Consider the following 144,179-nt stretch of genomic DNA (forward strand, 5'->3'; position numbering starts at 1 on the left):
TTCTAGAATGTGATGCGCCTAAATTCTAAGTTGCATAGTCGAAAGAGGCATGGCCATGGGTGTGGACTGGACGGGTCATGGGCGTTTCTAAAATGTATGCATATGGTTATAGAATACACCTGGTCAGCGTGTAATTTAGGTGTCAACATTAGCACCAAGTTTTACTTGACATAACTGCCTATGACTAAATTTAGTCGTGCGGACAGGTGCTCAGCATATTCTATAAATCACACAGAAATTTAGCCTTATTCTATAAAGTACGCCTACATTTAGGTGTACTTTATAGAATACACCTAGGCATATTTCATTTCAGTACCGATTTTTTAGGCATCATATATATAATCTAGTCCAATATTTGCAGCCTCCATTCAAACACCCACCTCCATCCTAAAAACTACTTCTTTTACATATACACCCTACTCTATTCTCTACAACAGCACCCTACCTAACCTTGATCTATGCACTAGCTCACCTCTGACCTGTCTACCAACACCCCTAAGGTAGGTGGGTGAGGAAGCTGGGTTGGTTGATGGGGTATCTAGATGAGGGGTGCATTTGTAGGTAAGTATAGTTAGGTGGGTGGGGAAGTGAATTGTTTGGTGGGGTAGCTGGATGGGGCCTTAGCTGATAGGTGGTTGGATGGGTTAGGGTGAGCTAGTGGGTGGGTCCATGTCTGAGTAGAAGGATGGGGAGTAGGTTGGTGGTCGGATGGTAGTTAGGTCAATAAGAGGATGGATTGGTAAGTATGGTGGGGTTAGCTGAGTTGAGAGGGGGATTATGAGAGGGTCCTGGACAGGCTACTGTAGTACAAGGGTCCTTTATCTAGACCCTTGCACCTGAGGATCTTGGGTCAGGGTTACAAAACTTATGGGGCCCCAAATTGTTAATTCCATCTCCAGAAGTCTTTGGTGGCTGTTTTTTCAAATTTCCAGTTGACTTGCCATTGAAATCAATTGGGAAATTTTAAATTTACTGCACTTCAGGAGCTAAAGTTTCTGTGCTAATCAGAATTTTAGCACACTTTCCTGCACTGAATGTAATTCTAAATGCAGGTCATTATTATGTAAAATGTACTATAGTTAGCTCACTCCTTTACCTCTCATGTAGCACATATTTTTGTACACTGAAGCCTTACCTACATTGAAAGTAATTTTAGCCCACAACAAACCTGTGCTAAAAGGAAAAAATAAGGTCTACTGATCCTAGTGCAGTTCACAAAATCAGTCCCTTCATTAGCTGTCATAATCTGCTGGATTCTATACAGCGCGCCTAGAGATCCATGCCGAAATCCAGGTGTAGTTTTTTTTTATATATTTTTATTGAGGTACAGGACATTCAAAATTAAGCAATGAAATAAAAGAACAAAGTCCTAAACCACAATTCACAGCAAAGGATCAAAGTGAAATAAGAACCACAACAGGAACACCAGGAACAGTACCACCCAACCGAATACTGTCCGAACATCCTGCCCAAGTTTTGATTACCCAACAAACTCCCCACCTCCCCTCCCCCTGCTCCTGGATCACCTGCGGGTCAGTATTAGGTCCCAACAATAGCACAGCATAAAGTTGCCAAAGAGAATAATAAGCCTGGTGCATCAGTTTATGGGCAGATTTTAGCTGTTCCTGCTCCCAACGAGCCATCAGAAGCATCCTTACATTCCAGTGCCGTAAGGACGGCGGGCTCTCAGCAACCCAGTGCACCAATATGGTCTTCCTGGCCAACATTAATGCCACGCAGATAAAGAGACCCTGAGAATCAGGGACCCCCCTGTCCACTTAAAGCAGACTCATCCTCCAACCAGGCATATTCTATAAAAATGCACGTAACTTAATTGGCTTAATAAGCTAATCAGCATTGATAACAGCACTTGGGAATAATTAGAATTTACATGAACAGCTCGCCAAGTGTACTCTGTAATGAACTGCACCTAAATTCTAATGCGTGTGGTTCGAAAGGGGCGTGGCTATAGGTGGGGAAATGGGCATTCCATGGGCATTCCCAAATTTACATTCGTAGTTATAGAATATAGCCACTGCACGTAAATCTATGCAGAGGGATTAACGCCACATTTTCATTGGTGTAAATGGAGGCGAATAGTTTTAGGCGCTGGGATATCAACCAAGCATATTCTATATACCACGCCTAAAGCTAGACACCACTTATAGAATATGCTTAGGTGAAAATGTTTACCGTGCGGATTTTTTAGGTACCTTATATAGAATCTGACCCAATGTGCATTTCCAGCCAGTGAGACACTTTCACTCATGCACTAATATGAATATTATGATTCCATGGGTTAACTTTTACTTAATCACCAACAATTATCCTCTCCTTTCAAATACTACTGAAATGATATTCTTAGCAACATGAATTGTTCATATCAGACGAGATGAGTCACAGAAGTGAACTGAGCATACCACAGACCCTGATGAAGAGAACGAAACTTTTGCCATTGTCGGCCATGGACAGCAGAAGGAAATTGTGCACCTGTAAGAGAAAAGTTCCTTATTTTTTGGGACTTTGAAAATTTTAAAATTAATTCGTAATTTGTGGAGATTTTTCTGCCAATGATGACAACAAGCGCTCCGGGAAGTTAACGACTTGTGAGCCCAGCACAAAGGAGTCTATTGAGGCTTTTCCTCTATTAGTTCTGATATGAGCAATTCATGTTGCTAAGAATATCATTTCAGCAGTATTTGATAGGAGAGGATATAATTGTTGGTGATTGATTATTTGGGGTATCCTCCAAAGCTCTGCGATTGAGTTATGGAAAATTTGAACTTTTACTTAACACATGAGATGCAGAATATATTTATCCTCAATGTCTGTTTCATTTCCTTGTTTATAGTGATGGATATTGTAAACCTGTCTCAATGGTGAATGAGGGGAAAATCAAAACATGTTTATCTAAAAGGCAGAAATTTTCTATGTAGGCTTTGGTTGGGCTGTTATTGATAATGTACAAAGCCTCCCTTTACATTTAGATATTAGATGTTCAAAGTGCATGCTATTGATCTTGAAATAAAGACCTTGATATATTTTTTAGCACAGCTTAACATCCTTTTGATAAGCACTTTAATCCACTACAAAGTTGAACATAGAGAAAAAAAAATTGGCTTTGGACAGCTCTGCTCTCTTTAGAGAAACTAAGGTTTTTTAAGTTTTTTGGCAGTCATCCAAGACATAAAGCATGCTAGGCTTCATCTCTTTCACTGCATGCCACTCCAACCTTAAAACAATCGACAAAATACAAGCTCTTCTTTTAAAGTGGAAGCAATACTACAAACCGCTGAGTTTCTTGGTGTTATTTTTCATCCCATGTTATATTTTTGTTTCTCTTACTAAAGTGCATTAAGCAGTTAACAAGCAAATTAGCGCGCATTTGTTTCTAACGCACTAGCTCACTAACTGTTCTCATGCTGGTTTAGCAGGTAGTGTGCGCTAATTCACTCATTAAGGGGCCTAAAAGTGGCCTGCGTTGGCCTAGGCGTGTGTTTGGATGTGTGTTGGTCCATTTCCTCAGCACGCCTAGAAAAAAAAAGGCATTTTTTTGTGCCGGAAAATGGGCGTGTGGCAAAATTAAAACCAAAGTGCTTCCATTTTCAGGCTGAGACCTTACCACCACCCACTGACTTAGCAGTAAGGTCTCACATGCTAACTGGGCAGTAAGGGTTCAACACATGTAAACTGCCGATTTATACCAGGTAAGTGCCATGCGGTAGAAAATAGAAAATATTTTCTACCACGTGTTTTGGGCTTGTGCCAAACATTAAATCACCACCCAGGGCACATGGTAGCCGGGTGGTAGTGCCAATTTGACACGCCACGTGCCTTAGTAAAAGGGCCCCCAAATGCATTCTGTATTAGGGTGGGAACTAGACGGAGCATAGGTGGAGAAGGGTTGTGGATAACATACTGCAGCTGGTGCAAGGAGAATTCTGAAAGCGGTCACTTGTGCAGTTAACACCAGGGGCGTAGCCAGACTTCAACGAAAGGGGGGTCCAGAGCCCGAGAGGAGGGGCACGTTTTAGCCCCCCCCCCCCGGCACTGCTGACCCCCCCGCTACTTTTGACCCCCCTCCTGCTGCCGTCAACCCTCCTCCACCACTATCGACCCCCCCCCCCCCGCTGCTGCCAACCCTCCCCCACTACCACCTATGTGCAGACGTCAGGAGTCAACAAAAGACTCACAGAAACAGAATCCAGATCAGCAACGCGCCGGAGACTGGCGCTGAAGAGGACTTCAGCTGGCGGGGGTTGGGGATGGTGGCAGCAGTGGAGGGTTGGCGGTGGCGGGAGGGGGGTCGGCGGCAGGGGGCTAAAAGTAGGGGGACCAGGGCTAAATCTGTGGGGGCCCATGCCCCCGTGGTCCCACCTAGCTACGCCCCTGGTTATCACTGGTTCACTTAGTGCATCTTCGGTAATTGCGACCAGAGTTAATAAACATTTCTGCGTGAGAACTGCAGGGGACATACAGGGCACACACCCCAAAGGTTGCTGCACTGCGTTTGCACTTACTGTGCATTAAGGTTTGCTATAAAGGCCCGGGTAAGTGCAAACTCTACTTCACTTTAGTAAAGGGGCTCCTTTGTTCAACAAAAATTAAGCACCTTTATCATTGCCTTATTACTTATTTTTTAAAAACTCTACATTCCCACTTCTCCACTACCTATGCCATGCTTGTGTTTTCTATGTATTTGCCCAATGTGTCCACAGATTTTTGATGATGATGATGATCAGGGCAGCAGCACCCATGACTACTTTCATTCATATAAGCAAACTTTAAACAGGGATAGTTCCTCATGCATGACGGAGAAATCGAAGAGAGAAGATTTTAAAGGTTATCCACATGGCAGTTAAGACAGTGCAGTCTTAACATATCATCTCTCTAGTATTTGTGCTGCGCCCTATCTGGTTTGGCATCACATGCAATACTGTGCTGCTGAGCAATGTTGCAACCTCCTGTTTGTGCACATTCTCCTCCCTAAGTCATGCATATTTAATATGCTTTCCTATTCTAACCTTCAATGAGTATAGCTAAAAATAGATTAACAATACAACAAACTTTCTGGGGGGGTTTTTTTTCTTTCTCTCACACATCCAACATTGGTCTCTCAGCTGTAATTGCATCTACAAGACAGCCTGCAGGTTTTTGTCAGCAGTCCTTCCCCAGTTTTCACTGATAAGAAGTTTTTCTCCAGATTATTTTTCTTTATCTATAAGATATGAAGGGAAATGGGACTTGATATACCACATTTCTGAGGTTTTTGCAACTACATTCAAAGCAGTTTACATATATTCAATTACTTATTTTGTACCAGGGGCAATGGAGAGTTAAGTGACTTGCCCAGAGTCACAAGGAGCTACAGTGGGAATCAAACTCAGTTCCCCAGGATCAAGGTCCACTGCACTAACCACTAGGCTACTCCTCCACTCGTTAAAACGAGAGGGGCAAGTTAGAGAGGTTTCTTTCCAAATTGCGTTTACTTTCCAAGTAGGGTTTATATCTAAAAGGAGTATTTTTTTTTTACATAGTAAGTATCCCTGTAGAAACTGATAGTTCCCCATGACACCAATGACACGTTAAATGGAGCATCATCGTGTGACATCTCAAGAAATCCCCTCCCAGTTTTCCAATAAGGGATTACATCAGAAAGCACGAGGTTCTTTATTTCGCACTTCCACATCAATTATTCCCCCTACGTTTAGGATTATATCATTAGGGTAAACGACTTCAGACAACTTGAAAAAAAAAAGAGAGAGAGAGCTAGCAGCAGGTGTATAGATTAAAAGATTATTCCTAAACGAAAGCATCTGATGCTGCAAAGGAAGAAATGCATGTCTCCATCCTTCCTCTCCGTAACAGTTGTAAGAGAACCCCCCACCCCACCCCAAAAAATAAGCGGAAAATTTGTGTGATCCAACAGGGCAAGCAGTCCTGAGAAATACTTATCTCCTTTCTCTCCAACTCGTCCTTACAGTTCAATGTTTATTAAAGTTGCTTAAAGGCAATCAGGATTCAAGGATCCCTGCAAAATAATTGTCAGCTGCCCTTGAACTCTCCGGACTGCGAGGGGGGGAAAGGGGGGGGAACCTCTTCTTCTGCTGCCTTTATGCATTATTCACTCCAGTGGCTGTCTGCCCAGGATGTGTGTAAGTAACCTTAAACTGGCAACTGCTGGTTTAGGGATTTCGGTTTCCTGGAAACTGGTGCAGGTTTTCCGTGAGCTCAGCACCTCTCCAGTAATAATCACCCCCCACCCCGGCCAAGAGACGATCCTCTTATCCTTGCAAACAGAGGAGACAACTTCCACCTTAGGCAAAGAAAGCAAGAAAATCGTTGCCAAACCCCTGGACGTCTACTAACCACAGATGGGCGCATTTTTTTCCCACCTGCCACCGAAGAACGATCCACCCCCACCGTCCTCAACTTTTTTTCTGCTCCCAAACAATAGTCTGGTGCTCCGATTCTGCCTTCTTTTATGTTTTTGTTTTTTTTTTACCTTTATGGATGCCTACATGCTTTCATAGAAAAGAAATGAAAAAGCAGCTGGCATAGTGGGCTGCAACGGTTTATTTCATTAAAAGACATTTCAGTCTTCTGACCTCCTGCATGATCACTTATGATACGTTTCCACATTTCCATCCACGCAGGACCCCCTATGGTTACAGCTTCCATTCAAACGCGATATCAGCTTAAAATTGTCATCAAAGTTGTGAGGCAAAGATGGGCAATATTACAATCTATGCAAACGAAAACCTGAAGCATTTAGCTAAATGGGTGCTTCGCCCTGCAAATAGCACAGTGAGACCGTTCAAAGAAAATGAGCCTTGAGCAGACTGCCAGGTACAGGAGGAGACGTGCACTTTTCCGAGGTTTCGCTTGAGTTGCCCGCCTTGTTGTGCCTGGAGTTATCCGGGGAAATTGTACGATGCAAGATCTCACGTATATAGACGAACCATACATACATCCAAAATAACGCAAATGTCCAAACTAGAACCACAATACTGAAAATCGAGAAAGAATTGCAAACATGGCACTAAGCTCTCCCCCTCCCCCCAAACATCTGAAGGTTACATTTCACAAGAATCAGCAGCAAACCACCTGCAACCCTGCGGAGCCCCGTGGCTGCTGCCAGTAACAGATCAGGGAGCATCACAAGAAGCTCTTACCTGGCTGTAGGAGGCATCCCACGAGAAGGTGTAATTCGAAAAGCAGGAGGAGAAGGCATCTTCCGAGAGCCCGCAGCTCGCCATCCTCTCTCTCTCTTGCAGATGGAAATGCGGAGGAGCCGAAGCCCTGGCTGCCCCGATTTCTTCCTTTGCTTCCTCCTCCTCCAGCAGCAGCAGCAGTGGTGAGAGGGACTGGCAGGCTGGCTGCTCGCACTGCTCTGGATCTGCCTGTCTTCATGTATCTGTGAGCAGTGCTCGGGCACCTACTGCTCCCATCCAGCCCCCCTCTCCAAAACACTCACATCGGTTTCTTTAGTGTGATGTCAACAGTGGAAGAAACAGACCACAAGTCACAGCAAATATATACTAACTGTAACCAAAATCAAAAGCCCATCCCCACACCAACAGAGAACTTGCCACGAAGGAAACACTATCCTCTCTCTTTAATGCTAATATTCTTTGGATTACCCATCTTTGCCCCAGACCTAGCTTAACTCTGCTGGGTCAGCTGCCCCAAGCTGTTGCTTACAATTTTCTTTAAACACCTCCCCAGCCACCTGTATTATGGTCAGTCAGGGTCAACCTTTAACTTCGTTTCATAACAGTATTTACATTTTCCACAGTCAACCAATTAATTAATTAATTTATTTATTTATTTATTTATTTATTGCATTTGTATCCCACATTTTCCCACCTATTTGCAGGCTCAATGTGGCTTACAATTTCCATCATGACTTGTGGTGTGAGGTCTCTGAAGATATTTTTGGACTAAACTAATACTTACATCCAAGTGTCTCCTAGTTAATACGTTTGAGTGCTTTCAATTGTAACCATAATCTTTTTCAACTTATGAACTGCTGCCATAGGAACCACTAACTCCTTCCTAAGGAATGACCACCACCCCCTCCCTCACACAAACAAGCATTAGGGCTTCATTATTGCTTCCATTACTGATTACAATTCCAAATTAGAAATGTCCAAACCTATATGGGAGACTGGCATCTGAATGGCACATGAACTGTGGCACACACACACATGAACTGCAGTTTGTATCTATTTATTTATGTACTTATTTATGACATTTAGATCACAGATTAAACATGAATTAGATTGAAACCTGGTTTGGGGGGGCATTGCCCCCCACACATGAACTGAATGTCTGGAAGGGGAAAGGGATGTGCAAAAGATAATGTTATGGGGGGAGTGAGGGGATACTGCCCCCCCCCAAACGATCTGGAAGAGAAAAGGGAGGGAGGTTCCTTGCCTTGTGAATTTTGTATTTTTTTGAGTTATGGGTGGGACTTGTCCTCCTTAGTGTGGTGGGAATTGTCCAGATGGGAATTGGTGGGTGGGAACTGTCCGGTGGGAACTCACCTAGAACCACAGATGAGTACTTATACCAGCTCAAAGGCTCGTGTGTTTGCTCCAGTCTACAGTTAGGTGTGGATGTGTTCTAGAACATATGTGTGCAAGCCCTGGACACGCCCCTGACCCACCCATGCCCCTCCCCGGTCCACCCCCCCCCCCCCCCCCCTTACAATTGCATGCTATGGATTTTGCGCTCAAACAGAAGGAAGTAGCGGTTGGCCAAAAGATGATGTGATGTGGGATGCCATGAGTGTGTGCCACGTTTTGGTATTTGTGGTGGGTGAACTAGATCTACAAAAGTGAACCTAAAGAAAAACCACCAGTTCCAGAGTCCTGTGCTGTGGAAGATTACATCTTCGCCCTAGAAGGAAGGATTTTAAGACAACTACAAGACCGTGTTACTGTGTTCTGCAGTAGGGTTGTCTGTAATTGTCTGTGACCCCTGAGGCAGACGGCTTTCACCGCCAAAATATGGCCAGTGTTGGCTCCTTTGATTGGTGCTTTGAATAAAAGTGGTTCATCTTTTGGCCAGCCTCTACTTTCTCCTGTTTGTGCTACCTTCTCGTAGAGGTTCCTTCCTGTTTGCTGTGCCTGTGGATGGATTTTGCGCTTACTTGTTATACAATACCAAGGTCGGTTTGTCTTGTGCTATTTAATGCCAATTATTGCTAGGTAACATCAATTACCAGCTCATTATTACATTACATGTGCAACTGACCTTATTCTATAACTTGCACACTAAGCGGAAAATTGCACAGCTAACTTTACAGAATTTGGGGGTTTGTGCTTTTATTGGCTGCTACTGCCTTCCTCACCTTGAAGGCCCCACGGCACATGATCAGGAAAGCTGTCCCAATTAGCAAGATTTCATAGATATCTACAACTCCTGTCATCTTCTAAAACAGTATGTATTTTTCTTTTCATAAACACTTTAAAACAGTTCTTTTCCACTCATTTTTGATCTTAGAGAACTGTTAATAAATGTATATTGTAGTTTTACGTGTAACTTCCCAATGATTGTATTGCTTACTCTGATGTAAACAACTTTGGATCCTCTTCAGGGAAAAAGTGGGTTATAAACATTCCAGATTAGGTAAGATTAGAGTCAGGTTTTTAGGATATCCACAATGAATATGCGTGAGACAGAAACATAGAAACATGACGGTAGATAAGAGCCAAATGGCCCATCCAGTATGCCCCTCCACGGAAACCACTATCTCCTCCTCTCCCTAAGAGATCCCACATGCCTGTCCCACACTTTCTTAAAATTCAAACACAGTCCTCGTCTCCACCACCTCCACCGGGAGGCAATTCCATGCCTCCACCACCCTTTCTGTGAAAAAGCACTTCCTTAGATTACTCTTGAGCTTATAACCTCTTAAACGTCATCCTATGCCCTCTCATGCCAGAGTTTTCCTTCATTTGAAAGAGGCTCACCTCCTGTACATTAATGCCACAGAGGTATTTAAACGTCTCTATCATATCCCCTCTCTCCTGCCTTTCTTCTAATGTATACATATTGAAAGCCTTAAGTCTGTCCCCATACACTTTATGACAGAGACCACTGACCAGTTTAGTATCTGCCCTCTGGACCGACTTCATCCTGTTTATATCTTTTCGTAGATGTGGTCTCCAGAATTGCACACAGTATTCTAAATGGGGCCTCACCAGAGACTTATACAAGGGCACTATCACCTTCTGCTGGCCATTCCTCTCCCTTTGCACCCGAGCAACCTTCTGGTTTTGACCAAGGGGGCAATGCATGCAAATCTCTCTCATGCATATTCATGGAGATTGCCCAAAACTCTGACTGCCTGGATGTGCCCTGAGGACTAGGTTGAGAAGCACTGGTCTAAAATACCTGATATGAGAGACCTCCTCAGATCTTTGCATCATCTTGTTTCCTCTATCCCTTTCATTGTTTTCCTTACTAAAAGGGCTTTTGTAAGGTGTGGCGAAACTGTGAGGTTTAAGCCTGAAAACTGTATTATTTCTTGAAGTGTATTTCTCTAGTTTGGCCAGCAGGTGGTGCATGTTTGTGTTTAAAGCTGTTACAGAGAACTGACTGTTCCCTCTTTAGTTAACACAGATAAGAAGTAACCTGCTATTTTTAAAAATTGTTGTTCTGGGCTCTGATTAGCCTAGGAGCTCAAAATTCAGCTAGGGTGTACTGGCTTTTTCTCCAGTCTCAGCTTGGAAGTAGAGAAAGAAAGACCTCTTTACTGAGACCCTGTTAGCAGTTATATTTCATAACCTGTGAGCAGCTACATTTCCTGTACTTCTCAGGTACTATTTAGATAGTAAACAAATGTTTAGATAGTTTTATAACTGATCCATATTCAGCTACCTGTTATGTGCTGTTTTTGTTCCATCTGTTTTTATGGTTCACTGTTCAATATTTTCATGGCAATAAACAATTTTAGTTTATTGCCTCTGCTTGTCTGGATTGACTAAGAATCCTGGTGGGTTGTGTGTTGGGTCTGTGAGTGCTTCCTAGGAACTGTGGAACCACTCGGAGTGTGGCCTCAGTAACCTAGAAATCACTGGGGATATTTTGAGAGCGAGAGACTCGCCCAGAGGCGGTTGGGATCCAGTCGGTGGGAGGAGGGTGCTAATGTAGAGCGCAAGCAGCAGGTGCAGGCGGACCTCAGCTGTGCTGGGGATAGACCCTCTAAGTGGCTGCGGGGTAGCCCCAGGCGGATGGCTAGGCATTTTGTGACATACGGTCTTTCTTCATAGGTATTTTATAAATAGGAGCAATCCCCATGAGACACAGCATAGCATGCATGAGAGAGTTACCTTTGTCCTTTATGTCCAATGTAAACTCTACTACATTCCCTATCCTCAGTTTTCCAAAACCACCTTAGCCTTTTAGGCCATAAATCCCTTCAGCTTCTTCCACCCCTGACCGTAGCTGTTCCATGTGTTTCTTGCTAAAGACTATTGTGCCAGGTCTACTGCTCTAGAAGCTTCATTTTGTATAACTTCGCTGAGATTCTTGGAGGATGCATCTCAGTCTCTGGCAGCAAATACCTGAAATGCCATCACTAAACAGAGGAAAGAGATTCCACTACATTGTTCCGTTCTTGGTTCTGAATTCAGTATTCAGCTCTGAGCATTTCAGAGCCAGCAAGCTGGTCAGTCTCATCACTAAATTCAAGTAAGTCTTCTGCTTGCTTTTTTATTGATTGTACCCCTGTCATGTTGTCTCTCTGAGGCCACCCTCTCATTCACACATTCCACTTCCCATGCACTAATAGCCACCATTATTGGATAAAGCTACAAAAAATGTCACATCTTTTGTCAGACCCCAAAGGTGCCCCCTTGAAGCCATTCCTCAATACACATTTTACCATTCATGTATGCAGCGAAGCTCTTTCCTCTTTCTGAATCTGTTAACATTTCTTTACTGCTTACCTCTGGCTGTTTTATCACAGTTCCTCCATTCAAAAGTAAAAACTATTCCCAGGTTCCCAGGCTACCAAGCAGGGGCAATGGAAATCTTTTGGGTTAGAAGAAGAGCCAAATAAACCAATCTTAAGTCCTGCCATGTAATTGCTGATGCTGTGTTGGGCAAAAGATTGGTAGGGTCAAGGTCCCTGTAGCCCACACCATTTCTCTGCCTAGGCTGCCAAGATGCCTTTCGTCTCTGCTATAATTCTTATGAAGTGGTGACTCACTAGCCTTCTAATCAAGGCTTTCCCTAACAGAATTATGAAACCTGTGACATTTGCATGGCCTGTTCCTGTCTACAGCTGTTTTAATCTCACCTTTTGGATTCCTAGTCATGTTATTTAAACCATTTAAAAAGGTCAGTGTTACCTGTGGGCACACTCTCACCTACAGTTTTATTGTGGCAGTTTCAGTGTCCAGAAATGCCATACCTCACCCAGCTCCTCCTCTTCCTGGTTCTGCGGAGCTTCCAGTACCTTCCTGCACAGACTGGATCCATTAAGTTCTCCAAGTAATATACTATTGCATTTGGACCACCAATCCACTCTTTTGACCACTGCTAAAAGATGCTGAACTTTTCAAAATAGGCACGAGAGACCATCCTACAGAAAGGCATTTGTCCACGTACAACTTATCCTCAGATTGGCAACCCAACACATGAAAGCTCTGTTTGGATGGACAAGTAACAGTGAAACAGTTGACTGCGTACGTCTTCGCTGACTAGGGCCATGCCCCAATGCCTAATCAGCTGAGTCATATTCTCTACTATTGGTTTAAGAAATCGTTACCAGAGTCTCTTATGGTACGACAAGTGGCGCATGAGCTGGAATTTTCCAGGTTCCTTCTTGGGGACACACACAATAGGGAGATGCTTAGGTTTTTCATGACCACCTGGTGAAGATGCCAGCTATATTTACTAGCTCTGTTTTTCTACCTATTTTCTAACCACCCAACTATGCCATTCTGTAAACCTGAAGTTACTGGCAGAGTAATCTGCTTGTGAGCTCATATATGATATGTATAAACTGGCTAACAGCATCCAGATTGGGGTATTCCATGAACTCCTATACAGGTTAAAGGATACCAAGCAGAGAGTAGGGTTAAATGGTCAGTATTCTCAATGGAGAAGGGTAGATAGTGGGGTTCCACAGGGGTCTGTGTTTGGACCACTGCTTTTTACCATATTTATAAATGATCTTGATATGGAAATAACTAGTGAGGTAATTACATTTGCTGACAACACAAAGTTATTCAAAGTTGTTAAATCACAAAAGGATTGTGAAAAATTACAAGGCAACCTTACGAGACTAGGAGAATGGACATCCAAATGGCAGGTGATGTTTAATGTGAGCAAGGGCAAAGGGATGCATGTGGGATAGAGGAACCTGAACTTTAGCTAAGTGATACAAGGTTCCACATTAAGAGTCACCTACCAGGAAAAGGATCTAGGAATCATCATTGACAATACTTTGAAATCCTATGGACATTGTGTTGCGGCAGCAAAGAAAGCAAATAGAATGTTAGGTATAGGAATGGAAAATAAAAACAAGGATGTTATAATGCCTTTGTAAATCGCTCCATGGTGCGACTGCACCTTGAATACTATAAGCAATTGTGGTCACTGCATCTCAAAAAAGATATAATGGAATTAGAAAAGGTACAGAGAAGGACAACGAAAATGATAAAGGGGATGGGACAACTTCCCTATGAGGAAAGGCAGAAATGGCTTGGGCTCTTCAGCTTGGCGTACCTCAGGGTTCTGTTCTTGGTCCCCTCCTCTTTTCTATCTACACTTCTTCCCTTGGTTCATTAATCTCATCCCATGGCTTTTCCTACCATCTCTATGCTGATGACTCCCAAATCTACCTTTCTACCCCTGATATTTCACCTTGCATCCAAACCAAAGTTTCAGCGTGCTTGTCTGACATTGCTGTCTGGATGTCTCAATGCCACCTGAAATTAAATATGACCAAAACCGAGCTTCTCATTTTTCCCCCCAAACCCACCTCCCCGCTCCCCCCGTTTTCTATTTCTGTTGATGGCTCTCTCATTCTCCCTGTCTCCTCAGCTCGAAACCTTGGGGTCATCTTTGACTCTTCTCTCTCCTTCTCTGCTCATATCCAGCAGACTGCCAAGACCTGTCGTTTCTTTCTTTACAACATCCGCAAAATCCGCCCCTTTCTTTCCGAGCACTCTACCAAAGCCCTCATCCACACCCTTGTCACCTCTCGTTTAGACTACTGCAATCTGCTTCTTGCTGGCCTCCCACTTAGTCACCTCTCCCCTCTCCAGTTGGTTCAAAACTCTGCTGCCCGTCTCGTCTTCCGCCAGGGTCGCTTTACTCATACTACCCCTCTCCTCAAGACCCTTCACTGGCTCCCTATCCGTTTTCGCATCCTGTTCAAACTTCTTCTACTAACCTATAAATGTACTCACTCTGCTGCTCCCCAGTATCTCTCCACACTCGTCCTTCCCTACACCCCTTCCCGTGCACTCCGCTCCATGGATAAATCCTTCTTATCTGTTCCCTTCTCCACTACTGCCAACTCCAGACTTCGCGCCTTCTGTCTCGCTGCACCCTACGCCTGGAATAAACTTCCTGAGCCCCTACGTCTTGCCCCATCCTTGGCCACCTTTAAATCTAGACTGAAAGCCCACCTCTTTAACATTGCTTTTGACTCGTAACCACTTGTAACCACTCGCCTCCACCTACCCTCCTCTCTTGCTTCCCGTTCACATTAATTGATTTGCTTTGCTTACTTTATTTACTTTTTTGTCTATTAGATTGTAAGCTCTTTGAGCAGGGACTGTCTTTCTTCTATGTTTGTGCAGCGCTGCGTACGCCTTGTAGCGCTATAGAAATGCTAAATAGTAGTAGTAGTAGTAGTAGTAGTAGTAGTACAGCTGAAGGAAGATATGATGGAGGTATATAAAATACTGAGTGGAGTGGAATGGGTAGACGTGAAATGCTTGTTTACTCTTTCCAAAAATACTAGGTCTAGGGGGCTAGCGATGAAGCTACAAAGTAGTACATTTAATTTTTTTATTTTATTATTTTTTTTATTTATAACCTTTTAAATTTTTACAAGCGATAAAACAACTTGCCAGAAATACAGAGAAAGTAATATATAGGAATTATTTCAGTCAAGTAATTCTATTCTCTTCCTTAGACCACTAAATATGGAGAGTGGAACAAAACAAGAAGATCGATTAAACAGTAAACAGAAAAAAAAAACGTGGTATTAACCTGATTATCCCCAGATATTACTCGTCTAATTCATTATTCCACATTGATCATCTGGTTGGCTTCTTCAAGGCCAATACAGTGTATAGTCAATCATTTCATTGAAAACATACTTATTGTCCAATATTAGTTAGAAATAATACATCTGATTACATTCTTTCTCTTTTAAAAAGCAGAAGTTATTTAACAATACATATACTTAAGTCTCTAATTCAAATCCCACTGATTAAAGTAATCCCAGTTTTCACAGGCTTCACTCCTTTTAAAGTAATAATTGAGGAAATATTTCTGAGGAAAACTTTAGGAGTCATACCCGGAACTCTGGGAAAAACAATAATCTCGATATTAATCATCTATAATAATATTAATTTTATTATTCAAAGTTTCTGGTCTATTATAATTTTCAAGATCATAACCACTTCTTACTCATGTAGAATCATTTGTTATATCAATTTTTCACTCTCAAAGGGTTCAGTTGAATTGTCCATGTAATTCTCTAATAAAATTATATCTGAAACAAAAGTATTTACTGCCACCGTTAGGTCCCAAAGCGCCTTCCAGATGGTATTCAATGTAACCTCCACGGGAGCCAAAAACTCCAAGTTGATTTCTCTTAGGTGTTAGGAGTGGTTCCACTGATTCAGGTTCTGCTGTAAACGTCCTCCGTTTCAGCATATGCCTCTAACTCATTCCTCCACTCCTTTGGACCTGGTGGTTGAATAATTTGGGAGCGATGGAGTTGTTTTTTCCAGGTCCAAGAGCATTGACACTCCTTCGCCGGCGCTAATCAAAGGACTCGCCAACCCTTTCATCTGTGGGCAGTTCATCGTGCAGCAGTCCCGCACTTGCTGCTCAGGGGACAAAACGCTGGCCATCGGCGACTGACCGCCAGTTGACCCCTTCCTCTCAGTTAAGGTAACTGCAATTGCAGAGAGGAAATTTACGTAAAGAAGACGAAACTTCAGAGGGCAGCTGGGCCGTTGGGCATACGAACTTCAGGTCGCCATCTTACCACTCTCCCAGTTTGGGACACTCTTTGTCTGGTTTCTCCTCAGAGGCCTGTCTGATATGGGTAACCCTTCAGCATAGCCCTCTGAGTCATTGAAACACAGAAGCCCCTCCACCACTACAAGGTGGTGTCCCTTCGGAGGGGTCAAAGTAGTACATTTAAAACAAATTGGAGAAAATATTTCTTCACTCAACGTGTAATTAAACTCTGGAATTTGTTGCCAGAGAATATGGTAAAAGCAGTTAGCTCAGCAGGGTTTTAAAAAAGTTGGGCTAGCTTCCTAAAAGAAAAGTCCATAAGCCATTATTAAAATGGACTTCGGGGAAAATCCACTGCTTATTTCTGGGATAAGCACCGTAAAATGTATTGTACTGTTTTTGGATCTTGCCAGGTACTTGTGACCTGGATTGGCCACTGTTGGGAACGGAATACTGGGCTTGATGGATCTTCAGTCTGTCCCAGTATGGCAACACTTATGTACTATAATTTAAGTGTCTTAATCAGTGCAGGTGCTCTCCCCCTAACCCTCAGCTAGCAATCCTTACTCATTTTGACTGGTACCTCCTGAGATCCCACTGGCTCTCTTGAAGCACTGGACTGTGGCTGATTTCCCTTTGTACCTCCCGTACCTGCCACACTAATTGCAGCACTCCTCGGTCTACTATCTGCAGATCCCTAACCTCTGTAGTGCTTGTCCCATCCTTCTCTCCCCCTTCTCCCAGCTCTGGGTGCAGCTAAAACCTTCCATGACTGTGGCTCTGAAAAAATGGATTCCCCCAACCCATATGGAGCCCCTTCAAACCCTGCTGCCTCTGCCCTGGTTATTAACAACTTATCTATGCTTTTCTCGTCCCTGTCCAGGATTTTATTTTTGCTATGTTATATCTCAAGTATTCAAGAAACAGAACAGAGAGGGTCCAAAGCACAAACCACAACCCAAAACGAACTACCAAGAGCCTTCAACAATGGGACAAGTCCTTTTATTCCACAGTGCAGATTGACCTTGTATGTCAGAAACTCAATCTTGTACATCAGTGACCCAACATGGGCCGTGTTTCATCATGAGTCATTAGACGTCAAAAATCTATTGTGAACATGCCCAGCATCCAAGTTTAGGGCAAGAAGTAGGACCTTGTCCAAGCATTATTCTGACAATTCCAGTATGGCACTGCTTAGTGAATAAACAAATGGAGTCCATCATATTCTAGTCATGTACTCTCGCCATAAGTTTTATATGTATCATTAATAAAAATCCAGGCAGAGTGGATGAGGAGCCTAGCGGTTAGAGAACTGGGCTGACAAATGGGGAAGTCTGGTTCAAATCTTACTGCTGCAATTGATTTTGAGCAAGCCACTTAACCCTTCATGCCTCAGGTACAGACTTAGATTGTGAACTCTCTGAGAGCAGGGAAATAAATACCCAGTGTACCTGAGTATAACTCACCTAGAGCTGTTATTGGAAAAGATGTGAGTTAAATCCAAACAAATAAACAGCAGGGAGCATGTTCCTGGTATCACTCTCAGTGGAATAGAGGAGTAGCTTAGTCGTCAATGAGGTGGGTTATGAACAAGGGAAGCCAGGGTTCAAATTCTCTGTTTTCCCACTGACACTCTTTTCACCTGCTACAAGTCATATCACCCTCTATTGCCTTGGGTACAACTTACATTGTCAGGCCATTTGAGTGAGGGAAATAACTCATGTACCTGAATATAACTCACCTTGAGCTGAGATTTGGAAGAGGCGAATAATAAAGATCAGAATGCATTCATACTGACCAGTATTTTAAATGCTCTTCATAACCAGTATTTCTGTTGTTATGGGTGACTGCACTTTTCCTTAAAGTTTACCTGACAAAGCTCCTCATTAATTTTTAGTAAATAAAATATCTCCATGTATTCACTAACCCAGATGTTTTCTATTCATGGTGCCTATTCATACCCACCCCACCACACTGCTGAAGTTACAGCTATCTCTGCTGTGGCTCTGGCTGCTACACCCATGGAGCCTGCTGAGACTGTGCCAGCTGCTACCCCTGTCATCTAGTGGGATTTCCTGGAGACCACCATACTCTGCCATCCTGGGTGGGACAGGGGGCTCCTAAATCTTTCTGAGTCAGTTATTGCCTGGCTGCTGTCCCAACTCCTTCTCCCTGCAGGGTTTCCCTGATGACATCACTCTAGAGCTGTGAGCTGACTGGTTCCGATCTTCCTGGTGTTCCCCTCCAGTAGTGAGTGGGCGGGACATCCCAGGTTGACACTGTCCAATTGGTTTAGCCCCTTTCTGCTGTGCTTCTAGCGTGGGGGATGCTGTTTCCCAGCAGAGGCTGTTTGACCCTTGTCTGCCTTGCATTTTTGGTAAGTCACCATTGCTTTTATGCTTTACATTTACTGCCCCCCCCCCCCCCCCATTTCTTGCCAGTAAAATGTCATTTCAAAAAAGAATCATGGCACGGCTTTCATACACGCAAAGTAGCTGCATGTAAGCCGGTGTACTTTTTTTTGTGTGCTCCATCTTCCCTGCCTTGTTTCTCCCCTTCTCCTACTTGCGACAATGAAGAACCAACAGCTCCAGACCTCTCGTTAAAATTTCCACGGTAAAGGTAGGGACTGCTTTTGTGCATGGGGTCGGAAATGGCTGTGCATCACCTTGCATGCACATTATATTAGTAATTAGCTCATTATAATAGCTTTGCATTCCATTTTCGTTAGCTGCTACCGTGACAGGAAAATGTCTGAGAACTCTTTTATGCATGTCTTGTTTTACTACTTGCTCGCTAAACCGGCTAGTACTAGTTTAAAAACCACGTTGCTGGCTCATTAGGTTTAGTGCATCTGGCCCTGAGTCTTCTTTTCTTTGTCTCAAGCTGTTTTCCCATGCTGTTTCCACATCTCCTGAATTGCCCCAGTGGGGAGAAACTGCCCTCCACTTCAGCCAAGGAGGTTGTCCCACCTGTGCTGGCTTCTGTTGCAGCGCTGTGGGTCTTCCTAGTTGGAAACAAAAACAGATCATCATAGGTGCTTGAACCAGAGGGTCTGATGCTCCCATCAGCCCTAGGATAGCTATAAAATATCTATTTTGTTGTCTATGTACAGCACAAGACAGGCACCAACTTATTCAGCAGAATGGCCAGAAACTCAGCCAACCACAATATGACCACTCTTACTCACCCAAGATAACCATAACATAAGAAGATAAGAATAGTCATACTGGGTCAGACCAATGGTACATCTAGCCCAGTATCCTGTTTCCAACAGTGGCCATTTGTTTATTCACCAGATCGCAACTACCTAGCAAAAACCCAAACAGTAGCAATATTCCATGCTACAAATTCCAGGGCAAGCAGTGGCTTTCCCCATGTCCATCTCAATAGCAGACTATGGACTTTTTCTCCAGGAACTTGCCCAAACCTTTTTTAAACCCAGATACACTGACCGCTGTTACCACATCCTCCAGCAAAGAGTTCCTAAAGCTTAACTATTTGTTCAGTGAGAAAATATTTCCTCCTATTTGTTTTAAAAGTATTTCCATGTAACTTCGTTGATTGCCCCCTAGTCTTTGTACTTTTGGAATGAGTAAAAAAAAATTGATTTACTTCTACTCGTTCTACATCACCTCTTTAGCCTTTCTTCATACAAGAGGAATTCCGTCCCCTTTACCATTTTGGTCGCTCTTTTTTGAATCTTTTCTAATTCTGTTATTTCTTTTTTCAGATACGGTGACCAGAACTGAACGCAAGACTGACCCCCTGATTCTATAAATGGCGGTCAAACTTAGGTACACAGTTGAGGGCTTGATTATAGAAGAGGATTCATTGCGTGTGCAAACTACTTGGCTAAGTTGGTGCTTAATTGGTGATAGCTATCAATAATTGTCCTTAACAAGCACTAATTGGCACTAATTAGGAGTTACATGTGTAGAACCCTATTCTACAAACAGCACTCCTAATTTCTATAGTGTGCATCTCCTATGGGGGCGTGGCCATGAGAGGGACATGGGCGGGTCAGGAGCATGCCCAGCATTTAGACACGGTTTTATAGATTACTTGCATTTATGCACCTAAATGCCGGTAGGTAGGCGCGAGCATTTACATCAGCCTTTGGCTGGCGTAAATGCTTATGCCTAAGTTAGGTGTGAAAATGCAGACCTAAGCTAGTATTCTATAACTGCAGTTTAATGCGGACCTGCCATTATGGAATTCATACTTAGTATCCTTTATCTTTGTACCTATCTGAATGAACACAGAAACATAAATCAGATAAAGACCATATGGATCCAGTCTGCCCATCCATGCCATCTACTCTCCCTATCACTCCCTTACAGATCCTATGTATTTGTCCCAAGCTTTCTTGAATTCTGACATTGTTTTCATCTCCACCACTTCCACTGGGAGGCCGTTCCATGAATTCACCACCCTTTCTGTGAAGAAATATTTCCTTAGGTTACGTCTGAGTCTCTCGCTAATGGGAGACATCATAATGATCATCCAGGGTGCCACTAGCCCCAAAATGGCTGACGGGATAGCAACTCATACAAGCAGCAATTTGGCACTAATGATGCTCCACCCAGGTGTGTTAATCCTATGTGGATTTCCAGTGGTAGATCTATGCCGCTCCATAAAACTTCTTATTGCATTCATTGCCTCTTTGAAATTGTTAAGCACTGACCAGGCAGAGTCATCTCTTTTATGCATAGAACAGATGACAGGACTTGACAAATTATTTGTGAGCGTGCCACCTTCTTTTCTGGAGAAGAAGGCTGAAGTAGAGCAGGCAGAAGCAGGGCTGTGGAGTCAGTACCTCAAACCTTCAACTCCAACTCCGACTCCTACTGATATTAGGCTTTAAATTTTTTGTTCTGGATTTAAAGTACTGGTAAATATAATTTTAGATCCAGGACAAATATATGAACTTGTAAGTATAAAATGATAAATATGCCATGTGTTAGAATGTTGTTTTTTTTTTTTTAATTTTGAAGCTGAAGTCAGAGTCAGTACATTTTTACCGACTCCAACTCCACCCAAAATTGCTTCCAACTCTGACTCCGCAGCCCTGGGCAGGTTAAGACTGAAGCTATGGAAATAGAACAGACCTGATCCCAGGGGGGTCACAAAGAGGGTCAACATAACAAAGACTGGAAAAATGAAGAGTTAAGGCTTGCTCTGTAAGGAATGAGAAGGGAGTGGAATGGGATGGGGACAGTCATATTCAATGCAATGGTATACATAAATTTGTGCTGAGGTCAGCAAAAACTTACAAGTACAGCCTTATAATGAATAATTTGACTCTCTGCTCCTAAAAATTCTTCTTTTAATCTTCTCTAATGTCACTGTTATTATTCACACCCCAACCCATCCCATGTATTTCCCCTTTCTGTCCCCTTCCTTTTTCTCCTTATGATTACCTGCTGCAAGCAATCAGCCTTGAGCATTTTAAAACTAAACTAGCCTCAATGCATCTAGTCCAGGGGTGGCCAACCTTGGTCCTCAAAGGCCACAACCCAGCCGGGTTTCCAGGATTTCCAATGAGTATGCATGAGATCTGTTTGCACATAAGTTCAGTACTAATGGCGAGACAACTTACTGGATTCCAGTGATAAAATAACCACCTCTAGCAAATACACTGAAATTTAAAATCTATATCCCGAATAGGTTTATGAAGACCTCAGCCATGCAACTCGATAGATCCACTCATACCACAAAAATTAAACACTCACTTTGTCACTGGTCTTTACATATTTATATTGTTTGACGGAATCTTAGCGGAGATTGGGTGGCGACGCTGGTAATTGGGAAACAAAATGGGAGCTGAGCAGACTTTACGTCTATGCCCTATTTGTGATTGAATAGATAGGGGTGGGCTGGAGTGTAAATTTTAAGGGGCCTTGATGTTAGCTTCAGAACTTAGTACAAGAACAGTGCTGGGTAGACTTCTACGGTCTGTGCACTGAGAATGGCAAGGACAAATCAAACTCGGGTATACATATAAACCAGCTTATAATTGAAAAAGAAAACGCCTATATTGCGACCCAAATCGAGAGATAGACGTTTATCTCACAAAAACGAATAAAGCGGTATAATCGAAAGCCGAATTTGGACGTTTTCAACTGCACTCCGTCGCGGATGCGGACAAAGTTGATGGGGGCGTGTCGAAGGCGTGGTGAAGGCGGAACTGGGGCGTGGTTATCGGGCGATCAGAGATGGGCGCCTTTCGCCGATAATGGAAAAAAATATGCGTTTTTAGCGAGAATTTAGGGCACTTTTCCTGGACCCTGTTTTTCCACGAATAGGGCCCCAAAAAGTGCCCTAAACAACCAGATGAGCACTGGAGGGAGTCGGGGATGACCTCCCCTGACTCCCCAGTGGTCACAAACCCCCTCCCACCACAAAAATATGCCGTTTCACAACTTTTTATGTTCACCCTCAAATGTCACACCCACCTCCCTGGCAGCAGTATGCAGGTCACTGGAGCAGTTATTAGGGGGTGCAGTGGACGTCAGGCAGGTAGACCCAGGCCCATCCCCCCCACCTGTTACACTTGTGCTGGTAAATGGGAGCCCTCCACACCGCCCCCCCCAAACCCACTGTACCCACATGTAGGTGCCCCCCTTCACCCCTTAGGGCTATAGTAATGGTGTAGACTTGTGGGTGGTGGGTTTTGAGAGGGATTTGGGGGGCTCAACACACAAGGGAAGGGTGCTATGCACCTGGGAGCTCTTTTACCTTTTTTTTGTTTTTGTAAAAGTGCCCCCTAGGGTGCCCGGTTGGTGTCCTGGCATGTGAGGGGGACCAGTGCACTACGACTCCTGGCCCCTCCCACGAACAAATGCCTTGAATTTATTCATTTTTGAGCTGGGCGCTTTCATTTTCCATTATCGCTGAAAAACAAAAACGCCCAGCTCACACATTGTCGAATAAAACATGGACGTCTATTTTTTCCCAAAATACGGTTCGGACCGCCCCTTCACGGACCCGTTCTTGGAGATAAACGCCCATGGAGATAGACGTTTTCGTTCGATTATGCCCCTCAAAGTAACACATACCATGAAAAATGAGTTTATCTTGTTGGACAGACTGGATGGACTGTACGGGTCTTTTTCTGCTGTTATTTACTATGTTACTCAATGTTACTATGTTTTATTGAGTGTTATACATTGTCCTCTATGGACTTCTAATATCTTTAAAATATGAACATAAAGCAGTTATCTTTGTCGGCTCGGGGTAAATGCTTCCATAGATCTCATGCATATTCACTGGGGAAATCCCAAAAACCCGTCTGGATTGTGGCCCTTGAAGACCGAGGTTGCCTACCCCTGACCTAGTCCTTGTCCCCAGTCCCATCCTTTATGTTCAAACGCAGGGGTCCCACAGGACAAATGGCTGCAGTGACCACCACATCTACAAAGGGAAAGGGGGGCTAAAGGGAGCAGAAAAGTTATATATCTTTGACAACTTGTGGGGCAGCCAAAGTGAGTTTGTGTGTATATGAGTCAGTACTGCAGATCCAGATTCAAGTGTGCTGTCCCTCAACCACTCTACAGTGAAGCCCACCACCAAGCCACCAATGCCACCCTTCCCCTTTTCTTTCAGGTTACAGCCAAGCAGTGCTTTTGGGCATGCACAATTCACTTCCATTTTTCCTTTAACAGATTACACTTGAAAGCATCTGAACCCTTATTCTGTACCTCTAAATCAATTATTGCAAGTACCTTTGGGTTTCCATTCTTAAAGTTAATGACTTTTAAACAATTTTAAAAAAAGAGAGAGAGAGAGAGTTGCATGCAAATCTGAAATCAACTTGTGTATTTTAAGATTAGTTATTCCAGAAAACAAACAAACAAATCTAGCTGGTTTTGCTAATTTAAAAGTATGTCTTCCTCCTTCTGCTAACTGTGGTGAGATGAACACACCAGACAAACCAAAAATCTGTGTGATCAAACAGGGCATGCCTTTCAAGCCAGTCCTGAGAAATGCTTGTTTCCTTTCTCTCCAACTCGTCCTTACAGTTCAATGCTTAGTAAAGTTGCTTAAAGGCAATCAGTTGTCAAGGATCCCTATAATTGTCGGCTGCCCTTGAGCTCTCCGGACTGAGGGGGGGAGGGAGTAATGAGCAGGGAAACCTCTTCTTCTTCTGCTGCTGCTGCCTTTATGCATTATTCACTCCAGTGCCTGTCTGTGGTGTCTTGATCTCTCTGCCCAGGATGTGTGTAAGTAACCTTAAACTGGCAACTGCTGGTTTGGGGATTTCGGTTTCCTGGAAACTGGGACTCCCCCCCCCCCCCCCCCCCCCATATCTCCAACAAGGAGACAATCCGCAAAGAAAGCAACAACAAAATGTTGCCAAGGGATCCCTAACATACGTAACAACCTATAGGGAGCGAATTCATCAGTGTGGGAAAGCCCTACACTGCTGCCAACCATTGCTTCACAAGAACATTCACCCCACACCTCAACTTTTTCCCTGTCTGGTGCTGCGATTCTGCTAAAAAAAAAAAATTCTAGTCTCACAAGCTTCATGGAATAGGGAAAACAAAAACAAGAAACAGCAGCAGGGTTAAAGACTGAAACGGTTTTTTTTTTGTTTGTTTTTTTAAGTTAAAGACATTTCAGTCTTCTATCCCTCTTGCATGATCACTATAATACGTTTCCACATTTCCATCCACGCAGGACCCCCTATGGTTACAGCTTCCATTCAAACGCGATATCAGCTTAAAATTGTCATCAAAGTTGTGAGGCAAAGATGGGCAATATTACAATCTATGCAAACGAAAACCTGAAGCATTTAGCTAAATGGGTGCTTCGCCCTGCAAATAGCACAGTGAGACCGTTCAAAGAAAATGAGCCTTGAGCAGACTGCCAGGTACAGGAGGAGACGTGCACTTTTCCGAGGTTTCGCTTGAGTTGCCCGCCTTGTTGTGCCTGGAGTTATCCGGGGAAATTGCACGATGCAAGATCTCACGTATATAGACTAACCATACATACATCCAAAATAACGCAAATGTCCAAACTAGAACCACAATACGGAAAATCGAGAAAGAATTGCAAACATGGCACTAAGCTCTCCCCCTCCCCCCAAACATCTGAAGGTTACATTTCACAAGAATCAGCAGCAAACCACCTGCAACCCTGCGGAGCCCCGTGGCTGCTGCCAGTAACAGATCAGGGAGCATCACAAGAAGCTCTTACCTGGCTGTAGGAGGCATCCCACGAGAAGGTGTAATTCGAAAAGCAGGAGGAGAAGGCATCTTCCGAGAGCCCGCAGCTCGCCATCCTCTCTCTCTCTTGCAGATGGAAATGCGGAGGAGCCGAAGCCCTGGCTGCCCCGATTTCTTCCTTTGCTTCCTCCTCCTCCTCCAGCAGCAGCAGCAGTGGTGAGAGGGACTGGCAGGCTGGCTGCTCGCACTGCTCTGGATCTGCCTGTCTTCATGTATCTGTGAGCAGTGCTCGGGCATCTACCGCTGCTATCCAACCCCCTCCCCCTCCCCCACCTCCCCTCTGCCCCCTCTCTAAAACACTCACATCAATTTCCTTAATGTGATATTTTATGAACACATTTGTCAGCAGTGGAAGAAACAGACCACAACTCAAAGCAAGTATATAGTAACTGTAACCAAAACCAAAATCCCACACCAACAGAGTACTTGCCTCTGTCTTTAATGCTAATATTCCTATGATTATCCACCTTAGCCCTGTACCCACTTCACAATACTGGGTGTCTGGGGGACGGGGCAGGTGGCTGGTGCCCCGTATTGTCTCTTCAATTTTCTTTAAACACCTCCCCAGCCTCCCATATTTGTGGGCTGATTCAACGTTTATTAATTTGCCCAGTTGTGTACTAAGGAGTTGGGGGAGGGGGATTTTAAGACTAAAATGACATGTGAGTGCCTCCAGTTGTAGCCATCATACCTGTTGGCTGCTGAAGTCCCTACTGCTGCCTGGAACCCCCCCCCCCCCCCATTACCAGCATCATTTTCATTTCAGATTTGAAACCTTCAGCCATGAACTGGACCCCCACCTAGTCTAAGTTTATCCCTCACTTAACCCTCACTTAATTTTAGCTCTTCAAAGGGAGATAGGGTTAATGCACACCCTCCACAAACTTGAAGACCACTGCATTGTGCAGCACCAAAATCAGCCTACCAGGTGCTAACATGAGCACACAAAACCTAAAAACCCCTGCAGTACTTCTAAACTGCTTTACTTCTACCAGGTCTAAAAATAAACAGCTCCTCAAGGCACTGCTTTTCATGATGGATTTATTTTTGTTGTTTCAGAATTGCAGATTTTTTTTTAAGTCATTTGGCTTTGTAGGTGCACCTCTGACAGGACCTGAGGCTGGTAAATTTCTTTAGAAGTTCCATGTTCTGTTGTACTATGTTTAAAGCTTAATAAAAAAAAAAATAGATAGATATAAAAGAAGTTCCTCACTTTTCCAATGCAGCAAAAATTTGGGAACCATATAAAAAAGGTTTGAACAGTCATAACTATTTATTGATTTCTTTCTTTCTTTTCCCTCTGCATGTTGCGTTTATTGGCAGGGGCATAGTCAGAACCTGATTTTTAGGAGGGCCAAGGGGTGGGCTGGGGGTCTAAGAATTTCCTCTCAGTTCACTCCCCCGCTGCATCATACCTTTGCTGGTGGGGGTACTCAAGCCCTGCCAGCCGAAGAGATTCTCTGCCAGAGCCTCATCCATACATAGAAACATGGCATCAGATAAAGGCCATATGACTCACCCAGTCTGCCAATCCTCTGTAACCTCTAATTCTTCCTGTTCCTAAGTGATCCCACATGCTTATCCTATGCCTTTTTAAATTCTGGAACAGTCATCGACTCCACCACTTTCACCGGGAGGCCATTCCACGCCTCCACCACCCTTTCTGTGAAATATTTCCTTAGGTTACTCCTAAGCCTATTCCCTCTTAACTTTGTCATATGCCCCCTCATTCCGGAGCTCTCCTTCATTTGAAAAAGGCTCTCTTCCTGTATATAAATGCCCTTGAGATATTTAAACGTTTCTATCATGTCTCCTCTCTCCCTCCTCTCTTCCAGCGTATACATGTTGAGGTTCATAAGCCTGTCCCTGTAATTTTTGCATTCAAGACCGCTTACTAATTTCGTAGCCGCCCTCTGGACCGACTCCATCCTGTTTATATCTTTCCGTAGGTGCGGTCTCCAGAACTGCATGCAGTACTCCAAATGAGGCCTCACCAGAGACTTATACAACGGCACTATTACCTCCTTTTTCCTGCTGGTCATGCCTCTCTTTATGCACCCAAGCATCCTTCTGGCTTTGGCCGTCACTTTTCTACCTGTTTGAAAGCTTTAAGGTCGTCAGACACAATCACCCCCAAGTCCCGCTTTTCCTTCGCACACTGAAGCACTACACCCCCAATACTGTACCATTCCCTTGGATTTTTGTGACCCAAGTGCATGACCCTGCATTTTTTGGGATTAAAATTTAGTTGCCAAATATCGGTCCATTCCTCTAGCTTCACTAGGTCCTTCCTCATGTCATTCACACCCTCCAGGGTGTCCACCCTGTTGAGGCAGCAGGCAGGGTGCTCCAGCTTCCATCACTGGCACTTGCACTCATGCTCAGTTCAATGCATGAACTGAGTACATAAGTACATAAGTATTGCCATACTGGGAAAGACCAAAGGTCCATCAAGCCCAGCATCCTGTTTCCAACAGTGGCCAATCCAGGTCACAAATACCTGGCAAGATCCCAAAAAAGTACAAAACATTTTATACTGCTTATCCCAGAAATAGTGGATTTTCTCATGGACTGGGGCAAAGAATCTCTTCGACACCCAGTGCCACAATGTTGAAGGGGGCCTGAGCCCAAAGTGTGAGGGGGGGGGCAGGCCCTCCTCCCCATGACTACGCCAATGTTTATTGGAGATGGATTAATCTCAGAAATGATAGCACTTTCTATCAGGGCCAGCCCAAGGGTATCCGATGACCTAGGCAAACTTTTAACCATGCCCCTCTCCCCAACAGGGTCCGCCTGCAGCTCAAGGGATGACTTGCAGTTCAAAGCAGTTCCCTACTCCTCACCACCACAAGGTGTCCAGCATCTGTGTCTTTCTCTACTTCCCTCCTCCTTGGTCTCCAGCATCTGTCTCTTCCCCCCTCCCTCCCATAGTCTCAGAGATGCCAAGGGTGGCCCATCCCAATGCTGGAGATTGAAGGCCAGTGAGTGAGTTTTTTTCCCCAGCCATGTCTAAAACTAGTTCTGGCAGATGCACATTCCAAAAACAGACATATTCCAATCAATATAAAATGGGCATCCAAATGGCAAATGATGTTTAATGTGAGCAAGTGCAAAGTGATGCATGTGGGAAAGAGGAACCCGCAGTATAGTTATGTAATGCAAGGTTCCACTTCATTTAAATACATTGCAACTACTTATTTGTTTTCGAGCCACATAGCAGGACAAATTATCTAGTACATCACCAACCTAAACCCTATGCTCACAGCTCCTCATGTTTTGGGGGTTTAATTTAATATTTATTCATTCACTAACATGCAATACAAAAAATATATCCATGGAAAACAAATGTATTTTCAGCATTCAAATCCAAAAATGAAAGGAAATTGAAAATATATGTATCCGTGCAGTATGACCAGCCCACATTAAAGAAAGAAACTCGAAGATATCAAAGCATTGAAATTGTACAAATTTAATAAACCTCTAGATGGTCTAACCTTTGTGTCACACCTTAACAAATACCCATCCCCCTGCTTAGAAATTAATCAATCAGAGAAAAAAAAAAAGAGCAATCACATTTTTAACTACAAGCGAAATTCCAACTGAAGAGGATTGAACAACACAAATTTTTCCTATTTACCTGCACATCTATACATTAGCATGGAAACTTCAAAAAGAAAGGGGCCCCAACACCAACCACTCAACAATATTGTAGGAACAGCTTCATCTGTGCATAGGCGTCACGAGCAACGTGGGGAAAATGCCAGACTGTCCACAAAAGAAACCATCCTTATTCCTGATGTAAGCATTAAGGATCAGTCTCTTGCCCTCCTCCAAAGAAAAGGACGCAAGTGGGGTGGCTCTGTGGAATGTCAGTCTGTGACCATTTCAGGAATCACTTTAGATTTACATATAGCAGCCTGGTCCTCTCCTTCCACTGTCTCCAGCCCTTCCTCTTCCCTCAGAGCTAGGAATATAGTAGAGTGTAGTTGTCAAAATATCCACCCCGGAAGGGATTGTTAATACCCCTCCCCCTCTCATAGGTACCATCTTGTCCCTGTCTATATATATTTCAAGCCCACTTGCCCCCTTGGCTACATATGAAAGATATTTCACCGTATTGTACAAACAGCATTAGCATCATGTCTATGTTATTTGAATGATCTAATGTGTGTTTATTAGGAGTTTCAATGGTATTATGCTGACATTTTATTATATCTATGTTATTTGAATGTTCTTCCATGCTATTATAGTATTATTTGTATAGTACTGACATTTTTTTTTTTTATTTATTCAGTTTCATCAAACATTTCAAGAAAACATCTTGGTAGAAAAAGCAACATTAAAAAACAAAATTAAGCATATATCATTAAAGATTAACAATCTATTAAGAAGTTATTAATACTCAAGTCCATAAATTGGAAATCCAAGATTCAGGAATACAAGGAGAATCAAAAAACAAATTCAGGAAATTAAATTAAATTAATGCAAATTCTATTGAGGTGTATTACTTATTCCTTTAGCGTTTATCCTTTTTTACCGAAGTTATAAGAGCTGATGCATGCGCGGGCTCTGTAAACACATATTTCTTCCCATCAAGTCTTACTATACATTTGCAGGGGTACCTTAGAAAAAAGGTGCCCCCCAAATGTATTATTTCAGACTTAAGGAGCAAGAATTGTTTCCTCCGTCTCCTTGTCTCCTTAGAGACATCAGGAAATAATATCTTATAACCCAAAAAGGGTTTTTCTCTGTTACGAAAGAAAAGATGAAAGATCCAATTTTTATCCGGTAACAACGCAACGGTAGCAACCAAAGTTGCCGCCGTTGCTAATTCGGAATCAGAAGTCTCAAGCAAAAGAGATACATCTATTGGAGTTTATAATACTGACATTTGTCATATTTCTGTTACATGATTGTGCTACAGTGCTGTTAAATGTGTATATTTCTGATAGTTTCATATTAGTCCTATTACTAAGTTTCAATTTGTCATTTTTCCAAGTTTATCTCATTGATTGTAGATGCTGTAAAGGGGTCCTCCAATTCTGTGTTTGGGGTAGTAACCAAAAGCCCCATTCAGGGTGTAAGGTTCGGGTGCAGCACCACACCTTAAGCTGAACTCAGTTCAGACAAAAAAAATATTTTAATGCAGACCCAGTTCCACAAAACATAATCCACCACCAACCTTCCCTTCAGTTCAAAAGGCCCATTAAAGTTCAGTTCACTGACTTAAGTAAAGTCAGTTCAACAATTTAAGCAAAGTTCAGTTCAAAAGAAAAAAAAAAACATGAGCACATCACCTTTCTTCTTGTAGCATACCAGCAGCCCTGCAGCAAGCAGAGCTGGTAGTTCACCTCCCACTCCACAGTAATCAAAAAAACCTGTGGCCCCCCATGACTGCCTTTAGGTGCTGGCAAGGTTGACTTTTGTATTTTTCCAGTCCATGCTGGCTTGCTCTTCTATGCAGGGAAGTCTTGGAAGCAGGTCCTTTTCCTGTTCCACATACTCCATAGGTTCAGTTAGCTCCCCACAGACTTTCTCTTCTCCCACACTCCTGAGAGCTTTCAGGAGATCCGACCTCTCCTCCTCACAGCTAGGAGGCCTTATATATTGATTCCGCAACCACGGAAATTGAGCTTCTTGATTGCAGCTCCCTCTGCTGGTGGCTGGAGTAACTGGCCCCCATTTCCTAGAGTTGCTTCCATTCCTGCTAAGGTTAGAGGTCCCTTCCATGTTTTTGTGTCCACCCCTCTCTTTCAGTCTCCCAAAGGATTCTGGGTATGGTAGTTCTAGGGTTGGCTGCATCTGTCTAGGGTCATGTTTACCTGCCTTATCACAATGCCTATGTTTGGTCGTGTTGTTAACAAAATTATAAGTATGATGAGAAACTGTACCTGCTGTACCTGACCTTGGGTAAATCTCTTCATATAGGTGATTAATAAATCCCAATAAATAAATAAATACCCAGCAAGTAATTCCTTAGGTGATAGAAGTCTATACTTGAGGAAAGTTCAAAGTCTTCAAAGTTTTACATAATTCTCCAGCTGCTGCAGCTTGTAATTTAAAAACAAACTCTTTTTAATATGAATATGAATGTTCTCCCAGTTGTTTCACCTGATCTTTTCACTGTATTTATCCTTTTCTTCTCCTCAAGCTTAGACTCTCGAGCATAAGTACAAAGCTGTGAAAACGTATCAGTAAGCATGGTCTTATTCTAGGCCACTATTGCCCAGAGGTCATCTAAGGTTCCCTTCTGAGGCCTATTTAGTGCTGTCCTCTCTTAAGAGCTCCCCATAGGGAATATCACAGGTTTTGGGACAGGCACTTTTCCAGGAACAGAGTCCAGACTAATCCGGTTGAAATGAAGATTGATATTTCTAGGAGAGTTCCCCTGCAAAGTTACATCCTTTTCTCCAGAGGCTTCTTTTTTAAAGGCATCAGTGGGTTCAATAACTTGCCAGCTCAGAGCCCCCCCCCCCACTGTAGGGAATAATCCTCTGCAGTCTATCTTCTAGGACTTACTACACTGAAACTTAATGAGTGCAATGTTCCAAGAGTCCTGGGCTGGGGAGGTGGGGTTATGCCACCAGGACACAGTGAAATGTCTGGTCCTATCAAAGAACTCTCCTCCTACTGCTCACTCTGTACCACAGGGATAGCACCTCCAATAGGAGTTGATCCATAGGGCCATGGATCCTGGGAATCCTCTCACATGACTTAGTCAGCTTGCCTGTCCCTTTCCACACCATTCTGTAAGTAGAAAAACAAACAAACATTAATTGACAAATGGCTCAATAAGCAATGGGAAATTCTCATCTGGGAGAGGAGTCAGAGAGGCATCATCCTACGTGGCCATCTTCTATGTCCTCCGCTTCCTCGTGGTTTTTATGTGCCACTCAAACTTAAGAAAGTTGCATCCTTCCGTCTTTGTTCCTTTCTTGCTTCAGGCTCCCCTCCATGTGAGCCATGAAATGACATGGGAGCCAATGATAACCACATCCCATTGTGTTGCAATCCATGTCCTATCTTTTTCAGTGTTGGTTCCTTTCCATGACACTAGGTCATAATTTGTCTATTTTGTGAATTGCAGCTTTCTTGAATATTTTGTCCCTCTCTTGGGCCTCTAAGTTTTGGTGCCACATTCTCTAAACTGGTGATGAGGCCTCTTGCCATTCTATGTTATATATTTTACGTATTCATTTACCTTTTAAGCAAATTTATTTTTTATTATTTACTTCTTAAAATGTGTTTAGTTCAAAATATAAATTTATGAGTTTTTTTTTATGTATGTATGTATGTATTATTATATATTTTATATTGATTTTTGTATTGGTATATTTATTTTTATTGTAGGCTCCTGAGGCAGGCAAATCTGTGCTGAAACATAGTGCCATGTTGAGTATTGTCTTTGAGTTTTATGCACAGTTTTATGCATTATTTTTCATACATCACAGCAATAAATTTGTTGATCCCTTTGTTTGTCCAACCTTCCCTCGCTTCCCACTTACTAGAGTGATGCTTTTGCCATTCTATGCCGTATGTGGCTGCTGGCTCTCAACTGGCATATGAAGATTATCCACCTTATAATTGAAAGAGAAAAACGCCTAGATTTCGACCCAAATCGGGAGATAGACGTTTATCTCACAAAAACGAATAAATCGGTATAATGGAAAGGCGATTTTGGATGTTTTCAACTGCACTCCATCGCGGAAGCGTACAAAGTTGACGGGGGCATGGCGGAGGCGTGGCGAAGGTGGAACTGGGGCGTGGTTATCGGCCGAGGAGAGATGGGCGCCTTTCGCCGATAATGGAAAAAAAGTATGCGTTTGTAGCTAGAATTTAGGGCACTTTTCCTGGACCCTGTTTTTTCACGAATAAGGCCCCAAAAAGTGCCCTAGATTACCCCCAGAGGGAATCAGGGATGACCTCCCCTGACTCCCCCAGTGGTCACTAACCCCCTCCCACCAAAAAAAATGTTTCACAACTTTTATTTTCACCATCAAATGTCATACCCACCTCCCTGGCAGCAGTATGCAGGTCCCTGGAGCAGTTGTTAGGGGGTGCAGTGGACTTCAGGCAGGTGGACCCAGGCCCATCTCCCCCTACCTGTTACAATTGTGCTGCTTAATGCTTATTAGTCGTCCAACCCCCCCAAACCCACTGTACCCACATGTAGGTGCCCCTCTTCACCCCTTAGGGCTATAGTAATGGTGTAGACTTGTGGGCAGTGGGTTTTGAGGGGGATTTGGGGGGCTCAACACACAAGGGAAGGGTGCTATGCACCTGGGAGCTTTTTTACCTTTTTTTTTGTTTTTGTAAAAGTGCCCCCTAGGGTGCCCGGTTGGTGTCCTGGCATGTGAGGGGGACCAGTGCACTACGAATCCTGGCCCCTCCCACGAACAAATGCCTTGGATTTATTCATTTTTGAGCTGGGCGCTTTCATTTTCCATTATCACTGAAAACAAAACGCCCAGCTCACAAATTGTCAATAAAACATGGACGTCTATTTTTTTTCGAAAATACGGTTCGGTCCGCCCCTTCACGGACCCGTTCTCGGAGATAAACGCCCATGGAGATAGACGTTTTCATTCAATTATGCCCCTCCACGTGTTTCTGCTCTCTAACATGTCCTTCTGTCCCACCCTGTACTTTATCTCCCACTCTGGTGATCAGTGGCATAGCTACAGATGGGCATGAGTTGGCACAGTCCCACCCATTCTTGGCTCAGGCCCTTCCTGTCTGGCCTTCAAAATAATTTAGCAGTAACTGCCTCACTCCCCTCTCACCCTCTCCTCTACCCCCAGATCTGACATTTGTCTCTGGTCCCCAGCTCCACAACACCCCTTTCCCTGTTCTGTCTCAGCACCTTCCTCAGCAACAGCAGAGATGTATGTCTACTGTCTGTATCAGACCTAGAGGCTTCCCTTTCGCATGCCCTGTCCTCACTGACATCACTACCTGTTTGTTCCCTGGTAGTTGAAGCAGAAGAAAGCCTGAGATGCTAGCTAGGCAGTGGATGTACATAGCTGCTGTCGAAAGTATTGAGGTATGGGGATAGTTTCAGAGAGGGGGAGATGCTGGGCCTCGGGGAGGGGGGGTATTGCTGGATCTGGGTGCAGAGGAGAGAGAGAAAGATGCAGGACAAAGGAGGGGAGATTTTAGAAGGCCCACCCATCCAAAATCTGGGCCCACCCAAAATGAAAGATCTGGCTACGACCCTACTGGTGATGCCCACTGTGCACCTGACAATGCCTCTCAACGTCTTCTTGTTCTTCCTACCTAGCTTGCTGGAACCTTTGTTGTCTTTTTTTTTTTCTCTCTGCTTATTCTTGCCTTGCTTTTGCACTGGGTCCTGGAGGAACTGCTGTTGAGCTTCTAGGAAGGCTGTGATATCTTGGGTAGCAATGATGGCTTCCATGGCTGAAGTGACTGCTGGGATAGGGTTACCATAAATCCTCTTTGGACTTCTTCAAATATGTCTGCCAAGTTTTTAAATTTTTAGGGAAATATCCTCTTTTTCTTTTATATGCCTATGACCAGCATAAGAACATAAGCGTTGCCATACTGAGACAGACCGAAGGTCAATCAAGCCCAGTATCCTGTTTCCAACAGTCACCAAGCCAGGTCACAAATATCTGTCAAGATCCCAGAACAGTAAAACAGATTTTATGCAGCTCATCCTAGAAACAAGCAGTGGATTTTCCCAAGTCCATCTTAATAATGGTTTATGGACTTTTCTTTTAGGAAATTATCCAAACCTTTTTTAAACCCTGCTAAGCTAACTGCTTTTACCATATTGTCTAGCATTGAATTCCAGAGTTTAATTACACATTGAGTGAAGAATTTTTTTTTGCTTTGTTTTAAATTTACTAGTTATTGGCCTCATTACGTGCCCCCTAGTCCTTCCCTGTACCTTTTCTAATTCTGCTATATCTTTTTCGAGATGCAGTGACCAGAATTGCACACAGAATCCAAGGTGCGGTCACACTATGGAGTGATACAAAGGCATTATAACATTCTCATTTTTGTTTTCCATTCCTTTCCTAATAATTCCAAACATTCTGTTTGCTTTCCACATAATGAGAGAAATCATGTCTGGCCTATTAGTCAGTCTGGACACATGGGAGAGAAAGGCAATGCTGATCTCCTCTCTGTTTCCCTGCTGGGTGAATCTGTCAAAGAAATTTTGTTCATGCAGCACAACCTTAAGCATATGTCATGTAAAGACTTCCACATGCATCTCAGAAGCAGCCAAAGTCATTGAGGGGTATCTGATCTTCTGGTAAGCACGCTTAGGCTCAGACTCAATCAAACTCAAATTCGGTAGTTTTTGAAAAGTAGTTTGTCTACTGCTGTACTGTAAGTCAGTCACTGTTTCATGTGTGTTCATTAATTAAAATCCATTTAAACATTTGCTACAATTAAATATTTCTTTAGCAATGGTAGCAACCAGTTTTGGTGTCCTCTTTTTTGGCTTCACAAATACGGTAACCTTATGCTGGGACTTCTGTGGCAGGGATCATTCAATGGTGTCAATGGTGTCGTCTATGGCTGTGGGGAATGCTGAGACTTACTTGCTTGCAGAGGCCACTGTTGCTTTGGTAACTGCTGGTTCTGTGGAGTCAACTGCTGCAGCTGTGCAGGCTTTTGTGGTCATGGCTGCTGCTATGGTTGTTCTGCTGGATCTGTGGAGGCTGCTGAAGCTGTACCATGTGCTGTCCCTGCCATCTGGTAGGATTTCCTGAGGATCACCATAGTCTGCTACCTTGGGTGGAGAAAAGGGCTCTGATTCTGCCTGGTTTCTGAGTAAGTAGAAGTCACATTTTCCTCACTTTGAGCTCTTTTTTTTGTCTGTACTACCTCCGTGTCTCCTATAGCACTTCAACAGATTGTCACTCAAGCCAAGGAGGCTGTTTCAGCTGTGCTGGTGTCTGTAACCGTGCTGCCTCTTTCTAGGCATGGACTCTAGAAGAATACATTGGTTATAGAGGGTCTGATGCTCTTGCCTGCCATATCACAGCTATTCAATATCTGCTTAATTGTCCCTGCCCACCACAAGATGGTGACCAGCTGTTCAAAATGATAATAAACTCAGCCAACCATATTATAGGAGCTAAATGATAATCATGTCAGCTAACCACATTATAACAGCTAGCTGCTTTCTCAAAATGGTCTCTGAGACATCCAATCACAGTATGGGTGTTGAGCAGACAGCTTAATAAAAATGGCCTCTCAAGGTGGTATTAGGGTTGCTAACTTGTTGCCAAAGAAAAACCTGACACCTGCCCTACCCCATGACCCTCCCTTGCCCCACCCTTGCCACATCCCTAGTCCCTTGTCCTTCCCCATGCCCCACCCCTAATCCATTGCTCCACCCCTATGCCCCACACCTAGTCCCTTGCCACACCCACTGTTGTACCTTTCTCCCCCTCACTGTCTGCACTAGGGTTGCCATTTCAGAAAAAGAACTGCTATGTATAACAAACTTGACATGTATATCAAACTTGACAGAACAGAAACAGAGCTCCAGTAACCAAACTCTGCAAAAACAAACACATTTCACCCATACAGAAAACCTGGCATAATAAAGCAGCACTAACGTCCAGGACTCAAATAGTAACACCTATTGAGGTGTTGATGCCCCTGTATAAGTTGTTGGTGAGGCCCCACCTGGAGTATTGAGTTCACTTTTGGAGGCCGTATCTTGCAAAGGATGTAAAAAGATTTGAAGTGGTGCAAAGAAAAGCTACAAAAATGGTATGGGATTTGCGTTACAAGATGTATGAGGAGAGACTTGCTGACCTGAACATGTATACCCTGGAGGAAAGGAGAAACAGGGGTGATATGATACAGACGTTCAAATATTTGAAACAAACCTTTTCCGGAGATGGAAAGGCGGTAGAACTAGAGGATATGAAATGAGATTGAAGGGGGGCAGACTCAAGAAAAATGTCAGGAAGTATTTTTTCACGGAGAGAGTGGTGGATACTTGGAATGCCCTCCCACGGGAGGTGGTGGAGATGAAAACGGTAACGGAATTCAAAAATGCATGGGATAAACTTAAAGGAATCCTGTTCAGAAGGAATGGATCCGCAGAAGCTTAGCGGAGATTGGGTGGCAGAGCCGGTTGTGGGAGGCGGGGCTGGTGCTGGGCAAGACTTCCAAACACTTGGACGTTTTTTTGCCATAATGGAACAAAACAAAAGCATCCAGGGCTATAAATTGGACATTTTGGTCTAGACATGTTTTATTAACGAATAAACCACAAAAAAGTGCCCTAAATGACCAGATGACCACTAGAGGAAATCAGGGATGACCTCCCCGTACTCCTCCAGAGGTCACTGACCCCCCTCCCACCCCCCCAAACTGTGATTAAATATATTACTTACCAGCCTCTATGCCCACTTTAGTTGTTATACTCGGGTCCATTACAGCAGCATGCAGGTCCCTGGAATAGTCTAGTGGTAGGTGCAGTGCAATGCAGACAGGTGGACCCAGGCCCATACCTCCCCCTACCTGTTACACTTCTGGTACAAACTGTGAACCCTTGAAAACTCACCAGAAACCCACTGTACCCACATATAGATGCCCCCTTCACCCATAAGAGGTATATTGGTATACAGTTGGGGGTAGTGGGTTTTGGGGAGCTCAGCAGACAAGATAAGGGAGCAATGGTGAGATGTGTACCTGGGAGCCAATATTTGAAGTCCACTGCAGTGGCCCCTAAGTTGCCCCATTGCTCTCCTGGGATGTCTGTGTGGCCAGTCTACCAAGAATGCTGGCTCCTCCTACATCCCAATGGCTTGATTTAATGTGTTTTTCACTTGGACTTTTGTTTTTTTTAAATGGACCAAAAAGATAAACGTACAGAGCACAAAAACATCTAGCAAATCCCCATTTTTTAAAAAAAGGTAGATTTTTCTGTTTTGAAAATGGCTATATTCCCCATTTGAATTTTGGATGTTTTTAGCAAAATGTCCAAAGTTGGACTTAGATGTCATAGAGGGGCATTTTCGAACAGGGATGACCATCTCTATGGGCGCCCATCTCTAAGGACGGTGCCACGAAGGGTCGGGGCAATGCGTATTATCGAAACAAGATGGACGTCCATCTTTCATTTCGATAATTCGGTCGGGGATGCCCAAATCTTGACATTTAGGTTGACCTTAGAGATGGTCGTCCTTGGTTTTCGGCGATAATGGAAACCAAAGACGTCTATCTCAAAAACGTCCAAATCTAAGCCCTTTGGTTGTGGGAGGAGCCAGCATTTGTAGTGCACTGGTCCCCCTGACATGCCAGGACACCAACCGGGCACCCTAGGGGGCACTGCAGTGGACTTCAGAAATTGCTTCCAGGTGCATAGCTCCCTTACCTTGGGTACTGAACCCCCCAACCCCGCCCCTAGGTCCACCTGCCTGAAGTACACTGCACCCACTACAACTGCTCCAGGGACCTGTATACTGCTGCAATGGACCCGAGTATGGCATTTGAGACTGGCAAAAAAGTATTTTTAAACTTGTTTTTTATGGTGGGAGGGGGTTAGTGACCACTTGGGGAGTAAGGGGAGGTCATCCCTGATTCCCTCCGGTGGTCATCTGGTCAGTTAGGGCACCTTTTTGAGGCTTGGTCGTGAAAAAAAATGGCCCAAGTAAAGTCGGCCAAGTGCTCGTCAAGGACGCCCTTCTTTTTTCTATTATTAGCCGAGGACGACCATCTCCTAATCACACCCCAGTCCTGCCTTTGCTACCCTGCCGGCATGCCCCCGCGAACTTTGGTCGTCCCCGCAACGAAAAGCAGTCAAGGGTGTCAAAAAATCGGCTTTCGATTATGCCAATTTGGACGACCTTGCGAGAAGGATGCCCATCTCCCGATTTGAGTCGAAAGATCGGCATCCTCTTTGGAAAGTAAGCATGATAGTAATGTAGCAGATGATGACAGATAAAGACCTGTATGGTCCATTCTAGCCTGCCCAACAAGATAAACTCATAGCATAAGGTATGATGTGAAACTTCATATATATACCTGATCTTGATTTGTCCTTCTCATTTTCAGGGCACAGACTGTAGAAGGCCTTGTTCACTGCACTGGCCTTGTTCTCCAACTTCTGAAGTTGTCATCGAAGCACCACTCCAGCCCATCCAAATCTGTCCAGCCACAATCTGGGAATAGACTGTAGAAGCCTGCCCAGCACTGGCTTTGCTTCCCAATTACTGGGGTTGCCATCTAATCTCTGCTAAGCTTCTTTAGATCCATTCCTTCTAAACAGGATTCCTTTGTGTTTATCCCACATATTTTTGATGTCAAAGACAAAAAGACGTGTATTTTACGCAATCCAAGGGTAGGCAATTTTGAGGAAGGAGTTTGTGCACATGAGTTTAAAATACTTGTCTATACACATACTTTCAGCTATGTATATTTACGCAAGTTTCTAAGTTAGTGTCAATATATATTGCCACATTTTAGCTCTGTGTGTGTGTGTACAAATTCTCTCTCTCTGCCCCTTTGCAATGGAGTTCACCACCAAGCTACCAGCACTTCCTCTCCCATTCCCAGCATCAGGTCACAGAGAGGGGGCACTGATGAACATGAGTAATTCACTTCCAATAAGTGATTAGGCTGAAAAGCATGAAGTTATTCATTCTGCATTTCTATGTCAATAATAGCAAGTATCTTTGAGCTTCTATCATTAGGATTAATGGCCTTAGATGATTAAGAAAAACAGAGAAAGGAAGCAAGTTTATTTATTCCTAAAATACAAAGATCTACCTAATATTGCTAATGAAGGAAAATAAAGTGTCTCCCACCTTCCTCTCTGTAACAGTTGTGAGTGTGGCAAATGTTAACCCCTGCTTAACCTTACAAGGCACAAGTACAGGTAAACCTAAGAACATAAGAACAGCCGTACTGGGCCAGACCAATGGTCCATCTAGCCCAATATCCTGCTTCCAATGGTGGCCAATTTAGGTCACAAGTAGCTGACAAAATCCCAAATAGTAGCAAGATTCATGCTACTGATCCCAGGGACAAACAGTGGCTTTCTCCATGTATGTCTCAAAAGCAGACTATGGACGTTTCCTCCAGGAACTTGACCAAACCTTCTTTAAACCCAGATACACTAGCTACTGATACCACATCCTCTGGCAAGGAGTTCCAGAGCTTAACAATTCATTGAGTGAAAAAATATTTTCTCCTGTTTGTTTTAAAACAATTTCCATGTAACTTCTTCAATGTCCCCTGGTCTTTATACTTTTTGAAAGAGTAAAAAATCAGTTTACGTTTGCCCATTCTACACCATTCAGTATTTTGTAAACCCGTATCATATCTCACCTCAGTCGCCTCTTTTCCAAGCTGAAGAGTCCTAACCTCTTAAGCCTTTCCTCATAAGGAACCATCCTATTAATCATTTTGGGCACCCTTCTTTGAACCTTTTCTAATGCCGTTATATCTTTTGTGAAATATGGTGACCAAAATTGCATACGATACTCAAGGTGTGGTCACTCCATGGAGCAAATCAGAGGCATTATATTCTTTGTCTTATTTTCTATGCCTTTCCTAATAATTCCTAGCATTCTGTTTGCTTTTTTGGCAGCTGCCCCATATTGGGAGAAGATTTTAGCGTATTGTCCATGATGACACCTAGATCTTTTTCTTGAATGCTAACTCCTAGGGTGGAACCTAGCATCAAAGAACTATGATTTAGATTATTCTTCCCAATGTGCATCATTTTGCACTTGTCTTCATTAAATCTTCTCTGCCATTTGGATGCCCAGTCTTCCAACTTCCTAAGGTCTTCCTGCAATTTTTCACAATCCACATGTGTTTTAACAACTTTGAATAGTTTTGTGCTGTCTGCAAAGTTAGTCACCTCACTTGTTGTTCCCATTTCCAGATCCTATATAATAATTCTCACCTCCAACGTTCTGACTTGCTGCCTGGGACTGTGACTTATTCCGAGTTGGTCAGGACGGCTCCGTAGTTCAGGCTGACATCACCGCAGCCATTATGATGTCAACTTCAGAACCCGGGGGGGAAAAAAACATGCCTCACAGCTGATCCATGTCCAGAGGAGGGTCGCTGGACATGGGTGGCTGGAGGGGGGGCAGGGGAGAGAGGAGGTTCGCTGGACATGGGTGGCTGGAGGGGGCATGGGAGAGAGGAGGGTGGCTGGACATGGATGGCTGGAGGGGGGACAGGGGAGAGAGGAGGGTTGCTGGACATGGGTGGCTGGAGGGGGGCAGGAGAGAGAGGAGAGTCGCTGGACATGGGTGGCTGCAGGGGGGCAGGGGAGAGAGGAGGGTCACTGGACATGGGTGGCTGCAGGGGGGCAGGGGAGAGAGGAGGGTGGTTGGACATGGGTGGCTAGAGGGGGACAGGGGAGCGAGGAGGGTCGCTAGACATGGGTGGCTGGAGGGGGGGCAGGGGGAGAGGAGGGTCGCTGGACACGGGTAGCTGCAGGGGAGCCGAGGAAAACATTGCTAGCGCCCGTTTCATTTGTGTCAGAAACGAGCCTTTTTTTACTAGTCATTAATAAATAACACTGGTCCCAATGCAGATCCCTGTGGCACTCCACTATTCACCCTCCTCCATTGAGAGAAATGACTATTTAACCCTACCCTCTGTTTTCTGTCCAATAACCAATTCCTAATCCACAACAGAACATTGCGTCCTATCCCATGGGTTTTTAATTTTCTCAGCTCTCATGAGGGACTTTGTCAAACGCTTTCTGAAAATCTAGATACACTGCATCAACTGGCTCACATTTATCCACGTTTATTCCTGCATTCAAGTTTCTTTATTATTTGCTTTACCACCCATCAGAAGCTGTCTGAGTAGTTTACACATACATACAATTTTTTTTAAAACAGTATCGAAAAGAATTCCATTAAGATAGGAAATGTAATAGAGAGTAAGCTATAAGAAAGCAATGCAAAAGTGCCATCCAGGACCCCACCACACACACATACACACACTCAAAACCTGCAACTCCACCCATACCAATGAAAGAGAGAGTGCTCAAGAAAACGCATCCTCAAATAATAGGGTCTTTGCTCGGTTTTGAATTTGCAAAGAAATGAAGCAAATTGGTGAGGCAAGACTTCTGTTGACTGAATTTATGTTGACTCTGTCCAATTAAACCAAGTTTGCCTATGTGTTTGGTGATATTAATCTTTTTAATAGTTTCCACTATTTTGCCCTGTAAATAGGTGTTACATTGGCCACCCTCCAATCTCCAGGTTTAACGGATAATTTTAATTGTGCACCCAAAAAGTTGTTATAAGAATATGTGACTGTAAGGCATTATTGTGCAGATGATCAAAAGCCCATAACAGCATGCAAATTTAAGCATGCTATTATCTCTGATCATAAGGTAAAAGTGCAGGAGGACTGTGCCTTAGCATACGCTCAGGCACAATCCTCCTGCACTTGTTTGATAGGTCTGGGCTGTCAAAAGCCTGAACCTGTCTAACACAGGGGCTGAAGGTCCATGGGACCCCTAGACCCCCCTACAACTGAAAGGCCCTGGTAGACTAGTGCCCCCCCAAACCCCCACTCCAAGCCAGCAGCAAGGGTGCTGGAGGTCTGGTGGACCTCCAGTCCCCCCCCCCCCACCACAAGCTTATGGGGGGCTAGAGATAGAGTGGATCTCCAGCCCCCTAACTACCTCACACCCGCATGAGAGGTCTATTTCCCTTTTTCTGGTGGTGCTTGCTGATTTCCTTGAGTGTGCGGGGCTTTGTGGCCCGTGTTACTGCATAGCACCTGTTTAGTCTACCCTAGGCCTTGGCCAAGGTCCTTCCTAGGCCGCAGCCTATGCACAAGGGCTCACAATCAGAATAGCAATATGTAACTCAGAGGCACACCCAAGACCCACCCACATGTGTGTCCCCTCAAACTTACTCACTAAGGTAGGGGTTGCCCAACCATTAGGCCACCTGAGGCGGGGGCCTCAGTCGGCACTCCTCAGGAGCAGCATCTCGGGGGGTGGCTTTACAGCATTTGACCTCGTCACGATGAATTTCCAAACCCGGCAGTGGCAGCAATTCCCATATGCTGCCCTATTGCCACCGGCACCCGCCTCGTCCCTTTATTGCGGCCACCTGAAGTAACTTCCTGTTTTGCTCAGGCATCCAAGTAAAGGGAAGAGGTGGGTGCCAGCAGTGGCAGGGCAGCATATGGGAATCGCTGCCACTGCTGGGTTTGGAATGTCACTGTGATGAGGCATCTCAGCCCAGGTGGAGCGGCATGTAAGCTCCGCCTCAGGTGAATCTTGCCTTGAACCGGCTTTGCACTAAGGGTTCCTTTTCATAAGCTGTGCTAAGAAATGGCCTTAGCCTGCCCTTACGTGAGTCTTTCCCGTGTGCAAAGGCCATTTTTAGCACAGCCAGAAAATGGCTGATTTTCCATTTTCTGAATTAATGGCCATGTGCTAAAGTTGCCAATAGCACATTGCCATTAACAAAAATGAGCATGTGAGCACTTACCAACACCTATTTTGTAGGCGGTAAAGGCTCGTGCGCGGTAATGCAGATGCACTAATTGATTAATGCCGAAAAGCCCACTCTCCACCACCATCCCCTCCCCGACATGCCCCCTTTGCAAAAAATAAAAATTATTTTTTAGCCTCCAGTTTGCAACATTTCAGTGCATCCTACGGTAAGCCCTTTTAAACTGTGAAGAGTAAAATGAGCCCTATGGGGCACTTTTACAAAGGCCCGCAGAAAAATGGCCTGCAGTAGTGTAGATGCATGTTTTGGGCGTGTGCAGAATCAATTTTCAGTGCACCTGTAAAAAATGCCTTTTTAAAAACTTTTTCCTGAAAATGAACATGAGGCAAAATGAAAATTGCCACACGTCCATTTTGGGTCTAAGACCTTACCGCCAGCGGTAAGATCTCACGCTGATTACTGCCGGTAGCGGACGCACGTCAAAAATTTAATTACCGCAAGGGACATGCGGTATCCGGGCGGTAACTCAAAATTGATACACGGGTGCGCGTAGGCGCCTACGTGGCTTAGTGATTTTGGCAGGTGTGCTATAGAATAACACCTAGCACTTACCTACGTAAACGCCTTTGTGGCATCAATCACATGTGTAATCATTATTATTCTAGAACATTTGCGCACAAATGGCAGTTGTTTAAATGCAAATGTATATAATTGCACTATAAAACTGTTATGTTCTGTGTCTGTGACCTTTTATTCCCCTTTACATCCCAAACTGGATCTTTGGAAAGAAACTTTAGATACTTCCTCTGTTTTTCTGTATCCATGCTGCTAAACACAATTATTTGATTGAGCATGTAATGCATTTTTAATAAAACAAATGAAAAACTCTTCCCTCACAGTTTTCACATTTAAACCCACTGCATTAGGATTTCTTGCTCTTCACTGAGGCAATGCTGGTCAGCAAGGGGGGGGGGGGGGTAAAAAAAAAAAAGACAGGTCAATCTCTTCTAGAAGTGGAGAAATCCTGCACTTTCTCCCTTCTACTCCACTGCCGTTTTCTTTTGGGAACAAAATTAAATCATACAGTATATTTGCTGACTTTATCAATCACCCTTGACTCTCACTGTTCTGGAGTCTATTCTTACACCATGAACTTCCATCACTGTGGAGAGCAACTGGGCTGCATGTTCTGTCTCTTCTTGTCCTCCTGCATAAGGCTTGTCTGTTTCTTTTTGTTTTGGTTTAAAATTGTCACAGATCATATAACACCATAACCCTAATAAAAACATCCATAAATTTTATAGCTCTTTATCTCCCTCTCACCCTAGTATTTAATAAGTTATTGTCAAGATTATGAAATCAGCAATCAAAAAAAGTATTAAACCACTTCAAGTCAGCTCATATATCTTTTTGCTTAACAACATTCCCAATATTTAACCTTTTAGCTCTCTCCCCCCCCCCCCCCCCCCTTTTATACCTTATGTTTGTAATTGTCTTGATTCTGTTCATCCGATGAGGAAGATTATGTTCTTCTGTCTCACATTACAGTGAAGTCTCTCTCTACTATTGAGAAGAGCGATGAAAATGATAAAGGGGATGGGATGACTTCCTTATGAGGGCTCTTCAGCTTGGAGAAAAGACGGCTGAGGGGAGATATGATAGTGGTCTATAAAATAATGAGTGGAGTGGAACGGGTAGATGTGAATCATTTGTTTACTCTTTCCAAAAATACTAAGACTAGGGGGCATTCGATGAAACTACAAAGTAGTAAATTGGAGAAAATGTTTCTTTACACAATATGTAATTAAACTCTGGAATTCATTGCCAGAGAATGTGGTAAAGATGCTTAGCTTAGCGGGGCTTAAAAAAGGTCTGGACGGCTTCCTAAAGGACAATTTTCATAGACCATTATTAAATTGATTTGGGGAAAATCCACTGCTTATTTCTGGGATAAGCAGCATAAAATGTATTGAACTTTTCTGGGATCTTGCCAGGTATTTGGGACCTGGATTGGCCACTGTTGGGGCCCGGTGCCGCAATCCCCGATGTCACCCGCCCTTGGCTCTGTCGACCATCCGCCGCCTGGCCGGGCCCCCCCCCCCGCATTGAAATCATCACAGTGCCTCACCTGTCACCTCCGTGACTGAAAGCGCAGCAGTGGCAGATCGGATTCGCCTCCCTTCGGGCCTTCCCTCCCTGTGTCCCTCCCTCGTCTGATGTAACTTCCGTGAGGGCGGGACACAGGGAGGAAAGGCCCGAAGGGAGGCGAATCCGATCTGTCGCTGCTGTGCTTTCAGTCATGGAGCGAAGTGACAGGTGAGGCGCTGTGATGATTTAAATGCAGTGGGCCCGGCCCGGTGGCGGACGGAGGGGGGCAGGTGGGGACTGTGGCGGTGGCGACCTCATGGGCAGGGACAGGGGTGGGGCCACAGGGGGAGGCCTTGCCCCGGGCCCGGCCCAGTCTCTTGGCAGTCCTGAAGATTATGCCAGCTCTGGACCCCCTATATAGGGGCCCGTGTACTTCTGTGCCTCGGGACCCATCCTGGCTGTCAGCGCCCCTGTGAAGAGAAAGATAGTAGTGTCTTAACTTATATTCACAGATAGGGAACTACAGTGACTGGAAACCATTTATAAGGAGTTTAGGTGCTGAAGAGGATCCCAATGGAAGGGGGACCTTAGAGAAATTTCTGGAGAGATAAATTGGATGCCCAGTTGCCCATATGTTTTGAAGTGATCTGGAGCCTAAGGAATTGGATAAAGGGATCACAAACACAGATGTAAAATTGACAGTTTTGTACCAGGGTCAGAAAAGTGGCTAACTGATGCTGGTCAACTAAGAAAAAGTATCTACCTCAATGCAACTATGTATTACGCAAAACTTGAATACATTTTTTGTTGGGCCACACCAGAAAGGATTGTGGAATTTATGGTTAGGGCCCTTCGTCGTCTGGAAGAATCCACTGTGGATCGTGAGTCAGAGAAGTGACATGGAATTTGGAATTGTTTTTTGTAGGGTTCCTTTAGGACATATGGATGTGTCTTTCACCCAATCCTATCTTAGTCTAGGATCGGGTGAAAGATTCTGACCGACTGTAACTTCTTATTGGATTTCACACAGTTTCAATTGAATATCTTTATTCATAAGGCTGTTGTTAACTGTCTATTAACTCTACATGTGGCTGCTTCTCAGTGAACTTTGTCTGGAATGCACTGTTGCCTTTTCAGGAGCTCTACGTAATGTTGCTCCTGGGGGAATGTCACACAACAAATTGGAAAATTGTGTACACAGTTATTTAAAATTCTGCATTTGTAATTTTTTTTTTGTAGAATTCCCCCATCATAAAGGCCTGGCTTCTCTGTGCCCCAGGTCTGACATCTCACCCCCTCAGCTTTCTCCTTGCTTAGGGTCATCAACTGCCCAGCAGTCTCACTCCTCAATAAACTTGAAGCCCCCCCCCCCTTCAAATCCAGTCTCCAGTCATCTATGCTCCATCTTCAAAGTAAACACCTCCTACCTTTCTCTCTGTCCTCCACCACCAGCCCTCAGTAAGACCCCACATTTCTCACTCCATCCCACTCTTTCTCAAACCCAATCTCAAGGGATACACATCTCCATAGTTCAGCTCCCCCCAGCAAACACACACTCAGCTGTCTTCTAAAACCACTCTTCTGCGCCCCCCCCCCCTCCCCAGCACACACACACACACACACACACACACACACACACACACACACACACACACACACACACACACACAGCTCTCTTTCAATCACCACAACCCATGGCATACATACCACCATAGCTAGCTGTCAAACCCACCCCCCATTGCTCTTTTTCTGGTCACTCCATATGTCTCACCAGCCTTCTCTCCACCTGTATTCATCTCCCCAGCTCTCTCTTTCTCTCCTCCCCAGTATACACATATACACAATGAAGGAGGGTGAATAGTGGAGTGTCGCTGGGATCGGTACTGGGACTGGTGCTACTTAACATATTTATAAATGATTTGGAAATCAGAACGACGAGTGAGGTGATTAAATTTGCAGATGACACAAAACTATTCAAGATTATAGAAATGCATGTGGATTGTGGAAAAATTGAAAGAACACCTTAGAAAACTGGAAGACTAGGCATCCAAATGGCAGATTAAATTTAATGTAGACAAATGCAAGTGGTGCACATTGGGAAGAATAATCCAAATCATAGTAATCTGATGCTAGGGTCCACTTTAGGAGTCAGCACTCAAGAAAAAGAATTAGGTGTCATTGTAGATGATACTCTGAAAGTTTCTGCCCAGTGTGCGGCAGCGGCCAAAAAAGCAAACAGGATGCTAGGAATTATTAGGACCAAAAATATTATAATACATTTGTATTGCTTCATGGTGTGACCTCACCTTGAGTACTATGTTCAATTCTGGTCACTGTGAGGGGCATTTTCGAACGTGGATGACCATCTCTAAGGGCGCCCATCTGTAAGGATGGTGCCACAAAGGGGCGGGGAAACCCGTATTATCGAAACAAGATGGGCGTCCATCTTTCGTTTCCATAATACGGTTTGGCCACCCAAATCTCAACATTTAGGTCAACCTTAGAGATTGTTGACCTAAATGTTGAGATCGTCGACCTTAGAGATGGTTGTCCCCAGTTTTCGGCGATAATGGAAAACAAGGACGCCCATCTCAAAAACGACCAAATCCAAGGCATTTGGTCATGAGAGAAGCCAGCATTTGTAGTGCACTGGTCCCCCTCACATGCCAGGACACCAACTGGGCACCCTAGGGGGCACTGCAGTGGACTTCATAAATTGCTCCCAGGTACATATCTCTCTTACCTTGTGTGCTGAGCCCCCCAACCCCCCCCCCCAAACCCACTCCCCACAACTGTACACCACTACCATAGCCCTTAGGGATGAAGGGGGGCACTTACATGTGGGTACAGTGGGTTTTGTGTGGATTTTGGAGGGCTCATATTTACCACCACAAGTGTAACAGGTAGGGGGCAGATGGGCCTGGGTCCGCCTGCCTGTACACTGCATCCACTAAAAACTGCTGCAGGGACCTGCATACTGCTGTGATGGAGCTGAGTATGACATTTGAGACTGGCATAAAGGCTGGAAAAAATGTTTTTAAATGGATTTTTTGGGGTGGGAGGGGGTTGGTGACCACTGGGGGAATAAGGGGAGGTCATCCCCGATTCCCTACGGTGGTCATCTGGTCAGTTCGGGCACCTTTTCGAGGCTTGGTCGTGAAAAAAAAGGGACCAAGTAAAGTCGACCAAATGCTCGTGAGGGACGCCCTTCTTTTTTCCATTATCGGCCAAGGACGCCCATCTCTTAACCACGCCCCATCCCGCCTTTGGTACACTGCCGACACGCCCCCGTGAACTTTGGTCGTCCCTGTGATGGAAAGCAGTTGAGGATAGCCAAAATCGGCTTTCAATTATACCAATTTGGCTGCCCTTCTCCTTTGTAAATAAGCTGGATAGTAACATAATAAAGGAAGGCAGATAAAGACCTGACGGTTCACCCAACAAGATAAAGTCATTTTACATGGTATGTGATACTTTATATGTATACCTGAGTTTGATTTGTTCTTGCCATTCTCAGGGCACAGACCGAAGAAGTCTGCCCAGCACTGTTAAGTACATAAGTACATAACTATTGCCATACTGGGACAGACCAAAGGTCCATCAAGTCCAGCATCCTGATTCCAACAATAGCTAATCCAGGTCACAAATACCTGGCAAGATCCCAAAACAGTACAATACATTTTATGCTGCTTATCCCAGAAATAAGCAATGGATTTTCTCCATGTCCATTTTAATAATAGTCTATGGACTTTTCCTTTAGGAAGCCGTCCAAAACTTTTTTAAACCCCGCTACGCTAACCGCCTTTGCCACATTCTCTGGCAATGAATTCCAGAGTTTAATTACACGTTGAGTGAAGACATTTTTTCTCTGATTCGTTTTAAATTTACTATTTTGTAGCTTTATTGCAAGCCCCCTAGTCCTAGTATTTTTGGAAAGAGTAAACAGATGCTTCACGTCTACCCGTTCCACTTCACTCTATCATATCTCCCCTTAGCCGTCTTTTCTCCAAGCTGAAGAGCCCTAGCTGCTTTAGCCTTTCCTCATAGGGAAGTCGTCCCATCCCCTTTATCATTTTCGTCACCCATCTCTGCACCTTTTCTAATTCCAAAATATATTTTTTGAGATGCAGTGACCAGAATTGAACACAATATTCGAGGTGCGGTCGCACCATGGAGCGATACAAAGGCATTATAGCGTCCTCTTTTTTGAGAGATGCCTAGCTCTCCCACCGGCTGCCTTTCAGGTGCTGTAGAAGACTTGCAGCTCATCTGCATATCCTCACAGCCTTCTTCGGGGTGACTCCCCAGTCCACTCCGATCCACTCACGGCCTCCACTCTAGGTGCCGCGCGCCGGGGCATTTTCTCTATATATTTATTTTTCTCACAGTTACTACTTATGGCTCCAGTACACTTTCTCTTCTTGGTACTGGCCCTTCCTTATCTGTTTCTCCATCTGAAATGTAACAAACCTTCCTATATCCATGACCTCTTTATCTCTCGAACTCTCCATCTGCTTGCCCTCTTTTCCTTCCTTATCAGCGCTTTGTATTTGACTTGACATTCCTTATGCTGTATGTTTCTTATTATTTTCAGTCGGTTCGTTCTTCCATTTCCTGAAGGATTTTCTTTTAACTCTAATAGCTTCTTTCACCTCAATTTTTAACCATGTCGGCTGTCCTTTGGTCTTCCGTCCTCCTTTTTTAATACATGGAATATATTTGGCCTGGGCTTCCAGGATGGTAATTTTGAACAGCATCCACGCCTGATGTAAATTTTTGACCCTCACAGACGCTCCTCTATGTTTATTTTTCACCGTTCTTCTCATTTTATCATAGTCTCCTTTTTGAATGTTAAATTTCCTGTGTATACTTACTCCAAAGCTAATATCAAATCTGATCATATTATGATCACTGTTATCAAGCGGCCCCAGCACCATTACCTCCCGCACCAGATCATGTGCTCCACTAAGGACTAGGTCTAGAATTTTTCCTTCTCTTGTCGGCTCCTGTACCAGCTGCTCCATATAGCAGTCCTTGATTTCATAAAGGAATTTTACCTCCCTAGCATGCCCTGATGTTACATTTACCCAGTCAATATCAGGGTAATTGAAATCACCCATTATTATTGTGTTGCCCACTTTCTTATCATCCCTAATTTCCTTTAACATTTCAACATCTGTCTGTTCATCCTGGCCAGGTGGCAGGTAGTACACTCCTATCACTATCCTTTTCCCCTTTATACATAGAATTTCAATCCATAGGGATTCCAAGATGTGTTTTGTTTCCTACAGAATTTTCAATCTATTTGATTCAAGGCCCTCCTTAAGATATAATGCTAACCCTTCACCAATTCAATCCACCCTATCAGTACAATATAGTTTGTACCCAGGTATGACAGTGTCCCACTGGTTATCCTCCTTCCACCAGGTCTCAGAGATGCCTATTATATCTAATTTTTCATATATATTCTAACTCTCCCATCTTATTTCTTAGGCTTCTGGCATTCACATATAGACATTTTAAACTATGATTGTTGTTCCTATTTACACCATGCTCAGTTCTTGACAATATTAATTTGCAATCTTTTGTCTGATTTTTATTTTTATTTACTGACACCTGATCTACTCTGGTCTCTTTTGCAACCTCACTATTGGGATACCCTATCTTCCCTGTTTTGGTGATATCTTTGAAAGATACCTTATTCCGAACCATGCGCTTTTGAGCAACTGTCGGCCTTCCCCCAGTTTTTAGTTTATAAGCTGCAATATCTCCTACTAAAAGTTCTGAAGCTAACGTCGAAGCCCCTTAAAATTTACACTCCAGCACATCCATATCTATTCAAGTTATGATCAGGGCGTAGACCATAGAAGTCTTCCCAGCACTGGTTTTGCTTCCCAATTACCGGTGTTGCCACCCAATCTCCGCTAAGATTCCGTAGATCCATTCCTTCTTAACAGAATTCCTTTGGGTTTATCCCACGCATGTTTGAATTCCATTACCATTTTCATCTCCACCACCTCCCACGGGAGGGCATTCCACGTACCTACCACCCTTTCCACGAAAAAATACTTCCTGATATTACTCCTGAGTCTGCCTCCCTTCAATCTCATTTCATGTCCTCTAGTTCTACCACCTTCCTGTCTCCGGAAAAGGTTTGTTTGCGGATTAATACCTTTCAAATATTTGAACATCAATATCATGTCACCCCTGTTTCTCCTTTCCTTCAAGTGATCTAGTGGCCTCTGCGGGGAGGGGTGGGGGGGACATGTTCTTTCCTGCCCTTTCTGCTGCCGCTATTCCCCCTGCCTGGCACCGCCATACTTTAAAAATGACGGTCGAGACTCCCTGTGGAAGTCTTGTGTGACTGTCTAGACCCGGGAGACAACTGTGGGAAGTCTCGGCTGCCATTTTGAAAACAGAGCAGCGCCAGTAGGTGGGGGAATAGCGGCAGCGCAGTGGCCAGGAATTAACATGTTACCCCCCACCCTGCAGAGACCACTAAACCACCAGGGCCCTACAGGTAGGACCGGGGCAGCGGGGGCATCGGCTGCGATGGTAGGGAGGCAGCAGGGCGGCAGTTGGGGGGTGTTGGGCAGCGGCCAGGCAGGGGGCCCAGACCACCCTCAGTACCCGGGGACCCAGACCACTCTCAGTCCACCCCTGTCTAGCACTTTGGCTTGTCCTCTTTTCCCAACAAGTAATATTTCCTAAGGACTGGTGTAATATTTGCAATGCTGCCTTTTCATAGACTCTTTGGCTGGTTGCAGGGGGTGTGGCTTTTGTGGGGGTGGGTCTCTCAGTAATTACCATCTCTCTTAAGGCAGCACTGCACATGTTTCAGCATCAGTTTTGCTAGAAAAAAAAAAGAATTGGCCCCTAAATGAAACTTAGCGGCAAGTTTAAAACCAATTAGCCCAGTTTCAAGAAGCAGATGTTAGGGCCCATTTACTAAGCTGTGCTAAAAGATGGCCTGTGCCGTAACCTGCATATGGGTCCCCTGCATGCTGAGGCCACTTACTGGACTATTTTTAATTTCTTCAATTAAAGCCACACACTAATTTCCCATTTAGCGTATGGCCATTAGCACGGGAGGTCTTACCAACACGTATTTACTAGGCCCGCACTAACCATGTGCTAATCAGTTGTTGCATGGCACTGTAGCTGCACAGATTAGCACTGGGCATGTCTACCCTCTGCCCCCTCCCCCAAACACGGACGTAGATGCTGAAACTACTGCAGGACACACCGTAAGCAAGTGCTAGTGCTTACCACTGCGTAGTAAAAGGACTCCATTGTTTGTGTCCTTTGACGGAGAATTGTCAATCTCGGCTAGGTTGAGCTGAGTTGGGAAGAGGGGTTTAAAAATAGAAGACAAACCCCACGTAGTTACAAATGAGTCTTTTTGTATCATTGTCCAATAGAAGCTGGTTCTGATCCAATTGAAAGCCTAGAAGAACACGAGTAAATGGTTGAAACCAAAAATATAAATGTGTATATCCTTGTGGTCTGTGCATGTTTTAGACTCAGATTTCTTTCCAGAACACACTGAAGTCTTTGCAAATGATTCACTCATCAGAACTAACTTTTTACACAAATTCCCTCTCTGAGTGTCTTCTACACATCCAATATATGCCAGCAACGCTTCTGAAGCCACATGTGTTCTGTTAGTGTTTGTGACTTACTCACAAGTACTGAAGTTAGATTGTTTTGGAAGCCTGCAGGAGTTTCAAACTGAACAAGAGGATATTAACAGCTGGGAGGCGAGACTTGTGCAATTCTTCTCCTTCGATGCTGAAAAGCTGGTTGCTGTGTTTCGAGTATTATCAGAGCATGCACTTACAGCTTAAAAATTCTCTTTACCCAGACAAGTCAAGTGATCTTTTGAAGAACTCATTACTGTACTGATTTCACATTTAGCTCATGCCCCTCATTATAGCTGAACATTTTAAGTTTCATCAGCAAAATCAAAGGAAGAGAAAAACCATTGCTGTGTATGTCACATAGCTAAAGCCCTTATCTATACATTGTTAATGGGAACCTTTTTGATGAGGTGGATTGAGGAAGAAATTTGTCAGGGAACTGAAGCATACAGTCATACAAAAATGACTTTTGTCACAGACAAATCTCACACTTAACTAAATCTATGAGATAGGAAATGAGAGAGGAAAAACTCCCATGAAATGAGATATCAAAGTGTCAGTTTTCCAAGCATTATACAAGACAATTAAAACTACTCACATAAAAATTATAATATCTAAAAACTGCAAAGGGTAAAGGGTAAAAGGTCATGAATTTCTGCGGTACGACCCAAATGGTTTTACATATATTACATACAGGTACTTTCAACATCGGAAACAATACAGCCTCAACAAAACAACATAACCTCAAATAAATTAATCATTCAAAACAAATACTGCCTCTAAGCAAATAAATACTATTCACAAAACTGTTACAATAAATAAAAAGGCACCATATATATCCAAAACTAAAAAAATGGAGGAGTCGATATTCATAGTAGGCAAGAGAAGCTCCTGCATCCTTAAATCGCACTCAGAAGGCTAGCTGCCAATATTCAGTGGCAGTTAACTGGGCAGTGGCACTGCATATCAGCACTAACCAGCCATTCTAAGTCCAGGCAGCAGAAGGTTGTTATAGGGGCTGAGTTGGGGATGAGCCAGTAGCAATGCTGATGTTAACAATATTCAGTACTGGTACCTGTATAGCTGACTGAGTATGTAGGACCACATAAACAACAGTCCTAACTTTACCCAGTTAACTATTTGGGTGTTGGTAGCCTCATACTTCTGGGTACCAGTTTGCAGACTGGAGATGACCTCCCTTCCCTCCCAAGCCTTTCTCCAAGTTGCAGCAGGCCCTCCTCTGGGTTGACCTTAACTGACCTTGTGGTCTAGTAGTTGTTGAGGGAAGGAGTAAACCCCACTCGTTTATGCCCCTTGCAGCTCCTGAATGAAATTGGCTACTGCGACCTCTAGCAGTAGTCTTGTGGTAGTACTGAAAGAGGCTGAATCCTAGTGGTAGTACCGCAAGACTACCACTAGAATTTGCAGCAGCCAATTTCACTCAGGAGCTATGAGGGACAGTAGCAAGTGGGGTTCACTCCTGCCTCCAATGACCACTGAACCATTTTCAAAGCACTTAGCCTTCCAAAGTTCCATAGGTTTCTATGGAACTTTGGAAGGCTAAGTGGTTTGAAAATATGCCCATGCCAGTTAAGGTAGGCCCATGTTGACTTGAGGGTGGACGGGAGGGGGGTTTGGAGCTGGTCGGGGAGTAGAGGAGAAAAAAATAAACCCCGTATGTGAGTCCCAGCTGAAATTCATCTGGGACCTACATAAGTGAATATTGACCAGAGAAATTTTTACCATATAAAGACAATAAAATAAATACAACCACCATTCTATTTCTTTATAATTTTTAGACTGTAGCCTTTTTGGTGTTTAATCTATGGAAGAAGGCAGGATAGCACGTATTCGTAACTTTATAAATAAAAGCACATCAGATATATTAATCATTCCAAATATCCATCAGGGGTAACTTTGTAACTTCCCACATAGGTGAAAAGGATGCACATACTTTTCATTCCAAGACTTTGTAAAAGGTATATGCATACTTTCAGTTTGAATATTATCCCAGGAAAGGTATCTGCATACATATATACCTACTGAATTTTTTACTTAACAAAATTGATATACCGCCTTTCTACATCAAAAAGCAAAACAAAGTGATTAAAAGGTGTCACAACTTACTAAGATGCTTCTTTTCCCCAGGACCAATGAAGCTACTTGAACTCTGCACTGCAGTTTTCTGAAACAACACAAAGGAGAAAGATAACACTACTTGGTCAGACCAAGAAAGTTACAATAGTTACAAGAGACAATCTGCAAGATTTCCAAACATTGACACCCAAATCAAGGGGCCAGTCTTCTCTGACACATAGAAATTTGCTTCAGAAAAATCAGGTTAAATGGTATTAATGCAATAAAAAGTGGTAGAAAAACCAATACAAAATATTATATGCCACAACTATATCATATGTTTTGTGAGGTATCATATTTGCATTTTGTATTTTGTTCCTAAGGTCCAGTCTGTGCAGGAGGTAATGGTGCTGGGGCCGCTTGATAACAGTGATCATAATATGATAAGATTTGATATCAGCTCTGGAGCAAGTACACACAAGAAATCCAATATGTTAGCTTTTAACTTTCAAAAAGGAGACTATGATAAAATGAGAACGGTGGGAAAAAAAACAACTTAGAGGAGCAGCTGCAAATGTCAAACATTTACATCAGGCATGGATGCTGTTCAAAAATACCATCCTGGAAGCACAGGCCAGTTATATTCCATGTATTAAAAAAGGAAGAAGGAAGGCCAAACGACAGCCAGCTTGGTTAAAAAGTGAGGTGAAAAAGCTGTTAGAGCTAAAAGAAAATCCTTCAGAAAATGGAAGACAGATCTGACTGAAAATAATAAGCAATAGCATAAGGAATGGCAAGTCAAATGCAAGTGCTGATAAGGAAGGCAAAGAGAGACTGAAAAAAAGATGGCATTGGAGGCAAAAACACATAGTTAAAAACTTCTTTTAGGTATATTAAAAGCAAGAAGCCGGCAAAAGAATCAGCTGGACCACTAAATGACTGAAGAGGTAAAAGGACACACTCAGGAAAGGCAATGCCATAATGGAGAGATTAAATACATTCTTTGCTTCGGTCTTTACGGAGGAAGATTTGAGAGCGATACCAGTGCCAGAAATGGTATTCAAAGCTGATGAGTTGGAGAAACTGAATGAAATCTCTATAAACCTGGAAGATGTAATGGCACAATTTGACAAATAGAAGAGTAGCAAATTACCTGGACTGGATAGTATTCATCCCAGAGTACTGTTAGAACTGAAAAATGAACTTGCAGAACTATTGTTAGTAATATGTAATTTATCTTTAAAATCAAGCATGGTACTAGAAGATTGGAGGGTGGCCAAGGATCCAGAGGAGATCCGGGAAATTATAGACCAGTGAACCTGACATCGGTGCTGGGCAAAATGGTGGAGACTATTATAAAGAACAAAATTGTACAGCATATTCAAAAGCATGGATTAATGTGACAAAGCCAACATGGATGTAATGGAAAAAAATCTTGCCTCATCAATCTACTATATTTCTTTGAGGGGGTGAACAAACATGTGGCTAAAGGTGAGTCAGTCGATATTGTGTATCTGGATTTTCAAAAGGCATTTGACAAAGTACCTCATGAAAGACTCCAGAGGAAATTGGAGAGTCATGGGATAGGATGTAGTGTGCTATTGTGGATTAAACCTATGGAACTTTGGAAGGCTAAGTGCTTTGAAAATATGCCTCTACGTGTGCCCAACATGCATCAATTTTGAGTTACTGCCTGGCTACCACGAGGCCCTTGCAGTAATTTCATTTTTGACATGCATCCGCTACGCGTGCCGGAAAATAATTTTTATTTTCTGGCGCGTGGCAAAAACCGGGCAGTAATCGTCATTCTACGCAAATAGGCAATTACCGCACAGTTACCACATGAGACCTTACCACTAAGTCAATGGCTGACAGTAAGGTCTGAGACCCAAAATGGACACGCGCCAATTTATATTTTGTTGCACGTCCATTTTTGGCAAAAATATTAAAAAGCCCTTATTTACAGGTGCACTGAAAAATGGATCTGCCCATGCCCAAAACACGTGCCTACATTAGCGCAGCCCATTTTTCTGCGCACCTTAGTAAAAGGGCCCCTAAGTGAAATAGATCTTCGTGTTCTTAGCTGGTTTGGTGATTTTCTAGCCAATCGAACTTATTGTGTAGTGAAAAATGGAAATCGATCATCGAGTCGGCAACCTTCAAGCAGGGTCCCTCAGGGTTATCCATTATCACTAGTTTTGTTTAACATCTTTATGAGTTTTCTAGGGATTGTTCTCCTTAACAAGATGAACATCTATACTCATAATGCTAATGATATTTTTGTGCTTGCTCCAGTTCTTAGAGATTTAAATACTCCCCTCCGAAGGGACACCACCCCCTCCGAAGGGACACCACCTTGTAAGTGGTGGAGGGGCTTCCGTGTTTCAATCCCCTCCGAAGGGACACCACCTTGTACGTGGTGGAGGGGCTTCCGTGTTTCAATGACTCAGAGGGCTATGCTGAAGGGTTACCCATATCAGACAGGCCTCTGAGGAGAAACCAGACAAAGAGTATCCCAAACTGGAGGATCCAAGATGGTGTCGAGGGAGGATGTACGTTAGTTGAGTTCCCGTTTTACACCAGAATACCTGAAGAAGTAGGCGCGCTCCCCGGAGAATGGGGAAGAAGAAAGGCAAAGCCGTGGTGTTGTCCTCCTCGAACACGGCTGGGGTTCCCACCACTTCTCAGTCTACTTTGGAGAGATTCGGGGTCATAACGTCAGGGATATCGGTTCCTGCTTCGGGGAACAGCAAGGCTTTATTGCCAAATCTCAGTGGAGAGGGAGTGACTTTGAGTCCCCCTGTTGACCTCTCTAAGACCCGGAAACAGTAACGCTTCGCTATGGAGGTCGACAGTGGAAATGCCCGAAGTGGGTTAGGATTTTCACGCGATCCGAGGAGGTCCTGGCGCAGCATTGACTCTGGATATTAAAACCAACTGGGGGATTGGAAAGTGAGCTCATCCCCCCAAAGATATCTGGAGCAGTTTCTGTGGAGAAATTGGACCTGGTGAAGCCAAGCAATGTCACAATGGACGCACTATGGGAAGTGCTGCAGAGTGTGAATAACTCTGTTCTTCAGATGTCAAATATTTTTTAGGAATAAATATGTGATTATATCAATACTTCTCTATCAAAGTGGAAGTCCAAGATAAAAAAATAAAGACTTTGATTTCGGAAATGGTTTCTCTACGAAAATCAGTTAATCTGGTAATGAAGGACAATTATGTTTCTTGTAAAAAATTGGAACTTCTGGAGAACCAATTAAGGAAAAATAACTTGAGAAAGATACATTTTCCTAAAATACCCTGTATATAGAGTTATATTATTAGTGACTTTTGTCTTTGATTTAGATAGGAACAATGTTTTGAAATTGTATTTCCGACATATGGCTGATAGTTTTTTTGGGTTCAATGATAAATATATTTCCTGACATATCAAGGGAATCGCAGACTAGGAGTTGTGAACTCTTGGCTTTTAAGCCAAGAATCATTGCCCTAGGTGGGACCTTCCTAGAGCGATTCCCTTGTAAGTGTTTTATTTCCTGATTACTTATTTGTTGAACCCAGGAAATTATAAGAGTTTGTGGAATTAAAAGAACAGATGAAGAACCCTCTGCAGCAACTTCCTTTAAGTTACCACTGTACCAGCTGCAATTACCGATTAACCTTCCTCCCTCAGAAAATATGAATTGTAAGATTAACCATTCCGTGTTTTTCTTATTTTCTTTGAGATTGTTTTCCTGATCTTGGATCCCCCAATTGTGGACTAACAAATATGATATGTTTCCTTAATGTTTGTCTTAATTGATATTTTCTCTTTTCTTTCCCATTTATGTATTGGACATAAATGTAATATGAAATGAATAAATAAAATAATTAAAATGAAAAAAAAAAGAGATTTAAATACTACCTGTGCAAACATTGTTAATTGTGTAGAAAAGTGAAGAAGCTGTGCCATGTCTCATTTGGCTCATTTACCAACTGGTATTCCTTTGGCTGATAGGGGCAGACAGACTGATCATTGGAACAATCGGGTATTGCCTGAGGACCAAGAGCAGTAGGAGGCCCACTCCCCACCGATCTTTCATCTAAGTTAATCACTTTTGATAGGTGGATAGGGTCCCATGGCCCTTATTGACCGAGGGTCTAGAACACTGTCAATCTGCCCCTACTGACAGTGATATATTACTAACTGAACCTCCTGCCAAAGTATTGGGGAATATCTTAGACACATCACTTACTTTGGAACTTCAGATCAATAACTTGTTTAAAAACATTCACTTTAAACAGACAGGTTAGGTTAGTGAAGTCATCTTTCCATGAAGATCATTTTGCTCTATTGGTTCAATCATTGATTCTTCTCCAGTTGGGTTACTGCAGCTCACTATATTGTGGAATGTGTAATAAATTACAGACAAAAACTTCAATTATTACAAAATAGCATTGCCAAAATGGTTTTGGGATGAAGAAATATGACAGAAGGACACCTTTTTAAATAAAATTCCACTGGCTCCCATTTCAAGCAAAAAAAAAGAAGAAATCCAAAGGGAGAGATTAAAGTCAAAATCCACTATAGCAAGTCAATCCCACTATATCTTCAACAGGTTTGTAAGGGCAACCTTAGGTGATACTTCATATTTTAATGATGGGGTGCAGAGAGTTAAGTACAGGCTGTTTCCACAGCCGAGCAGATCTTAGCGAGTCTGGCCGCACAGCAGCTCACTAACACTAACACACTCCATAAATCATTTTTGACTCTCTTGCATGTTACCCCGTTTTGTTTTTTGGTGAAATTACAACTTTAAACAAAATAAAGTCAAGTGTATGTCCAAACAAAATTTGTAAAACCTGTTGGTATAACTTAAGGAACCCTATATAATATGGTATAACTTAGGTCACGTGGAGGGGCATAATTGAACGGGGATGACCATCTCTAAGGGCGCCCATTTCTAAGAACGTCCCGGTGAAGGGGCGGGGAAACCCGTATTATCAAAACAAGATGGGCGTCCGTTTTTCGTTTCGATAATACGGTCGGGGCCACCCAAATGTCAACATTTAGGTCAACCTTAGAGATGGTCGTCCCCAGGTTTCGGACATAATGGAAACCAAGGATGCCCATCTCAAAAATGACCAAATCCAAGCCCTTTGGTCAAGGGAGGAGCCAGCATTCATAGTGCAATGGTCCCCCTCACATGCCAGGACACCAACCGGGCACCCTAGGGGCTCCCAGGTGCATAGTTCCCTTACCTTCAGTGCTGAGCCCCCCCCCAAAACCCACTCCCCACAACTGTACACCACTACCATATCCCTAAGGGTTGAAGGGGGGCACCTACATGTGGGTACAGTGGGTTTCAGGTGGATTTTGAAGGGCTCACATTTACCAGCACAAGTGTAACAGGTAGGGGGGGATGGGCCTGGGTCCGCCTGCCTGAAGTGCACTGCAGTACCCACTAAAACTGCTCCAGGGACCTACATACTGCTGTCATGGAGCTGGGTATGACATTTGGGGCTGGCAGAGAGGCTGGTAAAAAATTTAAAAAAAAAATTTTTTTAGGGTGGGAGGGGGCTGGTGACCACTGGGGGAATAAGGGGAGGTCATCCCCGATTCCCTTTTGTGGTCATCTGGTCAGTTTGGGCACCTTTTTGAGGCTTGGTCGTGAAAAAAATGGACCAAGTAAAGTTGACCAAATGCTCGTCAGGGATGCCCTTCTTTTTTCCATTATCTGCCGAGGACGCCCATCCCTTAAGTCCCAGTCCCGCCTTCACTACACCTCCGACACGCCCCAGTGAACTTTGGTCGTCCCCACGACGGACTGCAGTTGAGGATGCCCAAAATCGGTTTTCGATTATGCCGATTTGGGCGACCCTGAGAGAAGGACGCCCATCTCCCTATTTGTGTTGGAAGATGGGCACCCTTCTCTTTCGAAAATGCCCCTGTTAGACCACTTGATTACTGCAAAATATGCACTGGAAAATGGACAAAAGGAAAGCAACTTATCTGAATCCTAATCAATTATATTTCATAAGTCTTCAAGAAGTTTCCTGAAAATCTTCCACATCCTACAGAATTTCCGTTTCAAAAAAAGTCTTCATCAGGGATGCCAGTGCTGATGATCTTAAAGGTGTTCGACGATTCAATACTTCCAGCTTAGGATAAGTGTCTTTTTAACATGAGCATGACATTGATTATGTACCGACAACTGCACCCCATCATTAAAATATTAAGTATCACCTAAGATTCTTTAAGAAACGGTGTGGTGTATGCCCTTACAAACCTGTTGAAAATATAGTGGCATTGACTTCCCATTTCAAGCAAGCATAACTTTTAAGGTGGCTCATTTAGGGGCCCTGTTACTAAAGGGTGGTAGGGCTACTGCTCGGGTAGCACACGGGAAATCAGCACTACTGCTGGGAACACCCAGGTGCCTGGCGGTAGTACTGTGTTTAGTGCGCACCGTTTTCCACGCCCAGAAAATAAATTTTAATTTTTAGCGTAGGGGGGCATGCCCTGCGGTAATGGGCAGCACACAGCCATTGCTGTGCAAAGCCCGATTACCACATCAGTAGCACATGAGCATGTACTGCCTACTAAATAGGAGGCGGTAAGTGCTCAGGCAGTAAATGGCCGTTTTCAGCAGCGTGTGGTTTAGTTACTGCCTCCATTGAAAACAAGGGGTTTTACACTCATGGTAAAAAGTGGCTGAAGCGAGCAGGAAACCCATGCACTAAAACTACTACCGCCGGCCACTTTTTAGCATAGCTTAGTAAAAGGACCCATTGGAGGGGAATTTTTGATACGATGTCTAAATCCAATTTTGGATGTTTTGGGAAGAATGTCCAAAAATCCAGTGGCGAACATGACCATTTTTAAACCACAAAAACATCCAACTTTTTGCTAAATGTTTGTGTGCTCAATCTTTTAGGGCCATTTTTGAAAAAAAAAAAAAAAAAAAAAAAGTCCAAAGGAAAAACACAAAAAAAACAAGCCATTGGGATGTAATGGGGGGGGGGGGGGGGGGGGGAGGGCAGCATTTTTAGTACACTGGCCACACAGACATCCCAGAAGAGCAGTGGGGCACCAGCACTGCAGTGGACTTCACATAAAAGGTTCCAAGTACACATCTCACCATTACCCCTTTATATTGTATGGGGAGCCCTCCAAAACCCACCAAAAACCTAGTGTACCTAACTGTATACCACTACAATAGCCCTTATGTCTGCACGTGTCACCTCTATGTAGGTACTATAAATTTTTGGTGGGTTTTGGAGGGCTAACACTTTCCACCACAAGTATATGAGTTAAAGTGGGTTATGGGCCTGGGTCCCTTTCTTTACAGTGCACTGCACTGACCATTAGGCTACTCCAGGGGGCCCTGCTTGTTCCTCTAATAGGACTAGTCATAACATCTGAAGCTGTCGTAGCGGCAGGTGTATACTGTTTCTTACACATCTTTGGGGGGTGGGAGGGGTCAGTTACCACTGGGGGAGTAAAGGAGATTATGCCTGGTCATTTAGGACAACTTTTTGTGACTTAGTCGTGATTGAAACAGGTTTAGACCAAAACATCTAAACTTTTAGCCCTAGATGATTTCGCTTTGTTCCATTATGGAAGAAAAACATCCAAGTTTTGGGAATGGAAATCCTGCCCCCCAACGCCCCCCCCCCCCCCTCCTTGTGATTTGCATGCACTGCAGAGAGAAACTTCTCAATACAAATTTTGAAAATCGCAATTTGGATGTTTTTCAAAGAAAAAAGTCCAAATGCTATTTTGCCGTTTTTTTTAGATGTTTTTCTCTTTTGAAAATGAGCCCCTTAATATTTCGAAACCTTACTGGTCACACATCAGTACATTTGGTGAAATTGATTGAGGCTTCACAGTCTAATAGAACATTTCAATCCTGTGACCACAACTTTTTAATTTATCTTTATATTAAGGGCTTTTGCTTTTAAAAGTTTTGTGTGGTTACTTTTTTTCCAAGCTATACATGTTTGGAATAATTTGCCTTGAAAAGTTAAATGTCAATCTTCTTATCTTTCATTTTGGAAACATTTAAAAATGTTTCTTTTCCAGAAATACTTGCTTCAAGATTATTACTAAATTGTTTAATATTTTGTATTTATCTTATTTTTAATTTCTCAATGTATGTATTGGCTTCTGTGACTGTAAACCGCTGAGAACCTTTTTAGGGATTAAGCTGTCCACAAAATCTAGAGATTAAATTAGATTGGATTAGAACTGAAAAAAAAAGGTGTAAGCTAAATCTTTTTTTAAGAAAATACATAAAAAAAATAAGTAAGAACCCACAACTAGGAGATGGTAAACATTTTAGAAAAATTAAACCTCCTACTAGCATTTCAATAGACATTCAGTTAGAAGAACTGGGAACAGTGTTTAATCACACAAACAAGATATTTTTATGCATTCATCTTCCTTTTGGTATTACATGTATACCAACAATTTTTCAATCACGGGAATCTTAATACGTTTCAATACCAAAGAAGGTCAGGATGAAGGCTATTTTAGATAATAATGGATTTTTCTGCACAGTGGGACTTCCTTCATGTAATTAAAGAAAAACAACACCCAGAGTAAGAATGACTGTACAAATTGCAACTGTTTACACGTCATACATGGGGTTAAAAAGTACAAAGTACCATAAGTAGTAACAGCATCCAACTGTTTTAGGCATCATCTGAGGAAGGAGAAGTTGTTCCATCAGGGAATGTGACAAATCTTCAAAGCTGGTATCCAAAGGGAAATGGGACTTGATATACTGCCTTTCTGAGGTTTTTTTGCAACTACATTCAAAGTGGTTTATATATATTCAGGTACTTATTTTGTACCAAGGGCAATGGAGGGTTAAGTGACTTGCCCAGAGTCACAAGGAGCTGCAGTGGGAATTGAACTCAGTCCCCCAGGATCAAAATCCACTGCACTAACCACTAGGCTACTCCTCCACTAGCAACATTCCATGTAGAAGCCTGGCCTTGCAGATCAGCAACGCGGCCGCGCAGGCTTCTGTTTCTGTGAGTCTGTTGTCCTGCACGTACATCAGACTCACAGAAACAGAAGCCTGCGCAGCCACGTTGCTGATCTGCAAGGCCAGGGTTCTACATGGAATGTTGCTAGTGGAATAGCAACATTCCATGTAGAATCTCCAATAGTAGCAACAGAATCTCAACATTCCATGTAGAATCTCAAATAGGGAAAGGGAAATGGGACTTGATATACCACCTTTCTGAGGTTTTTTGCAACTACATTCAAAGTGGTTTATATATATTCAGGTACTTATTTTGTACCAAGGGCAATGGAGGGTTAAGTGACTTGCCCAGAGTCACAAGGAGCTGCAGTGGGAATTGAACTGAATTCCCCAGGATCAAAGTCCACTGCACTAACCACTAGACTACTCCTCTGCTCTGCATCAGCCTGGTCACTTGCAGTGCAGTCACTTGATGACTCCAAGACAGCTTCATCAGTGTCACCTGCTTCACGTGCTCAGGCTTCTCTTTTACAAGTTTTTCCTGTAGCCTGCACATTTGTATGATTTCCTGCTGAGTCGTGTAAAATTTCTGTACCAGGAAGCGTATCTGTTGACCCATAGTGGATATAACCTCTTTCATTATCTTCTCCTGAGAATCTGATTGCTTTTCATTATTCTCGATGTTATTAAATAGTCTCCTTCCATGGGGTTTAAAACAATATCAATAATTTCAGTGGTGTGGAGGAGCAAAGGGCCTAAGAGTCACAGCTACATTATCATGCCTTTTCAACAACAGAACAAAACAGTACTTTCTGATAGCTGGTTGTTACAATAATTATTGGTGGTTTTTTCAGGTTTTTATACTATATTTTTAATGAAAAATCATTAAAACTGCATTTTCTATGTCACAGGTCAATATGTTCTCTCTTACATTGCATTTTTAGGTTATAAACCTCTACACCAACATTAATGCTGATGTATCTTTATTTTTTGTACAATCATAGAAGAAAATACCAGAAATAATAAAAGCAACAATTTTAACATACCACCATACTCCAGCATTGGTGGCTGCAGCATTACAATAATGAAACGGTAATGATTTTCTCCTCCTCTCCCACCTCCTATTTGGTTTTACATTTTTTCTGCTACAGCAGCAAGGTCAGGGTGACTTTCTTCCAAAAAGGGTTCAAGGGCAGTGCTTTGAACTGTCAGGCAGAGGGGCTGGGGTTCAGTTCCTATGCCAGATCTCTGCCTCTTGAATCAACAGCGAATGGGGGGTGCTGTGGACGCAGCTTTAGGATCCCCTGGATGAGGTAAGTCTCAGCCATCACTCCCTGATAACACCTACTGGCCCAGATTCATGGTGCACCATTATACGCCTGAAAGGCAACAATGCATGCCCCCTCCCCCCCCCCCCCCCCCCCAGTGAAGAACTGCCATAGCAATCAATGGACTAAAGTAAGTGGGAGGAACAGGGGAGTAGCCAGACCTTACAGTGGGAGGGGGCCAGAGCCCAAGGTTGGGAGCACATTTTGAGTGCCGCCGCCTCCTCCATCATGTCTCCTCACCTCCCCCCGCCACCGCCTCATGCCTCCTCACACCCCCCTCACCTCCTCACACACCCCCTTGCCTCGCAAATACCTTTGCTGGCGGGAGTCCCCAACCCCCGCCAGCCGAAGCCTCCTTCAGCGCCATCTCCAGTGCAGTCGTGTTCCTGCCCTGCTCTTCTTGCTCCTCCTGTCCTGTGCACGCTGACGCTCCTCAGTTTCACGTAAAGGAGTGTCAGCGTGCACAGGACAGGAGGAGCTAGAAGAGCAGGGCAGGAATGCGGCTGCGCAAGAGACAGCGCTGAAGAAGGCTTCGGCTGATGGGGGTTGGGGACCCCCGCCAGCCAATCCAGGGGCCTGGACATAATTTGCGGGGGCCCAGGCCCCTGTGGTCCCCCATAGCTACGCCCCTGGGAAGGAAATATTAAAATTAGGGCAAAAAGCTTGAGTGATTAAACATAATGACTCATGGCGCTGGCAGCTAACAGAAGATGGCTCCTATTGAACTGGAGATCAAAAACATTAAGAAAAAATATACATAAGTGGGTTGATAGCACTAGATAACGGGCTAGGAGAGGCTCCCGCCTAATTAAATAGCTCTGACTGGGTCTCCTTCTAGTATTCAGTGGCACTTAACCAGAGAATGCCATAGAATATTAGCATAAACTACTACAGCACTATTTGGTTAGTACCTGGGTGGTCCAGAGTACAGAGTTGTATGAGTACAGAAATTTCACCCATCCCTAATAGAATCTAACTCATACACACCTGTACCACTAAGATCCCCACCCATCCCCACAATTATTTTATTTTCAAATTTTTTTTATTGGAGTTTAAACATCCATCAGGAAACTGACCTTAACTTTACACCCTTCAGTAACAAAAATCTCCCAAGTACCCAGCCCACGCCCCACTTCTGAGCAACAGATGACTCCAATAGAAAAAAAATATTAAAGAACAGATCCATGGTCTGGGGCCTTGGTCCTTATTACACCAAATGTACCCTTACCAGAGAAACATAATACTCCACGTTCAACCAGCCTCCTCCCCTCCCCCCCTACCTGAGAGTCCAATATTCAGCGACTGAATTTAATTGTTGCTGAAAACTGGTTCAGTACTTGATTGCATGCCCTAGGTGATATGTCCTGTAGATATGCACCCCACACCAATAGAAACCACTTCTGTCTCTTAGGAGTAAAATGTGCCTTCCAGGATTCCCATAACAATTAATTCATGAAGCTTATTCCTCCAATACCAGATAGACGGAGGATAATTCAAAAGCCAGTGGTTGAGATGCATTTTCCCCCAAGATGTAGGATTTCCCCCAAAACAATTTTTTGCCAATGGTCCTCCCCCTTATGTATATAACCAAACTATAAAGAGCTCCCTCAAACAATGACCCAAAACAAATTGGAGATAGATAAATATAGCTGACCAGAATGCTTTAATTTTCCTACACTGCCACATGCCATGAAAGAATGAGTTGTCTTCTATAGTATATTTTAGACACTGGTTGGGGGGGGGGGGTGTCCTTGCATCCCACAGAAAATGCTTGCTTTTGGGGAAAATAAGCTCTAAGAACTGCTCAAAAATGACACTTGTGTAACTCCAAGCTGTGGACCAACTGAGGAGTTGGCCAAAAGGCATGTAAAATACAAGCAGTGCGAAAAGGTCTCCCCAAATCCCTCTCCCAATGCTCAACCTCCTTTTGAAAGTCTTTGACTGGAGAGTATTTCATCAACGCCTTGTGGAACCAAGAAATGGAGACCTGGCCTGATGCACCCCCCTCTAAAAATTCTCGTAACTTGAACCAAAATCTGTGTGACAGGCTTTGGCCTAGTAAGGAGGATATATAACAAGACAATTGTAAATAGGCACAAGTATCTGCTGGACCACAGGCCCATCATTGTTGTATATCCTGAAAGGAGAAAAAAGTCCCATCTTCCCAAACTAAATGTTCTAAAAGAAAAATGCTTTATTCCTCCAATCACCTAAACACCACATTCTCCATGTCCGGCAATAAGTCCACATTACCACATAGGGGAAGTAAAACACTACTATGAACCTTCAGATTTCACAGCAAGAGTAACTCTCTCCATGTTGTGCAGAGAGGTCTGAACAATATACTCTATGTACCCCATCCAGCAACTGCACCAATCGGACATGGAGAAGATAATTCAAGTGCCAGGGAAAAAAAAATAAGATCTCTCTAATTTAATATCTGTAAATGTTGAAGTACCCAATATCCAGTCACGTAAGTGATGTAGGAGACAAGCCCGGTTATACTTTTTTAAATTAGGAAGACCCAAGCCAGCCTGATGCCAGGAGCCCAAGAGTAGTGCCATAGGGCCTTAGGCTTCCTCCTCCCCCAACAAAATTTTACCTGTATTCTCTGTAACGCCCGAAGATCATGTTGCAATAAACATAATGGTAAAGACTGGAGTGCATACAGCCAGTTCAGAAAAATCATCATGTGATGGAGATTAACTTTATCCAACAGTGATAGCATTAGGTTACTCCACTGATCCAATTATGTTTCATTGTCTCGGCACATAGGGTGTAAGCAAAGATGGAACATATAGATAGATAAGACAGAGTAACAGGAATAAGAGACTAGTTAAAGAGAGTTGCAAATGAGGTCAGAAATGTGCTTGAACATTATCTTGGCTAGGGTAGGAGTAGATAAAAATGTCCTGTTATAATATGTGCAGCCAGTATCATTTTCTTCTTCTGTTAAGGGCCTGGTTGAAGATCCAAGCTTTCACCTTCTTCCTGAAGTACAGATAGTCTTGTGTTAAGTGAAGCCTTTCAGGGAGTGCATTCCAGAGCATGGGGACCACTCCAGAGAAGGCTCACTTGCAGGTATCACATCATATGATGTCCTTTGGAGAGGGTGTGGTTAGGGAAACTCCTTGGGAGGACCTTAGTGATGTATAACTAAGTGCCCATTGACCAAATCAGCTTGGCCAGTGGCTTGAGGTGATATTGAATAGAATAGGTGACAGCATCGATCCTTGTGGTACCCCACAGGTCAGTGCCCATGGTGGTGATGAGGTGCTGCCGAACACTATGGACTGTTGCCTGTCTGATAGATAGGATCTGAACCAGGCAAGTACTGTTCCACTGATACCTGTTTCTGTCAGTTGTGCTAGCATAATATCATGATCCACTGTGTCAAAAGCTGCTGAGAAATCTATAAGTACTAACACCGAGGCAAATCCCCTGTCTTTGTTTCTATGAAGATCATCTAGTAGGGATACAAGGACTGTTTCTGTTCCATAAACGGGTCTGAATCCAGATTGACATAGATCTAGCCAGTTTCTGTCTTCTAGCCAATCACTGAGATGATCAGAGACTGTTTGTTCTATAAGATTCCCTACAAATGGGATGTTGAATACTGGCCGGTAATTTTCAAGTTTGTCCTGTTCAAGATTCTTCTTCTTTAGCACAGGATGCACCATTGCCCTTTTTAATGCTGTTGGTAGTTGACCATTAGAAAGAGAAGAGTTCACGATTTTTGTGGCGCCTTCTATGAGGCCCCTGCTTGCCTGCTGCACTATCTTTGATGGGCAGGAGTCGAGGGAGCAGGTAGTTGGACGAAGGTTTCTTAGGATTTTGTCAAAGCTCTCCTCTGTTATTGGAATAAAAGAGTCCCATATGTCTGTGTCAGGAGGGGACAAATTTGTGTGCTATACGTTAACTGATTAGAGATTGGGTGGGACTGCCTGTAAATCCTGGTAGAGACTTTTAATTTTGTTGGCAAAATATACATCAAAATCATTGCAATTCAGTTGTGACTGGGCAGGTTGGTTCTGTTGTGGGGATTTCAGTAGGCTGTTTACTATGCTCAACAGGTGCTTAAACATTTGTGAGTGGTGCTGTTTTCTCTAAGGTCTTAGCTAGGTGTGTATTCCAAATATCAACTTGTTCTGACACTGTAGTTGTCTTTTCATCCACATGTGGATAGTCCAAGGCCTCTAGGAAATTCTCAGCACTCAGCTTTTTCTTGTCTCTGATCTCCTTCCAAAGTCTGGGAGGTGCCTTTTGTTCCAGGTTGTCACTTAGGCCCTCATGATCAAAAGCAAACTCTGGCGCTAGAGGCTGTTAACGCCATACTAGCGCCAGAGTTTGCAGCCGACCCATGATCAGAGCCCTCGAGCGCCTGAAACAGCGCACTCGAGGGCTCTCAGCACAAGTAGCATGCAAATGCATGCTAAACAGGGCTTCTAGCGCAATTAGCTTGCAAATGCATGCTAATTGGCGCTTAATGCATTCATCCCCAATGATCAGCGACCAGCGCGCCAAAGATTGGGTCGCTGGCCGCAGCAAAATCAACGCCAGCTCCGAGCTGATGTTAGATTTTGCGGATCATTGGGGAGGAATGGTGAGCCCTGTCCAGCATGCAGTTGCATGCTGGCAGGCCCCCCTTCCCCCCCCCAAGGCAAACGCGAACGGGGGCTGGAGGTCCGGTGGGTCTCCAGCCCACCCCAAATCCTCCCCCCAGCGTTCTCCTTAAATTCCCTGGTGGTCCGTGGTGTCGTGACACCCCCCCTGGCCCCGTCCCGGCCCCCTCCCGGCCCCCCTACCTTGTGTTGGAGGAGGGACGCAGCCTGCCTGCCTCCCTCCTCTTCCTGTCAGTCGAAGCCCAAAATGGCGGCGCCCAGCACCGCCCACTGCATCCTGGGATGCACTGGGCGAGGCTACAGACCATGTAAGGGAATCGCTCCCTTACATGATATGTAGCCCCGCCTAGTGCATCCCAAGATGCAGTGGGCGGTGCTGGGCGCCGCCATTTTGGGCTTCGACTGACAGGAAGAGGAGGGAGGCAGGCAGGCTGCGTCCCTCCTCCAACAGAAAGGTAGGGGGGCCGGGAGGGGGCCTGGACGGGGCCAGGGGGTGTCACCACACCACGGACCTCCAGGGAATTTAAAGACAACGCTGGGGGGAGGATTTGGGGTGGGCTGGAGGTCCACCGGACCTCCAGCACCCCCACTCCCCCGTCGATGGACCAGCGATTACTGGGGGTTTCGGGGGCTGGAGACCCACCGATCCTCCAGCCCCACCCCCCCGTCGCTGGGTGGGAGGGTGGGAGAGGGTTTGACCGGCGGCAGCGGCCACGACGTTTTCTGGGGGGTTTGGGGGGGGCCTCGTTGTTCGGGCCTCGGGCCAGGCTGTTTGACAGGTTTGGGCTTTTGACAGCCCAGACCTGTCAAACAAGTGCGGGAGGATTGTGCTGAGTGCATGCTCGGGCGCAATTCTCCCGCACTTCAACATGATAATCAAAGATAATAGCGTTGCTTAGATTAGCATGCATTATCTTTGATCATCGATGCAGAAAAGCCCTGCGCTGTCCAGGCGCTATTTTTAGGGCGCTGTTTGGAACAGCGCGGGGCTTTTGATCATGAGGGCCTTAGGGAAATCTTAATTAGAAAGCGGTCTGTTCACGATAGGGGTGTTATCTCAATACTGCTATTCCAGTATTCTGAGACAGCAACCCCTTTGTAGAATACCAAGTCTAGTATGTCATAACATAACATGGATAATGTGTTGTTACGAGGTGATTGGTATACCATGAGCAGTCAGATTGGTTTCTCTTCTTTTAGGTGGATTAAAAGAGATTCTGATTCATTTAGCTGGGAGATGGCAATTCTGCACAGTTTGATTGTACCCCAAATCAAGACTGCTACCCCTCTACCCCATCTTCCTGGTCTTGGTTAATGTTGGATTTTGAAACCTGTTGGGAATAGTTCAGCCAGTGGTAAACCAGTGGTAAATGTATCCACATTCAATCCATATGTCTATATGGCTATGGCCATAGTGAGCTGTATGCCTAGATAACAAAATAACTGGTTTGCCCACTGTAGGGGGAAGGCCATCCCCAAATCCCGTTACAAAGATTCAGAATTATCCAAGGCCTCTGATTTTGCCAAATTCGATTGAAAGCCTGAAAAGTCTCCATACTTTCGGTAGCTCTCCATGAGAATGGGGGGTGGGGTGGGGGGGGGGGGGGGAAACGAGGCTCAGTAAAGAAGACTAATAAATTGTTAGTGAATGCTGCTATTTTAAACACAAAACCTCCAATCCTCATAGCCTGAATCTCTGGATTACCTTGAATCTCTCAAATCAATGGATCAAGGGTTAGAACAAAAAGTAGGGGGAGATACAGCAGCCCTGACATGTATCCATGACAGTTTTAAAAGGGTCCGATGGTATACCATTGGCACATACCCTCACCTGTGGGTCAGCTATAGAGTCTCCACCGCCTGTAAAAACAGATTATCAATTCCGTAAACTCTTAGAACACCATAGAGGAACCCCCACACCACCCACAACACCCTGTTGAAAGCCAAATGAGGAGTGAGGGAGTCCCTTCAGAGCACGTACACTCCAGAGCCATGAGGATCCACCTCAGATATTTAGATATCATGCAACCACAGGTGAAGCTAATTTGGGGTTCTGCTACTAGGGAAGGAACACCCTGGTCAACCTATTGGCCAGGACCTTAGACAATAATTTGGCCTCAAAGTTTAATAGTAAAATGGGATGGTATGACTTTGGTTGGTCCAGAGGCTTTCCTGGTTTCAATAAGACTATGTTTTGTGCCAGATTAAGGTGACTGAGCATAGAACCCTGGGAGATGATGGCATTAAACACTGATGCCAAAATGGGCCCATTTTCTGATTTTAATAACATATAAAATTCACTCCTCAGCCCATCTGGTCTAGGAGTCTTACCAAACAGGCTCTGTTGTATTGCCTACTCTACCTCTTCTACCTGAATTTGCGCATTCAGCATAACTGCATCTGTCTCAGTGTTCTATGCACTAAGAAGACTTTGTTGGAGTAATCTTGAAAGCACAAGATGTGTTTATTTTGATGTTCCAAGACTTTACCACTGTGGATGGCTTGCAGCATTTCCACCACCCGCGAATGGTCAGCTGGGTCTCTCTTGGGTCCCAGCCCACTCCACCAAAATGAGAAAATTAGGTGGGAAGCCATGTTTCTAGAAAGGCCCTCATGTTGCAGTCCAATATGGATTCTGGTAAGCCTATTAGCCTGAGATTATTTCTTTATGAGCAATTCTCCAAATTCTCCAGTCTATTTTCCAATTTGCTTATACAGTTGAGCATCAGAGGTCTCTCTGACACCACTACTTGCACGTTGTCTTCCAAAGTACCAACTCACTGTTGTACTGCCTGGAGCTCTGCTGAAATGGTAGAAAAGTGTTGTTCCATTCTGTCCAATTTGTCTAAAGTTAGTTGTAGTTGTCTACTGACTGTGTGCTTCATTGCAGCTTGCACCTCCACTATTATTTCAACCATCCACTCTGAGCTCGGTGTCAGAGGTGTGCCTCTGTCCGCCACCTTGGAGTCACCTGCCCGACTCTTCTACTTTTCTTTTTTTTTTTGTGGTTTTGGATGCCATCCGCCCATTGGAAAGTGGTCAAAGTAACTAAGCAAGTTACTGTCGGCTTCCACTAAGCAGCTGAGGACCAAATCTGGAGGTGAAGTAGTTAACTAGTGCAGATTTACTAGGGAGTCTCAGGAGCAGCAAATTCCTGCTGCTTACTGCTTCATGACCCAACCGGAAGTCCCCATCCCCACAATTAATCTTCTCCATCCCCACTTGTACCTGCAGGAGTTAACGTTATTTACTTGCTTACAACCCTCTGTCTCCTTCCAACCCCAACAGCTTCCCGTGATTTTTTGGATGGTATTCACTATTCATACAATGAGTGTTCCAAGTCTCAGTCTGGTGTTCCAGCTGCCTTTCTGGGCATTCCAAGCCTCATTCTGGTCCACCAACTGCCTATCTCCATACATTCCAAGTATCATTCTGGAGTCATCAGATTTTGACTACACTCCCATGGGAATCCCATGGCAACTTCTTCCTTCCCTGTGGGATTCCCACAATCCCCATTCCCATGCAGTTCTCTAGTCCAGAGACCGAGTCTGGATGTTCCCAGAAGTTATCAAGGCACCATCAATATTCAGCACTGATGCCCAGATTACTATCTAGGCAAGTGGAACTGTATAAAAAGCTCCCCTAACTTGCTATGATAGTTATTAGAGTTACGCCACTGAATATCAGACAGTACCCAGATAGCTTCTGGGACCTGCTGAAGACCTGGATATTCAGCAGTGGTAGCCACATACAGCACAGTGCTGAATATTGGATCCTAAATCTGCTCATGGCATTCAGGGTTTCAAAATACTGACTGCCATGGACTGAATTTCAACTGGAAAAGATTTTATTTTCTATCACTTTATGCCTGGGGAGCTTTTGGATGAGTGCTCTCCTTGGATTCCCTGTAAGTGAAGGATTTGGCTAGTACTTGGATGGGGTACCAGCAGGCAGGCAGCCTAGGGTTACCAATGACCCATAAACAATCAGTATAGAGAACTATAGTACTGTATATGCTTGCAGTAATCTCTATAACTATTCCCTTTTCTCCCCCCATGGGAGCTGTACAACAAGATAATTCATGTGGTATTAGGAAAAGGGTCAAACACAGGTCAATAATGTGTAGTGTATTTCCATTCAAACTGTTTATTGATCCCGGAATGCAGTACATTAAGCAAAGAGATTTTTTTTCTTCATTGTACAAATGAATTGAAATTACAATGATAGGATTCATTTTCTGAAGACTGAGCAATTGTTTTATCAGAAGAACAGCTCTGAGATTATTTCTTTGCAAAAACCGGCCACTGCCTTTTTTCCTTTAGACAAAAGAAAAAGTACCAGGAGCCTTCAAAAAAGTGGGACATAAGACCTTTAATCATGTGTTAGTTAAACTGTCTTTATGTGGACCTGATATGGTCTGTGTTTCGGCGCGCAGCGCCTGTGTCAGGGGTCACGAATAGTAGTAGGGAAAAATGCGGCAGTATTGTAAAACACAATACGGTTGTTAGAAGCAATATACTGCAATACCGTGTTGTCCCTTTGCAAAGAGAAACTGGTAGAGAATTTATAGTATTCTATTTGCCCCATTTTCTTTGCTTTACATTAGCTCCTCAACGGTAGATGGCAACTTTTCTTGTACAGAAGATTGGTGAAAAGAGTATGAATTGCAGATGAACTTTAAAAAGACAGCAGCAATGATTATCAGCCTTGGAACCAGTGTCACGATTTTTAGGGAAGTTTCATTGTATGCCATAGCTGTTCATGATGAGGTAACATTTTTGGGTGTTATTGTTGATTCCAACTTGTGTTTTTGTCCCCCAAATTAACAAAGTTATTTGAGATGCCTTTTTTATGCTGCACATGGTAAGATGCTTATGGGTAAGAACATAAGTACTGCCATACTGGGACAGACCGCAGGTCCATCAATACCAGCATCCTGTTTCCAACAATGACCAATCCAAGTTTCAAATACCTTGCAAGATCCCAAAACAGTACAATACATTTTATGCTTTTATGTACTTGGAACAGCATGCATTTGGATAATTCTATAACTAGGCAGCTCCTGCACTTATGTTTATTTCCTTATTTTAAAAATTTTATACCACTCATCTACAATTCTGGGCAATTTACAAAAAAACCCCACATAAAAATATACAATAAAACAAAACAACACATACAATAATCCTTAAAACATTACAATTCATCCAGAGCTTTCTGAACACAAAGGGGCTGATATTCAGACTATGAGAGGCAATGGCGTAGGAAGGGGGGGCGGGGGGGGGGCAGTCCGCCCCGGGTGCACGCCGCTGGGGGGTGTCGGCTCCGCGCTGGTGCACTGCCCTCTCTGCCCCAGAACAGGTTACTTCCTGTTCCAGGACAGAGAGAGCAGTGAACCAGCGCGGAGCCGACACACCCCAGCAACGTGCAGTCGGGGCGGATAGGCCCTCCCGCCCGTCCCTCGCCGCAGGTATGCACTCCGGGGAGGGAGGTATGCGCTCCGGGGGGGGGGGGGGGTGCGCTCCAGCGGGAGGAGGGTGCGCCGTGCTGCACCTGGGGGGGTGCGCAGCGGCGACCCGCCCCGAGTGTCAGCTCCCCTCGCTACGGCTCTGGTGAGAGGCAGCCCGGCTAACTCCCACAGTGAGACCAGATATTCAGGGTCCTTTTACTAAGGTGCGCAGAAAAATGGACTGCGCTGTTGTAGACATGTATATTGGATGTGTGCAGGTCCATTTTTCAGCGCGCCTGCATAAAAGCCTTCTTTTTTGGCCAAAAATGGACATGTGGCAAAATGAAAATTGGTGTACGTCCATTTTGGGCCTGAGACCTTACCACCACCCATTGACTTAGCGGTAAAGTCTCACGTGTTAACCATATGGTAATCGTCAGCGTGCATACAATGGTGATTACCACCCAGTTAGTGTCATGTGCCGGAAAATAAAATATATTTTCTGGCGCGCATACTGGATGTACGTAAAAAATTAAATTACCGCCTGGGCCACACGGTAGCCAGGCAGTAGTTCCAAATTGGTGCACGTTGGGCGCACGTAGGCACCTACACGGCTTAGTAAAAGGGCCCCTCAATGCCGGGCCATTTCTGGTAACCGGTATTGAATATCCGGTTTATTTTTGGCTGGTTTAAACTTAACCAGCCAAGCCGATATTCAGCGCTGGTCAGTTAAGTTTATAGCGGCCAAAGATAGGCTTGCTATTTTGGTGGCCCAATTTAACTACCAAACTTAGCTGGCGATGCACTTGATATTAGTGGAGAGCGGTCATTTTGAGTGATGTACTGACCGTGAATATTCAGTAAGAGATAACTGACTATCTCCCACTGAATATTCGCGGATAGCCAGCTAAGCTCTATTTAATCGACTAGGAGCCATTTCTGGCCGGTTAAATAGCGCTGAATATAGTAAAGGTCTCCCAAAATATAGTTGCAAGTACCTTCACTCAACCTGTAGAGAATGCTTGTTGAAACACATGCTTTTTATTTTATTTATTTATTATTTTATTTATTGCATTTGTATCCCACATTTTCCCACCTCTTTGCAGGCTCAATGTGGCTTACAATACATCATGAATAGTGGAAATAAGAAGAGAAAAGACATTTGGTATTACAGAAGGATTTTGGGTTACATGACAATGAAAGAAATATGATTGTAATATAACAGAAAAACATTATAAGACAGTTCACGATACATGTGGGGAATTCACATGTGTTGACCTTTGTGATATGTCTTGTTAAAGAGATGGGTCTATCTTTGGGTATGGGGGTGAGTAGAATGTTTCCTTTCTCCTTTGGGAAGAGTCCATATTGTAGCATAAAGTTCAAGTGGTTCGTTAGGTCTGTTATAAATTGTTGAGGGGCCGATTTCATAAGGTTGTTTGGGCATTTGTCTAGTTTGCAATGCGATTTGGCGAATCTTTTAAGCGTTTGGGAGATGAGATCCTCCGATAGTATCTCAAATTTGGTCCAAGTTCTGTCTGCTGGGTATGCTCCAGGTTCTGGGTCTAGACAGTGTAGGAGTACAGCGTATTTGATGGGGCTGACAGGTATTTTAAGTCGCAATTGTATGATTTTCTCCTTGAAGTACTTCGCGAGGTTGTCAGCTACTGGTGTGTCTTTACTGTTGTTTGTGACTGGTGTGATGTCTAGTAGTTTGTTCACGAGTTGGAAGAGTTAGTGTGTGTCTTTGTAGTTTGGTCCAATTTCAGTTTTGTAATATAGTCTTTTAGTTTGTCTTATGGTATATTTATATTTTCTTCGAAGTTGTTTCCAAGCGTTAAGTGTTGGATAGTCTTTCTTTTTATTCCACTTCCATTCTAATCTTCTAACTTGTGTTTTGAGTTTTTTCAGTTCTTCGTTGAACCATGGTATTGAGTTCTTTCTGTGTGAGGTTCTAGTTTGAGTTGGGGCAATATTGTCTAGTATTGATTTGCATCTATTATCCCATTCTAAGAGGAACTGGATTGTGTCTGCTTTTATTGTCCATCCGTTGTGGTAGATCTGTTGCCAGAATATAACCGGGTCTATTTTTCCTCTCGTGGTGTAGGTTTTTCGTGTTTGTTTGTTAGGTGATTCTTTCGTTCTCCATTGGAGGGAGATGTGTGCTTCATAGTGGTCTGACCACGGTGTAGGTGTCCATTTAGTATCTGTTAATATAAGGTTTGAGTCGTGATCGAATTTGTATGTGATGATGTCTAATGTGTGTCCTTTAATGTGAGTTGGTTGCATGTTTGTTTTGTGAAGTTCCCACAGTTGTAGGAACTCTTTGCATTCTTGGGTGCTTGTTGTGGTGAGGTCTTCAAGGTGCAGGTTGATATCTCCTATTATGATAAGGTTTGAGGCAGAGACACAGGTGTTCGAGATAAAGTCCATGAAGTGTGTTTGGGAGTCTTCCTTTAGGAAGCCGTCCAAACCTTTTTAAAACTCCGTTAAGCTAACCGCCTTTACCACATTCTCTGGCAACGAATTCCAGAGTTTAATTACACGTTGAGTGAAGAAACTTTTTCTCTGATTCGTTTTAAATTTACTACATTGTAGCTTCATCACATGTCCCCTAGTCCTAGTATTTATGGAAAGCGTGAACAGACGCTTCACATCTACCTGTTCAACTCCACTCATTATTTTATAGACCTCTATCATATCTCCCCTCAGCTGCCTTTTCTCCAAGCTGAAGAGTCCTAGCTGCTTTAGCCTTTCCTCATAGGGAAGTCGTCCCATCCCCTTTATCATTTTCGTCGCCCTTCTCTGGACCTTTTCTAATTCTACTATATCTTTTTTGAGATGCGGCGACCAGAATTGAACACAATATTATGCTACTATAATTCCTGTAGTGTACACGTCTAATATCTCAGTTTATTTAGTAGGACCCTCAGAGGTAAGCTTCCTTAAGAGATAATGCTCTTATAAATAGGAAGTGAATGGTACGCCCAGTTCTTCATCAGTCCATTAAAAAATGTTTGAGTCCATTTTTTTGAATATCTTTTTTTATTTTTATATAAATATTTTTTTCTTTTATGAATATTTTTGTCTTTTTTAACTTTCTCACTTATATCCGTCAGTCATGAATGAAAAAAATTATGTAATTACTTATCTTTATCAGTTTTTTGAAGAACCCTAGTCTTTGTATTGTTTTGAACACTGGGGCCCAGAGAGCCGACACGTATTTCACCTAGCTGTATCAAGGCAAGTACCTTCATTTTTTTAAAGTGCTGACTTATCGTCCTGCTGCTGCCGTAAAAAAATTGTGAGTAGTAATTTCAGTGTATCCAACTAGCAACAACTTAATATATAATATGTGGCTTTAATACACAGCTTAAAACTACTATCACTTCATAATTTAAATGACCTCAGCGATGTCCGTTGCCATCATGTTTATTGTAATGGCAACGTTAGACAACATCAATCATCTTCAATCATCTTCATCGGTCCACTATAAACTAATCCAAAACTTTTATTTTTATTTTTATTTGACTTAGCTTTTGACTTAGCTTTTAAAAGTCCATCTATCCTCAAACTCAGGGGGTCAAATGCCCGACATATGTTTCGCCCGAGACCGAGCTGTCTCAAGGGACCACCCCTATAAACACACAAAAAAGACTTATTAGCTCCCATGCAGATAACCCAATCAATCTTCTATGGGATATAAACAGGGAAAATATTATTAAAACACACTTACCCTGAAGGTGTTTTAGCGTCAGCTCTGCCCTATATAATATGAACAAAGATGGCGGCAGCGTCTTTTCTAAAAGTTTAAATATCCCCTCCTGATGATGTGTATAGCCCCTCCCCCTCTACTCCTATTGGACAAAGTCTAAATCAGCGATGCCCAATCGAGCTCGCTATTCAATCCATTAGGGAAAACTGTCTGTAAAGAAAAGATGTACCACTGTTCCCGAAAATTTAAAATCTTAGCAATAGATCCCCCTTCTCTCTTTTCTTCAATATGTTCAATAATCCTCCATCTTATGTCCTCTACCCGATGTTTCATTTGAAGCCAATGTTCTACCAGAGGAGCTTGGAGGTTTTGAGTATGTATACGAGATTTATGCTCTGTAAGACGAGTTCTAACAGATCTTGAACTCCTCCCTATATAAATCAAGTCACAAGGACAAGTAATGACATATATCGAATTCTTACTCTCACAATTCGTATACATATTAGATTTCAAAGTTCTATTCTTCCCTGGAGCCACCCAAGAGCTGCCTAAAATTGACAAAGAGCACCACTGACAATGCCCACATGTTTCATGATTACCTCCCATTCCACGTGCTTCTAGATCGTAAAACTTTTTAAACGCTAGCCGCTCCCCAATAGATCTACCTTTAGTGTAAGATATTATCGGTCTTTCTAAAAAAACAGGGATATAATTGGAGAATATGCCAGTGTGTTTTAATGATCTGTGCTATTTTTTGGCTAATGTCAGTAAAAGGTAGTACACAGGTTAAACTATCCACCTCCTCACTAGCATTCTTTTCCATCAGAAGCCACGATCGATGAGCATATCTGGCTCTAGTGTATGCTTTTTTAACAGCAGCATGAGGGTAGCCCCGGGAGATAAATCTCGATTTCAATTCTTAAAAAAATTGTGGACAGCCATGCCACTGCCCAGGGAGCCCAATTTCTCAGTGCAGGAGTCTGAGCTCCAGGTTCTCCTGTGAGATTTTTAAGCGCCAACAACACCTGCCACTCCACAATGTCTCCATGAGGGCATGGAGATCCATCAGGAGCAGCCTGGAAAGGTGAGTATGAAGCATTACTCCCCCCCCCCCCCCCCCCAGGATCACATCACCACTCATATGCAAGCAATAAATAGGCAGGGTGGGATACAGTGAGTCCTTTTCTTTTGTTGTTGCAATAAATTGTATTGATTTTTCATAATAAAGAATAACAAATGCTCAAAATGAGATGCTTTACAAATCAATCAAGTCATCGCATTTTGTGCCACTTGTCAGGTGTGAAGAGAATATAAAGATAGTCCAATCAACAAGGCACTGCAATAATCAAAGGAAAGACAGAACACTGTACCACAGCATGAAAATTAGAATAACTCAATATACATCATGCAGAGGCTGAAGAAGTTTAAGTTTAAAAAAACCTTCTGAATAATACTCCTAAGATGATATTCCATTGATAATGAAGTATCTAAAAGAACTCCCACGTATCGCATCAATATCAACATTTTATTATTGATATCAATATCAACATTTTCAAATTGAAAAGATGTTGTTATACTGACATATGCCTTCTGTGATTGGTTCTCCGTTGGTTGGTTTCTTTCCTATCTTTATTTTGTATTTCTTTTTACTTTTTAAACATAGTCTGTACATCGCTTTGTCCTGCCCGTCAGCTAAAACGATATAGCAAATTTGGGTAGAATTAATACCAGAAAGAAAAAAATACTTGTGCCTTCTCTACATTCAACTTAAAGCCATGACTGATAACTTGTTAGTGAAAGGCACAAATCTCCTGCTCCCTCTGTTTGAGGGTCTTTTACTAAGTCGTAGTAGGGTTTTTAGCTTATGGTAGAGGAGTGTGGTAGCCGTGTTAGTCCACTCTTAAGGTTATCAATAGAAATCAAACAAAATAAAACATGGAAAAGAAAATAAGATGATACCTTTTTTATTGGACATAACTTAATACATTTCTTGATTAGCTTTTGAAGGTTGCCCTTCTTCCTCAGATCGGAAATAAGCAAATGTGCTAGCTGACAGTGTTTATAAGTGAAAACATTCAAGCATTACTGTGACAGTCTGACAGGGTGGGAGGAGGGGGGTGGGTAGGAAGTATGCATGGGGACATCAAAGCATATCATTGATATTCTAACAGGGTGGGTGTGGATAGGTGAGGGGAGGGTGATCAACAGAGACATACAGCTTTATGGTTTATAATGGGCTAGGAACCCCAGATCCTTGTTAAGTCCTTTCTGTTGGGTGTTAAAATATTCAATCATTCTGACTTCAAAGGTCTTACGTTCTTGTATGGTTTTTAGCCCATTATAAACCATAAAGCTGTATGTCTCTGTTGATCACCCTCCCCTCACCTATCCACACCCACCCTGTTAGAATATCAATGCTATGCTTTGATGTCCCCATGCATACTTCCTACTAGAGAGTTGCACGGGGACAGAAATCCAACCCGTCCCCGCCCGTCCCTGCTGGAATCTTACCCGTCCCCACCCATCCCCACTGGAATCTTACCCATGCCCACCCATCCCCGCAAAAATTTAAACCATCCCAACCCGTCCCCACCCGTCCCCGCAAGAATTTAACCCATCCCCACCCATCCCCGTAAGAATTTAATAGTACATAAAAGAAAGTTCCAGTCAGCTCCCTCAGTCTCTTTCTGGATTTGAGCCACAGCACTGTAGGCAAGGAAGGAATGGACGTTGGAACTTGGAACACTCTGGTGCGCACATGTAAGATTTGTCTCTGATTCACTGGCAGTGTGTGCTGAGAGGCCGCCACATGCAAGCGCCAGTAGGTCAGGTGACATCTGATTCTCGTGCCTGTGTCAGAGCTGAGGTCTGTGCACCAGCCTGGGAGCAAAGAGGATTAATAGTAACATAGTAAGTGACAGCAAATAGACCTGAACGGTCCATCCACTCTGCCCAATAGTCTCACTCATGATCAATTCATCATTAAATCAACGAGTGTGATATTATATACTTGATTATGGTTTTTCTTTCGTGTTTCTGGAACAAAGACCACAGAAGTCTATCTGGCCCCATCCTTATGTTCCAACTGCTGGAGTTGCCATCGAAGCCCACTCCAGCCTATTCATGTTCTCATTTGTGGGACACAGACCGTAAAAGTCTGTCCAGCACTGTCCTCATGTTCCAGCCACTGAAGTTGCTAAGCCCTTTCCAGCCCATCCTACACCAGATTGCCATGTATGAGACACAGACCATACAAGTCTGCCAGGTATCAGCTCTAGTTAATCACAGCCAGAGTCGCCATCTAAGTGTCACTTGACATATCCACACACATGCAGCCATTTAAGGTTAGCTTTTATATAACCTCCATTTTCTAATTAGAGATCCTCTGTGTTCATCCCACACCTTTTTGAATTCCGTCATCATTTGTGACTCTACCACCTCCTTAATGGAAGACTTTCCACATTTATGCTGTTAAAGCAAGGAAGAAGGAGGAGGAGGAGACAGCACTCAAATAAATTGGTATTTGGTAGATGAGAGGCTGGTGCAGGTGCAGCTTACACTTCCACGGGAAGCCCACAGAACTGGTTCCATCCCCACGGGAACCCCGCAGGAACTGCCACCGTCCCCGCAGGAACCCCGCAGAACTGCTTCCATCCCCATGGGAACCCCGCAGGAACTGCCTCCGTCCCCGCGCGGGGACGGAAGCCGTGCAGCTCTCTACTTCCTACCCACCCTGTCAGACTGTCACAGTAATGCTTGAATGTTTTCACTTATAAACACTGTCAGCTAGCACATTTGCTCATTTCCGATCTGAGGAAGAAGGGCAAACTTCGAAAGCTAATCAAGAAATGTATTAAGTTATGTCCAATAAAAAAGGTATCATCTTATTTTCTTTTCCATGTTTTATTTTGTTTGATTTCTATTGATAGCTTATGGTAGAAATCAGTTGGTGGTAAACGCTGAGATTTCTACTGCGAGCTAAAAATGCTACTGTGATTTGGTAAAACACTCCCTTTGTGCAGACCCCAGATCAAGATAAATTCTGCCCTGCCCTCTGCGCGTCTTCATTCTGTTAAAGTAGTAAAAAGAGCCCAATAGACTAAATTTTCTTTTTTAACCCTGAGATTTTTTTTCTCATGCAATCTAACTCACGTCATCCATTTTGCAGAGTCCAGTCTGAAATAGCCATCCCAATTGCCCCACTGCATTTATCTCTGGTTGTCCCATTTATCCAAACCTGAAGATTCTATAGTGGCTTTCACTCCAGTTGGTGAGACTTTCATATCAAACTCAGGCTGGCCATGGGGTTTGCCCAATTTCCATGAGTTTGGTCATGGGGGTCCACTGTCTGCAGCTAGACCATCCAGGAAGGCAGCCCCCACTCTTACTCTCCTGGTTTGTACTTATCCTTAAACTTAAACGTGGCTGTGAATGACAAACAATCTATAGGGATTGCAAAACTGTAAAAATAGCAACATTAATAACAGAGATCTTACAATAACTGCACAAGTAACCCCAGGGTTCTGTAGCCAATCTTCAAAGGAGCTGTAGTAGTTGCACAGTTCATTGTGGAAACCCCCTTCTGGTACCAAATGATTTATACCACTACAGCCACTGGAAGAAAGGCTCAGGGGTCCTTTTACTAAGGTGCGCTGAAAAATGGCCTGCGGTAGTGTAGACGTGTGTTTTGGGTGCACGCAGAATTATTTTTCAGCGCATCTACAAAAAAATGCCTTTAAAAAATGTTTTTGCTAAAAATGGATGTGCGGCAAAATGAAAATTACAGTGTGTCCATTTTGGGTCTGAGACCTTACCGCCAGCCATTGACCTAGCATTAAAGTCTCACGCGGTAACTAGGCAGTAATGACCTATGCGTGCCAAATGCCACTTGGCACGCGCCCGATACATGCGGCAGAAAATAAAAATTATTTTTCAGCCACGCATATCAGACGCACGCTAAAAATGAAATGACCACAAGAGCCACACGGTAGCCATGCGGTAACTCCATTTTGGCATATGTTAGGCGTGCATAGACGCTTATGCGGCTTAGTAAAAGGGCCCCTCGGGTTTTTTTGCAATTTGGCATATGTGAATATGCTACAGTGATCATACACACACACACACACACACACAGAAATCAGATTAGATATACCTTTTATTACAAACCAGAGAAGTAATCAGGTGCAAGAAATGATCAGCAATTAAGTTACAGCACAGCAGGCTCAAAAATCTGCATAGCTGCAGACTCCAGGCAGAGCAGGCATGAAGGATCACACACACACACACAAATTGTGGATCCTCTCCGGTATGCATGAAAATGTTCCTAACCTAAACAACCAAACACTAGTATGCATTTACTTTCTATGTCTCAGGGTAATGGCCAATTAGAAAGCACAAAATATATGGTTAACATGTCTGTTACAGGTTCACAAGGTGAGAGAGGAGATTAATACATTTTCTCATCGTTGTACCTAACAGTTTCTGTTCATATTGCATACTACTGATAAGAGAAATATGTTTCCTTGTACCAGTCTGAGAAAACTCCCTTTAGAGTAGAAATACGCAAACATAGAAACCTAGAAAAATGAAGGCAGATAAAGACCATATGGCCTATCCAGTCTGCCCATCCATGCCATCTATTCACCCTATCGCTCTTGTACAGATCCTATCCATTTGTCCCAAGCTCGCTTAAATTCAGATACAGTTTTCATGTCCACCACTTTCACCAGGAGGCCATTCCACAAATTCACCACCCTTTCTGTGAAGAAGTGTTTCCTCAGGTTACTTTCAAGTCTATCCCCTTCCACCTTCATCCTATGCCGTCTCGTTCCAGGATTTCCTTTCAATTGCAAGAGACTTGCCTCCTGTGCATTTATGCTACATAAATATTCAAATGTCTCTATCTTATCTCCCCTATCCCTCCTTTCTTCCAAACTACACATATAGAGATTGCTGAGTCTAGCTCCATGCACTTTATGACAATGACCACTGACCATTTTAGTAGCCAACCTCTGGACCAACTCCATCCTGTTTATATCTTTTTGAAGGTGTGGCCTCTAGAATTGTAGACAATATTCTAAATGAGGTCTCACTAGAGTGTTATACGCCTCCTTTTTCCTACTGGCCATTACTCTCCCTTTGCACCCAAGCATCCTTCTAGCTTTTGCCATCACCTTTTCTACCTGTTTGGCCACCTTAAGATCATCACACCCAAGTCCTGCTCCTCTTTTGTACACAAACATTCCTCACCCCTTAAACTGTACTGTTCCCTCAGGTTTTTACAGCTCAAATGCATGACTCTGCATTTTTTAGCATTAAATCTGGGCTACCAAATTCCAGACACTCTAGCTTTGCTAAGTCCTTCCTCATGTTATCCATACCTTCAGGGATGTCTACCCTATTGCAGATTTTGGTATCTTCTGCAAAGAGGCAAACTTACCAGTGCTCTGCACCAGGAAAAGTTTCTGTTTTCAGTAAGTGCAGATTTTCATTGAGATGAGTCATTGCATTGTGAGCCATTACTCAACTATTTAGTGTTGTTCATTTGAATTGACCCCTGAGGCAGGTTTTAGTTTATGCCGAAACACAGCCCATGTCGGGTCATCAATAAAAGAGTACTTGTTCCATTCTTAAGAGCCCATTGTGCTTCTTTTTGGACAGCAGATAAGGTAAATGAAGGAAGTTTTCCTCCCCTCAGCAGGTCCTCTTTCAGCATCTCTTCAGGACGAGAGAGACTGGCGGACTAGAGAGAAGGAAAACAAAGGAACAAAAAAAAAGTAAAATTATGCTAACTTTTTGAGCTTAGTCCCCAAGCTTAATACTGCTGTTACTCCATTCCTGAGGAAGCTCAGCTCTACTGTACCTGATGTTAGTCGTTGAGCCTGATACCTCAAGCTGAGTTTCAGAAAAAGGGTAAGCAATATAAACTAAGCACGTCCTCACAGTTCAAAGCTGCAAGGAGGAAAAAAACCTAAACTTTAGGATTTTTTTTTGTTACATTTGTACCCCGCACTTTCCCACTCATGGCAGGCTCAATGCGGCTTACATGGGGCAATGGAGGGTTAAGTGACTTGCCTAGAGTCACAAGGAGCTGCCTGTGCCTGAAGTGGGAATTGAACTCAGTTCCTCAGTTCCCCAGGACCAAAGTCCACCACCCTAACCATTAGGCCACTCCTCCACAAAAAAGGTAAGTTGTCAATAAATAATATTTTTATTTTTATATTAATATTTTTATTCGTAGCTGCAGATGGAATGTAACAATTTATTTTGAATATGACAAGTTTTTCTCCAAATTAAAACACTCAAAACTGACAAAAGTAAAAATGCAGTGCTAGTTCAGCTAAACTTTACAAATGTGTTTTTCCTCATTTACAGAAATTTGCACCCTCTGAACCCTTGAACTCAGCAGAATATCAGGTAAGTATTGTTATGTTGTTCTCTATAACTTTCAATTTTAACCAAACTTATACTAGAATTTAAACCCTCCCTTGGTCATAAGAATTGATCCTTTGTGTAAATGTATTTTCTTTTAGGTTCCTGTACTTCCCACTCTGCAGCAGGTAAATATATCACTCTATTGTCCTTCTCTTGTTTTAAACTTGTTCATAGTGCTTGTGTTGGTGCATGCTTCACTTAGCTGTAACCTTTCTTGGCTGGAGCACTTTGGTCTTTCTTGTACGTTGGAGCTCAGAATCAGCAGTGATGATCTTTGCACGGCATTGCCAATTCCTTCACCCAGCCAGGCTGCAGAGTTCACCTGACTTAAACAACTCAAAGGGAACAAAACTCTGTCTCACCTGTTTAAGCAGGATACCTTATAGGGACTTACAATTAAAATAACTGTGGCCTATATAGCTATAGGCAAACAAAATAATAATTTTTATAGCCCTAAACTTCCAGGACCTATCCGGTTGACACTTTTCCTTATCACTAGGAAAGAGCCATGTGTGTTCTTATCCTGGCCTCTGCTGGAACCCACACAAACTTTAAACTCCACTCACTTTCACCAAATCAACATTAGTGGCATACCTATACTTGGACACCATACACCCTGTACAAATCATTTCTCTCAGCACATAACAACATACATACTATATATAAAAAAAACAATTACTTTTGTATAAGCTGTAACTCTGTTTTCCCACACAGAGCTGATATTCTCATCCACGTCTATCAAATACCATGCAAAAGCACTCTTCCACCATTAATGTAATGTCACACCATACTATTACAGACCAATTTCTTTCCCCACAGTCACCTATTCAAGGCCTTACACATACTGAAGAATCAGACACCCTTCAGTACATCTGCTTCTTTTAACTTACAAGGCTCTTCTGAGTCACTCACAGATAATGTTGCTATGGAAACCCTGGCTTGGCTGCACCACCTGACCAACAATAACCAATCAGATAGCTTATAGAGCTAAAAGTTTTTTCTCTCCTGTTCCTTGTGGAACCCTGCTTAAACCTTCCAGTCTCCATTTTGGTTTTAAAACTTCCCATAGGAAATAAGGAGAAAACAACATTTTTACAAAATTTTATAGGTAAATCGAAGTCAAACAAGTTCAAATATGCTTTTAGTTTTTAGATGAACTTTTTATTTAAGGATATCTCCCAAATTTTCTTCATAAAATTAATTAAAATTTCACAAATTCCACTGAAACCACTCAAGAAAGTTAATAATAATTCTCCTACATGTCCTCCGTTGAGGATTTTCCAAAAAGACCCATCCTAGGCCCTAAAATCACCCCAAACTCCAACCTCAGGTTTTCTTCACTTAAAATATATATTTTTAAAAACCCACCCCACTAATTCACCTAAAGAGGTTCTCAGGAACCCATAACTACAAATAAAACTCAAAAAATGTTAACCCCTTACGAATTAAAAAAAATACCAAACCCTTAGTCCGGCCCACCAGACTCCCTACCTGGTCCTCAGAAGGGTCCTCACTTAACCTCCACCTCCAATTCAGGTCCAAGAGGTCCCTCCATGGCAGCGGTAAAACACTGCAATTTACCACAGTAACTGCTATACCTAGCCTAGGCGGCTCAAAAATCTAGGCCCCGGCTTCACTTTGGGCCTAGTGCTGGCCCAGGAGCGCTACCACACATGTGAAAAATCACACGTGCTCAGAGCCTCCCCCTGCAGGCTAAAACCAGCCATTTTTGAGCTTGCACCTGGCCAGGAAACATCACAAGCCGGCCAGACACCATAAGCTGCAAAAAGCACAGCTCTGTTCTGGAAGAAGAAAACACTGGCCACCAATGGTTCTGGAAGCCCAGAGAACCCCCCCCCAGATCCCAGGTACAAAAAAAATTAACCTACTGGGTTACATTAACTTTCACTAAAATAGCGATAATTTTTCCAGCTTTTAAATGGTATACTGGCAGGGTGGGGGTTTGAGAGGTCAAGGAAGATGCTGGTTCGCAGGCTAGGGAGGGAACAGGAGGCAGAGATGCAAGACCATTGGGGGGGGGGGAGGGACAGGGAGAGGAAGAGAGGAGAAATGTTGGACCATTATTATAATATTTGTTTAATTTTTGTGTATGTGTGTGAACCATTTTGAACAGTTGTTACTTGTATAAGCGGCATAGAAACTTTTAATAAGATAAAGAGTAGAGAGAGAGGGAAGGATGTTGGGCTATAAGCTGGGGATTGGAGAGAAGAGGAAACGGAGGCCAATCCTGGGGCTGAGCATTGGGGAAAAGGAGCTGCCAGTTGATGCTGGAGCCAGGGACTGAAAGCTGGTGTTTGATGCTAGGCCTGGGGACTGAGAGACGAGAGCTTGAGGTTGATGCTGGGCCTGGGAACTGGGAGAAGGTTGCTGATAATCGGGAATGAGAGGCAGGTGGAAATGGGAGGACTAGAGAAATAAGGATATGAAGTGGAGGGATACAGGGCAGGAGTAGAAAAAGGAGGAATAAAATCTGGCTGAAAGTAGATTTAAAAAGCAGAATGGAGAAGCAGAAAGATTAATGTTAGAGAGAGATGAAGGGAAGAAGATGGAAAAGTGACAAAACAGAAAATGGACTTAAGCAAAACAAGAGAAAGTGCTAAAGAAAGACCGAGACCAACTTAACTGGAAAAACAAAATGATCAGAAAAAGGTCCAAAATATTTATTTTTAAATTTTTAGAAAATGAAGTACATCACCTTTGAAAATGTGCATTATTTGTTTATTTAGTAATTTATTTATTAGGATTTATTTACCGCCTGTTTGAAGGAATTCACTCAAGGCAGTGTACAGTAAGAATAGATCAAACATGAGAAACAGGCAATTACAGCAGTAAAAATATTCAAATAACAATATAAGTATGGTATAGTATAATATTTACAATGTCAACACAGTACATAATAAAACATTTTAATTGATAATGAAGGGTAAAGCAAAGATGGAACACATAGATAGGTAAGAGAGTAAGAAGAGTTAGAAAGTAAGGTGACTGATTTAAAGGAAGTTGTACATGAGGTCAGAGAGATGGTTAAATATTATCTCAGCTAGAGTAGGAGTGGATAAACATGTCCTGCTGCAGTATGTGCAGCCCAAGTCACTCCTTGTGTGTGGGAGTGAGGCTAACAAGTCTTATATCTTGTTCTGGAGGACATGCATTTCTGTTTCTCTTTCTTCAGTATTCCACTGTTAAGAGCCTGGGGTCTCTTGGGTTTTCATTTAAGTTTTTATCTGCATATTTGTTTCTAATTTACAATCTGTTAATTTTACTAGGTGATAGTTTGTTTTCCATGTGTAAATGAGATGAGGGATTCTGTTAACATGTAGGTTGTGTGTAGGAATCTGTAACAGTCTGGCTTGTCCTCTTTTCCCAAACAGAGGTATACTTCTGACATCATAAGTAAGGCTGATGTATTTTGAGTTCTTGGACTTCGTGCTGGTATGGTAGGCTTCTGAATGTTCATTAGCAGGGTTTTGTTTTACTTCACACAGTGTCTGGCAGTGGAGAGAGATGGAAGTTTGTTGGGGATGGGGAAGAGAGGGAGCGCATAGGCAGTGGAATGGGGTAGGTCACAGCAGGGGCGTAGCCAGACTACAGATTTTGGGTGGGCCTAGGCAAGAAGTGGGTGGGCACCAAGTGCTCTCTCCCACCCCGCCCCCACCACCAAAAAAATATCTCAGCAGGTGAAAAAATTCTAATTTCTACCTTTTCAGTCTGCAGCAGGCATGTGCAGAAAACTGAACATGAGCAGGTGCCGGTTTCGTGGAGAGTACTGTTTTCGTTACCATCAAGGGGAAGTCTTCAGCTGGCTGAGCTTGGGATCCCCACCAGCTACCACCAAACGTGTGCTACTGTTGGGTGGGCCTGAACCCTAAGTGGGTGGGCCCTGGCCCATCCAGGCCCACCTGTGGCTACGCCACTGGGTCACAGGGACCGTGGCCCAAGGAAGTTTAATAAGACAGGTGACGGCATGACATCTAAAAGTTGAAGCTGTCTCCCAACACAGCCGCCATATTGGTGTACCTTAAACAAACTATGAATAAATTGATAACATTTGCCTTCAGTGAAATACAGGTCAAAAGGCTTATAGCTGCCAACTAGGCCTCTAAAAGCAAAAACTAAGTCTGACCCAGAATTTTACTGAGTTGCAGCAACCCAAGAATTGTGACAGCTTGTAGGGCAAAGTGAAACTTGGCATGGGTGCAAAAGATAGCAGAACTGATGTAGAAATGACAGCTGGACAAAGCCATGACGAGAACCTGCGGTCAGAGATATTTTGCAAAAAAAATAGATTACAGTTAGCCAGGTGCAAGAAAAACAGAACTTTTAAAGGGGTTGACTGAAACTTGAGAGACCAGAATTGTCATAGTGGTCGAAATTAAGCATTGCTAAATAGATTTACAAAATCGAGAGCTGAAACTGCCAGTAAAGTAGCTTATGGAACAAAAGGGTATAAAACACTGACCACTAGACCAGTCTTTGGAGATCTCAGTACTGTGTTATACCTGTTTGATTCACTGACTGACCTCCCTGTGAGAAATGAAAGTCTTTTGATTGTGCTTGCAAATGATCTTGTAATAACTGCTTTGGTGAGTATTAAATAAAACTTGAGAGCTGATTTCTCATACCGCAGTCTCCTTCTGATTATTGGTTTCTATGTTCCTCTGAGTGTGTGCACCACTTAGGGGACAGAAGAAAACTATACAACTATCAGCATACAGAAGTACAAAGAGGAACCGTCAGAACTGTAACCCAAGATTAAATAATTAATTTTTTTACCCTGGGCGGGGGTGTCCTGGGGGTGAGGAGAGTCCCATTGGTGCCCATGTGATCCGCGGTCCTAACATGGGAGCATGTGCTCCAGAGTGGAAGACATGTTTTTGGAGCTGTAGGAGGCTCAATTTTTGTAAGGGGTAGCTTTAAGAAAGGCCCTGGCTCTGTCTGAGCCTCAGGGTAGTAACACCAAGCTTTCCAAAGCAGATTACAACAGTTAAGATGATTCCATCAAGAAACAGGATATCCTTACTGAAATTTGGCCATGTATTACTGCATTCTATAGAACAGTATAGAAAAGTGAGCACAAAATACAGAGAATTTATTAGTGCAGTTTCTACTAGCTACAATAATTTTTATGCTGTTTTAATGATTTTCAATTTTATTTTATGGGAAGCTTTCAAATAAATAAGAGCTGTCAAATATTTTTTTAAAAATCCACACATAGGCAGTTATAAATGTTTGCTATTGTTTTTATGTGGAAATATCTTTGTTATCATAAGCAAAAATAAAGGCATATAATGCAGCACTCCACCCACTGGCTTCAGCCCACAGAATGGGCCAGATAGACTCATGTCGTCTCCGGTCTTATTAAATCTCCTTGCCATGGCCAGGAGGGGGGAGACAGGGATAGAGCTTGGGTTGTTTGCTGCTCCCAAGTAAAAAAGATGTTCTGATGCCCCAGAGGAAGAGCGCCAGGAGGGGGGGGGGGGGTGAAGGAATGAGAGAAACGGGGAGAGTGTGTGACTAAGGGTGAGAGAGAGTACCAGGAGGAAAAAGGGAAAGGACACAGAAAAAGAGAGAGAGAGCGAGAGTATGCTGGGGAAGTGTAAGATGAAAGATGGGAGAGATACAAGGTGGATTGTGAGGAGAGAGAAGGAAAGAGATAACAGATGAAGAGAAAAGATGGAAAAACTGAAGAGGAGAGGGAGGGCAAGAACAGGGAAGGAGAGAGATGAGAGGGGAGAAAGAATTACTGAGAGAGGGGTGGGGAGGAAAGATGGGTGGTATGGGCCAGAAGTAGAAAGAAGGAAGGAGGAAGAGGGTAGTGTGGAGGAGTGATGCAAGAGGGAGGGAAGGGGAAAGAGGTGAAATATGAGGGAATTATGAAGAGTTGGGGAGGAAGAATGTGCATGGAAATGTGAGGAGTGAATGCAGAAGGGAGAGAGGCAAATTGGAGTATAGGTGGGATAAAGGGAAACACATGAAAAAGGTGAAAACAAAAGAAATGGAAGGGAGGGAGAAAGCTGATCAACGTCCATCTGAGGGGAGAGGGAGAAAATTCTCCAAGACTAATGTGAACTTCTTATCCCTTGCCCCCCTAACAAAGTAGCCAAACTACGCCTGTGTAAGGGAGAAAGTTATGAATGTGAGCTACTGTTAAGATGGGTTGTTTTACTGTTAACCAAGGGTATTAGTAACTAGGTCTTATTGGTATTCTGTTCAGAATTGGTGTTAAGGTTTGCAGCATAGGCTGTAAGAAGCTTCTTTGCAGGATTTAGTGTTACTTCACAAAGTACCTGGCAGTGAAGGGATTTTGTATTGCTATTATTCAGCTGCTACCAGAATTTGAATATATTTTTCCTACGGAAAGCTGTAAGAGGAAACATTCTAGCCACGTTCTGTATGTATCCCAAGAAATGCTACTCATACCTATATACAGAGTGCCAACCCATTTTAGTTCTGGGCCCACCAAAAATGTCAGGTCTGGCCACGCCATTGGCCCATGGACATGCCTGTGCTAATCAGGTAAAGTAGGCATATTACAGCACATGATCCGATTAGCAGGGGAGTAGCATGAGAGCCCTTACTACCTCCTAAATAGGTGGCGGTAAGGGTTGCTGTGGTACTGGCCACGCACGAAAGAGGAAATTAGTGCATGGTCGTTATACTGCCAAGCTAAAAGTGGCAGCAGCAAGCAGAAAACCCATATGCTGACACCAGCGCTGGCCACTTTTTAACAGGCCTTGGTAAAAGGACCCCTTTACGAAGTAGGTCTGCAGCCCTTATGTGGAAACACATTCCCCCAGATTCTATATATGATGAACAAAATTGTGCATGCAAATTTGGGCATGCACCCAATTTAATTGAGTAATGAACCAATTAGCCCCAATAATTGGGTGCTAATAATTATCAGAGCTAATTGGCAATAATTAGAATGTACGCACGCATCTTGTTATGCGCTATTCTATGAAGATGTGCCCCTAAAGTTTTGTGTGGATCCAAAAAGGGGGCATGGCCTTGGAAGGAGCATGGCTGGGTCACGGGCATTCCAGGGATTTGTGTGCAGTGTTACGGAATGTGCCAGATTTGCACCTAATTAAGGCAAGGGGTTTTACACCAGGTTTCAGTTGATGTAAATCCTTGTGCCTAAAAGTTATACGCGAATCCTAGTGCTAGGTGCTAATCAATAAACAGTGCCCAACTCAGAGCGCCATTTATAGAATAGCACTTAGCGTTCATTTTTTTTGGCACTGGTTTTTCAGCGACATATATAGAATTTGGTCCATTATGTGGAATTAGCTGCATTTAAGGGGCCCTTTTACAAAGGTGTGCTGAAAAATGGCCTGCGGTAGTGTAGATGCGTGTTTTGGGTGCGTGCACAATCATTTTTCAGCGCACCTATAAAAAAATGCCTTTTTAAAATTTTTGCCGAAAATGGACGTACAGCAAAATGAAAATTGCCGCGCATCCATTTTGGGTCTGAGACCTTTCCGCCAGCCATTGACCTAGCTGTAAGGTCTCACGCGGTAATGGTCTGCATGCTTAGAATAATGATTACCGCCCGATTATTGCCCGCGCGTCAAAAATGAAATTATTGCAAGGGCCATGTGGTAGCCGGGCAGTAACTCAAAATTGACGCACATTGGGCATGCGTAGGCACCTATGCGGCTTAGTAAAAGGGCCCCTTAATATTTAGTTAGGCACCAAGAAAAAGATGGATGTAACAAGCACACTTTAAGCAGTATGACATGCAAATTAACTCCTGACACAAAGCTGAAATTCTTCTCCATACAGTTTGTAACCAGGCGCCTCTCTTGTGCAGCCAAGGATAGAACAATCTCCTCCAGCCACAGGCTCCCTGGCACAATGAAGAAATAGATGTCCACCAGTAACTTCAATCTTAAGGACTTTTATTCCATGCAGGTTTCTAGTACACAGTTCCAACAGCAGCATAGCACATACCAGGATTCAATACAGGCTTCAGTCTGGGCTCTTTATCTTCAGGAGAGTTCAATATTTTAGGGACTCCTTCTACCCAAGGGTTTTCCCCTGCATCAGCTTTCCAGTGAATTCAATACTTTTGGGACTTCCTCTCACCCAAGGAATCTCAGCCTGCTTCAGTACTTTAGGGACCTCCCTGCCCAAGGATTTTCAGCCTGTAACTACCAGTACTTTAGGGACCTCCTTGCCCAAGGGTTTTCAGCCTGCAACTGCTTCTCCCCTTCTGCTTCTCTCTCCTGAACTGAACTAATGAGACTCTTTCCCACCTGCCTAATCAATCCCTGGCTTCTGCCTTCACAACCAATCATTCTCCATTCATTAGCTTCTCTACACACCCATACCAGCTGAGTTGAGCATGAGCCTAATGAGGAGCTCCTGCACACAGGGTTTCCTATCTCTCTTTCCCCCTAGTGGCAGCCAATCTACACCTCCTCCTAGCTTACACCCATGTCCTCCCTTATTGCAGCTAAGAGTCCAGTCCAGGTTTCCCATCTCACCCCCTGGTTCCTTGCCTGCAATGCCCTCTGGGACTTGTAGTTCAGACTGAAGCTGCCTTAACCCAACTATCCTGGATGGGACTTTATCACAAGATAAAGTTTTTATATACAAAATAGAGTGTTTTAGGAGATTTACATTAATAATCAGTATTTTGAAAAAAATATGCTTTTAGGCTGATAATGTTTTGTCTACTATATAGAAATGCTGATAGCTTAGGGACACTTGGCAAGAGTAATCGCTATTTGGGTGCTAATACAGAGGAGATATGTACATTCTCTTGGGCTTATTTAGGGAAGATATTTCATATTTATCATTTTTTTGTAGTAAATACAGGCACTGTAAGATTATATCAAAGTATATTTTTATGGAGAAGTACTTCAACAGTGTGTTAAGGTTTATTTGCATATTTACCTTATTTAAGAAACCGCTGTTCCTTTGACAATATCATTCTTACTGATATCTGAAGGTAATAGTGATGGTATCAACATTTAACTTAAATAGAGTTTGAGATAATTTTGAAGATAGTAATAAGGAACCTGCACAAATGCATATTTTTAGCTCGACAATAAACCACTTTACATGCCATACTACCTACAGTGTGTTCATTGCATCCAGCTTTTCTTGGCACTTTGCTGAACCTGTCGGTGACAGCCTTTCTTTGTTCAATAATGTTTAGGTACAGCTGCCCTTTTCTTTACCATTTTTTTTCTTTTCTTTTTTTCTTTTCAAAAGGCTCCTTCCTTGCAGTGTGGACTAAACAACATTTTTTAATGTTTCTTTTTTCTCGTCTCCTTTTTAATCTGGTTGGATGCAAATATCTCAAATTTTGCTGTTTTCTTTTTTCATGCAAGTTGTGCTAATCATATTTCTCAAGAGAAGATGTATTTTCCTTTGGGCATGCTTTATGTATAATCCTAATTTGCTGAAATAAAAAAAAAGTATTATAAAAAGAAAATTCCCCGAATTATCACAGTTTTTGATTGATACCAAAGGTTTCTAAATATTTTTCTACCCTTGAAAAGGTTGATTTCAAGGGGAAGGTATGTTACTATACAATAACTTGATAGCACAAATACAATAGAAACGTACAGATTCAAAATATATTTTTTTTAAATTAAAGGCAGACCTAGAGCTAGAAGTAGCTTGCTTTAAACACATGAACATTTCCCCCCCTGTAAGAATGCCTGAGCACCTAAGAGGTGGCAAAACCAAGAGTTCAGTAGCAATAATCAAGTGGTCCATTGTTTTGTGTGTGGTGGAACAAGCCCCCTCCCTTTGCCTTCCCTATGCTTTTATAGATAATTCCTCATCTTTATTCAATTTCTTGTCCCTTACGTTTTGTAAATACTAACCTTTTTTCTTCTTTTACTGTTCAGCAGCCTCTTTTAACACACTTCAGTGTTTTTCATTGTTTTTCAATTTTAGTTTACTCTTGCTTTGTCCTCATGATGACTTCTTGCACCTGTATCCATCTTGTTATTTTACAATGCCCCCCCCCCCCCCCCCCACAATACAAACTTTTTATCACTTCCAAGGTATTCCACCATCTTAACAATTCCTGAAGTTCAAGATCCTCACAACTGTAGCCCTCCTTTTGTTTTATTGTCAGGGCTTTTTTTGAGGGGATACTTGGGGGTACTGAGTGCCGGCACCTTTTCCATTGTCTGCTAAAATTGACCCATGGTCCCCAAGTTTTCATGAAAGAGCTCAGGCTCTACATACCAATTCTGCCTTATATATTCTGTGACTGGTTGCAGGTGGCCTGGCTATTGTGGGGTGGGTCCCTCAGTAATCACCCCACCCCTGAAGGGTGGCCTGGCATTTGAGTACTAGCACCTTTTTTGCTAGAAAAAAACAGACTTATTGTTAACCATGCAGTTTATTGATATTTGGAACTTAGGTGATCATCAACTGTGACATCGGGAATAAAGAATATTGGGGTGGGTGATAAAGAATAAAAGGGGAGAAAGAGGGTGGAAAGAATGTAAAGAGGGATGGAGCAAGACTTGGAAGAGAGATGGGGAAAAAGAAGCATACAGCAAGGAGGAGAATGTTGAATAAGGGAAAATGAGAGCAAGGGGAAGGGAGAGCAAAAGATAAGACTGGGGAGAAGGAGATAAAGTGATGTCGGGGAAAGAAGACCAGAGATAGCAGGAGATAGAGGAGAGAACCCTGGATTGGGGGAGAGAAGAGAGAAATGCATCAATGGTGAATGTTATAATAGGCCTACTGTGTCATGCAAATTGTGAGACAAACCATAATATCCAGAACTAAATCAAACTCAAATTAAAAGAAGTTTTGGAAGGAGGCGTTGTATTTTTTAACATTGGCTCCAGTACAGAAAAACTAGTCATGGCTCTGTACATTCAATTTGATAGCTCAAAATCCTGCCAGATGCTCTACATAACCTACAAATACTTCATTGCAAAAATCATAAAACACTGATTAAACCTCAAACATGGATCACATTTAGAAACACTGTACCAAGGAATTAAAGGTCTTTCTATATAGACGCCCATTTCAGCAAGTATTTCATTTATGCAGCTAATGTTTGCATGATCTTTAAATGCACAATGCAAACAGTTTCTCAAGACTCAAACAAAAGGAAATTGCTTCTCCATCTACAAACAACATTCATAAATAAAAAAAATAAAAAAAACAGATGTCCAATCAGCTTATATAAAAATAATCAGCGGAACAGTCACACATCATGCCCAGCAAACCAATCCTATAAGGACGATGACATTAACATTAGGGCAGTGCTTCTCAACCTAGTCCTCAGGGCCAGGGCCGGTCTTAGCAAGTGTGGGGCCCTATGCAGACCAATTTGATGGGGCCCCACCATAGCCCTGCCCCACCCTAACTCCGCCCCCACCTTAGCTCCAGGGTCCGCCATCCCTCCTTCCGAGCTCCAAGGCCCCCAGCTCCAGGGCTTGTCGATCCTGTAGTCAGTGCCAACTGAAAGCCATGTCTTTTTCACAAACACAGATACAGCCTAATCCACTATAGAATAAGTAATCATAAGCTTTCTATTTAGACAAAAAATAAAATGAAACCCCAAGATGCCAGACTCTGCATACAATGCAACACCACAGAAACAGAAAATGTCCCCTAGTACTGTGCAAAATATAAAGACAGCAGATGTAAATTTGAAAAAAACTAACAAATACCAATCACCACTTTACAAATTAACAAATAGAAATAAAACAAATATAGAAAATAAAATACCATTTTATTGAACTAATATATTTAACTTTCAGAGGCCAAAATATCCTTCCTCAGGTCAATACAGTATAGTACTGTTACAGTATCCTATCCTGACCTGAGGAAGGGGGTTTTGTTCTCCGAAAGTTAGCCAAAATGTATTAAAATTAGTCCAATAAAAAGATTACCTTGTTTGCATGTTCTATTATAAACATTTATTAACATATCTACAATACTACTTTATCCTAAAGCAAAAAAATTTAAATATATATTTTATTTACAGTTTGTTGTCTCTGGTTTCTGCTTTCCTCATCTTCTTTTCACTGTCTTCCTTCCATCCAGCATCTGTCTTCGGTCTCTCTCTGCCAGCCAGTGTCTGCCCTCTCTGCTGTCCCCTCCATCCAATGTCTGCCCTCTCTTCCTGCCCCTTCCTTCCACATCTGCCCTCTATCTCTGCCCCTTCCATCCACATCTGCCCCTGTCTGCCCTCTCTCTCTCCCCCATCCATTCACTGTCTGCCCTTTCTATCCCTTCCATCCACTGTCTGCCCTTTCTCTCTGCTCCTTCAATCCACCATTTGCCCTCCCTCTCCCATCCATCCAGGGTTTGCCCTCCCTCTTGCTCCCCCATCCAGGATCTGCCCCTCTCTCCGCCCCTTTTTTTCAGCCCCCAGTTCCAGCCCCACTATCCCACCAGTCCCCCATTTCAGCCCCAGCCCTTTTCGCCCACCAGTCCCGAGCTTCAGCCCCCCAGCCACTTCTCCCTGTCCCCTTTTCAGCCCCCAGTCCCCAGTTTCAGCCCCTGCCCCTTTTCAGTCTCCAGCCTCTTATCCCACCTAACCTCCTTTTCAGCCCCCAGTTCCAGCCCCCTTCATCCACATGCCTTGTATTAGGGCCCCCCTTTTCAGAACCATTCTCCCACCTGACCCACACATACCCCATTTTCCCACCAGCCCCAGGCATGGCCCCCATTTTCCCATATTGCCCCTTCTCAGACCCAGTCCCCTTCTCCCATCCAAGAACCCCAGTCCCCTCCCCACCCGTCCCCTTCAACCATCCAAGAACCCCCTCTCCACCTCAGTCCCCTTCTCCCATCCAAGAACCCCAGTCTCCTCCCCACCCATCCCCTTCTCCCATCTGAGAACCCCCTCCCCAGTCTCTCCCATCCAAGAACCCCAGTCCCCTCCCCACCCGTCCCCTTCAAGCATCCAAGAACCCCCTCCCCATCCCCTTCTCCCATCCTTGAACCCCCTCCCCACCTCAGTCCCCTTCTCCCATTCAAGAACCCCAGTCCTCTCCCCACCCGTCCCCTTCTCTCATCTGAGAACCCCCTCCCCAGTCTCTCCCATCCAAAAACCCCAGTCCCCTCCCCACCCGTCCCCTTCAAGCATCCAAGAACCCCCTCCCTATCCTCTTCTGCTTCTCCCATCCATGAACCCCCTCCCCACCTCAGTCCCCTTCTCCCATTCAAGAACCCCAGTCCTCTCCCCACCCGTCCCCTTCTCCCATCTGAGAACCCCCTCCCCAGTCTCTCCCATCCAAGAACCCCAGTCCCCTCCCCACCCGTCCCCTTCAACTATCCAAGAACCCCCTCCCCACCCCCTTCTGCTTCTCCCATCCATGAACCCCTCCCCACCTCAGTCTCCTTCCCATTTGAGAACCCCCTCCCCACCCCACCCTTCCCCCACCTGAGAGCCCCACACCCTTCTCCCATCTGAGTCCCTCCCCACCTATCAGCTCCATTCTCCTGCCGCCCAGGCCCACCACCCTCACTGCCTTTAAAAAAAAAACAATTTGAAGCGCTAGAGTAACAGGCAGCAGCGCCTCGCGTCTGCCCTTCTACTAAAAATCTCTTCGACGACGTCATTGGGCCTTCCCACATTGAGTCCCGCCTGCCCTCGTGGTAATTGGAAGTTACCTCAGAGGAGGGCGGGACTCAATGTGGGAAGGCCCAATGACGTCGTCGAAGAGATTTTTAGTAGAAGGGCAGACGCGAGGCGCTGCTGCCTGTTACTCCAGCGTTTCAAATTGGGTTTTTAAAGGCAGGACAGGACGAGCAGCGCCGGGAGTGGACTCGGAGCACCCCCACCACCACCACCCGCTGACATCTGGGGCGGACCGCCCCCACCACGTCGCCGTCGTGCATAGTTGAACTTGGGAGGGAGGGAGAGTGGTGCTCGGGCGGTCGGGGCGGGGCGACCTGAGGCGCGCTGCGCGGGGCCCCCATGAGCGTGAGGCCCTATGCAGCCGCCTCGGTCGCCTCGCCTTAAGACCGGCCCTGCTCAGGGCACACTCAGGCAGTCAGGTTTTAAGGTTATACACACTAAATATGCATAAGAACATAAGAATAGCCATACTGGGTCAGACCAATGGTCCATTTAGCCCAGTATCCTTTTTCCAAACTGGCAGAAACCCAAATAGTTGCAGCATTCTATGCTACCAATCCCAGGGCAAGCCGTTGCTTCACCATGTCTGTCTGAATAGCAGACTATGGGCTTTTCCTCCAGGAACTTGTCCAAATCTTTTTTAAACCCAGATGCATTAACTGCTGTTACTACATCCTCTGGCAAGAGCTTAACTATTCATTGAGTGAAAAAATATTTCCTCCTACTTGTATTAAAAGTGTTCCCATGTAATTTCATTGAATGCCCCCTAAATTTTGTACTTTTTGAAAGAGTAGAAAATCAATTCAATTCTACTCGTTCTACATCAGTGTTTCCCAAGTCCAGTTCTGGAGTACCCCTTGCTGGTCAGTTTCCAAAATATCCACAATTAATATCTATGAACTTGATTTACATGTACTGCTTCCATTATATGCAAATCTCTTTCATGCATATTCATTGTGGATATCCTGAAAACCAGACTGGCAAGTGGTACTCCAGAACTGGACTTGGGAAACACTGTTCTACACCACTTAGGATTTTGTAGATCTCAATCATATCTCCCCTCAGCTGTCTCTTTTCAAAGCTGAAGAGCCCTAACCTCTTTAGCCTTTCTGCATGTGAGAAGAGTTCCATCCCCCTTTATCATTTTGGTCATTCTTCTTTGAACCTTTTCTTTTGAGATACGGTGACCAGAACTGAACGTAATATTCAGGGTGAGGTTGCAGATTGGAGTGATACAGAGGCATTATGGTATTCTTGGTCTTATTTATCATCCCTTTCCTAATAATTCCTAGCATCCTGTTGCTTTTTTGGCTGCCATCACACACTGGGCAAAAGATTTCAGCGTATTATCTACAACAACACTTAGATCTTTTTCTTGGGTACTGACTCCCAAGGTGGACCCTAGCATCAGGTAACTATGATTCAGATTATTCTTCCCAATGTGCATCACTTTGCATTTGTCCACATTAAATTTCATCGCCCAGTCTTCCAATTTCCTAAGGTCTTCATGCAATTTTTCACAGTCCACATATGTGTTAACAACCTAGTATAGTTTTGTGTCATCTGTAAATGTAATCACCTCACTTGTCGTTCCGATTAACAGATCATTTACAAATGTCTTAAAGAGCACCAGTATCAGTAAAGATCCCTGCAGCACTCCACTATTCACCCTCCTCCATTGAGAGAAATGGCCATTTAACCCTACCCTCTGTTTTCTGTCCCATAGCCAATTCCTAACCCACAACAAAACATTGCCTCCTAACATTGCCTCCTATCCCATGACTCCTTAATTTCCTCAGGAGTCTCTCATGAGAAACTTAGTCAAAAGTTTTCTGAAAATCTAGATACACTACATCAACCAGCTCACCTTTATCCACATGTTTATTCATGCCTTCAAAGAAATGAAGCAAATTGGTGAGGCAAGAGTTCCCTTGACTGAAACCATGCCAACTCTGTCCCATTTAACCATGTTTATTTGTGTGCTCCATAATTTTATTATTTATAATAGCTTCCACTATTTTACCCAGCACTGACATCAGATTTATCACCCCTGTAACCCTTTTTAAAAATCAGCGTCATATTGGCCACCCTCTAATCTTCAGGTACTACGGATGACTTTTATGACAGGTTACAGATTACTAACAACAGATCAGCAATTTTATGTTTGAATGCTTTCAGTACCCTTGGATGCATGCCATCTGGCCCAGGTGATTTACTACTCTTTAATTTGTCGATTTGCCAAGTACATCTTCCAGTTCACCAAGATTTCTTTCAGTTCCTCTGCATCATCACCCTTGAAAACCATTTCTGGTACAGGTAGATCGCTTACATCTTATTTGTAAAAACAGAAGCAAAGAATTCATTCAGTTTCACTACTATGGCCTTGTCCTCCCTGAGTTGCTCCTTCACGATCTAATAGTCTCACGGATTCCCTCACAGGTTTTTACTTTTGATGTACCTAAAAAAAGTTGTTACTGTCTTTTCATATACTCTTTTAGCCTTCTTTATCAGTGCTTTGCTTCTAACTTGCCAGTGCTTATGTTGCTTCTTATTTTCTTCATTTGAGTCCTTTTTCCATTCTTTGAAGGGCATTTTTTTTGGCTCTAATAGCTTCTTTCACTTCACCTTTTAACCATGCTGGCTGTTGTTTTTCTCTTCTTTCCACCTTTGTAAATACATGGAATGCATCTGGTCTAGACTTCCAAGATGGTAATTTTAGACAATGTCCATGCTTGATGTGGAGGGGCATAATCGAACGTGAATGCTCATCTCCATGGGCGTCTATGTCCGAGAACAGGTACATGAAGGGGTGGGACAGACTGTATTTTCGAAAAAAATGGGCGTCCATCTTTCGTTTCGAAAATACAGTTTGTACGGACGAAAATGCCATAGATTTAGTCGTTTGTGAGCTGGGTTTTTTTTTTTTTTTTTAGCGATAATGGAAAATAAAAATGCCCAGCTCAGAAACGTCCTAATCCAAGCCATTTGGTCATGGGAGGGGCCAGGATTCGTAGTACACTCGCCCCCCTGACATGCCAGGACACCAATTGGACACCCTAGAGGTCAGTGCGGTGGACTTCAGACAATGCTCCCACATGCATAGCTCCCTTACCACGGGTGCTGAGCCCCCAACCCCCTCCCCCAAAACCCACTACCCACAAATGTACAACACTACCATAGCTCTTAGGGGTGAAGGGGGCACCTACATGTGGGTACAGTGGGTTTTGGAGGCCTCCCATTTACCAGCACAAGTGTTACAGGTAGGGTGGGATGGGCCTGGGTCCCGCCTGCCTTAAGTGCACTGCGGTACCCACTAAAAGTGCTCCAGGGACCTGCATACACACAGGCCTCTAGGACTTGTTGCTGCTGTATAACCTTGGCACACCAGTTGACACCTGAAGACTAATCTCTTTGAAAAAGTCCTTTATTTGAATAAGCACGTTTACTCACAGTTAACTGCAGCTCAGAGGTTGTGCCCCACTGGCAAAGAGTCTTCCTGGTACTGAGATTAGCAGTAGGTCAGAGCTGGCAGAATGGTGTACAATGCCCTCTTTCAGCAACATTCAAGGGAAGAACTAAGTGCTGTAACGTGGCTAACACATGAAAGGGATCTAAAACTGGCTTACAAAAATGGCCACTACCTCATGGACTACCAGAAACAAAACAGGGCACACTCTGACCCAGTAAGCAGGGGGCAAAGCACCATGGGAGTAGAGCCTACCAACTACCAACATCATGAGCATTTAACACAAGCTAGTGGAATCACGGAGCCCAATACCCTACACCCACCACAATGCATTGCTGATGTGACTCTGCAGTGTGCATAACAGAAAAGGTGTCATACTCACCCGAGAGCCACATCAGAACCAGGGAAAGGCTGTCAGAGGATAGAACACATTCTGCTGTCATGGAGGTGGGTACGGCATTTGAGGCTGGCATAGAGGCTGGAAAAAAGTTTTTAAAGTGGGTTTCTTTTGGTGGGAGGGGGTTAGTGACCACTGGGGGAGTCAGGGGAGGTGATCCCCAATTCCCTCCGGTGGTCATCTGGTCAGTTGGGGCACTTTTTGGGGACTTGGACCTGAAAAAAAAGGGTCCAAATAAAGCGGACCAAATTCTCGTCAAAAACGCCCTTCTTGTTTCGATTATCAGCTAAAGACGCCCATCTCTCATCGGCCGATAACCACGCCCCAGTCCCGCCTTCACCACACCTCCACCATGCCCCCGTCAACTTTGTTCATTCCTGCGATGGAATGCAGTTGAAGACCAGGGCTGTGCCAACACAGTAAGCGAGGTAAGCACGGCAGGAGGGCGCCGTCCTCTGGGGGGCGCCCTGCCGCACCATGCTTACCTCGCCCTCCCGCTCCCATGTCCCAACTGCCCGCCCTCTTCTCTCCCCCAACAAGATCCCTTTTAAATTTACCTCTGTCCGGCAGCGAAGGCGCAGCGTCAGTGAAGGAGGCGGCGCTCCCGACGTCTCTACTAGTCTTCCCTTCGCTCAGTGTTCCGCCTTCTTCTGACGTCAAGGAAATGACGTCAGAAGAAGGCGGGACATTGAGCGAAGGGAAGACTAGTAGAGACGTCAGGAGCACCGCCTCCTTCACTGACGCTGTGCCTTCGCTACCGGACGGAAGTAAATTTAAAAGGGATCTTGTTGGGGGGGGAGAAGAGGGCGGGCAGTTGGGACATGGGAGCGGGAGGGCAGGGGAGAGAGGAGCGTGGATGGGAGGGCAGCGATCATTTTCACGGGGGGAGGGGGTGCGCGCGCGCCAACTGTTCGTCTACGGGGGGGCGCCAACTGATCTTCTGCAGGGGGGCGCCACAGACCCTTGGCACGGCCCTGTTGAAGACGACCAAAATTGACTTTCGATTATACCGATTTGGTCACACATAGGAGAAAGACGCCCATCTCCCGATTTGGGTCGAAATATGGGCATCTTTCTCTTTCGAAAATAAGCTGGTTAATGTCCTAATCTTTGCAGCCGATCCTTTTAGCTTCTTTTTAACCATTTTTCTCATTTTATCATAATCACCCTTTCGAAAACTAAATGCTGCTACAGTAGATTTCCTTTGTAGCTTCATTCCAGATAGTAGCTCAAACTTGATCATGTTATGATCACTGTTTCCCAGAGGACCCAACACTGTTACCTCTCGCACTATGCCCTGGACTCCAACAAGGACTAGATCTAAAATGGCTCCCTCTCTTGTCAGTTCCTAGACCAGTTGCTCCAAGAAGCAGTCATTTAGTACATCTAGGAATTTTATCACCCTGGCGCTTCTTGGTGTAATATTTATTCAGTCAATATTGTGGTAATTGAAATCATCCTTTATTATACTGTTGCCCAATTTGCCAGCTTTCCTAATTTCTGTAGACATTTCTTCATCTGTCTATTTGTTCTGTTCTGGTAGATAGTAGTACAGCCCTACAAGAATACTCCTTCCCTTCACACATGAAATTTCTATCCATAACAATTACACGCTGCTATCTGTGTCATGTAGAATGTTTATTTTGACTCAATTCCCTCTTTAATATATAGCACAACCCCCCTCCAATTTCATATCCCCTATCATTGTGATATAATTTGTACCCTGTTAACAAAGAGGGGCATAATCGAATGGGGACGACCATCTCTAAGGACGCCCATCTCTAAGGACGTCCTGGTGAAGGGGCGGGGAAACCCGTATTATCGAAACAAGATGGGCGTCCATCTTTCGTTTCGATAATACAGTCGGGGACGCCCAAATCTCAACATTTAGGTTGACCTTAGAGATGGTCATCCCCGGTTTTTGGTGATAATGGAAACCGAGGATGAGCATCTCAGAAACGACCAAATCCAAGCCATTTGGTCGTGGGAGGAGCTAGCATTCATAGTGCACTGGTCCTCCTGACATGCCAGGACACCAACCGGGCACCCTACACTGCACTGCAGTGGACTAACTGATGCACTAACTGAATGGAAAAAGACATGCAGTGGTAACTAAACACTTCCCACCCGAAAAAAACAACTTTAAAAACTTTTGTCTTTTTTTTTAGAGTATGGGTGAAGGACGTCCTTCGCTATGCCTCTGCGATGGCAGTTGAGGATGTCCTTTGCTATTTATTTATTTATTTAGATTTTCATTAACCTTTTTCAGTAGTAGCTCAAGGTGAGTTACATTCAGGTACACTTGATATTTCTAAGCCTCCATCCCTGCAACGGCAGTTGAGGATGTGAGGAACTGAGTTTGATTCCCACTTCAGGCACAGGCAGCTCCTTGTGACTCTGGGCAAGTCACTTAACCCTCCATTGCCCCATGTAAGCCGCATTGAGCCTTCCATGAGTGGGAAAGCGCGGGGTACAAATGTAACAATAACAAAAATAAAAAATATATATAAATTATGCCTCTGTCCCTGCGATGGCAGTTGAAGATGTCCAAAATGTGGATGTTTGTGAGAAGGACATCCATGCCTGCTATGCCTCTGACACCCCCTTTATTTATTTGGACTTTGGATCACAAGTAGCAACAGTGGGATTTGAACTGGCCACCTCTGGATTGCATAAGTACATAAGTAATGCCACACTGGGAAAAGACCAAGGGTCCATCGAGCCCAGCATCCTATCCATGACAGCGGCCAATCCAGGCCAAGGGCACCTGGCAAGCTTCCCAAATGTACAAACATTCTATACCTGTTATTCCTGGAATTGTGTATTTTTCCCAAGTCCATTTAGTAGTGGTTTATGGACTTGTCCTTTAGGAAACCGTCTAACTCCTTTTTAAACTCTGCCAAGCTAACCACTAACCTAGTGGTTAGTGCTCTAACCACTAGGCCACTCCTCCACTTCACTCTACTCCACTCCACTCCCTTGAAATTTGGCCATCCCTTTGGGGGGGGGGGAGCAGTTGAGGACGTCCAAAATGTTTTAAAGAAGGACATCCACGCCCTCATTATGCCTCCGCTGACACACACATAACTCCCCCCCCAGGGACCTGCATACTGCCCCCCCCCCACAGGAATTGCCAAATTTCAAGGGAGTAGAGTGGAGTGGAGGAGTGGCCTAGTGGTTAGAGCACTGGTCTTGCAATCCAGACATGGTCAGTTCAAATCCCACTGCTGCTACTTGTGATCCAAAATACAAATAAATAAAGGGGGTGTCAGAGGCATAGCAGGCATGGACATCCTTCACACAAATGTCCACATTTTGGACATCCTCAACTGCCATCACACAGACGGAGGCATATCGAAGGACGTTCTCAACTGCTGTTGTGGGGACGGAGGCATAAAAATATCCAGTGTAACTCACCTTGAGCTACTACTGAAAAAGGTGTGAGCAAAATCTAAATAAATAAATAGCAAAGGATGTCCTCAACTGCCGTCGCAGGGACAGAGGCATAGCGAAGGATGTCCTTCACCCATACTGTAAAAAAAAAGACAAAAGTTTTTAACGTTTTTTTTTCAGGGTGGGAGGTGGTTAGTGACCACTGGGGGAGTCAGGGGAGGTCATCCCAGATTCCCTCCGGTGGTCATCTGGTCATTTAGGGCATATTTTTGTGGCTTGGTCGTATAAAAAAAAGGACCAAGTAAAGTTGGCCAAGTGTTCGTCAGGGACGTCCTTCATTTTTCCATTATCACTCGAGGATGCCCATCTGTTAGGCACACCCCAGTCCCGCCTTCACTACACCTCCAACACGCCCCCGGGAACTTTGGTCGTCCCCGCAACGGGAAGCAGTTGGGGACGCCCAAAATCAGCTTTCGATTATGCCGATTTGGGCGATCCTGAGAGAAGGATACCCATCTCCTGATTTGTGTCGAAAGATGGGTGCCCTTTTATTTTGAAAATAAGCTTGACAGTGTCCCATTGATTGTCCTCCTTCCACCAGGTCTCTGAGATGCCTATTATATCTACCTTATCATTTAGTGTTATATACTCTAATTCTCCCATCTTATTTTTGAAGCTTCTAGCATTTGTATACAGGCACATCAAATTGTGTTTTTTCTCCTTTCATCTATAAGCTACTTAGAAGTTGATGGAGATAATGTGTATCCTTTTCCCTGCTCTTTCCTTAAACATATCTGGCTTTCTTTCACCATTGTTGAAACCTGTCTATTAGGATTCTCTAACTGTTCTGTTTCAATAGTATCCTTCAAGGATACTCTACACCGAACCATTCGCTCCTGGGTAACTGTTGGCTTCCTCCCCCCCCCCCCCCCCCCCCCCCCCCCTATTTTAGTTTAAAAACTATTCAGTCTCCTTTTTAAAAGTTAGCACCAGCAGCCTGATTCCATTCTGGTTATGGTGGAATCCATCCTTTTGGAATAGGCTCCCCCTTTCCCAGAATGTTGCCCAATTCCTAACTAATCTAAACCCCTCCTCCCTGCTCCATCATCTCAACCACATATTGAGACTTACCAATGAAGATTTGTCCTACTCTGGAAGCCCTCACAGCACCTCTTCTGGACAGGGAAGAACTGAAAGTGTGTCTTCTTTTGTGCCTGTGTTGTTTTGATGACTCTCACTGCAAACAGCATGAGTGAGACTGGCATACTGAGGAGGCAGTGCATGCAGATCTATATCATGCATATTCTTTGTCGATATCCTGAAAGCCTGATTGGGTGGATATGCCCTGAGGACTGGGTCGAGGACCCCTGCTTTAGGGAAACACCTTCTATTATTTAACCAATTGAAAAAGAACTGTCAAAAATTATAGAGAAAAACTATTAAAACACATTTCATTCAGTGCATTGCTTTAAACCCTTCCGAGCAATAGAATTAAGATGATAAATGCAAGGCTGTTCAACATTAGTTTTCAGCAGTAATAAGGCTGAATGAACAGTCCTGTCACCTACATTTCTTTCATGCCTATAACTAAATCTTATCATTTCAAATGAAAACGAACATAAAAAGAGCAGACGCCAATGCTGTTTAATAATTCTTTCAAATTTACTAGACATCTGGAACTATTTCATAACACCTGTGACCTTTTCAATACAGTAAGTCAACAAGCTTTTCTGCATTTGAAAACAGGGCACTTTATAAGCCTTTCTAGCATGATATTTGGATATTCCCTTCTCAAGAAATGTCCTTAACCTGGTTTTAAATTTTTTTGCAGTAGAATGTAATTTCCTCAACTGACCCATCAAGACTTCTCTTTCAACTACCTAAGCAGATAGTTCCCCAATACGATTCTGGGTAATTTAAAGAGCAATATCCTGATGGGTCAGTTTTGTCAGTTGAAGAAATTATGGAGCCCTTTTACTAAGGGGCAGGAGTGCTAACACACAGGTAGCGCATGCCAAATCGGTACTACCGCTGGGCACAAATCTGAATTTGGCTGAATAATTTACTATTTTGTACCATGGGGGGCATTCCTGACGGTAATCAGTAGTTGGCACGCGCTGCATGGTTACCACACAGGTAGCAAGTGAGCCCTTACCGCTAGGTCAATGGGTGGAGGTAAGGGTTCAGGCAGTAAATAGGCACATGTTAGTTTTAATTTCAGCGCACACCCATTTCCCAGCCTATTAAGAAAAGCCCTTTTTCCCAGCTGTGGTAAAAAAAATGGCCCAGCGCAAGCCCACACTACCGGGGGGCAGTTTTTACCGTGGCTTAGCAAATGAACCCCATGTCTACTATTATGGAATTAAAAAAAAACAAAACAAAAACTAAACACATGAGTCATCGCTTCTTGAATTTTTTTGTTTTGTTTTGCAATTTTATACCCAGTCTTATGACTGGATCTTGCTCATCTAGAAGAGGAATTCTCAACACAGTCCATGAGCACATCCAGCCAGTCAGGTTTTCAGCATATCCACAATGAATATGCATGAGATTTTCATGCACTACCTCCATTGTATGCAAATCTCTCTCACACATTTTCACTGCAGACAGCCTAAAAATCTAGCTGAACGGAAATGTCCCAAGGACTGGGCTGAGAACTCCTACTCCAGATCATAGCAGAGATCACAGCAAAAAACAAAAGTTCAATTCCTCCTCTCTAGGACACTGTAACAGGAAGTTACATCAGATGAGGGCATGACACAGGGAGGGAAGGCCCGAAGGGAGGCGATCTGCCGCTGCACTTTCACACAGAGGTGAGCTGGTGAAGCACTGTGATTTTAATGCAGGGGGCCCTGCCCAGTGGCAGACAGAGGGGGGCTGTTGACGGAGCCGAGGGCGGGCGGGTGAGACCGGATACTGCAGCGCCGGGCACCCCTTGGAGGCCTGGGCACGGGGAATTTTGTCCACCCTGCCCCCCCCCCTCTCGGCGGCCCTGCGTCCAAATCAGTATTTTCAAAACCTATTTTTTAGACGTTTTTCTATGAAGCCCGTTAGAAGTGTGTTTAAATCACAAGGGGGCGTATCAGGGGCGTTTCAAAGGCGGGATTAGGGTGTGCCTAACACTTGGATGTTTTACAGCCATAATGGAACAATGCAAAAACGTCCAGGACTAAAACTACTACTACTTATCACTTCTATAGCGCTACAAGGCATACGCAGCGCTGTACACCATACAAGAAAAGACAGTCCCTGCTCAAAGAGCTTACAATCTAAATTCCAAGATGTTTTGGTCTAGACCTGTTTTCAGAATGAATAAGGCACAAAGAGTTATGCTAAATGACCAGATGACCACTGAAGACAATCAGTGGTGACCCCACAATAACCCCCCCAGTGGTCACTGACTCCTGCCTAACCCCCCAAAATATGAATAAAAATATGACTTATCAGCTATGACAGCTGCAGATGTTAAAGTCAGGTCTATCAGAGCAGCATACAGGTCCCTGGAGTGGTGTAGTGGTCGGTGCAGTGCACTGTGGAGTCCCTATCTCCATCTACCTGTCACACTTGTGATGAAAACTGTGACCCCTCCCAAGGTCACCAAAACCCTACTATTGTACTGGTGTACAGTGGGGGACAGTGGGTTTTGGGTGGATTTTGGAGGTCTCAGAGGACAAGATAAGGGAGCAAAGGTGAGATGTGTACCTGGGACCATTTTTATGAAGTGCACAGAAGTGCCCTCTAGGGTGCCCCATTGCTCTCCTGGGATGTCTGGGGGACCAGTCTACTAAAAATGATGGCTCCTCCTACACCCCAATGGCATGAATCTCTATGTTTTGCACATATTCATTTTTTGTTTTTTTTTAATGGACCAAAAAACAAAACATTGAAATTAAAAAAAAAACCTTGTTTAAAACAGTATTTAAAAAAAAGACATTTTTCTTTTTTTTAAATGACCTTCTTTCCTATTCGGAATTTGGACATTTTGTGATTTCCAATTGCCTACAAATTAAAGCTACTTATATACCTGTATAATCAGAATCACATAGCAGTCATATTCAACAGAATTCTTAAGCCACATGAATGTCACTAGACCATCAAATCATACAGGACATTTATTGAAACTGGGGCACTCTTTAAATAGACCTATTTTCCAGCAGAGACAATATAAAGCTGCCCCTTTACTGTTTGGTGCATCTATCTCCAAATTGTCTAGTGAAGGACATACTAGCAATAAACAGTCTCTCATTTCAACCTATCTACTCATCCCTTTAATGGCAAACACTGTACAAATTTCAAAGACTGTCAGACAGAATGAATCTCATAGCTCTATACTAACCTAGACAGAGCTAGGTTCTCTAATCAAAAGACTTATGGTTCTTCTTCCATACAAGTTCCTAACCTTTCCAACTTAGGTAATACACAGCGGGGGGGGGGGGGGGGGGGGGGGGCTCACTTCTTTATACCAACCTCAAATCACTAGACTTCTCAAACTTGAAGAAATCTGAGACAGTAGCCAGGTTTTACAATGGTGAGTACTCGGGAATCCGTTCTCTTCTGCAATTCCTATAAATAAAAAAATTGCAGTCAACTCCCTATAGCTATGGCATGGAATTTTTTTTGTTTTGTTACATTTGTACCCCGCGCTTTCCCACTCATGGCAGGCTCAATGCGGCTTACATTGGGCAATGGAGGGTTAAGTGACTTGCCCAGAGTCACAAGGAGCTGCCTGTGCCTGAAGTGGGAATCAAACTCAGTTCCCCAGGACCAAAGGCCACCACCCTAACCACTAGTGATAACAACTCACACAGCCTTCTTTCTTTTGACTGCATTGGCTGAGGTGTGGGTTGTACTGAAGCAGTTTGCTTTGTTGTGTCTCTCTTGGGCAAAGCCTTGCATAAAGTTGTTGCTGGGTCTGTTCCAATTTTCTAGAAAAGGATCAAAAAGGTTTTGTCGTATAGTAAACAGTTCTCCCATACCAGGTTTGCCTAAAGGATGATTTTTATTTGGAGCTACAATAGAGAGAAGCTGCAACCTGATACTGTGGCTGTTGGTAGTATATTCCATCTCTTTAACCTTGTCACCAAAGAGTGTGTCGTTCAAGGCACATCTGCCAACTTTAGTATGTATATCTTCCCGTAAATCAGAGGCAAAAAGCTGTGATGGCAGAGGCTGAAATTCTAGATGATGTGTCAAAGACATCACAAGCTGAATTGGTACGATGAATTGCACACTCATCCATCTTTGAAAGAATAGCTGCACATTTGCACTGAGCTTGGGGAGATAAACTGGAGGAAAATGCCTGTTGTCTTTGAAGGATGGTATGCATATATTACACCACATTCAACTGATGTGCCACAGTGCTTGCAGATAACATGACTCCCTAGAACACTTTCTTGCCCAAGTGGTAAGGCAACCTGGGATCATTCCCAGGAGATTATACTTTGTAGTTTGTATTTCAAATACAATCTTTTTGTGACAGGATGAAAGATAAATTGAGTTTGCCACATGCAAAGCTGTTGTACATGTAACAGGCCATGTATGGAGATGCTACTGCAGCCTTTAGAACGTCGTTCAACTTTAAAAGTCCAAAAACATCAGATCTAGGTTCTGACTTAAAAAAAATAACTTACCCCCACCTCTCTCCCAATATTCAGCCACCAACAGTTACTGTTTTTTTAAAGTGCTGTCCATCGCTGGATATTCAATGCAGGGCCATGTCCAGCACTGGCACTGTTCTGGGTATTGCTGGATTTCTCCTGGTCACTGGGACTTATGTGGGTCCTGTCTGATAGAGATTGTGGAAGGCATGGACTAGAATAACTGGGGATTGCTTCTACCCAAAGACCCTAGACCATCAGGGAATGTTAAACTGGGCCACAGGGGAACCTACAGGAGGTTGGAGGGTGCTCAATAAGGGGACACTGTACTAGGGGGTCCAGGAAGGGACACTGTTTTTGTTAGGGGGTAGGAGGGGGTGTTGTCCTTGGAGGGGCCAAGAGAAAGTGCTGTACTTGGGGGAGTGGAGTTTGGGAGAGAGGTCAACTCTTGTCCTGGGGGCTGGCAGGAGAGTACTGAGCAATATTCTGGCTGCAACCTGGAAACTATGTGGGTGCCAGCCGATATTCAGTGCTGGCACCCACATAGCTAAGCAACTAAAGTTAAGACAGCCTTTTGTGTGGTCCTATTTGGTTTCTTAGCTATGTGGGCAACAGCAGGGGCAGCTTGACTATTAAGCCACCTGAGGCGGGGGCCTCAGGCAGCATTCCTTCTTGAGCGGTATCTCCCCCCCTTCCTTCCTCCACCCCATTCCCTGATTTTACCTTCTTTTTACATTTTTTAAAAACTGGCGATGGCAGCGCTCCCCAAGTCTGAAACTTCGCAAACTTATCTAGACCTACATTACTCCAATTGCAAAGGACTCAAGTACAAAACTTATCATGGATCCAACTTCTCCTTCCTAGGCAGCCAACTCTGGAATGCCCTCCCCAGACCTATCCATTCAATCAGTGAATAACTCCCCTTCCGGAAATCACTAAAAACCCACCTGTTCAAACAAGCCTACCCAAATTCTAACCCTATGAACCCATCTCCCTAACACATATCCAGGAGACAAAAACAATGAACCAGACTACACTTCCCACCAAAATTCCCCAAATCTATCCTGTATCCCATCTCCCTTCTCTCTCATTATTCTAATATACTTCACGTATATTTTCTCTAGCAACACTCTGTAAGCCCTATTACTATGTAAGCCGCATTGAGCCTGCTTTGAGTGGGAAAGCGCGGGGTACAAATGTAATAAATAAATATGCTGCCCTGCCGCTGGCACCCGCCTCTTCCCTTTACTGCTGCTTCTCTGATGTAACTTCCTGTTTCTTCAGAGGCAGCTGCAATAGAGAAGATGCCGGTGCCGGCAGCAGGGCAGCGTATGGGAATTGCTGCCACTGCCAGCTTTAAAAAAAACATTAAAAGAAGGGAATGGGGTGGAGGAAGGAAGGAAGGGAGATGCCAGAACTTGGGCTGCCCCTGGGCATCAGCACTGAATATGGCCAATGCCTACAAACCTTCCAGCTCCTCCCTGAATTTGGCCCCGGAATGCCCCTCTACTGCCCAATTTTTGTTTAGGCAGTTAGAGCAATATTCAGCGACATTGCCTAGTTAGGTGCAACTGAATATTGGCAGCCAAACCACTGAGTGTGATTTAAATGGCAGAAGAGGCTTAACTGCCTTAAAAAGAAAATAGTTAGTTATTGCTATGTTTTAATCGCCTTGAAATAAATAGACCTATACTATTTCTGGGCTTAAATGCTTTAAAGGAAAAGGTATTTTGCTTTAAAAATAGCTGAGAAAACTGTGATATTGGCTTGAATACTAGGTGTTAAGGAAATGTGAGGAAGAGAGAATAGCTGAAAGGGTCTCTCTCTGGCAGACTAATTACAGTTTCAATTGTCAAAGGTCTTCCTTAGAAACAATTTCCTGTGGAAGCACAGATATAAAAGGCAAAATCTCAATTACTCTCCATCTTAAGGGAATAGTGAGTACAGATGCTACCTCTGATGGTAACTAAACATTGTTTTCCTGGAAATATTTGGGTCCCTTTTGTGAAGAAGTATGAGGGCCCTTAGTAGAGTGGCTGCCTCAAGGTAAATGTTACCCAAAATATAATACTACTTTAATGAAAAGCCCTTTTGCTGGAACAAGGGAAAGGGGCAGAACAGGGAGGTCTCCTGCAGTTAGGCCTGCAGGAAAGGGTTGATAGGCAGCCAGGGGAGGGAGGAGAATGTTCCTGAAACCTCTGGTTAACAAAGCAGTATATAACGACTTCCCACATAGCGTCAGGGCTTTAAACTGGGGACTCCTCTCCAAGCAATGGACTTGGTCAGTGACACCCCTGAGGCTGTCGCAGATGAACCAGAGACTATAACTTCAGGGGAATGTGAAGAGTAGGAGAGTAAAAGACAAAAGGCTGATGATTTGTAAAGGGCAGGTGGGTTCCTATAATCTTTGATATCTACTGGAACTGAGAAGTAAAAGCTGTCTGGAGACTTCTTTTAAGTTGTGTGTATGTGTTTCCTTTATGGTACTGCTAGCAGAGGTCAAGCCTTCTCTGTTATGAGCACATTGTGCATGGGTCTGCTAGCTCTGTTTGGTCTAAGTGTAAGAAAGGGGCCAAATATAAGGTTTTGCACTGATTACTTTTCTCATTGAGGATTTTTCACTAATATTTCCTTGTAGTCCTCCTGGCTGAAAAGAACTGTTTGGGAATTTCTTTATTCTTCATCTTTAAAACTGAGCATTGAACTGACATTTTTTAGAGGAACAGCCTTAATAGAGAAACATGATCCTTAATTGCATTAAGGAGAGCTTCCTTGAACTGTACCAGGGAAAGACTGCTCCTGAGAAGGTTGTTTGGAAGGCAAAAAGCAAGGAGAAAAAGCATTACATGGTTAGCAAGCAGCAAAGAATAGAGGGACCCTTTTACAAAGCAGCAGCAAGCCTGACGTGGGCTTACTGTGTGCCAATTTGGAGCTACCACTGGACCAATGCGGGTGCTGGTGGTAGTTCCTGCCTCAGAGCATGCCGTTTCCTGTGCTGGGGAAAATAGGGCTTGATTTTTTTTGTGTGTGCAGTGGTTACCTGGCTGTAATCAGGTGTATCTACTACTACTAATCATTTCTATAGTGCTATTAGACATATGCAGTGCTATACACATATATGCAGGTACTTTCTCTGTCCCTAGAGGGCTCACAATCTAAGTTTTGGTACCTGAGGCAATGGAGGGTTAAGTAACTTGCTCAGAGTCACAGGGAGCTGCAGTGGGAATTGAACCCAGTTCCCCAGGATCAGAGAGTCTGCTGCACTAACCGCTAGGCTACTCCTCCTCTCCTATCTGCCTATGAATATCCATATCAATATTGTAATTCCTTACTCTGGAATTTAGCTATCACTAAATGGAGGAAAAGACCTCAGTTGCTCCTGTAATCAGGAGCCCAAATGGCCATATGGTTAGAGCAATCTTTCAGCATGGCCATGTATTTTTGCAGCCTTTTTGCCTACTGTGGTAAAAAGGGCCTCAGCACACGACAAAAAAAATAGCAACTGCTGCTACTGCAGGGCCCTTTTTACCGTAGCTTGGTAAAAGGGCACAGAACGAGGTCCAAAGAATGCGGAGTCCAAGAATAAAATAGTCACTTCCATTTATAATACGTTCTTTATTCTTTGCTGAAGTTTGTTTGGAAGCACCCTTGTCTTGAGCTCTAGAGATCATTTGCATAAAATCTTCTGAGTTACCCATTTTGCTTGTTTTGCTGTATCTCAAAACCTGGGAAAAGATATACAGAACCATATGCTTTGAGAGGCTTGAATGTTTAACATTGATTTTTTTTTTTCAAATTTATCCTAAGAACTGTTGATTGAACTTTAAATTGGAAGTTCATCCTAAAAAGAGACATAAAATACAACTAGGAAGGGATGAAGGCATATTTATTGGAATCTTTTGCTTGGTTAGTGAAGCTAGAAGTCCTTTTCTACTTTTATGGACCTCCAGAGGGATATCATCACCACCCCTTTTACTAAAGTGTGGTCGATTTTGCACTTACTACAGGTGTAACACAAAAATTAACATGCAATAAGTGCAAAACCTGTGCAGTAAATGCAGGTTACATGCCCTGGCATATGATTAACACAAGGCCACAGTGTTATACTCCTGGACTGATTAGTGCGGAGTTATGCATTAACGGACATCACAGCAGCCCATGGTGATGCTATCCAATTCTGCCCCATCCCTATAACACAATCCTGACCCCCCCCCCCCCCCGATGCATCAGCCAGAGCACCAAACACAGTCCCAACCCCCCTTCCAACGCTTTAGCCAATAACCACCGACTCAGTTCTGACCTCTGATGCTTCAGCCAAAGTCCCTCAACACGGTCCTTATAACCCCCACCCCAATGTTTCAGGGGAAGTCACAATGACACTTTCTCAATTCCCTGATGCATCAGCCAAAGCTCTCCCTGACAGTCTCAACCCCCACCTGATACTGTCCCAAGCTCCCGATGCTTCATTCAAAGTCCCCTGACACAGTCCTAACTTCCCCCAATGCATCAGCCAAAGACCTCCAACAGAGACCTAAACCCCTCCGTTCATCAGCAGTTTTACATCTCCTGAACCCCCCTCCCATGACAGCCAAAGCACAACCAGCCCATCCCTACCCTAAATTCTGCCCCCTCAACCAAAAAGCTGCCACCGCCCCCCCCCCCCCCCCCCCGACTCCAATCTTCTCTAGGCATGTGACAGAATCCTTCATGAGAGACTCCTCAGGAAATTGGAAAGGCATGTGATAGGAGACAATACCCTATTGTGGATTGAAAAGTGGCTAAAAGAGATTAGGCCTAAATAGTTAGTGATCTGTATGGACAGGGGTCAATAATGGAGGACCCTAAGGGTCTGTACTGGAATCTATGCTATTTAACAAACATAAATAATCTGGAGAAAGGAGCAATATGTGAGGTGATCAGAGTTGTAGTTTACAAAACCCTTGATTTCTTCCTGCTCTGAAACTGGTTCTATGGTATTGGCTTGCAAGAGAAGTAGTGTCATGTACCTGAGACATCAAGGTTGGAGTCAAGCCTTCTCCCCTCAAACAAACTGTATACTTCCCTTCTGACTTCCACACTTTGGACGCGCCACCACTTTAGCGTGCCTACACTTTGGACGTGCCTACTCTGACGTCAGACGCCTTCACTTTAAAACTAGGAGCTTCTCCTTACTTCACTACCTCAACCATAGGCGCCGACTCCGTGGGTGCTCGAGCACTCCCAATATTTCACCCGCCACAACTGGAAGTTCCATTCGCCAGCCCAACCTGCCCGGTGCCCGCCCTCTTCTCCCTCAGTCCTGCGCCGGTCCGCCATAGCCTTCCTGCGTGCCACCAAGAATTTAAAAAGTCATCTTACCTCAGGGTCCCGGCGGCAGCAGTGAAGGGCGTGCAGGCTCGGCGCTTCAGCCTTCCCTTCTCTCTCTCTCAGCTCTAGTCCCGCCCTTGTGGAAACAGGAAATGAGGGCGGGACCAGAGCTGAGAGAGAGAGAAGGGAAAGATGAAGCGCCGAGCCTGCACGCCTTTCACTGCTGCCGCCGGGACCCCGAGGTAAGATGACTTTTAAAATTCGGAACTTGGAGGGAGGGAGGGGGTCCGGCCTGGAACAAAGGGAGGGAGGCCTGGAAATCAGAGGGAGGAGGAGGAGGACAGGAAGGAGGAGAGGGAGGGAGGGCGAGGAGGGAGAGGGGGAGGGAGGGGGAGGAGCACCCCCAATCATTTTGAAAAGTTGGCTCCTATGGCCTCAGCTACAGCCTTCTTGGTGTCAGGTGCGTTTATCTTCTTGCTGTTCTGTCTGACCTGACTTCTGTCTGGACCTGATCTCTGCTGGATTGCTGCCTGATCTGACTACTGCCTGTACCTGACCACTGCTGGATCGCTGCCTGACCTGACTACTGCCTGGAACTGACCACTGCTGGATCGCTGCCTGACCTGACTACTGCCTGGAACTGACTTCTGCTGGATTGCCACCTGCCTTGACCACTGCCTGGTACTGACTTCTGCTCTGCTCTGTCTTCGCCTCCTTCTGTCTGAGCCAAGTCCTCTTCCTCGCCCAACTTCCTAAGTCCTGTTGGCCACCTGAACCCAGGGGCTCAACAGCTGGGAAAATGGTGGTCGCTGCAGGTGAAGTGTTGGGTTTCTGACTACTGGTCCTTTGATCAGCACAAGGGCTCAATTCTACTCCTGATATTGTGACAAGTAGCACTTCTTTGTGAAGTAGGTGAGCATAGGTTTTGGGTAGTTGAGACTGGAACAGAGTTCTTTTTGGAGGAAAAAAAATAGTCAGGGCAGCTTCTGTCATTAAGTACTGGAATTTTATTACCCAGACTATGAGCACAGCCCCCCCCATCCCTGCCAGCAAAAGAGAATTCAGGAGGGGGCCCAAGCCCACAGTTTGGGAGCCAGCTGTTAAAGTAGTCAAGGGGGGGGGGGGGGCTACTTTAACAACCAGCTCTCAAAGTTTTTGAAAACTTAACAAACGGCTCTCGCAAGCCCGTGAGAGCCTGCTCCAGCACACCAATGGTGTGTGCTATTGTGAATTGGCACTTGGAACGAGAGTGAAGACGCTTAGAATGGAGAGACTATCCAGCTTATTTTTGAAAGAGAAAGACGTCCATATTTCGACCCAAATCGGGAGATGGGCGTCTTTCTCCCGTGGGCGAACAAATCGGTATAATCGAAAGTCGATTTTGGTCGTCTTCAACTGCACTCCATTGCAGAAACGAACAAAGTGGACGGGGACGTGTCGGAGGCGTGGTGAAGGCGGGACTGGGGCGTGGTTATCGTCCGAGGAGAGATGGGCGTCTTTAGCTGATAATCGAAACAAGAAGGGCGTTTTTGACGAGAATTTGGTCCACTTTATTTGGACCCTTTTTTTTCAGGTCCAAGTCCCCAAAAAGTGCCCCAACTGACCACCGGAGGGAATCGGGGATCACCTCCCCTGACTCCCCCAGTGGTCACTAACCCCCTCCCACCAAAAAAACCCCACTTTACAAACTTTTTTTTGCCAGCCTGTATGCCAGCCTCAAATGCCATACCCACCTCCATGACAGCAGAATGTGTTCTAGCCTCTGACAGCCTTTCCCTGGTTCTGATGTGGCTCTCGGGTGAGTGTGACACCTTTTCTGTTATGCGCACTGCAGAGTCACATCAGCAACGTATTGTGGTGGGTGTAGGGTATTGGACTCCGTGATTCCACTAGTTTGTGTTAAATGCTCACGATGTTGGTAGTCTCTACTCCCATGGTGCTTTTCCCTCTGCTTACTGGGTCAGAGTGTGCCCTGTTTTGTTTCCGGTAGTCCATGAGGTAGTGGTCATTTTTGTAAGCCAGTTTTACCTCCCTTTCATGTGTTATCCACGTTACTGAAAGTGGGCATTGTACAGCATTCTGCCAGCTCTGACCTACTGCTAATCTCAGTACCAGGGAGACTCTTTGCCAGTGGGGCACAACATCTGATCTGCAGTTAACTGTGAGTAAATGTGCTTATTCCAATAAAGGACGTTTTCGGAGACATTAGTCTTCAGGTGTCAACTGGTGTGCCAAGGTTCTACAGCAGCAACAAGTCCTAGAGGCCTGGAGCACTTTTAGTGGGTACCGCAGTGCACTTCAGGCAGGTGGACCCAGGCCCATCCCCCCTACCTGTAACACTTGTGCTGGTAAATGGGAGGCCTCCAAAACCCACTGTATCCACATGTAGGTGCCCCCTTCACCCCTAAGAGCTATGGTAGTGTTGTACATTTGTGGGTAGTGGGTTTTGGGGGAGGGGGTTGGGGGCTCAGCACCCGTGGTAGGAGCTATGCATGTGGCAGCTGTTTCGGAAGTCCACCGCACTGACCTCTAGGGTGCCCAGTTGTTGTCCTGGCATGTTAGGGGGGCCAGTGTACTATGAATCCTGGCCCCTCCCACGACCAAATGGCTTGGATTAGGACATTTTTGAGCTGGCCGGTTTTCGTTTCCATTATCGCTAAAAAAAAAACAAACGCCCAGCTCAGAAACGAACAAATCCATGAGATTTGGTCCGTACAAACAATATAGTATCGAGAAAAAAAAAAACGGTCTGTCCCTCCTCTTCACGTACCCGTTTTCGGACATAGACACCCATGGAGATAGGCGTTCGCGTTCGATTATGCCTCTCTGGGATCCTGGGAAGAATGTGTCTCTACATAAGGCTAACTCCAGCAGATTGAGAGGTCTGCATTGAGGTTTTGTCCTGATATCTTTATATATGGAAGATCCTTGTAGCAGCCCTTGACAAAGTCACTGAGCATCTTTTGCAAGAATGTATGTGGCTGCTCTGGCAAAAGTAGAGACATTGACAAGGACTCATAAGCACTGTTACCAGCACTGGAGTTGATGCCAAAGGCTTTCCCTCTACAGATTGAATGGAAGGTCATTGTGAAGGGGAGGATAATGTAGATGCCTGTGCAGTGATTGATCAAGAAGATGTCTATTCTAGCTCTGTGCTACATAAGTCACTGTTCAGAGAGAGCAATGGAGCTGCATCAAACTCCATCTGACACGCACTGGTTTGCTCTGAAGTGCTTCCTACATCTGCACTGGAAGACAGCTGGGCATTCTGTGCTGACAGCAAAGGGTGTAAATAATCTCTGTGACCTTGCCAAAGCTTTGCTTGGTGTAGATAATGGAATAGGAACATCCTTCTGCTTAGGTTTAGACGTATTACCCTGATTGTCATCTGCCCTGCTTTAGAATGTAGTTTAGGAATTTCTTTGTGGTCAGAACCGTATAGTTGTGTCAAAAATATTTGATCTTTAGGTAGAGAGAGCATCTGCAGAGGAAGATTTACTTAAGTACACTGAATAATTAAGGGGCCCTTTTACTACGCCACATAGGCACCTATGCACTCCCAACGCGCATCAATTTTGAGTTACCACCCGGCTACCGCATGGCCCTTGTGGTAGTTTCATTTTTGACGCATGTCCGCTATGCGTGCCGGAAAATATTTGTATTTTCTGGTGCATGGGCAGTAATCGGCATTTTATGCATGTAGACCATTACTGCCCGGTTACTGCGTGAGACCTTACCGCTGGGTCAATGGCTGGCGGTAAGGTCTCAGACTCAAAATGGATGCGTGGTAATTTTCATTTTGCTGCACGTCCATTTTCGGCAAAAAATTTAAAAAGGCATTTTTTTACAGGTGCGCTGAAAATGATTTTGCGTGTGCCCAAAACATGCATCTACACTACCGCAGGCCATTTTTCGGCACACCTTTGTAAAATGGCCCCTTAATCTCTGCACAAAAGCCGCTTCGCTCTTCTTTCTTTTCCATAGTAGTTACAGAGGTGACTGAGGCAATCCTTTTGAGCTCAAAGAGCTTACATGATCTGAGCCTTGGAATGAGTATTGAAGTTCTGAGTCTTTCTTCCACAGTAAGGACAGGGCTGAAACCTCGACTTTATCTGAGCTATGCTCCACAGAAAAGATAAAATAAAATTGTTATTGTTTTATTTTCTACATTTATTTTTCATTTACTCTTATTTTACTGGACAAAAGACATCAGAAAACTAAGGAAAAGTAAATTCTTGAAAAGTATGGGAGAGTTTTCTTTTTGCATTAGTTTCAAAGAGCAGAAAACACAAAATTGAGGGGACTGAGGTCACTGCAGGCTGTGCATGCTCAAAACTATGCCCTAGGTCAGAGCTCTGGAGTTGCTGATCTGTTCATGCAAGGCTGAATGATGTCACCCACTTGTATGCCTGATTACAGCCTGTTTGTCAGAAAATGTGAACTCTACAAGATAAAAACCTTGCACATAACTGCTCCTATTAATGATGAGGAAAGGATCAGGGGAAAAAACACAGCTTGTTGAAAATATCAGCTGAACAGTGTGAAAATATTATGTTGCTGAAAGCTTTTCATATTGTGTCAGGAGGTACTGTTTAGAGTGTATAAACCATCTTAATGGATGATATCTACCCCCATGCTACAGTCTAGCAGCTCCATCATGCTGCAGCATGCAAGAAAATTCAAAGGGTTGTCTTGAGCACAAAGAACATTTCTTTTATCTTTTTATTATAGAAGAAAAAAAGTTTTATCCTCACACCTGAAAACAAAACTATTATTATAAAATAGAGTTTAAAAAAATATTATATTTAGTAGCTGTACACAATAAAGCTATACTGAATAGCATATTTTACTATTCGGCCAATACAAATATCAAATCTGAATAATGGCATTGAGCTTTAACATAACAAATAATAAAAGAAGCAATGTGAAATCAGAGATCAGGTGTTTATTTCAGTAGGCTTTAGTACAGTACAGTACAGCCCTGAATTATTACTATTCAGCTGAATACAAATAATGTTTTTGGGGCACTATTCAGGGCTGAAATGAAACAAATAAGAACATTTGGTATAGCCCTAGTACACAGTGCTGATAATAGCTGTAGTTTCTCTGATTAATTATGGAAGTACCTGTGCTGAAATTGAACTTTGAAGCTGACAAGTTTCAAGTTTCAGTTTGCTAAAGATGATGCAGTTTTAAGTGTGTTCCATGTGGATGTTGGATGTGTGCATATAAATCTCATTAAAACTGAACAGGGAAAGTTAAAGTAAACCTGAGTCTATGTCACAGTTTGTCTTCATAGTGGTGCTTATTCATAATCAAATAAGTCAGCGGATTCAAAGAAATTAGCCTAGTGCACAAGTCTCTCTCTCTTTCTGTAATACAGTTCAAGACAGGAAGCAGTGTGGATCCTGTATCTCTCCATTGTTCTTTCTCACGTTCCCTATGAAATTATAGGTCTTTGTCCTTATTTTGTGCTTGTGGTACTGCTCATTGTTGAATAAGACTTTATGCTCTTCTTTCTCCGTCTCTCCCTCACTTATATCTGTTACCTCACAAAAACATCCAAATTGGTATTTTCAAAACCAATGTTTAGACGTTTTTCTATGAAGTCCATCAGAAGTGCGTTCAAATCACAAGGGAGTGTATCAGGGGCGTGTTAAAGGTGGGATATGGGTGTTCCTAACACTTGGACGTTTTTCTGCCATAATGGAAGAAAATAAAAACATCCAGGGCTGTAAGTTGGACGTTTTGGTCTAGACCTGTTTTATTAACAAATAATCCATAAAAATGTGCCCTAAATGACCACTGCAAGAATAAAGGAATGACACCCCCTTACTCCTTCAGTGGTCACTGACCCCCTTCCACCCCACAAAGATGTAAATGAAACAGTACATACCAGCCTTTATGACAGCTTCAGATGTTATCGCCAGTCTTATTACAGCAGTAAGCAGGTTCCTGGAATAGCCTAGTGGTAGGTGCAGTGCACTATAGAGAAGGTGACCCAGACCCATAATCCACCCTATTACACTTAAGGTGGAAAGTGTTAGCCCCCCAACCTCCCCTAAAACCTACTGTACCCACATATAAGTGACACCTGCAGCCATAAGTTCTAATTGGGTACAGTAGGTGTTTTGTGGGTTTTGAAGGGCTCACCATACAATATATGGGGGTAATGGTGAGATGTGTACCTAGGACCTTTTATGTAAAGTCCACTGCAGTGCTCTTAGGGTGCCCCACTGCTCTGCTAGGATGCCTGTGTGGCCAGTCTACTAGGAAAGCTGGCACCTCCTACATCCCAAAGTCTTGATTTTGTGCATTTTTCACTTGGACTTGTTTTTTTTCTTTGGAAAGTGGTCCAAAAAGATAGATGAAGCACATCATCATCGAGGAAATGGTCATTTTCATAGAAAAAAAGATAAGACATTTTTCTGGTTTAAAAATAATCATTTTCACTACTTAATTTGTGGACATTTTGATGAAAACATCCAAAGTTGGATTTAGACATCATATCAAAAAAGCCCCTCCACTTATGAGAGAGATTTGCATGCAGATAGATGTATTTGCCAAATGGGCTGAAGGCTAATGAAGACAGGAAAGGGGGGGGGGGGGTTGGTCAGCGAGGGGGATGAGAGCATGGCAAATGGCATAGCAATCAAGGGGAGGAAAGGGTTAAAGAAATAAGGAGGAGCCCAAAGGAGGAGCAAAAAGCAAAAGAGAAAGCTGGGGTAGATGGCAGTTGGAGAGAGGAGAGAACATAGAGAGCAGTGCTGAACCAGCCCACCCACCCTATGGCCAGAGCGATAGTAGTCATGGCTAGGCGTTACGCTACGTCAGTTATACGTTACCAGCACCGGATACACAGCATCTTGGCAGATAACAGTTATGTTGATGTTAGATATTTAGATTAAAGTTGAAATGTAATTAAAGAATTATATGTCTGCTTGTTAGCGGACATATTGACAGAAAGAATGGTGACACAGCTTGTCTCCTGACTTGGACGGTCGGGAGGCCCAGAACATCGGGTGTGTGGAATGAAGGGTAGGTGCATCCTTCAATGGGATATGCCCAAAGAACAACGGGTGCTCGCTGAGACAGCACAGATAGGAAACACAGGGTGCTTAGACGGCACACCTGTAAGGTAATGAAAAGTAGCAATTGAGAAAGGGCTGTGTACCTAGGCAACAGCTAAATGTTAAAATATAGCAAGTTGAATTAATATTGTATGTACTGTTTTTTTTACAAATGCAATGTTTGAAGTCCTGGCTGCGGCCAAAATAATTTTTTTTTTTGTTACATTTGCACCCCGCGCTTTCCCACTCATGGCAGGCTCAATGTGGCTTACATGGGGCAATGGAGGGTTAAGTGACTTGCCCAGAGTCACAAGGAGCTGCCCGTGCCAGGAATCAAACTCAGTTCCTGAGTTCCACAGGACCAAAGTCCACCACCCTAACCACTAGGCCACTCCTCCACTCCACTTACAGTTGAAATAAGACTATTGTGTGGTATTTTTAGTGCAAAAGGAATACCTCTGAGTGTATGCCGAGTGCCCAATTTGATTCCCTGATACAGAGTTCAGTGCAGTTAAGTTTGTAGTAGTACCACTAAGGGTCAGATCTTATACACCCTGGAGCTTATGCAGAAAACTAGCGCAGATGTAAGTGTGCAGTTAGCGTGTCGTCTGCACTCAACTTTCTGGGTGCCCAGTGCAGAAAAAGGTTTTGCACAAAAGCAAAACCTCATGTTAGACACCAGTGAACAGCATATTAAAATAAAGGTTATTAAGTATTCCGCCCCGATGCAGACAACTGTTGAAGACTTTAAGACAAGCACAATGTAAGAACCTGAATACCAGATCTGAGGAGGCATAAAAGGGTTAGTAAATTTTTCTGCAGCAGTTACATTGAGACAGAATAGCTAATACTACTTAACATAGCCCCCTTCCCCCAAGACCTCCAACATCCTTATCCCTCACCCTCCTGAAATGATCTGTTGAGGCTAGCTCGGAGGCAGAAATAGCAAGTTTGGGAGATGAGGTGAAAGAGGACAAAAGGGAGAGAGGGAAGGAATGCATGCAGTACCATGATCAGCAGATAGGCAGAGGTTTGCCCACAGGGACTGACACAGTAGCAATAGTAAGAAGTTTGGCCTATATGGGCCAACACAGTAGTATTAGTGATGATTGGCCCACTGGTTCTGGCATAGAGAGGCTAGCACAGTGTGGAGTCACAGAGGGTGAGGGATTTGGACATAGTTCATGCCTTTTTAGTAGTAGAAGTTCAAGGTGAGCTATATTCAGGTACAAGTAGGTACTTTCCTGTCTATTAAAGGCTCATAATCTAAGTTTGTACCTGATACAATGGAGAGTTAAGTGACTTGCCAAGATCAAATGGAGTGTCAATGGGTTAGGCCACTGCTCTAACCATAAGGCTACTTCTGCTCACTATTGTACCTCCATGGTGAACTGAGAATGCCCATCAGAAATGACAGGATTTCAATCCAATAGAAGACATATAACACTAAGGACATATTAGCCAATCAAGAACTATGATGCAGAAGAGGTTACCTTAAGATATACAGCAAAAGAAATGCAAGTTGTACAAGTTAAATACCTGTAGCAGGATACATGACCTCACAGCAAAGGTGATATCACCAATGGAGCCCACGCACAGGAAGCTACTCTTGCTTAGTAAGAACTAAGAGGCTGATATTCAGAGTGATTTAGGGCTGGAGAGGCTCTGGCCTGCTTTAATCTCCTGTCCCCGCCAAACTGCCAATATTCAGTGGCACTAAACTGGGCAGTGCTGCTGAATATCGCCTCTGACCAGCCCCACAAAGGTGGGCCGTCAGGGGCAGGCTAGGGGAATGGTGGGGAGGAGCTGGGGCTTATGCGGGTGCTAGTGATATTCAGCTGAGGCTCGCATAAGTTTAACCAAAAAACTGTCCTAAATTCACCCGCACAATAGTTCAGGTAGGCCCCTAGGCCTACCTTGATATCTGGTAGTTCAGTGGTGGTCATTGGGGGCAGCCCTTTTACTCCTCCTCCTTGCAGCACCTTCCCAAAATGGCTGTTGCGAAATCTCACAGCACTACATGAAGCACCGTGAGCTGCCATGAGAATTCACGGCAACCATTTTGCAAAAGTGCCACAAGGGGCAAGATCAAGGGGGCTCTGCTCCTGCGCCACCGACCACCACTGGACCAACAAGAATAAAGAAAGGCCCATGGGGAACCTACCTGAACTACTACTGAGGTATTGGGGGTGGAGGGTGTTTTGGGGGAGGGGGAGTGGCTATGGGCAGGGAGGAGAGGGGGATGCATCAGGGGCTCAGGAGGACTTCAATTTTGTTTAAAAAAGCTTATACAGGTCCTGGCCCAATATTCATCTGGGGCCCACATAACTCTTATGCAGGCCCCAGCTGAATACCAGCTGGGCCCGCATAAGCTCCTCTGCCCAGCCCACCCACATTTAGCCCCCATTATTTAGTATTGTGCCCGGACATGGCCCAGCACGGAATGCTAACTCCCGGCTCCGTTCCGTCTATCTTGCTGCTCCCTATGCCTGGAATAGACTCCCTGAGCCAGTACGTCAGGCTTAGGGTTACCATATGGCTCCAAAAAAAGGAGGACGGATTGAACCAGCCGGGTTTTACTTCCATTGCTTTCCATTGAAAGCAATGGAAGTAAAACCCGGCTGGCTCAATTACTTCCATTGAAAGCAATGGAATTAAAACCCGGCTGGCTCAATCCGTCCTCCTTTTTCTGGAGCCATATGGTAACCCTAGTCAGGCTCAGTCTCTGGCTGTCTTCAAGTCTAGGCTTAAAGCCCACTTCTTTGCTACTGCTTTCGACTCCTAACCATGACTCTCTTACTAAACACCCTCACTTATCACCCCTACCACTGCAATTTCCCCACCCCTAGCTGTCTGTTCGTCTGTCCAATTTAGATTGTAAGCTCTGTTGAGCAGGGACTGTCTTTTCATGTTAATTTGTACAGCGCTGCGTAAGTCTAGTAGCGCTATAGAAATGTTTAATAGTAGTAGTAGTAATATTGGGGGCTAATTTAGCCAGCAATGGCAAGGGTTTACAAAAACGCTAAGTGTTGCCGGCTGAATATCGAGGGGTAAATGTTTTTGAGCTGCCTCACTGTACACGCGTGTCTCTTTCTGCTTCCCACTGTCATGCACAACCACCTCAGTCTAATCATTGTATATAGCTTATGGAAGAATACAACTCTTTGGGGAGGTGGGCAGGAGAGTGAGAACTTGTATCCAGCTGTCTATGGAGCACACTTGCTACAGGTAAGTAACTTGACTTTTTTTCTGAGGACAAGCAGGATAGCAAGTCTTCACAGCATGAGACTCCCTAGCTATAGGTTGCCTTCAACCAACTAGCCTTTTTCATATTTTTTTTTTTGGAAGTCAGCCTGAAACAAAAAAGATATGGGTCTAGAGGGATGTAGTTAAATTCTAATTCTCAAAGAGATGCTGGAGGACTGACTAACCAAACCTATTGTCAAGTTGGGGGACCTTTTCTAAACAGTAATGAGATGTGAATGTATGAACAGATATGTGTTGCAACCCTGCATATTTTGTCCAAGGAGGCTGATCTCAAGTGGGCTATCAATGCCAAATAACTCTGACATACGTGACCCTCAAGAGTCAAGCATGCCTGGATGTAAGTAAAAGAAATGCAGTCCGCTAACCAACTAGATAGAGTGCGTTGTTCAGAGCAGCCCCTGTCCTACTAAGGTCAGAAGAAACAAGAAGTTGGTTGGATTTTCTAAGGGCTTTAGTCCATTCCAAATAAAAGGCTAAGGCAATCCAAACTGTGCAATGACTTTCAGCTTTGTGGACTTGAGGTCTGGGAAAAATACTGGCAGAAGAATTGACTGATAGAAATCTGACACTACCTTAGAAAGGAACTTAGGATGAGTGCACTGAACCATTCTGTTTTTGCAGAATTTAAAGTGGATCATTTAGTAGAGCCAGGAGCTCTCTTACTCTTTGCGCTGAAATTACTGCCACTAAAAATGGGACCTTCTAAGACAGGTACTTCTGTTCACAGGAATTTACTGGCTGAAAAGGACATTTTGTCAGCTGGGTTAAGACATTGAGGTCACATGACACTGTGGAAGGCCTGATAGGAGGCTGACAGAAACAAGCCCTACAAGAACTGAACTAAAGGGTTTTTCTTCAACTTGATGGTTGTAGGGTACATCTTAATGCAATTCGCACATAACAGATTTGTTTTTTAAACCTGACTCAGACAGATCTAGAAAGTATTCAAGCAGTTTTTGTGTAGGACAGGAAAGGGGTCTAGGACCTTTATAGCAAACATCTTCCATTTGAATCTGTAAGACTTTCTAGTGGAATCTCTCCTGGAATTCAGAATTACCTGTGAAATGCTGTCAGGAAAATTTAGGGAAATCAAAGTTACCCTCTTAGCATCTAAGTCCTTAGCATCTGAGAAGTTCTGAGAGAAGAGGACATTTCTCTGGTAAGTGAACATTATTTTGCTCTGTGCTTTGAGAACAAAGATTGGGGTTTAAAGGAGGAATTGTAGGTTATTGATAGGCAGAATTTTAAAAAAGCAAACTATCAACTAGTCTCCATATCCTTTCCCCCCTAGTTTTAAAACTTGAACTTTGTACCACAGCATTAACAGCCTCTAGTAGGCACAGCAGGGCCTAGTTCAGTCTTGGGGGGGGGGGGGGGGGGGGGGGAAGAGAGAGAATCAAGCATTATAAACTAGTTTCCATAGTGTACAAACCTTTTCCCATAGTTTTAAACTGAAATTTTCTCTAGAGGTAGAAACTTAGAACATTAAAAAGGATAGTAGCAAGGCTTACATTTTGTTCTAAAAGACAGTTATTTTCTGTTCTTGGCTGCTGCAGAGGTAACGCTGCTACTGACCTGAATTAGGTGTTAATTAAAGTGTGAGGACGTAGAATATTTGCAAAGGTTATTAAGGGCAATCTGATTACTGAGTTAGCTTTAACTTTCTGCTATAGCCTACATTAATGGGTGGCCTCTGGAAGGCAAATTGAGCAACACTATAATAATGGGTGATTTAATTACCCCAATATTGACTGGATAAATATCACATCAGGGAGTACCAGGGAGGCTGTCCCAGAGTATCAGGACAAGGCTCACTATTCGAACCCTTATTGCAATATTTACATTTTTATTTATAACCAGCAGTATGTAAAATACCATCATTTGTGAGATACTCTCAGGATTTATTGTTTCATCTTGAACAACTAGTGGTCTCTATGGAGCAAAACATTATTTTGGTAACATTAGATGTATCCGCATTATACACTAATGTACTACAAGATTCAACATTACACATTATCAATGATACTTTAATATCTATGGATATATCTGAAGGCAAGTTACAGTTGTTGAATGATCTGACCAAGTTGGCTATTAAAAAGAATTATTTTGACTAAGGAAAACTGGGTGGATGATTCTTTGTAGTGCTTACTAGGTGTGGACGGCAAACTTATACGGTCTGTGCCACAGCTGGTGATGGGAGGCGGGACTGGTGGTTGGGAGGCGGGGAATCCTGCTGGGCAGACTTATACTGTCTGTGCCCTGAAAAGACAGGTACAAATCAAGGTAAGGTATACACATATGAATTTATCTTGTTGGGCAGACTGGATGGACCATGCAGGTCTTTTTCTGCCGTCATCTACTATGTTACTATGTATGTTACCAGCTGATTCCTCTACATGGTATCAACGTTCTTTAGTGGCAACACTGGTACTTGCAGCAAAGATGACTATTGTTCAGCACTGGAAAGATGTTCAGGATCCTTCTCAGTCGCTTGGCTGTCTGTATGGATGGAACGGTATGATTTTGAGCAACTTACATTTTCCATTAAAGGAATGGAAGCGTGGTTTCTCCAGAAATGGGCACCATTTTGGGAAGATTCCTAATTTTAAGACATTTTATTATAGAGAGTTATTTGATTTCCACCTGCAACCTGGCTTTTGTATTCTTTTTGAGTTGGGTTTTGGGTTGGGGGTAGTTGGAGGGCAAGGGGGTAGGGGATGGGGGATGGGAAGGGGGGATTGCAATGAAAATATATCACTTTTGTTTATATCATACTGGTTATAATGTTTTGATTCCTGTTTTGTAGTGGTTAATAAACATTTAACATTTAAAAAAAAAGAATTATTTTGTTTTTCAAGTTAAATTCTGTTTACAAATTAAAGGGATAGCTATGGGGGGGGGGGGCCCACATTGGCCCCCACAGTAGCATACCTATATATGGCACAATTTGAAGAGACATTTGTTTATTTAGCTCCTTATATAGATCACATAATATTGTGGAAGCGCTTTATAGATGATATTCTTTTGATATGGTCATGAGATATGTTAAGTTAGAACATTTTTGGAGCATTTAAATCACTGTGATAATCATATCAAATTTATAAGTTATTTGGTAATCAATAGAAATAAAACAAAGTAAAACATGGAAAAGAAAATAAGATGATACCTTTTTTATTGGACATAACTTAGTACATTTCTTGATTAGCTTTCGAAGGTTGCCCTTCTTCGTCAGATCGGAAATAAGCAAAAGTTGGTAGATGACAGTATATATGAGTGAAACATCAATGCATTTCAGTGACAGTCTATATGCATGGACACAGAAGTTCTTGGTATTTTAATTCAATATGAGGCAGGTCATTTCAACACTCAGGCACATAGGAAACCAACTGATAGGAATACTGTTTTACATTACAATAGTAATCATCCAAAGAAATTGAAAAACAGTATTCCAGTTTGTCAGTTTATGCATTTGAAGAGATTATGTTCTCAGGCACATCAGTATAGGGAATAGGCATGCAATATGTATAAACAATTTAGATGCATAGGTTATCCTAATAGGGTAGTCAAACAAACTTTTAAAAGAGTTAGTAATGCTCAGAGGTGCTGGTTACTCTGTGCGCCAAATAAACAAAATGATTCCAGATTGACATGTGTTTTGCCATATTATGCACAGGTTCGAGCTATACAAGATTCAATTAAAAAGTATTGGCCACTGTTATCTTTTCATGCAGGTTTTGAACAGGTCCCTAGATCTGCATTTACCAAAGGCTCTAATTTGGGGGAAGTTTTTAGCAGACAGCAAGACGTTCTCACTGCAGAAAGAAACTTGGAGGTCATGTACGTTGCAACCATTGTGTACTGCAAATATGCTCTGTTGACAGATAAAGTCTGTGTACCTAAATTGAACAGATATCAGTTTTTTAATTCTTTCATTGATTGTGATATGGATCAGGAAGTTTATGGAATTCAATGTCCATGTGCAATTTGGTCTGGAGGAGAGACAACTAGAAAAATTAAATATTGCATAGCACAGCATTTAAGTAACATTAAACATCAGCGCTTAGAAACACCATTGGTACTGCATTGGTTGCAATGTGGATATCGACTTGAGGACTTGAGATTTGTGGTTTTGGTTCATGTGGAGGGGCATAATCGAAAGGTCATCCAAGTACGCATTAGGACGTCCTTACGAAAACGTCTAAAATCAGGCATGTATAATCGAAAACTAGTATGAGCGTTTTTCGATAATCGATTATCCCTGTAGCAAAATGACCAAATGAGGAGCGCATAAGCTCCACCTACCTGCCCCCCAGGCTCCAGGCCATGAGAGCCTGGTCCTGCATTAGGGACAGGCTTGAAAGGTAACGGTTTGCCCCACACACCCCCCTAACACGTTTGATTATCGCAGGTGCAAACGACCAAATCAGAAAGTGTGTAAAAGAATGTACATAGGTGTACCGCAAGTACAGTACATGTTGTTCTGGACTTCCAGGTACGGGAAAATATGATGGATGTTTATACGCGTCAACTACAGAAAGATCATGCTGCTCCACCGATATATTCCTCATATGTGCCCTATCTGGATGTCCGGAACTACATGCACTGTACACCTACTGAACATGCACCTATATGCATATTGTGTATATGTGAAAAGGGTCAGGTGCTTCATACTCATCTATATAAGGCAAGTTCCGCACGCATAACAACCAGGCATGCACGTCTATGCTTACGAAGGCGTCCACGTGCTGATAGGGCCATATATGGGATGGTCATCCATATATGGAGCTGTGCACGAAACAACGTCCGTCACGCAAGGATGTCTATATAAGGCACTTGTTTTCCAACACCTGAAAAATGGCGCACCGACGTGAGCCAAACTTCGGGCATGAGGAGAGCCTGCTGCTGGTGCGGCTGTGCCTAATTCACCGCCATCAGCTGTTTATTCAGCACCACCACCTACCTGCCCCCCAGGCTCCAGGCCATGAGAGCCTGGTCCTGCATTAGGGACAGGCTTGAAAGGTAAGTGTTTGCCCCCCCCCCCTCCTGTACCTACACATATAACAGCTCCGTCATCAATGTAACCAGTAATTGGAGTGTGCATGCAAGGATAATGAGTAATATGGGTACATGTACAATCACTAATAAAATGTATGTTCTTGAAAGGACAACCATTCCCACATCCCTACAATAATGTATTTCGTTATTTAATTATTTCTTGCCTTTGAACCCCACATTTTCCCACCCCTCTTTGCAGGCTCTATGTGGCTTACAACACATCAGAATAGTGGAAACATTATACCAATTAAACGTATAGCATACTTGATAACATGGTAATGATAACACATAAAAGTAGTTTTACAAGCATAAATTATAATGCATACAAACGGTATTTTCTGGCCTCATGGACACCTCTATGGCATCATTGCATAGGAGCCAACTCGGTGGGTGCTTGAGCACCTCCAATATAGAATAAATGCCTTGTATGTATCCAGGGAGGGGTGATCTCCACTGGGGGTAGCACCCCCCAAAATTTTAAAAAGGTGGCTCCTATGAATCTGTACCAATGGAGGTGGTTCCCCTCCCCCCCCCCAACAGCGTTGACCCTCTCTCTGCTATTTGAATAACAAATGAATGTGTGTGCAGAGGGCAAGAAGGACCATCCCCTGACTCCTGCTCTACAAAAATATCTTACAGACGCTTCGGGGTGCACCGAGACCTCGAGTCCCTGAGAAGGAGGTTCCGCCGTGTGAGGCGGGAGAGGCCTGAGCTCATCTGGGCAGTGCGACAGCACCTCAGGGCTCACCGTAAGTATTCAAAAACAGGACACCTGTACTGATTTGTAAATATATTTATTGAATAATGCTAATGTCCTGTACAATATCAATTTCCATGTGGCTAATAGCCAACTACTGAGTCATAACATATTTATTGGTCCCAGATCAAGGATGCAAGTTGCAGGTGCCCTCCCATGACTGTGGCTGCAACTTCCGACGACCATCCCCCCCCCCCCCCCCCCCCCCGAGATGATTGAGATGACATGCCTCACTTTAGTCTCCCCCTTTCTGGGGTGGGTGGATAGTGTGTCCTGGTAGACCTGCCTGAGGCCCTACTTTTACTGCATGTCATGGCCTCCCTCACATAAAAGTAATGTGCTAAACACCCTTCCCACCGCCCCACCCCATTAAAAACAACAAAAACAGGTCACCAAACCCTCGTCGCATCTCACAATGCAAACATGCTGGTCACCAATGAGTGTGGTCTGACAACATGTCCTGTGTGTTTTGTGTCAGTGCAGCTTCCAGGGTTCCCTGTCATGTCATCTGATGCATCTCAGTCCCCCATGGGTATAGGCCACGCCTCCTCACACCTTCCCCCATCCCCTGGCTCAGGCCACCCAGCTACTGCACTATGCAAGCCATGTTGCATGTGCTCATCTCATCCATACTCTGTTTACATACACAGGGCTCCAGCACCAGCAGGAGGAGCAGGCGGATGAGGAGGGTTACCTGGAGGAGGAGGAGCCAGGCCAGGAGGGGCACCTGGAGGAGGAGGAGGAGGAGCCAGCCCAGGAGGCCCACCAGGAGGAGGAGGAGGAGGGGGTCCTCATCATTGATGAGGACATTCTGGAGGACCCCTCCCCACCTGCAGCTCCGTCTGAGCCATCTCCCTCCCCTCAGCCATCTCCATCCCCTGAGGCAGCTCCATCCCCTGAGACAGCTCCATCGCCTGGGCCACCTCCATCCCCTGGGCCATCAACTGGATCCCCTGGGCCACCTCCAGCCCTTGGCCCAGCGGCAGTTCTGCGCCTCCTGCAGCACCTGGTAGATGGCCAGAACCAGGTGCTGCAGGAGCTATGAATCATTAGGCAGGGTAATGAGCAGCTGCAGGGCCCACTTAGGGTGGTCCTGCTGCTGCTCATTACCCTGCTACAGAGAGCCTTGATTAGAGGCCGTGGCCACCCGTCCTAGATGGGGGGGGGGGGGGGGAGGGGGGTGACAGTTTGTATTTTGTGAGGGGGGGTTGTTGGGTGGGTTGTTTGTTGGGGTGGGAGAAAATGTTGGAGGGGGGTTGGGGGATATGTAGGGGTGTTGGGGAATTTTTGTAGGTGGGGGGGGGGGGGATATGTTGGGGTTTGCACATAAATAATATTTTTCACTTTTAAACTAACAGTGTGTGCGATGTGCATTACATATTGTGCATTACATATAACCAAATGGTGCTGTTGATGTGAGAGGAGGCAGCAATATGCATTGCATGAAATGTGAAGTGTGAATGAGAAAGTTGATGCATGTCTGTGATAATAGTGCCCATACAGAAGCCCACCTGTTCATTCCAACCTCCATGGCCTCATGTGCAGGGGGGTGGGCCGCAGAGGCTGGATGGCTATTTACTGTTGAGGGACACAAATGGCCATCCAGCCTCTCACCCTCCCCCTTACCATACAGCCCCACAGCACAGAGTGGCATTAATAATAGATTTGTTGTCTAGCACTTGTGATCTGCCAAGTACACTCTTGCACATAACCCTAGGTAGCACATACATGATGTTTTCTCAGTGTGATCACCAGACACCCTTACCCACAACCATACCAAATTGGTGGGAGGGCCCACCAAGGACCTACAAACAGATGCCTCATCTTTTCATATTTTATGCATCTGCAATGGTATATAGTGCTGAGGAGAAAAGGGAAAACAATGGGAAAACCATTAGATGGAGGCTTAGTGCATCACAGTTGCAATATAATACAAGAGTTACAGAAGGGCACAAATAAATATGGTGTTTGCTCACACCTTTTTCAGTAGGAGGTCAAGGTGGCCTACATTCCAGGTCTTTCCCTGTCCCAGGAGGACTGTAAGTTTGTACCTGAGGCAATGGAGGGTTAAGTGGCTCGCTCTAGATCACAAGGGGCAGGAGTGGGAATTGAACTGGCAACCTTGTGATTACAAGGCTGGTGATCTAACCACTAGGCCACGGCAGCCACCAGGTTGTAGCTACCTGCAGGTAATTTGGGTTTGGACCTGTAACCACAAACTCTCTCCCTCACCATGTCTTAAGGGCTCAGTAGGCAGTACCTGTGGCCACCTTGAAACTAGTTTCCAGCCTACATGTTAGAAATGTTGTTGTTCCAGAATTATGGAGGATTGTAGGACTGTGTTCAATACTGTGCTAAAAACATGATTTGCCTATATTGTTCCCCCTCCTCCTCCTATCAAAAGTGAGAATGGGTGGCCATTTCATAAATGGGGACTGGGGTTTAGCACACAAACAAAGGATTGAACCTACCGGGAACCAATACAGCAGCTGCAACAGCTGGCCCACAGCATTGAGGACCTGGCAGAACCACACAGTACGGGGCTGATGGCCTCCAACCAGTGCACAGGAACCTGGTGTAAAGAGAGCTAAGACATGACTGCAGACTACATACAGTGAATGGACACTCCTTGATGATGAGCAGAAAGAGAAGAGGTGGCAGAGAAATAAGAGCTTACCATGAACGTCTGTTTCAAGAATGTATAGTGCGCCTTCTATCTTCTGGAACATTAGCTGGACATCTGCCTCAGTGAAATGACCCTTACCGAGGGGTACTTGATTTGGTGCGATTGTAGCAATTTCTTAGCTCCCACAGACTGCCTGCTACAACCAGGCAGAGAGAATGGGAGACAGGAAGAGGCCCAAAGGATGGAAACGGAAGCGTTGTGGGCTGAGGGCAACCACAAATAACAACCCCCCAAAATACACAGGTGTACCGAAGCATACCTTGCCAAGCACAAACCTTAATATAAATGTGGGTAACACGTGAGAACTCACGTGAATCAGAACTGCCAAAGTCCCAGCGCATAAATGGCGGTTTAAATGGCAATCAAGAAGGGGAAGGCAGGTGGGGACGCCCATAGTTATCTACCCATAATCGAAATCAGGAGCTCCAAATCGCTATCTCAGCTGGGCACGTTTAGGAATTGTGTGTATAATCAAAATTAAAGCGCCCATATCAGACACGCCTATCCCCTGTCCAAAATGGGCGTTCCTGGCGACGATATTATCACCCACTCCGTATTTTCGAAACCCCATTGGTACAATGCCGCCACGCCAGCCCCCAACCCGGAAGGGTAATTTTTCTGATGCCGAGGTGGAGCTCCTGGTGCAGGAGATAGAGCAACGGCACACCAACCTGTTTGCTCCCACAGGGCAGAGACTGGCTGCGACCACAAAGCAACGGGAATGGGAGGCGGTATGTGACAGGGTGAATGCAGTCTTCCACTGTGCAAGGGACGTGGAGGACTGCAAGCGCAAGTGGCGCAAGCTGAGGAGGGATGTGAGGAGGAAGGCTGGGGCCAATCCCGCAGCACATGACATAGCCAACCTCACCCCCATGGAGCTGATGGTCCACGCCCTGCTACCCCAGGAGGGCATCCAAGGGATCGGTTCCCTTGACACCTCGGCCCAGCCTGAGCGCTCAGGTAGGTTGTCCATTATGATGTTGGGATATCTGTTGTGCTGCACTACACTGTGTTATACAAGTTGGGGCCAGGGGGAGGAGGGAGGTGGGGAAGGAGTTTCACCACTGTGTGTCTCAGGCTGTCTTCATATGTGGAATAAACGCCCACCTTTATGATGGTGTCTCACCTCCTACCCCCTACTCACTTGCTCTGTACCCTTACTCTCTATTCCTACCGTAGTCATTGGCTTCCCTCTTACTTGTCCTGTTTGTGCAGCTTAATTACAGTGTAAGGTCTCTGAGTAGTGGTAGTATTAATGTGTGTCATAGGAGCAGACTCAGTGGGAGTTTGAGCACCCCCAATATTGAAGAAATATCATGTAGGTGTCCAGGGAGGGCTTATTTGCACTGGGCTTAGCACCCCCAATAATACTTTACACTTGGCTCCTATCCTATGGGTGTGTGTAGGTTACTACTGTGGCACAACTTTGGGGCTCTTCCTTCCCTACTCCCTCCTATTTTCCCATCATCACCAAACTGTGACTATTTCCTTCTGTCACCTTTGTGCTCTAGTTAGTGTGGGCCACATGCATGCAACTTAAGGAGCCTGTAATCGGGGTCATTAAGCAGTTCTAGGCAGTGTACCAAGCCTGTAGTAACACAAGTCATGCTCAAATGTCCTTCACTTTAACTAATATACAACAAAAAGCTTGTCCAGGTCCACAAAGTTGTGAGCGGTGTCCTTGTCTTGGCTGTCCGTCCACCAGCTGTACCCAGCTGCCTGTGGGGCTGTCATTCACATGGGTCTCAAACCCATTCCTCCTCACCATCTCTTTACAGTGTCATCAAGTGTGGGGCTATGTAGATGAATGCTGAAAAACAAAAGTGGGTTATTTTCACCAACACACTTCCTCACCCTTGTGCTATACAGGTGATGACTCTGATGAGGCTGGCCCTGGTGGCCTCCAATCACAACAAAGGCCTACAACAGCAGGACAGCCTCAACCTCCACCGCCTGCAGCAGCAGTCCAGCCTCTACCACCACCACCACCAGTGCAGCCTCTACCTCCACCACCTGCACCAGTGCACCCTCTACTGCCACCACCTGCAGCAGCAGTCCATCCTCTAACACCACCACCTGCACCAGTCCAGCCTCTACCTCCACCACCTGCAGCAGCAGAACCAGCACTAGAGGCCCAACCTCCACCAGCACCACCGGTAGAGGCGGCACCTCCACCACTGGTTGAGTTTTCTGATGCGGAGGATGCATATAGGGGGCCAGCTCCTCGCCAGAGGCCCTCCAGCCAAAGGAGGCAACTCCTGCGGCTGGCCACTGATTTGCTGCGGCACAATGTGTGCTTGGAGGAGTACCGGCAGCAAAAATTAGAGCTGCAGCGGGAAGCACTGCAGGCGCAGCGCCAAGCCCACCAGGAACTGCTCCAGGCGCAGCGCCAAGCCCACCAGGAGGTGCTCCAGCAACTCCAACAGCTGCAGCACAGCATTGAAGGCCTGCGCCCTCAGGTCACAGCACCTACTCCAGCGGTGGTGGTGCAGCAAGACCTGCCATCCACTTCCTCCTCCAGTGGGCAGCAACCACCACCAGCTAAGAGGTGGGCCTTGAGATCGGGCGCCTCCGCAGTCACTAGTGCAGCACCCACCAAACCAGCTCCCATTCTGGGTCCTGTGGCCAGGCTACAGCCAACAAGGTGGCCGGATTTCCGCAGCGCAGTCGAAGCCGCAGGCTGCTGTGTGGATATGGAGGAGGACAGTGGGAGTAGCCCATCGGAGGAGTCTGAACAGACTTCCCCTGCAGCACCAGTCCGTGGGAGGGGTAAGAGGGGATGGGGAGGGGACGGGGAAAGTGATGGCACATGCAGGAGGGTGAGGGTTGGTTGGTTGGTTGGTGGTGGTGGTGGTGGATGTGATGGTAACACTTATGTGAGTATTACAAATAAATGTGCACTTACTTTCACAGAAAACTTGTTTCTATGAGTCTTTGTCTGGCTCTGACACCAAGCTGGTAAGCAGTGAGCTCTGCTCTGTGGGCTGGGGGTGGAGGGGGCTCCTCTTCCTGCTCATCTGGGGCCTCCTCTGGTGGCTGTGGCTCCTCTGGGAGGGCCTGTCCTCTGCGCTGGGCCAAATTGTGCAGCATGCAGCACGCCACGAAGATCTTGGCCACCTTTTCTGGACTGTAGAGCAGCTCTCCTCCAGACCGGTCCAGACAGCGGAACCAGTTTTTCAAGAAGCCAAAGGTCCGCTCAATGATCCCCCAGGTGCTCCGATGCCTCCTGTTGTAGGTTTCTTCTGCCCCTGGTTGTGGATGCATCACGGGGGTCATGAGCCACGTCCTCTGCGGGTACCCTCAGTCACCTTTGGAGAGAAGCAGAATGAGATAGATGAGTGTGTATTGCTTGGAGCAGGTATGGAGGGGGGGGGGGGGGGAATTAGGATAGTTGGTTGTGGAGTGAGGTGGAGGAAGCCAGGGCGGAGGGTTGCCCAGTGGAGGGGTATAGTATGGGTACATCCATGTTGCACTTACCTAGTAGCCATCCACCAGTGAACTCCCCTCGCTCAAACCTGCGGAAGATGCCCGAGTGCTGTAGGATGTAGGCATCGTGGGTGGAACCGGGGTACCTGGCACACACATCTAATATCTCCCCCTGGGCATCACACACAACTTGCATGTTCATCAAATGAAAAGCCTTCCTGTTTCTGTAGGTGGCCGGGGGGGCTGAGTGGGATGTGTGTGCAGTCAATCACACCTATGACCGAGGGGAATCTAGCAACAGCATAGAAGGCGGCCATGTTGTTGTGCAGGGCCTGGGGGGTGGTGGGGAAAGTGATGTAGTGAGAGGTGTGAGTTAGAAAGGCATCCAGGAACTGGGTGAGACAGTGTGAAATAGAAGCCTGGGTGAGCCCTGTGTTAGCAGCTAATACAGATTGAAAACTCCCAGTGGCCAGGACAGAGAGAGAGGCAGTGATTTTGAGGTGGACAGGGATGGGGTTATTCCTATGGGTCTGGGGCTGAAGGAGGGGTTTCAGCTGCTCACAAAGCTGCACAATGGTCGCCTTATCAAACCTGAACCTTGTCAGACACTACTGGTCAGTGAGGTGTAGGAAGGTGGTGCGGGACCTGAACACTTGGGGCCATGAATACCTCCTGTGGTGTGTGGCCTCTTCCTCTAACATGGAAGCCGCCAGTGAATTTAATGCATCCATTTCCCCACCAGTGCAAGTATTAGTAGTAGTACTGAAACAACAGCAGCACACAGAATCTCACTCCGAACACACCCTCTGGCCAGTCACTCGCCAAACAGTACAGGGAACACAGAGACAAACGGAGGTCAGGCAATACAATATACACGTGGGAACAGTGAATGGAGAGGGATAGGGGGAGGGGAAGGGAAGGGGAAGGGATCGATAGAGCAAGGAGGAGGAGTAGGGAAAGGTCAAAAGGTAAGACACAAAAGAGGCAGGTGAGGGTGACAACGTTCCGACTAGGGCAGACAGACGAACGTAACAGGTACTACACACACTCAGCTTTCTCTGCAACCAACAATTCAGCTCTCCCAACACCGATCTCGCCACTCTCCAACTCCACACAATCGCTAATGGGTCTAAAGACGATTTCCCCCTTGCTCTGGTCGCTTTTATTTTGGGTCTAAGCAATGACGCCCATGTTTCCGCCCACCCAAAATCATTTCGCTATCCGTTATACGTTGTAGACGACCACCTCGTAACTCCGGCCTTAACACGCCCCCGACACGCCCCTTATTTGGGCGTTTGTATCTGAGCGTACGAGCGAAACGGACGCACTGAAAGTTTTGTTTCCATTATACTGATTTAATCGTTTTTGTGAGATAAATATCTATCTCCCGATTTAGGTCGCACTATAGGCGTTTTTCTCTTTAAAAAAAAAACAGGATAGAGTCTTAAAGGGGAGGTTCCGTTCAGCAGAGATTGTTTTTTTCAAAAGCAAAGGCTCATTTACATATAGGAAACAGTCACCCCTAATGGATTAAATAAGGAAGTTGACTAGAGTTTGTTACTGACCAATCCGCTTTGAGCCCTGCCTGAGATTGAGGGGATTTTCATAGTAATAGAGACATTGACACCGTGCATGCGCTAGAATCTTTCAGTAACGGAAGCCATAGTGGGAGCAGTGTGAATCTTACTCAGGTATGGTTGTCGTTATGAGAATTTTAAGAAGTGGTTTGTTTAATATTGTGAATATGGCTATTCATTGTTACAGTCAGGTCTCTTGATGAAGAGTTCAGCAAAACTTGGCCAAAGTTTAGACTGTGGGACTGTGAGATTGATTGACTGTGAGAGTGCATCACACTTTAGAGAAGTCGTCATTATCATTATCAGCTATCTCCAAGAGTGTCTTGTGATTGGAATATTTTTCAGTCTGGGATCTTACAAATATTGGTTTACCAACTGAAGTACTAATTGGAAAATAGAACTGTATGAGCTAAGGATTTTACAAAATCATCATTTTATAAAACTCTTGTGAATTGGTGGTTTTATTTACTTATAGCACTTGATATACTGCAATTGATCCCTGAGGCAACTATGTGGTTTACAATTTCTATTACAGGTACTTTTCACTGTCCCTAATGGACTCATAATCTAAGTTATACAGTGGGGGAAATAAGTATTTGATCCCTTGCTGATTTTGTAAGTTTGCCCACTGACAAAGACATGAGCAGCCCATAATTGAAGGGTAGGTTATTGGTAACAGTGAGAGATAGCACATCACAAATTAAATCCGGAAAATCACATTGTGGAAAGTATATGAATTTATTTGCATTCTGCAGAGGGAAATAAGTATTTGATCCCTCTGGCAAACAAGACCTAATACTTGGTGGCAAAACCCTTGTTGGCAAGCACAGCGGTCAGACGTCTTCTGTAGTTGATGATGAGATTTGCACACATGTCAGGAGGAATTTTGGTCCACTCCTCTTTGCAGATCATCTCTAAATCATTAAGAGTTCTGGGCTGTCGCTTGGCAACTCGCAGCTTCAGCTCCCTCCATAAGTTTTCAATGGGATTAAGGTCTGGTGACTGGCTAGGCCACTCCATGACCCTAATGTGCTTCTTCCTGAGCCACTCCTTTGTTGCCTTGGCTGTATGTTTTGGGTCATTGTCGTGCTGGAAGACCCAGCCACGACCCATTTTTAAGGCCCTGGTGGAGGGAAGGAGGTTGTCACTCAGAATTGTACGGTACATGGCCCCATCCATTCTCCCATTGATGCGGTGAAGTAGTCCTGTGCCCTTAGCAGAGAAACACCCCCAAAACATAACATTTCCACCTCCATGCTTGACAGTGGGGACGGTGTTCTTTGGGTCATAGGCAGCATTTCTCTTCCTCCAAACACGGCGAGTTGAGTTCATGCCAAAGAGCTCAATT

The sequence above is a fragment of the Microcaecilia unicolor genome, chromosome 2, assembly GCF_901765095.1.
Source record: "Microcaecilia unicolor chromosome 2, aMicUni1.1, whole genome shotgun sequence".
NCBI classification, from domain to species: Eukaryota; Metazoa; Chordata; class Amphibia; order Gymnophiona; family Siphonopidae; genus Microcaecilia; species Microcaecilia unicolor.